Source organism: Lycium barbarum, chromosome 7 (genome assembly GCF_019175385.1).
Source record: "Lycium barbarum isolate Lr01 chromosome 7, ASM1917538v2, whole genome shotgun sequence".
NCBI classification, from domain to species: Eukaryota; Viridiplantae; Streptophyta; class Magnoliopsida; order Solanales; family Solanaceae; genus Lycium; species Lycium barbarum.
In genome coordinates, this window is record NC_083343.1 from 21,624,477 (window position 1) to 21,768,655 (window position 144,179).

Below are 144,179 nucleotides of genomic sequence, written 5' to 3' on the forward strand. Positions count from 1 at the left end.
CCGACAGTCTTTTAGATGTGATTGGTACACCCAAATATCTGAATGGCAGTTTGCCTTTAGTGTATCCAGTCAGTTCACATATATCTTCTTCCACTTGCGTCTCCATGTTGGCAGTAAAGATGTTGGATTTAGTAACATTTGTTGTGAGCCCTGAAGTTTGTGAGAATGTCTTCAATCCTCTCAACATGAGCAGGATAGGTAGGAACTCACCTTTACTAAAAATGAGCATGTCGTCAGCAAAACAGAGGTGATTAAGTTTCAGCCCTCTGCATTTAGTATGGAATTTGAACTCATCTTTCCTAGCAACCCATTTCATTATTCTAGTGAAGTATTCCATGCACACTACAAACAATAATGGCGAGATTGGGTCCCCTTGTCTTAGGCCTCTCTTCCCTTTAATATTCCCATGTAATTCACCATTCATTGTTATTTTATACTCTGGGGTGGTGATGCATTCCATTATCTATTTGATGTATTTACATGGAAAATTTAGGCCATAGAGCATTTCTTCTACAAATCCCCACTCCACTGAATCGTATGCCTTCTTCAAGTCAATCTTGATTAGGCAACTGCTTGTAGTATGCTTCCTATTGTATAACCTAACTAGGTCTTGATAAATCAATATATTCTACACAATGGATCTGCCCGCAACAAAGGCACTTTGATTTTCAGCATTGATATCAGGTAATACCAACTTCAGTCTTGAGCATAGCATCTTGGATATAATCTTGTATATGGTATTGCAGCAGGAGACAGGTCTGAAGTCTCCAACTGTCTCAGCATGTGCTCCTTTTGGTATTAAAGTTATCACTGTTTCATTGATTCCCTGAAGCATTTGGCCATGCTCAAAGAATTCCATGACTCCAGCAGTTACATCCCTTCCAACAATATCCCAGCTGTCTTTAAAGAACTTGCTCCCATATCCATCTGGGCCAGGGGCCTTGTCATTCCTTATAACCCATAATGCAGCCTTCACATCTTGCTCATTAAAAGGGGCATCTAGCATACTTCTTTGGTCGACATTCAGTATGGGCCCTGTCCTTATCATGGCACTATTGGCATGTTTTCTATTTTCATTTGAAGTTCCCAATAGCTCAGTATAGTATTCTATGAAGGCCCTGCTAATATCCTTCATTTCTGTTATATATGCCCCCTCCTTATTCTTGATGGTAAATATTCTATTTGTGTTTCTTCTGGCTTTTAAGAAGCTGTGACAGAATTTAGTATTCTGATCACCCTCCTTAAGCCATGCCACCTTACATTTTTGTTGCAAAAACTGGTCCCTAGACCTCTACACCTTCAAGCATTCATGAGCCAATTGGACTTCTTTATCAATTAGTTGCTTATTGTGTGGATTCAGCTGTATCTGCTGTTGGCAGTTAGTCAACCTAGGCATTGCCTCCTCATCTTGTACTTCTATATAACTAAATCTGTCTTTATTCAACTGTAGTAATACTTTTTTCAGCCTCTGCAGTTTCCCCCTTACTCTGAACATTTTCCTGCCCTTGCTATGCTCTGTCCAGCTTCGTTCCACTTTCTCTTTGAAATATGGTGCTCCACTCCACATGTTGAAGTATTTGAATTGTCTCACCCCACCTGTATTCCCATCCTCCCAGCTAATGATGGCGGGATAATGGTTAAACAGGCCTTCATTAAGGAAGTGTACCCCAGATGCAGGCAACACTGCTGTCCATTCGGTATTTACCAGAACTCTGTCTATTTTACTATAAACCCCATCATCTCCTTTTTGTTTGTTTCTCCATGTATAGTAGGATCCCGAGGATTTGAGATCTTGCAGCCCACAACTATCTACACATTTTTTGAACTCTCTAATTTCTGCTAGAGTTACAGGGCTTCCCAATCTCTCTTCCCTTTTTAGTATACAGTTAAAATCTCCCATAATCCCCCAGGGCCCTGTTATATAATCACTAATCTACTGTATGGCATCCCATAAATTTCTCCTCATAGCTTGATCATTAAACCCATACACCATGGTAATGCTCATTATCCTTCCAGTCCCCCTGTGTGTCACCTTACTATGTATTAACTGTTCTGTCACCATTTCTATATCTATGTAAAATATTTGAGGCTGCCATAATAACCATATCCTATCCCCAAGATGGGTTGTGAATGCCCACCCATTACACAGATTAAGAGAAGCTTGTTGTGCTTTAGCTTTCTTAATCTTAGTTTCCAGAAGTCCAAACATTCCAACTTTTGATTTTTGCATGAACAACTCCATTTCCCTTTGTTTGTTGGCCCTGTTTAGACCTCTGGTATTCCAGAATCCTATTTTATCCATTTGGGATGGGGGTACCCCCACCCTTTCTGTTCCCAGGGCTTGCACTTGGCTGTTGTATAACAGTTGTTGGGTGTTGCTGTACTACATCATCCTCCTTGCTTTGTAATACCTCAAATGGATTTTCATGTACGTTCTCTTGATTCTGTACCTTTGTACCTTCGTTTGTTGGGGTCCTTCTCTGCTCCTTCCCATTCTTCTTATTCACTTCTTGTACCTGTTGGTTCCCCTCCACCACGTACCCCTCTTGTTCTGCCTTTTTTTTTTACTCTTCTCCAGCTTCTCCAGCCATTCTCTATCCCTTTGTTGCCTTCTACATTCATTAACCCCATGTCCAAAGTTCATGCATCGTGTACACATGGTTGGTTTCCATTCATACTCTACACTCTGCTCCACAATTCTTCCCACCTCATTTTCAAACATGACTTCTGTAGGGTACTCTTTGTTAATTGGCATCTCAACCAAGACCCTTGCAAAAGTCAGTCTCTCTTTATGTGTGGTGGCTCTATCAGCTTTGAGTGGTCTGCCTATCATACCAGCTATTTTAGTGAGGGCTGATTTTCCCCAGTATTTTATGTCTAACCCTACCAATCTGATCCATATAGGTACTTTGTCCACCGTCTCCTTAGTTACTTCAATGTCAGGTCTCCAAGGTTTCACAACAATGGGTTTTCTGTCAAACATTACAACTCCCCCCTCGACAGCGGTGGTCTTATCCTCCTCATTATGAAACCGAACTAAGAACACACCACGATTCACTTGTGCTACTTTATCCACCCCTAATGGTTTCCAGATTCTACTAAAGTACCCTTCCATAACAGATTGAGGGGGGTTCGAGCCCAACACATAACATATAACTGCTGTGCTCCAGTAATCTATTTCATCTCTAACATCTTCCATCGTTATTTTTACATTTACGGTGCTAGCTTCCTCTCCCTCTAGATCAAATCCCTCTCGTATTGGCACAGATCCTACAATTTTACTCCACGATCCAGATTTAGTTTCTAGGTTGTGAAACTCACCAGGTGTTGTAGTTGTTGTTACTGCATCCATCAGCTCTGCCCATGATTTCTTCCCTGAACTTGTATTAGGGGATCCTTTTGGTGATCCCAATTGCTGATTCGACCCACTACTTTGTCCAATCGAGTCCCCAACTGGTGTCGCCATGCTCGGTTGTTGGCTCAAATTGAAGGGCACAATACCTTGCAAAGCATTCAAACTCTTTGTTTTTTTGGCATCAATTGATTGTGGAATAGCTCTCTTCCCTACTGTTACTGTCTGGTTAACCGCTTGAACCGTTTGCCCCCTCCCTCCGGTCTTGGGTTTCTTTGCCATTTCAGCTATCGCCGAGAAGAATTCCCATTTCTAGAGAGAAAGTTTTTGTTAATTTCTTATTTGCACAATAGAAGTGGTACCAACCTTCAACAGATTACTTTTTATTAATAACTTATCCAGTATGCTAGATTAAATAAATAAAAATATGATCACAAAATATGAGTAAGATCTATTTGCTGAAAACCTCAAACAGAGTGTGCAGGAGCCCAAATTGTTAGAATGTCGTAAGTAAAAGAAAATGACTAACGAAAATAAACTCATTCTAAATTATGATGACCTAAAAAACTTCATTTGTCAAGTAGTATGTCATTTTGGTTACCCTCTCATTTTATTGGTTAACAAAAGGCACTCCTTATTATAGGTGATGAAGTTATGAGATGTTTTTAGGATAAGAATAGAGAATTTAAAAGTAGATATTTATCTTTAATTCAAGTTCAAGTTAACAACATGATTCAAATTTTAAAAATATTTGTGCAGATTATATTGGAGATACTATTTGGATTACCTCAAATTTGAAATTGTTTGGCTCTATCTATGTTTCTACAGTTAGATTTTAGATTTAAATGACTTTTTCTATATCTTTATTGTTAGATTTTAAATTTGAATATTAACATTTATGTAAAAGATTTACGGATAGAATCAAATTCTGTTGGGTTTTGGGTTTAGCTATATCTCTTGGGTTTTGGGTTTAGCTATATCTCTAAGCAAATGTTTTGATTTTGAACTTTTCTTTTTATGTTCCTCTTTTTCTGCTATTTAATAAAGTAAATATTAAATTAATTAATTGTTATTACACAATCTAGTAAATATAATCCTAAAATTACCAAATGTGCAGCTTTAATCTATATTTAGCCCCCCCCCCCCCCCCCCCCCCCTTATGGTTCCCAACAAAATATGTTAGCTTATTTTAAAATCTAAATGCAGAAAGGCTCGGAGCTTCATTTTTACAATTCAAAAAAATCCACACGATTAAAATTTTAAATTTTGTTTTTGAACCCAAAATATTAGATAATTATTGAGTAGATTTGAATCAGACTCCTTATAAATTTCTTTGGATCACGCGAAGTTAATTTTAAATTTAAATGCAAATAGCTTGGGGATTTAATTTTCAATAAAAAAATTTAACTACACGGTTAAAACTTGGAATGTTGTTTTTCAAAAGTCTGGATAAAGTCAAGTTTATTTGAATCAAGCTCCTCATAAGAGTTTCTCACACGGAACATATTTTAAATACTAAATGCAGATTCTAGATCGAAGTTTTGTTTTCAATTTAAATTAAAAGTTACTCATAGCAGGTTAAATAATGATATTTCTCATGTATACATGTTCCATTTTTTGAAAAACAGAAATTAATTATAAGCATCGAAGATATTATTATTACTATTATTATTATTATTGTTGTTGTTGTTGTTGTTGTTGTTGTTATTATTATTATTATTATTATTGTTATCATCATCATCATCATCATTATTATTATTATATTTGACTGGCCGTTGCATTTTCATGAGTGGGTAATGGATATCACACTTTAGATTAAAGATTTCACTTATTAAGTTATTTTATAATTTTGATTTAAGAATTTTAAATTTTAATGTGTTATGTTTCAGTTTTTAAATGATATCTTTCAATTTAAATTTGAAAAGTTTATCTACCAATTTTAATATTTATCATTGAAATTAGTTTTGTCCTAATTCTTTTTAGCTTTGTCTTAAAATTGCCATGTGGCTTGTTATTAGTTTGTTACTTGGCTTAACCATGTTGCTTGTACCTCTCCTATTTTATATACTAGTATTTGTACCCGCGCGATGCGCGGCGGGAATCAAATGAAACTAATCATAGAAAATTATTATCTTATTTGTTTGACATAATAATAAAATTATTATATATCATTAACATATTTAAATAAATTTGTGAAATATTAAATTATAATTTTACTTATTTGAACATATTCTATTATATTAATTTAACAAAACTCCAAATCTTTTTATGTTAACCTTGTTCATCATACAATCCAGATTAATTATTGATTTATGACATATAAAAGTTCATATCATTACAAAAGAATATAATTTTTAATGTGGTAATCGAATTTATTTATATCCAATATTTTTAATTTTGGTTCTATATTGAAAATATAATTTTATTATAATATAATTTAAGATATTTTTAATTTCAAATGCTAATGAATCTTACACTCTGATAAGTTACTTCTTAAAAGTACTAAGGCAAATTATTTGAGTGAAGTATAGCAATAATTTATTCCCTCATTTTTTTTACCATTTTCTCAATAAATAACATCATCTAATCACCTCCAATTTGCATGATCTCCCAATGTTTCAGTACTATTTCACTTATTCTATTACAACAATGGACCAACGAATAGTAGTGTATTTTATTTTATATCACTTCCCCAGATAAATGACCGTAATATTTACCCAAATATGCAGCTTGACATTGCTTTCCATTTTACTTTCAATATAAATGTTTATTTTAATTAATTAAAATCTCATATGTATTTAATTATATTTTAAAATTTTACTCTATTACTTGGAATTGTTTCATTATTCAATTCAATAAGTTCTATAATAATTCTATATTTTTACACTAAGTTATTAATTTTTTCCTTAAGTTTTGGAACTTTCAAGTCTAAACCATGCATAATTATCTAATACTTCTTTCTTACTGTAGTCTAAAGTATTATCGAATACTTCTAAGGATCCAAAAAGTCTGCATCAAAGTTTAACAAAAAATAGAAGATTATGACCTGTACATTGAAATGGAATATTATTATCAATGTTTTTTTTTTCCACCAGTATAACAGGAAAAATAACTAAGCAATATGACTCGCATTGTAAATTGAAATAGAAGATTTACAAAGAAGAGAACTTACGATATGATTTATCTGGAGATATCTATGAAAAGTTCAAGACGGTTAATTAACCTATGTAACAAAATGGTGGAGAAAATAACACAAATTAGAGCAAAAAATATTACATCACATGATATAGCCACATTCAATCATTCATTTGTACAGGAACTATACAAAATTCTTCATTCGACTCTCACAGAAAAGTCATGTCTCTGTCCTTTGTCATGACATTTTTATAACATGAAATACGATGAAAACCAAAAAATAACTTGAAACAAACTGTGACTCTTTCAACCAATGTACAGATAAATTGATAGATACTTCTATTCTATTAAAAAGGAAAGAGTGAACAACAAAAATCAACTTAAACCCCATTTATTTAATTTGTAGCAGATACCAACTATTTTTATGAGTGTTAACCACATAGTAAATCTTGCTTAACCACATAGTAAATCTTGCATTTGGATAGATTCTTTGTATGCTTAAAATTATTTATTCTTAAAAATATTAAGTATGTAACCTCCTTTTAAGTTATTCTCGTACATATCACAATTGATTTTATTTGTTTTTAAACCATTTAATAATACACATCTCTAGTATATACTTACTAATTACTTAGTTTTGTTAAATTATAGCATATTACTGCAGAGTAGAAGAATTTAAAGTTGAACTCTGTAATATCCCATATTTAAGTGTAGGTAATTAGTTAGTTAAACTTATAAAAAAAAAAAGGAATAAAGGGCATGTGGGCCGCAGCCCTTAAAAACAAAAGTGGGTCTCAGCCCATTATAACGTGAACAACAAGGGCAAAGGCTGAACATATGTTCTGCCAGCCACTTTGAAAGAAAAGAAAATCAAAACAAAAACGTGGGTTCAACCACTTTCAAGTGAAGAAGCACAAAAGGAATTCAAGCATAGATAAATGATAAGGATAGGCGGAGAAGAGAAAGGTAAATTTCTCACCTTAGTTATAGATTTAATTCATATTTTTTTTTTTATGAAGTGGGATTGAGAGTTGAAGAGACAGAGGTAGAAGAAACAGAGAAATTTATTAATTTTCAAGAATTGAGTGAATTTCAGTATATACCATAGGAAAACTAAGTTGGACAGTAAGGTTGTTCTAGTTGTTAATCCAAAATTGGTAGATCGTGGCTTAATTGAATTACTCAAAGCGTGAGCAAATATAAATAATTAGATTGATTGAAATTTTAACAGGAATCCTGAGGGTGAGGTATTCTAATTTAGTTACTAGTTAGCCAAAATAAGGGAATTAACACGAGATTGATATGATGTGATTATAGATTGATCGAAGGAAGTGGTACGGATTTGCGTGGTGACGAGTCTGGTATTTCGACACGAGTACTGTGAGTAGTAATTTTACCACAATTTGTATTTTCATAACCTTCATGGTTTATACATGATTTTGAAAATAAAATGTGTTACTGATGCTTTGAAATTGCATGTGGGACAAGTCCTTTACTTGATATAGTACCGAACAATTTACTTGAGATGGTTACCGGTTATTCTAGATATGTTTTACCGTTACTAGATATGTTTTACCGTTACTTGAGATATGATTACCGTTTCTGAAATGAAATTACATGATTTGATAAGAATTGAAATGCCCTGTGTTGTTTGAAAATGCTTTCATATGAGTATTTGTTTTTTTTCAAAGAAAAGTATTAATGGGAGGAGACTTTGAAGGATCCCGTAGCTAACGGCGGGTTCGTTAGACCTGGTGCACCTTGTATTTACAGATTATAGTTATAGTCCTCGCTAGTGGGAAGGTAGAACTAGCATACATGCACAGTTTTTCCCTCGAGTAGGGACCTACAGTTATATTTGACTCCTTTTACGAAGGGGTCCATATGATATAGATTACATGAACCTTTCTTGGAAACCTCCCAGATATAAGAGTTGATATGACATTGTTTACATATTTTATTACTGAATTGTTAAATGATTTTTGCTTACATGAAAACCGACAAGATTGATTATTGCTATTGTTTTTGCAAAAAGGGCATTTATTTCGTGATATTTCATGAATATTATATAAGCATGTTTTCTGACTTGTCCCCAATAAAAACGGTTGTGGTTAAGTGTTATTACTCACTGAGCAAGCGTCTCACTCCTCGCTATTTTTTTTCAGAGACCGCAGGTGACGTTGGTGAGGATTACGGTAACTAGAGAGCACGAGTTGAAAGTTCCTGGTGAGCCCCGCACTTGTCCGCGTGGGCCAAGATTCTATTATCTATGATGGTCTTTTCTTTTGAATTCTTAGAGTTGCTCCATAGTCATTTGATTTATTCCATGAGTATTCTTTATTCATTATAGACTGGTGACTAGCATTAGGCGTTTTTCCCGTATTTCAGAGATGTTTTAGTATTATTACATTGAAAACGGGTTGATTCAGGATGATTGCATTTAGTTTGGTTGAGATTGGATATTTTGAGACAGGAAAGTTTTTGATAGTCATAAAAACAGGGGAAACTCTGGCCGATTTTCTGTAGAATTCCTGTTAAGGCTTGCTTTGGGAACCCTACCCCATAGCGCCGGTCATGGTCCTAAATTGGGTCGTGACAAACTCTCATACTCTTTAGTTGAATACTAATTATAGTTCATGATACATTTATGCGTGCACTTTAATTATTTTAAAAATATTATACTTCAAACATATCTATTTAAAAAAAAAACTATGAGTCAGTAATCTATATTAAAGGAACTTTTACAGGAAAAAAAGGGTTTATTAATAAAAACACGAACACGAATGAAAGAACGGAGAATATATCATTCTGAAGCATATATCCAGCTTCAGTATGTGCTTGTGCATATTGTTGCTTGGTAGCAAAAAAATACCAAAAATGAAGTCTAAACATAAAAGGATTTTAATTGGGTATTCAATTTGCTGTAAGAATTGTCATCTAATTAATGAAACCACTAAAATGCAGGACAATGATAAAGAATTAAAAAGGATATTTATCTTCAATTTAATTAATAGATAATTTATTTATTTACGTAAAATCAAATTGCTTATAAGTAGGATAATGGTACAGAGTTTTAAAAAATAGTTATCATCAATTTAAATTCATATAAGATTTAATATTCAACAGATATTAAAATTGTTGATAAGTACGATGATTATAATGAAACAAAAAGTATTTATCTTCAATTTAACTCATAAATAATTTATTTTTTAACTCAATTCTAATTGCAGAAAAGTAAAATAATGATAAAAAGACTTCAAAAAAAAATTATATTCAATTTAAGTTCATAAAAGGTTTATTTTAAATTCGAATTCAAATTGCAGATAAATATGATAATGAGAGAGAATTAGAAATATATTTATCTTCAACTTAAAGTCTCAAAAATTATTTTTCAACTCAAATTGCGGATAGGTTTTAAGTACAGCAAGCATGATATGTTCTGTTATTCATTCATAAGCCATTCATTATTTCTGTCTTAATTCTATGAGAATTCTAATTAATTTAATATGTTGTAAATATCTAATTTAATATAAACTGAAATGTGTGCTAAATTTCCATATATCTATATCGGATAAGATTAGCAAGTATACACAAATCCAGAAAAATAAATTTAATGAAAAAAATTGGTGAAGCATTCCACTTTAACATGGAATTAAGAGGCTAGCACAATTTTTTTTTTTGTGTGTGTGTGTCGATTACTACCTTTTAATATCTAATTAAATTGTATATTTTAATAAATAAAGATAATATAAAAATATCCTTTTTATTTTGAGTTATTTATTTTTAAATATCATAATGTGGATTTTTTTAGTATTTTAAAACTATATTCTTAGTCTTACAAAAAGTATAAGGTTTCATTAATTTTTAAATTTATTCTTAATCTTATCTTTATCATTTTAATTGTCTAAAATTTAGGTAATCCAACTTATTGTCATGTTAATATCGTATCAAGATTTTGAATTAAAGAGTTGAAGTAATGACTAAAAATTTCGTGATCCAAGAAAGGAAATTTTGATGTTGCAAATATTTTATATATCCAAAGATTTTGAAAAACAAATAATACTGCAAAAGACTGTATGTACGAAAAGTTAGAAGCTAACCTGATCTCCATGACTTCTTCCCCTAAGAAGGAGATAAGAGTCAAAATTCTCGATTTGTTTCATACCTCCTCCATCTAATCCAAGTTTCATCGATTCATTTAATAGTGCGCTCGAAGTATATGTTAGTCGAGTATTTCAAAAAATAAGGAAATAACGAAAATTTGTCGCATAAAATTAAAATTATAATTCAATCTTAAAGTAGAACTCATGTAGAGAAATAAATAAAAAATCACTAACACACTGATTGGGCTTGCATATTTCATTCTTGCTCCAAAAGATAAAGCACCTTCAAATGTGGCAAGAAAACTATAAACCTTCCAATAAAAAAGAAAAACAGTTCAGTTTTGATTGTACAAATCGAAGTAATTTTTTTTTTTTTTTTGCTTTCATATGTGTTGTAGGCTTACCTTGTTCAGTTTCTTTGCTCTAATCTTCCACAACTCCTTCTTCCATAATGATCTTATTTCTCCATTTCTATAGCTATGTTGGCAAACAGGCCTCTTGAAGAAGTCTTGTTCAGCTTCTACAACATCAATCAACAATAAATTAGAGATTTTTGGAATAGAAAACAGCTCTACAAAAGCTAGGCTTTTAAACATAGGTTAAATAAAAAGAATCAGAAAGAAAAAAAACGAAACAATAAATAAGTTACTGTTTAACTTTTGAAAGTGCAAATCATCTTAACTCTAGCTAACTTTATATAGATGTATGGAAATATGGATAGATATTCAAGATAAGATAGATTCAAATTCAAAAAATCCCTAATAGAGTAATACTCTATTTTTTTAAGTACTTAATCATTAATTATTTATGAATTCTGTCTATTATATTAATTATGTCTTTCTGTTTGAACTTCAAAAACCAACATAACTATGAAGTGGTGAATTTTCTGCACTCTATTTATTTTTGTCCTTACCTTTTTTTCCCTTACTGTATATGTAAAATATCATTAATAGTTCATTATTTTTTCCCAACAATATCATAAAATTTATCCAAAAAAATGCAACATATATATTATTTACATTTCGGATTATGATTATTATTCTTGAATGTCACGTGAGTTTAGTAGATGATTACTATAATCACTTTGATGATTATTATCTTGTGGATCTTATATATAATATTTGTTTTTAATAATTAACTTTAAGTTCAAATTTGTTTTTTTTTTCCTTCAATTATCATGGAAAGTTAAAACATGTACTTTTTATTATATTTATTAAAAGAGAAAATTTAATTAATTTTGTTATACATCAAGTTTTTCTCACTTTAAATTTTGTTTATCTGGAAAGTACATGTTTTATATTTTCTTGATAAGCTTAATTTATATAAATAAATAATAAAGAAGCTACGGTTGATAACTTACCGCAACTTAGAAATGTCATTTTCAAATCTAATGGCTATAGATTCTTCTTTATTGTTTAATTTAAATTTAAAAGATTTTATCTTCCAATTTCAAATCTTCTAAATTTTAGTTTTTATTATATGTTATTACAGGGAAAAAAAAAAAGATTGTCTTAAAATTTCCAAGTGGCTTATTATTAGCCTGCCACTTGGCTTAACCACGTTGCTTGTACTTCTCCTATTTTATATATATATATATATATATATATATGGATTAGTATTCATACCCGCGCGATGCGCGGAGGATATCAGTAGACCAATCTTAAATAATTATGATTTTGCTTGCTTAATCACTGTAGAAAAAGCTAACCCTACCCCCTTCCCCTCCCCCGCCCCACAATCCCCCCCCCCCCCCCCCAAAAAAAAAATAGAATTTATCATTTTTATTTCTATTGTTTGTAGCTTTATATTTTACTACCTCAGATATGTGATCTTATCAATAAATAGCGTTTTTCCATCATAGTTTCTCATCTCAAACTTAGATAGTCTATCCTTTAATAAAGAAGTAGTTTTAGTATAAGAAAAAATAATTCTAGCTAATAAATTAATACTTGTATCTAATTTAATATCATATCAAATTTAATTGCTTCAATTTTTAAGATTTCATTCTTGTGGAGATCATTTATTAATTTTTTCTAAGTCAATTGCTAATATCTATCTACACGTAAAATAAAGTAAAGATTGTTAAAATGATTCTCCATGCTTTTTACGTTAGAAAAAGAAGGAAATTTTGATATCTAATTGTTATAACCACTATATTGCATAAATATTATTTTCAATTCCATACACCCTTTCTTCTGTCCAGGCTATTGTTCACCCGTTCCAATCCATGTTAATATCCGTTAATTAATATTTATGTTAATATTTAATTTTTTCCAAATTATTACTCCTATATTAATTTATATTTACTAAAAAAAATTTATCTTTCAATTAAGTAAAAAACATACTACACTCAATTTTAAAAAGTTTATATGTCATTGATATGAAGTATATGTTCTATAGTTATACTGATATCCTTGCGTATCTTGTCGAAAATCTGATATCTACTTCAACTTATTCTTTATCTCCTTTTTTAAGCTGGTGATGTTAGTGTTAAATTTATGAAGAGACTTGAGGATCGATCTCATTAAATAGTGTATTGAGAATGTTTTTTGAATTATATTTATTCAACAACTCCTTGAAAATCTGAAAACAAACAAAAATGAAAGTTCAAAAACACATTAAAAGAAAAAGTATGCCGGGAATACATGAGTACAAAGCAAGCTTTAAAAAAAAATGAAAAATAAAGGTTAAAAAAAAGCATAACCTTGGAGGTTGATTGATATTTATCAACTTGTGTCAACATAAATTTATAAGAGAATTCGAATGACAAACTAACTTGAAGAGCATAAATAGAAATTGCAAGTATTGTAATTTGAAAAACATATATATCAAATATACATCTTTCATCCAATATAAAGATCTTCGAATTTACACACATTTTTTCATTAAGAGCGGAATTTAGAGCATCACACTTGCCATCTACATATATACTTGAATAATAATTGTATGTAACAAAATAAAGCATCAAACATACATATTCAAGTGCAAAATGGAAGAGATAAAATCACTTTTTTAATTAATTGCTCAAGAAAAATTCGAGATGCGAATAATCCTATTTTTTGTAGCCATATTTTTATAATTGTGTTTGATCTAGCGTTTGTATTAACTTTTTGGATTTGTAAACTATTATAATAGAGAGAGGAAGGAGCCAAAGGATGTGTTTATCATTCATGATACAAAATTATGATAAGGATTCAAATTTAAAAATCAAATCTGAAAATCTTTTCAAAAAACTTTCGATTGTGTGTTCATTAGCGGACTTCCTCTTTTACAAAATTGGACTCCAACTCTAATTTTAAACAATGATCATTATCTCATTGATATATGTAATATCATGGTTGTAATTACTTTAGACGTATTAATTCAATAAAGCTAACATGTTTTTCATATACCATTAAAATATTTATAAATAATCAATTTATAAAATATTAACAATAACTACATTTTAATTGAATAGAACTATTTTTTCATCATAGCTGATCTATTTGACATATTTTAAATAATAAAAAAAACTATTTTAAAATAACAAAGCTTTCAACGTCATCAACAATCGTATGGTAAATTACACCAAGGAAATTGAACTGAAACAGTAAATGAAATAATCGTTGTAATATTCTTTCCACAGTATCACTAATGGTAATGCATATAGTTATTCAAAAACTAATGTAAATTAACCAATGAGAAGACCACATAGACAATATAAACGGGAGAAAATATTTTGTTTTCTTAAATGAAATTAAAAATGTGCATTGTTATAAAAAAATAATTCTACATATAAAAAGACTATACCATCTTCTTTACCTATTTCATCTCCTTTTGTTAGATCTTCTATCCCGAAAGAGACGACTACCCTTAGCTGCCTCTTGTTGTGTTCTTGTGCCTCTACTTCAATATAATTATCTTTTTAAAAGAATATAAGAAATAGACCATCATTCAAATTTATGAAAACATTAAAAAGAAGAGTACATTTGTTTACCGTGGGAGAGAGAACAACATATTAATATACATATGGTCATAAATAATTGACAATTCCCTAATCAAATGAACTTACCATTGCTGCATGGCTGCATATAGGAGGAGTGAGAAAAAGATTAACGGAAGAAGTTTCTTTGAATTTGAGACTATGACAATCCACCTGCACATAAGAAGCTAAACAAAGGTCAATCAATTGTAAACAAATAATTCTTCAACTCAATTCAAAAAAAAAATATGATGTTGAAAATTTGTGGGGATTGACAATGATCTAGGGGATTAAATAAGAGAAGGGAGAATAATAGATTTTATTTTTAAACTAACTCAATTTTTTTGTCTCTCAATTCAAAATTCAAATTCATAAGTCTTTATCTCAATTCAAATCCACTTGCAATACTATATGTATATCCAACGCTAGTATCCATCCTCGACCAACTTGCCGGTTTCTTTATTTTATTGGCTAAGATCTTTTGAAATAGATTTTTTCCTAATTAGATAAGATAAGTACAATATATAGATAAAATCATAATAGGAGTAAGTAAGTGATTTAGGGGGAAAAATGGTTTAGACGGATAAGGAGAAAGACCAAAAACAAAATATATAATGATTTGCTGATACAATTAAAATATTATCTAGTGGATTTGGTTTAATTTGGAATTCAAAATAGTTCATTAGTTTATGTAGATTTTTAGTGAATCTTATTGATAATACTTTGTTATAAGATCTTTAGCTTTACATTCAAATTTGAAAACTCTATATGTTTGGTATTTAAGGTGCTTTTAATATTTGTTCTATCACGACAAATTTGCATGATTATGCACACTAATACACTAATTAAATAATAGATATTAGTCCTATAAAATCGTAAAGAAATGTTGATTTTGCTTCTGCTAGTTAACTATGCTAAAAGGAAAAAAACAAAAAAAGAAGTTTCTAAACATGAAGAATCTACATATATTCATATCCAGATTCAAATTTATCTTTAAAATTAGTTAGAAGCAAGAGTAGGAGTAGGCATAGCATATATCTACGGAAAATATCCCCATCTTTATCTTAGTTTCCATTCATTATTTTTTCTTTTCTTTTTTTGTCTTGAAAAATTAATATAACTTTTTTTAATCATGCCTATGTTCTAAATTTTAGGTTTAAACATTAGAATATATTTATCTTCAACTATATTTTAGGTTTAGACATTAGAATATATTTATCTTCAAATCCAAAGATTAATCTTCTAATTCAAATTTAAAAGTTCTATCCAAAACTTCAAAAGCTTTATTATACAATTCAGACTCAATCCGATTTCAGATTTTGAGTAGATTTGAAAACTAATCTAATCTTGAAACTGAATTTTATCTTTTTACAAAAAATCCTTTATAAAATTCTTATTAACTTTGTACTAATTCTCATTAACTTTGTCTTAAAATTGCCAAGTGGCTTGTTATTAGCTTGCCACTTGGCTTAACCACATTGCTTGTACTTCTCTTATTTTATATATATAAAAGATAAGATCTTTAGCTTTACATTCAAATTTGAAAACTCTATATTTTTGGTATTTAAGGTGCTTTTAATATTTTTTCTATCACGACAAATTTGCATGATTATGCACACTAATACACTAATTAAATAATAGATATTAGTCCTATAAAATCGTAAAGAAATGTCGATTTTGCTTCTGCTAGTTAACTATGCTAAAAGGAAAAAAAAAAACAAAAAAAGAAGTTGCTAAACATGAAGAATCTACATATATTCATATCCAGATTCAAATTTATCTTTAAAATTAGTTAGAAGCAAGAGTAGGAGTAGGCATAGCATATATCTACGGAAAATATCCCCATCTTTATCTTAGTTTCCATTCATTATTTTTTCTTTTCTTTTTTTGTCTTGAAAAATTAATATAACTTCTTTTAATCATGCCTATGTTCTAAATTTTAGGTTTAAACATTAGAATATATTTATCTTCAACTATATTTTAGGTTTAGACATTAGAATATATTTATCTTCAAATCCAAAGATTAATCTTCTAATTCAAATTTAAAAGTTCTATCCAAAACTTCAAAAGCTTTATTATACAATTGAGACTCAATCCGGTTTCAGATTTTGAGTAGATTTGAAAACTAATCTAATCTTGAAACTGAATTTTATCTTTTTACAAAAAATCCTTTATAAAATTCTTATTAACTTTGTCTTAAAATTTTCAAGTGGCTTGCTATTAGCTTGCCACTTCGCTTAACCACATTGCTTGTATTTCTCCTATTATATATATAGATATGGATATAGATATAGATTCATTTTCTTATTCCTTTTCTTTTTCTTCCTCTCTCTTACAACTTCTCCTTTAGCTGTTATTGTGAAAAAACCTTAAACAGACAAGATAAAGGAATTTTAAAAAGACAGATAGTGTTTGAATATATTTAACTATCACTTACTTAATGTATATATTCACATCGTATAATTACTTAACCACAGTAAGTTGTATTGGTTTGGTGTAAACACCGATGTGGATAAGTATTTACCTGGAAACGGTATTTTCAGAGGCATTTTTGGGGCGAGTCCCGGGGCAAGCCACGGGGCGGGGCGGACCACAATGCTCCGGGGCGTAAATGAAAGGCGTAGATCCATAGGGCGTATGCCCTAGGATTCGGTGCCTAAGTCTCGGGTGCAAAAGCGTAAGCCCGGGCGTAATGGCGTACGCCTCCACCGTTAAATTTAATTTTTATTGTTTTAAAAGTATTTTTGCTATAAATTATGATTTTTATAATTGGTACAATGATATTTATACTTTATGTTATCATTTTTTCATATTGTACTGATTTTTCCTAAAATATATAAATAAAAAAAACCAACTCGCATAGAAAATAACACTGCTATATATAGTTTTTTAGATGATTATGCCTGAAATTGTTATGATAGAAATTTCATAGCACTATGTTCCTGAAGCAACTTTATCCATTTGTTCTCATTGCTCTTACGCTTTTTGCCCTTCTCCTTCTTAGGATATACAAATAAAAGTCAGTGTAAATATTAGTTGAGGTTAGGAAGAACTAATAGATCTGGAGATTGATGATGAAGTGAATGATGATTTCATTTTAAAGAATATCTAGGCTATTATCATTTTTTGTGTTGTTACTTTTCTCAATAATATCTATAATAATTCTTTTTATATTACTGATGATTTATTTGAATTTATTTGCAGAATTTTAATGAAAACTTTACTTTTGCTTAACTTTTAGTAATAAAATTATAAAATTGAAGATACAGGAGACATACGCCCCCGTAAATCCATGGGACTTACGCCCCGCCCCGTGCATTTAAAACGCCTCGCCTCGCGCCATCGCCTCTCAAAACACAGCCCGGAAATAGTCAAGAAATATGTTACTAATAAAGGAAAAAAATAAATATAAAATCTTCCATCAGAGAGGTGGCAAATCAAACACTCCTTAGACGGTAAAAATTCTTAAGATGGGTAAAAGTTTAACTGCATGCAATGTTTATATCAAAATATATATACCTTGACATCTGTTTTAATACACATTTTTATTGCTGAATTTATAGTTTTATTAATATATACACGTAATTTAATTATGGTAAAGTATAATTTGGTGTAAATATTATAGGGCAAATTTTTACCCTCCTTAGAACAGCTTCTTCAACTTTTCTGCCCTTGTTGCAGGGTTGTTTGCTCTAGGCTTTTTCGAAAAGGTAAACTGTTTTGTTTTTCTTTTATGTTGCAGTTGAGATTATGCACTTATGATCTCCATATTTATTTCCTTTGTTTTTTGTGTTTTTCCTTTCTATGTATGAATTTTTGCTGTTGGGATTTCATCACTCTATTCTTGGTCTAAAAGATTGAACTTTTAATTTAATTTATCAAAAAGAAAAAAAAATCACTAATTAAGTAAACGCATATCTCACTTAATTAAGTAAACACGCTTCTCACTTATGAACTCGTTCATATTCAGAAAATTTACCATTGTTTCAGATAGTCCTTGTCTCAAATTACTTGTAATTAAACTCACTTGTCCTCAAAAAAAGAACTAAGTTGTACCCTGTAACGTATTATTTGAATTGAAAGTGATATAGTTGTTAAGAAGAAACTATAATTCGAATTGGAAGTTATATTTCTTTACTGCTTAAATTAGGTGTTCCATCTCACAGCAAAGCATAGCCTGTCCCGTGGATAGAGAGATGTAGATGGCCAGTGTAAAAGTAGTCTAACAATGATAAGACCTCCAGCAATTTGAAGCATAACCTTGAACGATTATAAAGAATGCGTGTTGTGAACTCTATCTAGCTTGGGATTGAGGCGCAGTTGATTGATAGTTGAAATTTTCGCTGGATTATTGGTACCCCGTTTGTGTAATTCCAGTGCTCATCATTTGATGGTTACATGTTCTTGGCTTTCGCATTTCTTCTTTCTACTCCCTCGCAAAAAAATTACTAGGTGTATTGTTTTTTAATTAAAACATAGAACCTCCATGTTAGATGTGATATTTAAACGTATGGTGTATGTATATCGATAATAGACAATAGCAACTTGTTGGGATTAAGGCATGGTGTTGTGGCTACATCTTGCTTAGCCCTAAAAAGGGTACATTTGAATTTGTTAGTGGTTTAAAGGATACGTGGATCGATTTGTGATATAATGAATATTACCGAATAATAACAACAGAGCAGTAAATAAGTAAAAAGAAAGAGCTTGAATAGCATAGCCGGAGTGATTCTCTCAGTTGGAGTCAGCTTGTTCCTAGTTGAAGCTCGATGACCAAATTGATAGTTAAAATGAATGCAAGAGAAAACTAAATATATTGCTTAAGTAAAAAACTGTAAAGAATATTGTGTACTGGTAATCTCATCATGTTAACATGAATAATAGGCTCCTATTTATAGTACAAGAACCAGCCCTTTGGCTGTGATTATCTAATAATTAAGACTAATTATGAGCCTTAAATGCTGATTCAATCCTAATCGTAACGCTCCAACCGGATTTGCTCTGATTGAGTAACGGCTGCGAGCTGTATTCTCCTCATTTAATGACCTGATCCAACGACATCCCGTGGCAATACCAGCTAAACAGATTTCCTCTGATTAGACTCGGAGACCCTATCCTGTTTCGACAAAATGACTAATAATGCCTTTACCTGTGTTGCCACATATCCCGCTGCTAATATGCCACGTGTCAAGCTTTACTTTTCCATGTATACAGATAGTCCCTCCTTTTCCTGGTGGAAAGTAGTGACTCCGGGGAATGGATTTGAAATGCCACCGGAACCAGTTAATGGTGGGAACGTGAACCGTCTGGTTCAGAAAACTGAAAAGACAACACTTTAAAATTGAATTCAATGCACTCTGCACGTCGCCGACAACCATTGTTATACTAGCCATAAAGTTTATTAGCTTTGCCTTGGAAATTTTTGAACATTTAAATTCCCAACTTTTCAACTTCTCGAACTGAATGTATATAAGGCAAAAAAAAAAAAAAAAATCACGGCAAAAAAAAAATCACAGCTTATCTTCAATCATCTTCTTTCTTTCTTCAGCAAACCCAAAATTTGTAACTCCTACTCAAAAGTTCAACTTTTTCATCACGTCTTCTCTACCATTGCTAACTCAATTCCCTGAGAATTTCACTTCTCCTAATTGTCATTTAGAAAAAGCCCCAACGAATTCCTCCAATTCAAAAGAGGAACTCAAATTTCTTGCTGCTGACATTCTTCTCGTCGGCTTCAAACATCACGACGATTGCCATATCACGGCCCATCTTGAATTTGTTACTGAAATTGAATCGTTTATAGATGCAAAAATGATTCCCATTGTACAAAAAGATTGCAACTTTAATGATGATATTGACGTCGTTCATATTGACGATGGGTTGAGAATGAAACATCAAGTAGAAGGTTTCTCTATGGTGTACACTTACCCATTCGCCATAGGGTTCTCTTTTCCCATTCCCCAGATAATCGAGGACTTTTACCGACGCTACAAAATTTGTGTCGGACAAGTTGTGCCATAGGTTTGGCGACTGGTTTATTGTATTCAACTCCTGGCTGACATAGCCAGCGTCTCTTTCACTTTGGACCACCTGATTCATCTATACATCCCTAGGGTTATCCGTGGTGGACTGGTGCACCTATACCTTGGGGGGAAACACGGTTCGATTGACCCAGAAGATGACTATGATCGGGGTTGGCTGCACTGTTTCGTCATGATCCGAACAAACGAACTTCACCGCTCTTTATCCGAAATTTTCCTAGAATTATGGAACCTTACTCGTAAGTTTCTATTTGCATCCTTATGTATCTTAATAACGTTTTATTCTGCCCTTCACTCACAAACTAAACTTCTTTTATTTTATTTTTATTTTTTTATAGATAGCGGTCTCAGTTGAACCGGCTCTAGTAATCAGAATTTTTGTTGCATTGCTTGATGCCTTGAAGGACCTAACCCTCTCTTGGAGGGCCATATCCTCCGAGTGGTGGAAAGGTAAGAATTATGGTAAGCCCAATTATTTCCATTATTTTCTTGTTAACACTTTTAGTGTGTTTATAACAACATGCTTCTTACAGGTCTCCCGGTGAAGAAGCCAATTTATAAAAAGACTTCTTCTTGAAACGCTACTGCAGAAAAAGTTGAATCATCCGACCCGAAGCGTGAGCAAAAAGCAACTTTTACCCTCTCTGTTGGTATCCGATCTTGACTCCGTGCATGACGTCTACTTTCAGTGGCGCCAAATCAAACTCAACTGAATGCATCAATCCCAATAATCATACTTGATGAAGATGAGCAGATTAATGAAGCTAATGATCCAACGCCTAACAACACCGAGACTAATAAATCCTCCGAGGAGCACATGGCTCCATTCACTGATCAACCTTCAACTCCTCCGAGTTCCCTAATCAAAGGGTCAACTCTGAAGAATTCTGCTCCTCAAGATGAAACTTCTTCAGGATCATCACCCCGTACCAAATCTTTTGCCGCCAAGTTAGAGTCAGCCCTGACTCAATTGGCTAACGCTCTCCTCCAAGTACATAATTCTCTTAATTGAACATTTTCCTTTTAAAATTTCCTTCAAGTATATATATATTCCCAGTGCCATACTACCGCAACCTCAGCTATTGAAATTGCTCGTTCCTTTGCTCCATCATAACAAGTGATAAACCTACATGAGGAAAACGAGCGCCTCAAGGCTGAAAATATAAAATTGAAGTCTGATCTCTGGGATTCTGACTCTCTTGAAGCCTCCCTAACAATGCGTTTAAATGACGCGACCAATTCTTTAAGGGAACTAAATGATTTCCTCCAATCCATGACGACTTCTTACATGGGTCTTCAAAACAAAGAATGCTGAACTGGAAGCAGAGATTGCCAACATTCGAGAACAGCTCGTTAGTGTCAAATTTTTCCGCGATCGTTTAAGACTGGCGTAAAAACTACACCTTCGTCACAACCTATCTATGCTTGAGATGCGAAAGAAAACCTTCGAAGAAGCTGACATTCCCGGATTTGACTTTGCCTCATCTTTTCATGAGACAAAGACCAAAGTAAAGTCTGCTAAAATGACCTTCGAAGACATGGAACACTCCAAAACTATTCAACCTAAGGAGAAAGATAGCTGAGATTGCTGGAATTTCTCCCTAGGCTTTTTCTTTTTCTTTTAATGCTTTAGATTCTAAGGAAAATTGTTTTGACTTCCATTTCATGTTTTGTCTAGTGTTTTAACCAGAATCTTTTACCTAAATTAAGTAATAGATTCGGATAGATTTATGACATGTTAGCTGTCTTTCTATCGATCTTCCTTTTCGAATGTATGCATCCGTTTTTTTTTCTGTTTAACTTTTATCCGACTACGATTTGCTTATGCAAAAATCCTTTGGAATTAACTTCATTGAATCAATAAGAAATCGAGACAATTGCGTCAGTAACTTCTCTTGGAAAGCAAAATGTCTCCAATTCTCCATATTCTGAAGCCCATCTTGTCACACTGTGACCCTTGACATATGTCAACTTTTAATTGTCAAATTGAAGCGGTGCGGGTTCTCGAAGTGGAAGACTACCAATCACGGTTAGTTTTGGCCCGGAAAGTTATTTGGAAGAATTTATATCCCTCCCCTTTTTTAACTTAATTTTTCTTCCACTTATCAGGTCTTTCAAAGGGATCTTCTATTTCAAGGATCATGGATAACCCTGAATTAGATCTTGAATCCTCTTCTCTATTAATCTCTCAAGCTACAGTCCTGAAGAGAAAGACTGCTAGACCACATGTCATACCATCTTTTCCTTTGGCTCCTAAGAGGAAAAGAAAGCCAAGAGAAACTGCTCCCTCCGAGTCTACCGCGGCAAGAAATGGGTCAACCGAAGCAGTTGAAGCTCTTCCCCTAAAAGAGCATGTAGCCATTGTGGAAATTAATGAGAACGAAACGGATGATGATGTTCCTCTAAGAAGGTAAGAGCCTCTTCTTCAAGAACTCCTATTCCAGCAACTAGTCCGGCAGCTACTCCAACTACCATTCCATCAAATGCTCCATCCTTACCAACTATTCTAGATGACCTTGATACCGAAACTGCTAGGGACCCGTAACCTTTTGTGAATGCCTCAGGTTTTGAGCACCTTACAATTCCACAGGGACTTCTCTCATCTTCAAGATTGTCAAGGAGCTAATCTTCTTCATGTGCCAATCTAGTGAATATTTTTTTGCTCTAAGCGTGGATTAGACCCGATGCAGAAGAGCAACTATTTCTATTCCTGAAGATACAAATTTCCTTGGTCGACTAGTTAGAGTTTCTAGCTATTTATAGCGTCTGGTATCAGAGTCCGATAAAGAGAAGATGAGCGGAGTCTCCTGGAAGTGTTTAATCAATGAAGGGATGCATGCATCTAACAAAGTAAGTTTCTCTTTTACGTTTCTTCGGTTTACTCTTGCGTATTTCTTTCACCTTTAATTGATTCGACCTTTTCTACACAGTCTTTTATTTTGACAGGAGAAGGTTTTTGCCTTTGTCTTGAATAGAACGATGATTTGAAGGCTTAGTTGGATGCCTAAGAGAGAGATATTCTTTATCTCAGGCAAGAACTTATGTGAAGAAATAATCAATCTGCAAAAGAGCTTCCCTCAGTAAAAGCTGAACTGACCAAGTTCAAGAATGATTATTCCCGAGCTATGGAAGATCTTTAACGAGTACAAAATGAAAAGAACACTTTGGAGAAAGAGGCTGAGAAACTTTTAATGACCTCGAAGACCCCTGAAGTGAACTTGATTTCAATGGGGAGCATCTGTTTCTCAAAGAAAAGAATGAAATCTTTCTCTCTGCTAAGGTTGATAGACCTCAATAATGAGCTTTTCGTAATTGATAAAGAATGGAGATCCGAGCTAACCGATGCTGCACTAAATTTTAAATAAAGCTTGCAGCAGTCCTAAGCCTAGAATCACTAACAAGCCAGCATCATTGCTAAGTTGAAATCTGATCTTGATGCCTCTGTTCGAATGAGCGAAGAAATTTCAACTCGTCTGGATCAAGCTCATGCTGACTTAAGGGCTGAAAAGGCTTTATCCGTTCTAAGGATTGAAAACACTAAGTGGAATTTTATAGGCTTACCCTGGAACAAACTCGAAATGGCCTGGAGGATTGGGATGCAAATATTGCCAAGGCCAAGAAACTCGAGGCCCAAGCCTACTAACGGATGTCTGCTGCTGAAAGCTCCAAGGATGACCCCGAAGACTCTGACCCAAAAACTCAAATGATGAATCCAAGTAATTCACTTATTTAAAGTTTCAGCTTTTGTATTTTTTTTATCTTCGTAATTTTCCACACCATTTTGGTCTTTGATGAATGAATCATTCCCAGTTTCTAATTACCATTGACTTTCACCAGTCTTTTGATCTTTATTATTTTTGCTATTTTACTTAGATATTCTTACGAGGCAATCTTCTTGCTTTAACTTAATCCAGAATTCATTCATGCAAGTTTTTTAATAAATGTATTAGGCCTTTATTTATGCTTGTGAACAAGACGTCTCTTCTTTACTTCGAGCATGATTTTGATTTTGGATAGTATAAAGCCTTTGAAACGAAAGATTCAGATTTCATTCCGACCTCTTTTCATGACGACAGTCCCTAGTTGAAGACTCGACACATTAATAAAAATTTTGAGTAAATAGAATTTAACATAATCATTCGTAGGGAATAATTCAGATCAACATTTATTCATACTTCATGAATTTTTAGACAAGGTTCATTCAACCTTTATGATTTTACAAAAAGTTAACATCGGGGCTATATTCTTTCGATCTTTCATTCCCTTTGCACTTGTAAAAATAAACTAAACACTTCTATCCGAGGGTATTCCCCCTAGTATTTGTGTTTGAAGTATGAAAATTCAAATGCTATGATAGAATGTCAATTTTCGTACATTCCCTAGTTCTTCTTGATAGTAACATGCTTTACATTGTTGCCTCATTAAAAGTCTCACCAGAAAAAACCCTTTTTTGTGACAAAAACTAGTCTAAGCGAAAAAGAAGTGCAACACGTTTTTTCAGTCTTGATTTGTCCTTACTTCATGAACCTTTCTACTAACTTTCAGTCATTTTCCTACAAAAATTCAAACCTTAAAATTCCCCTATTAAAAATGATAAACAGTACTTTCCTTTCAACAATAATATCATTTCAAGTGACTGACATTCCAATTGTTCTGCAACTTTCGCCCGTTTTCATCTTCCAATTGCTATGAACCTTTTCCCGTGACACTTGATATTTTGCTAGGTCCCTCCTAATTCGGACCTAAATTTCCCTCATTAGGATTTTTAGTATTGGGAGTTTCTTTTCGGAGGACCAAATCCCCCACTTGAAAGTGTCAAAAATTTGTCTGCCAATTGTAATATTTCTCCATTCTTTGCTTTTGAGCCTCGACTCATAAGAATTATTTTGGGTGTTCTTACGTTAAATCCAATTTCATTGTCATAGCTTCATTATTTGGTTCTTCGGCGGCATGAGTGAACCTCAAACTAGGTTCCCCCACTTCAACAGGAATTAACGCTTCCGTGCCATACACTAAAGAAAATGGAGTTTCTCTAGTGCTAGTCTTCAGTGTGGTTCTGTATGCCCATAATACTTCTAGCAAAGTTTATCTCCACTTCCTTTTTGCTGAAGCCAACCTTTTCTTCAGATTCTGAATGATCATTTTGTTTGTTGACTCAGCTTGAACATTTTCCCTCAGGTGATACGGAGTAGACACAATCCTTTTAATTTTGAGTCCATCAAAGAACTCTGTGACTTTTCAACCAATGAATTGTGGCCCATTATCGCAACTGATCTCTTTTGGTATTCGAACCGATAAATAATATGATCCCAAATGAAATCAATGACTTCTCTTTCTCTAATTTTCTTGAAATTCCTTGCTTCAATCCATTTAGAGAAATAATCAGTCATAATCAAAATGAATTTTACCTAACTGGGAGCCGCTAGCAATGGTCCGACGATTTCCATTCCCCATTTCATGAAAGGCAAAGGTGAAATGACCGGATGCAACAATTCCACCGATTGATGAATCATGTGAGCATGTCTTTGACATTCATCACACTTTTGGATGAAAGTTTTGGTGTCTTCCTCCATCGTCGACCAATAATATCCGGCTCTAATTAACTTTCGTACTAATAATTCTGCCCCCGAATGATTTACACAATGGCCTTCGTGTACTTCGTGCATTACATAATCAGTTTCTCTAGGACCTAAACATCTTGCCAACAAGCCATAAAATGATCTCCCGTACAATATACCGTCGACTATGCAATATCTGGCAACCTTCTTATGAAGTGCTCTTGACTCCTTCGGATCATTTGGAATCTTACCATCCTTCAAGTAATCGACATACTTGTTTTGCCAGTCCCAAGTCAAGCTTGTGGAATGTATTTCTCCTTGGCAACTGTTATCTATGGATGAATTTAGGAGTTGCACCACTTTCCCGGTGCCTACACCTTCAACGTCCACCGATGATCCTAAATTTTCCAAGGCATCCACCACTCCATTTTGCTCTCAGGTCACATACTCTATCCTGCACTCATTAAACCGATATTAATACTTGAATTTTATCCAAGAATATTTGCATTCTTTCTTCTTTTGCATTGAAGATCTCATTCACTTGATTCACTACTAAGAGTGAATCACACTTGGCTTCAACTGACTCAGCCCCCAAGCTTCTTGTCAATTACAAACCTTCAATCATAGCCTCATACTCGCTTCATTGTTTGTTAATTTCACAGTTCTTATCGCCTGTCTAATGATTTCACCCATAGATGTTCTAAGCACAATTCCTATTCTGGACCCTTTTATGTTGGATGCACCATTTGTAAACAAGGTCCAAACTCCTGATACAGCCTCTGAAGCTAATACAAGCTCCTTCTCTACTTCCGGAATCATACCCGGAGTAAAATCTACTATGAAATCGGCCAAAACATGGGATTTTATTGTTGTTCGGGGCTTGTATTCTGTATCATACCCACTAACTTCAACAGCCCATTTAGCCAACCTACCGGACAATTCAGGTTTATGTATTATATTTCTTAAGGGATAGATTGTTACAACACAAATGGAATGACATTGAAAATATGTTCTTAGTTTTCTAGCCGAAGTTATTAATGCCAATGCTAGTTTTTCTAAATGGGGGTACCTAGTTTTTGCAGTAGCCAGGGTTCTACTTATATAATAAATTGGAAATTGCGTACCTTGGTCTTCTCGGACTAGTACAACACTTACAGCAACCTCTGATACAACCAAGTATAGGAACAATTGTTCATCCGCTTTTGGTTTATGCAGCAACGTCGAACTAGAAAGATACTTCTTTATATCTTTCAATGCTTGTTGGCATTCTAGAGTCCAATTAAGTCCTTTTTCTTTTTCAAACGCGAAAAGAATTTGTGACATTTTTCTGAGGACCTGTAAAATGAACCGACTTGGGACAACTATCCTTCCGGTAAAGCTTTGCACTGTCATCACATCCCCAATGACTTCTGGAATTTCTTCAAAGCTTTAATTTTATCCGATTTATTTCAATCCCTCTGTTTGATACCAGAAATCCTAGGAACTTGCTCGAGCCTACTCGAAAAGTACATTTCTCCGGATTCATCTTCATGTTGTACTTGCAAAGAATATCAAACGTTTCCTGCAAATTCTTCAAATGGTCTCCTGTTTCCAGGGACTTAGCCAACATATCATCTATATAAACCTCCATTGTATTACCTATTTGTTTTTCAAACATGCGATTAACTAGTCATTAATTATTGTCCCAACATTTTTTAAACTGAATGGCATTACATTACAACAATATGTTCCATACTTAGTAATAAAGAAGTTTTCTCTTGATCCTCCGGATTCATCCTTATTTGGTCATAAACGGAGTAAGCGTAAAAAAAACTCAATATCTCATACCCCGCCGTAGCATCGATCATACGACCAATGTGAGGCAAAGAAAAGAATTCTTTGGGTAGGCTTTATTTAAATCTTTGAAATCTATAAACATCCTAAATTTGTTACCTTTTTTAGGCACTACGACCACATTTGCCAACCATTCAGAATATTCAACTTCTTGGATAGAACCAACATTTATAACTTGGTTGTCTCTTCCATAACAATCCTATTTTTGACCTCTACAATGTGGCTCTGCTTTTGCTTTACCAGCGAAAAATTTGGATCCAGGCTCAACTTATGAGTTGTGATTTCTGATGGTATACCAGTCATGTCTAAATGGGACCATACAAAACAACCTGCACTAGCTTTAAGAAATTCAATAAACTTAATCCTAAGCTCCGGAGTCAACCCGGTGCCCAGGAAAACCTTCCTTTTGGGCCATTTGGTGAACAAGACCACTTGTTCGATTTCCTCTATGGTCGACTTTATAGCATCTGAATTATTTGGTACAACAAACAATCTGGGAAGTAAATCTATATCTTCCTCCTTATCAATATCTCCATTTTCTTCTTCTTTCTTCTCCAGGTTCGTAGCTTCTGCTTCCTTCGGCTTTTTCGGACTTATATCCTCCAGTTTCTGTAATTTCTATTTATCCGATATTTTTTTTATTATTCACATCTTTCTCTTTTTCCAATGTTCCCCCAATTGCAAACATTTCCTCAGCCGCTGGTTGATTTCCCCGAATTTCCTTAATCCCCTCCGAGGTAGGAAACTTTAGCGTCATATGTAGAGTTGATGGCACAACCTCCATATCATGTATACAGGGTTGACCAAATAACACATTGTACCTCATTAAACCATCTGTGACATTAAACTTCGTTAGCCGCACCGTTCTGGCCACACCAACTGGCAGGATGATTTCCCCTTTCGTTCGTTTCACTTGCCATGTTGAAACCATTCAAAACTCAAACTGTCGGAACAATTTGATCGAGTAAAGTCATTTGCTCTAACACCCCCCTCCATTGGATTATGTTGGCCGAGCTACTTGGATCAATCAAAATATATTTAACAAAAATCTTATTAATATTAATAGAAATTACCAATGCAAAATTATGTAGATGAGCAATGTTCTATGCATCTTCATGATTGAAAGTGATCGCCTCATTCGTAGGTAATCCCTGGATCTCTTCTCTCGAGTCACCGATACCTCATTTTCTTTGAAGCCACAATAGTGGTCTTTGTGACGTGTGCACCTCCGATAATCATGTTAATAACATGTTTCACAAGCGTATTTGCATATTTATTTTTACCATAATTTGCCTTGGCCCGATCACTTAAGAATTCTCTCAAGTATCCTTCCTTTAATAGTTGTGCTACTTCATCTCTCAAGTGACGACAATCTTTAGTCTGATGGTCGTGCGTTTGATGGTATGCATATATCAACCTCCGATCCCTTAGGTTAGGATCTGTTCGAATATCTTTTGGGAATTGCACCCCTTCAATATGCCCAATTGCTAATACCAACTTAGCTACGTCTATGTTAAAGTTATATTCGGACAACCTGGGACTTTTCACATTATTAGCAAAGGAAGTCCCAGCGACATTCTTATCTTGTAAACCTCTGCTTAAAGGTCTGCGATTGTAACGCCTGTCTCCACCACCCCTATCAAATGAAAAAGATCGATTATTCTGTCTTCGCTCTGATCGAAAGTTTGATTGCTCCAAGGCTCCATAAGCTTGATATCTGTCTTTTAATGTCTTCAAGTTCGAATCTGCTACTCTTTTCATCTTTTCACGCCCCTTTACTCTTCCTACAGTCCAGCCGGAAGCTCGGACTGATCATCTTCTACTAGTATCTTTGACTTATAATGGTTGTGCACATCCGACCATGTTATTGTTGGATACTCCAACAAGTTTTCCTTCAATTTCAGTGATGCAGTAGAACTTCTTGGATTTAAACCCTTAGTAAGGGATTCCGCTGCCGATTCATTTAGTACTGTGGGAAGGGTATTCGATCCTTTTGAAACGTTGTCACGAACTCTCGCAACATCTTTTCATCTTTCTGGGCTATTCTGAATCTATCGGCCTTCCTAGCTTGCACCTTTTTAGCTCCGGCATGAGCTTTGATAAATGATCTGCAAGAATTGCTAATGATATAATAGAATGCTCAGATAAATGATGGTACCAAGTCATTGCTCTTTTAGCCAATGTTTCACTGAACATTTTTAGCATAACTGACTCAGTTTCGTCTGGTTGCATATCATTGCCCTTGATTGCGCATGTATACACCATCACATGTTACTGTGGTTTCGTTATATTTTGGAAGATCTAGCATCTTGAATTTTTAGGGATCAAATTTGGTGTGACACTCGATGGGAATGACAATAGAACATACTTCTTGCAATCGGGTGCTTTTAAGATCGGGGGCGCTCCAAGAATCTGATCTACCCGTGAATTAGAATATCCACCTTCTTGACATCCTTGAGTAGTTTCAAAACCTCTAAGGATTCGTATGCATCCGAACCTCTGCCATTCCCATCACCTCGACCTTTGATGTGTGCCTCATCATCTTTATTTGACCTATTCATTCTGCTATCCTTTTCTTGCAACTGTGTAATCGCTTACTGTTTCTTCTCTAGTATATCAAATATCCTGTCCAAATCTGACCTGGCGACCCCTATCCCGTTCTCTACTTCATCCTCGTTGTTATTCCTTTTAGACCCTTGAGACGTAGCAATTTGTCCATTTCTAACTTTACCAGTCATTGGAGCAAAGATCGAAGCTTCGTTGTTGTTGATAACGTTGTTGTCATTGTTAGCATTGTTATGTACCTGATGCCCAAACATTTTTGGTAAGAACCTGGATACAAGAAAACCTTAAAAGAAACAAGAGAGATTCAAACAAATCACCACTATTATCCTTAGCCCCATGGTGGGTCCAAACTGTTTACCCCTGAAAAGGGTATAGTTAAATTTGTTAGTGGTTTAAAGGATACGTGGATTGATTTGTGAGACAATGAATATTAGCTGAATAATAAAAAAAATAGTAAATAAGTAAAAAGAAAGAGTTTGAATAGCTTAGCCGGAGTGATTCTCTCAGTCGGAGTCAGCCCATTCCTAGTTGAAGCTTGATCATTGGATTGATAGTTAAAATGAGTACAAGAGTAAACTGAATTTATTTCTTAAGTAAAAAACTGTAAAGAATATTGTGTATTGGAAATCTCATCATGTTAACATGAATAATAGGCTCCTATTTATAGTACAAGAATAAGCCCTTTGGCTGTGATAATCTAATTATAAGCCTTAAATGCTCATTCAATCCTAATCGTAATCGTCCAACTAGATTTGCTCCAATTGAGTAATGGCTGCAAGCTGTATCCTCCTCATTTAATGACCAGATTTAATGAAATATTGTGGCAATACTAGCTCAACATATTTCCTCTAATTAGATTTGGAGACCGTTATCCTATTCTGACGAAATGGCTAATAATGCCTTTACCTGTGTTGCCACATGTCCCGCTGCTAATACGCCACAGGTCAAGCTTTACTTTTCCATATATACACATATTAGATTAGGTTGGGTGTGGATTAAGAACATTTACTTTGACTTGTAATTTGTCTTAGAATTAAATGGGCTCTAAATAGAACAGAATGTTTACAACCTAAATGAAAATCATTTAGTCGACCCATAATATTTTTGATTTGAGGCTTAGTTGATTGAGTTTCATGTGATTGAAAGGTAAGTTTTTTTTGAAAGTTATATCCTCAAGGACATTCAGCCAATGCTTGAAATGTGGTAAGGCTTCTCTTTGTTTCATTGTTTAAATGCTAGGTTCTGTTCTTGTGATTAATGGAAATTTCTTTCAAGAGAATTGTTCATAAGCTGAGGGAGATGAAAGACAAGAAGGGTGCAGAAAGAAAGCATCAGAGAAACAGAATCTGTTCACAAATTGTCCCTCATGTAGCCTTTTCTGATCCCATTGAACAAAGGCAGTGGACTAACTTACTACCAAAAGTGCTTTTGGATATCATCCGCAAGGTTGAAGAGAGTGAGGCATCAAGGACTGCTTGTTCTGTGATGGTCTCTTATGCATCTGTTTGCAATTCATGGAGGAAAATTACCAAGGAGATTGTTAAGACTCCTGAGGAATGTTGTAGGCTTACCTTTCCCATTTCACTCAAGAAGGTAATATCCTTAACCTATTTTAGTTTCCTTCTTATTATTATTCCTGATGTTGTTTTAAACTTACATTGTCCTTTTTGTTTCTATGTTTAAACTAGCCAGGTCCCCGTGAATCCCCAATCCAATGCTTTATCAAACAGGACAAAATTAAGTCAGTTTATCGCCTCTACTTTGGCATGACTCCATGTAAGTAGTACCTTCTACCTATCTGAAACTTCTCTACTTTAAACACTTGAATGTGAGATGGATAATTGTCACGCCCCGAACCATGGCATGGGCGTAACACACACTCGGTGCCTGAGAGCATGTGACCAAGCGAACCAACTGGCTGGATGAATCGACACGTGACATCAAAACATACTAAATGGAAATAATAATAATAATAACAACACATGTTGATCTACAAAGAGTCTGTCTGAAATATCATAAACGCAAAAATACTGAATAAGCCTGAAAGTCGGAATAAGTGCCAACAAGGCTAGCAAAAAAGGCAGCTAAATATCTGACTGACTGCAATTATAGTCTATGAAGCCTCTAAGAATAATAAAGTCTGACTGTTTACCGGGACAAGGCCCCTGGCATACCTGACTGACTGGAAAATACTGAAAAGATTGTAAAGTGTGATAACGCCCCGAGAGAACTAGGGCTCACCAAATAGCTAGTATGATAATCCTAGCGCTCTGAATCATGAACCTGTAAATCATTACCAACATTGTGAAATGCAGGCCCCCGAGCAATAAAAAGGGATGTCAATACATTTTAATTGCACTGATACGTAAAGCAACTGAAAGAAAGAACTGTAAATAATATGCTCAGAGAAAGGTCAGCCCAAATCAATAAACATGTAAAGAGTGCTGAAACTGAAACTGAAATTGATATCCAATAGCTGATAACCGAAAAGAACAAAGAAAGTAAATATATGAATACTCCCTGTTCTGAATGGAGAACAACTTGTTTAACTGAAAATGATGTTCTGTCGCCTTAGGCCCATTATATATGTGTATACATAATATGTGGCCTTATTCCTAAGTATAAGTAAGCAAAATCTGTGGCGTTGTTCCTAAGCATAAGCATGCTAAATATGTCGCCTTGTGCCTAAGTTTAAGCATACTAAATCTGTGGCCTTGTGCCTAAGTATAAGCATGCAAAATCAGTGGCCTTGTGCCCATTTTCAACTATTCAACAGTGTCATGCCCCAAACCCCACCCTGGATGTAACAAGCATCCGATGCTATGAACAAAACCGGAAGCACCTTATTGTAATCAATGAACATCGAGTCTTTTCTGTTAAACAACTATCTTAAGAGATATGAAACAAGTCATTTATAATTGAATGAGAGCATAACCGTTCTTAGAGATAATTCAGCGGAAGTCAAACCAAATACTCAATTAATAATCGTGGAAAAATGCCTCAACGAGTCATACGAGGCTCCATCATACTACCCACAATCTGACAGCTATCTATGGAGCTTCTAAGATAATGAATAAATGTCTAACTCATCGAGACGCATCCCAGAAACTAAAATACAAAAAGTAAAGATAGATTGGTGTCCCATAAAAAATCATGTCGGCTCACTAAATAGTCTCGAAAGTAGCATGTTCGCCTAAGCTGTAGGCGTATCATGAACCTGCTCTTCTATGTTACCTGACACACCATAAAAAACAACAATGGTATGCCTGAGTATTGGGTACTCAATGAATGTCTAAGGGGAAATAGTTAGTAAAACCAAAGTAAGATAGTAAATTTCGATATCAAAAGAAATAGTTTGAACTCCAGAGAATAAGTAAGCAAGTAAACTAGGGGATCACCAATAAGAGTACACATATAGGAATACATCAAGTTCCACTTATGTTACCGTTCACATCATTGTGTGTTTCATTTACGAGCACAAGGTTTCCACAAGCCACTCACAGGCAACAAAGATACGAAACAAGCCACTCACAGGTAGCCAAAATACGAAACAAGCCACACACTGGCAAATCAATCACTCGATACTCTGGGCTAGGAAACCACAGAGGCTAATCGTCCTATGGACTAGTTCAGCAATAGATACATCGAGCTACATGCCTTAGAGGTCAATCATTCTCTGGACTGACACAACAATAATCGTATTGATACGTTAGGATCCATAACGTCTAATCGTCCTATGGACTAGCACAGCTTTCCCATACAGGCCAAAACACAAACAATTACAATCATGGCATATAGTCGAATCATCAATCATGGCTTATAGCCGAATTCACTTCTTAAACCATCTTCTCACAATAGAGGTATTTCATGTCACATTCCATTTAAATATCATGTTTGAATCATCTGTTCAATTTCACAACACATTTGAAACTTCACTCTTTTAGAAATAAAATTGAATCATCCCATAATGAGCAAAACGTGTTCATTGGAAGAGTTTCATTCGTTTAAGGTTCGATGCGGGCTTGACCCTAGACGTGCATGACCTTAATCAATTGGCATCTTTTAGTTTGAAAACCAGTTCAACAAAGAACAACCACCAAACTAGGGTTTTAACTTGTGCAAATAATCAAGGAAGGATTCTCAAATAAAAATCATGCTTTCACAATGAAAAGACAATTTTTGGAATATAGACATACCGGAAATTCCACTCACACATAATTCCTAAGGTTCTCCAATCACACTTCAATGGTTTTAAATGAGAAATATTAGAGCTTCAATCTAATCCTACTCATAAACCCCTTTATAGAAAAACTAGGGTTTTCATGTCTAGAACGTGTTCTTGAACACTTGATGAATCATTCATGGATTCTAATTCCATAGGATAACATACTCTAATATAAACCCTTTCAATAGCATTAGAAAATCAAGGATAATATCTTTTTGAAGGAATCTCAATGTCTCCAACATTCCTTTCTTTTTCTTTTTCTTGGGTTTCAAGAATCTAGGGTTTTTTTGGAAGATGAACTAGTGTCAATTCTTGTTAGTTTGATATAGTTTAATCATAAGATGATTAGGAACTCACCTTGTAAGGTTTGGAGAAGTTCTAGGGTCTTTTATCCTGAAAACGTGGGCCAAGAATGAAGTGGGTTTGGAAATCTTAAGAAAATCACGTTCTTATACAAAATATTCTCGCTTGAGTATGCCAACGTGAGTTTGCAGTCGCATTTCGACTTTGCGGCTGCATACGGGCCACATTATGGATGAAAATTCACTCCAAAAACTTTCAAAATTTGGCCAATATGCGACATCGCATCTTGAGTTTGCGGTGTCGCATTCTTAGTTTTTGGTCGCATCTCAGCCGGCGTCCTAGACAGGCTTTAGTAAAAAGGTCATAACGTTTTGCTCACAACTCTGGTTAGTCTATACTTTATATCTTTGGAAATTTGTTTGAAAGATCTACAACTTCTGTTACAGGAAGTTTTCCCCAATTCTCAATGTATTTTCAAGATATTGGCCTATAAGCCAGATCAACAAAAACTTAAATGAGTTTAAGAACTCTTACGAACTTCACTACTTGGTCTTGATCTTAAATCAAATATTTCCACCCAAACTCATATTTATAGGACTTCATATGCCGAAAATGTCACATTAATTCTCATTTAATACATTCACACCCAACTCAGATTTACAGAGAGTTACATTATCCCTCCCATAGGATCATTCGTCCCCGAATGAAAGTCATAGCCTTTGATATTCACTAAGCCTCAAGCTGTCTCAAAGAAAATCAGTCAATAATTTAACAATAACCATATGGTCCTCACGAGGACTCCTTACAACTACCCCAAACCAGCCTATATGCATGAAATGAGGGATTTACACTTTTAGCCTAAACTATTAGAAGCATTCAAAAACCAGTAGAATCAACACATACCTGAAATAGGGAACAAGTGAGGGTATCTCTTCTTCATGTCCTCCTCTGCTTCCCAAGTCGCTTCTTCTGTATTATGATTTCTCTACTAGACTTTAACTGAAGCTACGTCTTTGGTTCTCAACCTTCAAACTTTCCGATCCAAGATCTGCACCCGTTTCTCTTCATAAGACAACCTTTCGTTGATTTTAATCTCTTCATAAGTCAAGACATGAGAAGGATCAGGTTTATACAACCTCAACATCGAAATGTTAAATACAGGATGCACCATGGCCATCTCAGAGGGTAGCTTCAACACATAATCCACCTTCCTAATTCTCCTAAAATCTTATAAGGGCCAATGAAAAGAGGACTAACCTTGCCCTTTCTACCAAACCACATTACTCTCTTCATCAATGACACTTTCAAGAATACCTTGTCACCAATAGAAAACTCTAGCCCATGATGCCTCATGTCCGTATAGGACTTCTATTAACTCTGAGCTATCTTGAATCGTTGCACAATGAGATTCACTTTGTTTGTTGCTTCGTGAACTGAGTTTGGATCCAATAGTTCTACTTCAGAAGGTTCAAACCACCCAATTGGAGATCTGCAACGTCTCCCATAAAGTGCTTCATATGGAGCCATCTGATACTTGCTAGATAACTATTGTTGTACGCGAATTCCACAAGAAGTAGATGTTCATTCCAATTATCTCTAAAATCAACTGCACAAGCTCGCAACATGTCTTCTACCGTTTGTATAGTTCGCTCTGCATGCCCGTCAGTTTGGGGATGAAAGGCAGTGCTCAAGTTCACTCGAGTTCCCTAATCTTCTTAGAATGACTTCCAGAAATGAGCAGTAGATTGAATACATCTGTCAAATATGATAGATGTCGGAATCCCATGTAACCGGATGATTTCTTTCAAATATAACTTGGCGTAATGTGTCGCAGTATCCGTTGTCTTCATAAAAAAGAAATGAGCAGACTTGGTGAGTCTATCCATGATCACCCAAATAGAATCAAACTTGGTCTTTGGGCGGGCTAAACCCATGACAAAGTCCATATTAATCATCTCCCACTTCCATTGGGGAATCTCAATGTTTTGAGCCAATCCACCAGGCTTTTGGTGTTTGGCCTTCACCTGCTGACAGTTCAAAACATTTAGCGACAAAGTTAGAGATATCCACCTTCATTTTCTTCCACCAATAGTGTTGTTTGAAATCCTTATACATCATGGTGGATCCCGAATGCACAGAATACTTAGAACTATGCACTTCCACCATCATTTCTTGTCGGAAGCCATCAAAATCAAGGACACATAAGCACCCTTGAAATTGCAAAACGTCGTCATCTGCACCAACAGTGAATGAAGTGTACTCACCTTTCTCCACTCCATCTCGCAGCTTCACTAAAAGTTCATCTTCATATTGTTTGGACTTAATTGTCTCTATAATATCAGATTGCGCTTGCATAATTCCCATTAACTCCCCATTTTCAGTTTCATCGAGTCGGACCCCAAGACTATCAAGTCTTCAAATTTCCTTTCCCATCGGCATATCTTGAGCATGCAAATATACTAACGTGGCCATAGATTTTCAGCTCAAAGCATTAACAACAACATTCGCTTTACCAGGGTGATACAAGATGTTTAAGTCGTAATCTTTCGACAACTCTAACCACCTTCCCGTCTGAGATTCAACTCTCGCTGCTTGAAGATGTATTACAAGCTCTTGTGATTAGTGAAGAAATCACAATGCTCACCATACAAGTAATAATGCCAAATCGTTAAAGCAAAAATCGCAACAACCAATTCCAAATTATGAGTTGGATAATTATTCTCATGCTTCTTCAACTATCGCACCGCATAGGTGATCACCTTACCATTCTGCATCAACAAACAACCTAAACCAATCCTAGAAGTGTTACACTTTGGAATTTCGTGTCGCTTGCATTACAAATAGAATAGCATAAGACTAAAGTGAACATGGAGCTCCTATAAGTTTAAGAATAAATTTGATAATTTCAAGAGTATACCTTAATATTACAAAGGCATTTGAGGCAAAGGAAGTGAGTTCGTTGGAGAAAGTTAAGGTTGAGTTATATTTTGGGGAAATTTGGCAACAGTTGAGTTACACATTGCTTAGCATCACTTAAATGGAGAGATATAGAGCCCCTTGATGGTTAATGAAGTTTTATACAAGTTCCAAGAAGGTTCCATGAGGATTGGAGGTCAAACGAGTCGAAAAGAACGCGATTTCGCGAAAGCGGGAGGTGCAGGGGCAGTGTGGGGTCGCACATTGAGTGTGCTGACCCGAAAAATGGTCACCAACTCACCATTTTGGGTGAGTTCACTGGCCAACATCAGTTTTGGGCGGAGGGAGGAGTGTGCGTCATCGTAAATTAGGGTCGGTGGGTGATTTTGACACCTTTTTAAATCCCAAACGACCTCAACCTTATTTGCAACCTTCTATGCTCATTTCCCCACTTCTATAGAGTCTTCCAAAGAGTTCTTGAATATTCTCAACAACCTCATACCTTTCCATATCATCCAAAGAGAGAATAAACATCAAAACCTTAAGGTAAATCCATGGAGAGATGGTTCTTGCTTCCTTTCAAGGTTGTGGTGAAATTAGTGTTGGAAAGAGAGTTGAGTAAGGTGAAATCCTACTACTTCAAGGTATGTTATTCATCCTATTCACCCACCGACCCTAATTTAAGGAGTTATTTTTCCATATAGTTGAAGTTGAATTAATAGGAGAAGTGTTGCCCAAATTGCTTTAGCTTTTTAGTTGTTCTAGTTTGAGCTTAAGCATGTTTTCAAGACTAATGTTGTACGAATCCTCTTGAATGTAGAGTTGCAAGCTTTGGCAGAAAATGTTTAGGCGTTAAGAAGACGTGAAGGTATGTGAGGCTAACACCTTTTTTCTAAAGGCATGATTCCTATGTTATGCTTCCACATGTGCTATCCATATCGTCCTCATTCCCAAAACGCTAGAAGTTCATGATTCTCAAAATCCTTATCATGCTATAGGTAAATGTCTTCGATGATGAGAACAATAGTGACGATGAATCCATTCCAAAGTTTATGGGTTGATGCTATTAAATAACTATTAAGCTCAATTCTTGATATTCATGATTCCACCATCCTACTCTTATGATCAAGCCTAAAGTTCTAGATGTTTTCATGAGATGATTGAGCATACTAGATGATTCTTGATTCCATTTATGACAAGTGGCCTCATTTTATGTTAATGCTTCCTCAAAGTGCAATATGATGATAATGGTGATTATGATAACGATTTCAACTCTAAAAATGCCAAAGCTTAAGTTTTAATGTTCTCATGATACTATTGAGCTTATTATAAGATTTCTAATCATATTCATTAGTATTAAGCTCATCTTATGTAATTGTTCCTTCAAAGGTGAGATGAAGGCATAACTTCCTTATTGTGGATTCATTAAAGATGTCTGAAATATCCTATTCCTAGAAATGCTAGAACTTATGAGTTGGAAGATTCTTAAGATGATGTTGATAAAAGATCTTCGTAGAGATGATAGTGATGATGACGGAATATACCGAGCCTTGTTATGGCCCGGTACGGATGTGATGAATGTAATGCATATGATACTACCGAGCCTTGTTATGGTCGGGTACAGATATGATGTGACTGATACCGAGCTTAGATAGCCGGGTACGATAGCTAGTGCATGCATACCACTACAGTTGGGTACGGATGTTACCGAGCCTCACTAGAAGGCCGGGTATGAGAATAACCAAACCTTACTATGGTCGGGTACAGATAATGCCGAGCCTAGACGGCCGGGTACAATGTTGTATAAGTACGTATGTGAACTATGAAATGCTTCTTCTAGAAGAAAAAGATAAGTAAGTATGAGGAAGGTCTCAAGAGGTATTATCACTTATATATGCTCCTTTACCTTATGTTATTCATCATCCGCCCACAAAGGTGTTATCAGATATACAGATTTATGCTCATGCTTACAGATACAGGTTCATACAAATCTATGTGGGAAATCAGTGACATTTGAGTTTCAGATTCCGTTCATGCTTCTTATGCTTATGCTTATATTACTATTATACCTTACATACTCAATACATTAATCGTACTGACGTCCTTTCTTTGGTGGACGCTGCATTCATGCCCGCAGGTATGCAGAGAGACAGACCCAGGTCCGTAGGAGCTTCATCAGCAGATTCTCAGGAGCACTGCACTTACTTTGGAGTTGCAGTTTTTGGGTGTTATTCTTTTGTGCACATGTTGGGCATGGCGGGGCCCTTTCCCGTCCTTATGATTCCTAGTGCTCCAGATAAAGGCTCGTAGACATGTGAGGATAGTTAGATGGTTCATGACCTCACTAGTGTATATCTTGTACGTCGTTTTTGTAGCCTTGTGGGCTTGTATATATGTTAATTAGATGAAGTTGATGATTATTGTGTAAATGAGTTTCACTTGGAGAATTTATACCCGTACAGGTTGCGATAATTGAGATTTAGATATGTGGTCCACCGAGATAGATGGGAGGAAGCATGATAGTTGGTGCTCGGTAGGCTAGCTCCAGATACTCGTCATGGCCCTCAGGTTGGGTCGTGACAAAAGTGGTATCAGAGCAGTTCGTCCTAGGGTATGTCTACGAGCCGTGTCCAGTAGAGTCTTGTTTATGCGTGTGAAGCGCGCCATACTTATAAACAGGAGGCTGTGGGGAAATTAGGGATGATTGACCTTTCTTTCTCATCCTAGATCGTGCGATAGAGCCATGATATAAGAATGTCCTTTTTCTAACTGTGCTTTACGTTTTCAGCGATGCCTGTGAAGAGGAAAGAGACAGTTGCCTGGAAGGGCAGGACATGTATGGATATAGTGGAGGGAGAGTGCCATAATGAGACTCCATCTCGATCCACTGACTCACCGCTTGCATCAGAGGAGCACGAAGGGGTCTGAGCTCTAGCTCCAACACCCCCAGTTCCTCCACCAGATGCCTCTGGATAGGAGATGAGAGAGGCCATCGGTTTACTGACTCAGTTAGTTGCTGCTCAGGCTCAGCGGTAGAGCACAGGTCATGGTGATAGGGCTGTCAATGCTAGAGCCCGTGACTTTATTAGTTTAAACCCTCTAGAATTCTTTGGGTTGAAACCAGATGAGGACCCGCAGGCTTTAATAGATGAGATGTTGAGAGTGTCGCGGACAATGCATGCTTCTGATGTTGAATCGGTAGAGCTGGCCTCCTATAGATTACGGGATGTTGCGGTTCATTGGTATACGATTTGGATATCTGCTAGAGGAGCCAATGCCCCTCCACCGGTATGGAAAAAGTTTGTGGACGCTTTCCTCAGACACTATTTGCCTCCAGAGGTCTGACGAGCTAGAGCAGACAAGTTTCTGAATCTGAGACAGGGAATTATGAGTGCCCTCCAATACAACCTCCATTTTAACTCTTTGTCTAGGTATGCTCCAGCCATGGTAGTCGATATGAGAGACCGTATACACCAGTTTGTAAGTGGTTTAGGGCCACACCTGATGGATGAGTGTATGACGGCTTCACTTCAGGATGGTGTGGACCTATCTTGCATCCAAGCTCATGCCCAGAACTTGGAAGAGCAACAACAATAGTGGGAGAAGGAGCGTGAGTATGACGGGAATTATAGCAAGAGGGACAGATCCTCAGGTCCTATTAGAAAGTTTAGATCAGGTCAGAGGCAGCAGTATCCTAGACACACAGACCATCTGGAGATTAGTGCACCTCCGCGATTTGCAGGCCAAAGATTTGATCGCCCTAATTATTCTGTATCGGGTCAAAGCTCCAGAGTGTCGAGTTTCCAGAATTGAAGTGAATCAGGCCAGATGAGACTGTCTTTACCAAGGTGCAATCAATGTGGTAAGCCACATTTTGGACCATGTCGCTTGGGTTCAGATGTTTGTTATGCCTTTGGTCAGCCAGGCCATATTATGCGTGAGTGCCCATTTCTAGGCAGACGAAGTATGGTGCAGCCTACCGGATCAGCAACTGAATTGTCATCTTCGGTGCGCCCTCCGGGACAAGACACTCAAACATCAGCAGGTCGTGGTAGACGAAGAGGGGGAACGACCAACTTGAGCAGTCCTAAGAACCGTATTTATGCATTGACTGGTCGACGGGACTTGGAGTTCTCACCCGATTTTGACATAGGTATACTTATCGCTTTGATCAAGTATTAAAATTAAGCAAGTATGGTTTTTAGAGGGGGGGGGGGGGGGTTATGCTATATGATGACGGTATGCTGTAAAGTCCCAACAATAATGTTAAAGAAAAGATAGGGTCAATTAGAAGGATCAGAGGATGACGTACGATACCGAAAAGTTAGTTACTGATATGGACTTTCTTATTATATAGACTATATCGTCAATATGTTTTATAAACATATGAGTGTAAGAATGTATGAGACGTTAGTGCATCACAGGTATTTTAGAAGTTTACTATCGCAGGATTATTGAGTTAGTAGCACATGACCATATAGTTAATGAGAGGAATGAGGGAATGTTCTAGCGGAATTAGCGGTATGATGGAAAATGAGTGAGAAAGTCACAGGTTGATATAAAAATATGCCCTTCATTGGCAATATGAACTCGTAGTCAAAAAGGGGACCTGCCTAAAGAATAAGCGTTTTGTAATAAAGAAGAGGAGGAATATTATCAATCGAATAGATTTTTGAAGGATAGAATTTTGTGTTAGATAATATTATAGAGATGAAATGGTAAAGCGAGTGATAGGAGAAGGGTATGATCGGAAGGTTAGTAATGGAAAGGTAATGAAGGACTGAGTAAGATGGCACTCGAAGTAAACAATGGATTAAGATGAGAGGTTAAATGAAAAAGCTGCCGCGAACTAGTTGCACGGATGCGAAGTTCCAATGTCGCCTATCGGTTGGGAAAGCATTGTGCAGGAATGTCCTTAAGAAGTTAAAATATACCTTTGTTAAGGAAAGGATGCAGAGTTATTAATAGAGAAAAAAGATTGAAATGAGAATGGACTACCTGAAAGCATGCGAGTATTTGACGATAGCAACCTACGATGGAATAGAATGAATGTGTATGATTATCCAGGAGAGAAAGCTCATGGATGACGTGAGGAATTCAGACATAGATATTCTAGATGCAAAGAAATTAAAGTGATGCAGTAAGTAAATAGAGTAATAAGAATTTAAATGTGGGACTAAAGGTTAGAGGTGGTGTTAAGAATGATAATGAGAAGTAACTTTATATAAGACAGTCTCGTGGCATTAACTAAAATAAGGATTGATCTGGAATCGAAATGGATGTTATAATTGTAAGGGATCACAAAAGCTATCTATGAAATTGTCTTGTTAAGATACTTAGCTCTTTACTGGCGCTCGAAGGTCAGTACATTCAGAGAGATATGAGAGATATAGGTCATCCCAGTAAAGATAAGCGGATAGAATCCATTTTCAAACTCCCCAAGGTATACCACGGAAACGTATGCTAAATCTTTACGGTAGTTGGGAGGACCTATGGCTTAGAGCCTACATACCTAGCGAGCCGCATGTGGCTTTATAAGAATGGGATAATATCAATTGTGGGAATGTGAAAGTTTCATGCTGAAGAGAATTATGAGGATTATTAAGAGACTCTATAAGAATATATGCAGGATAATCTAGAAAGCTTAATAGACATATCCTCAGAATGGAAATTCACATATTCGAGCTTTTACATGTTCGTGCTCCGCAAGCATATTGATAATCCCCAATAGCTGTACCAAGTGATGAAATTCGAATTATAGAACAACTATCGTATAGTAAGTTTTTACAGACCTCCAATTAGCTTTGAGTTATGAATTAAGAGCTAGAGATATAAGCTTGATGAAAGTATTATGAAAGAATGTGAAGGTGAAATAGATGACTTGGGAAGCTGGGAAAGATATGATGTTTAGATAGCCTCACTTATTTCCACCCTTAGAAGAAGTTCAGGTAGAAACATCATTCTCCTCAGGTATGTAATGCTTCCTTTGATGATTTCATGGTAGTGTGTGGCCAATGTTGACATTGTGTTGTGGCCCTGTGAGGCATCGTATATTTTGGGCTATTGTGACAGGATGGTAGTGGCTCAGTTACAGGAGAAAATCTGGCAAAATGTTTGCAGAATCCTTAAGGGTGTAACATTCGAGGACGAATGTTCTTAAGGGGGGGAGGAATGTTACACCTTGGAATTTCGTGTCGCTTGCATTACATATAGAATAGCATAAGAATAAAGTGAACATGGAGCCCCTATAATTTTAAGAAAAATATTAGATAATTTCAAGAGTATACCTTAAGATTCCAAAGGCATTTGAGACAAAGGAAGTGAGTTCGTCGGAGAAAGTTAAGGTTGAGTTATGTTTTGGGGAAATTTGGCATCATTTGAGTTTCACATTGCTTAGCATGACTTTTATGGATGTATATATAGAACCTTGTATGGTTAATGAAGTTTTATACAAGTTCAAAGAAGGTTCCATGAGGATTGGAGGTCAAACGAGTCGAAAAGAACACGATTTCGCGAAACCGGGAGGTGCAGGAGCAGTGTGCGGTCGTACATTGAGTGTGCTGACCCGCACACTGGTCGCAAACTCACCATTTTGGGTGATTTCACTGCCCAACATCAGTTTTTGGCCGAGGGAGGAGTGTGCGGCCGCACACTGAGTGTGCAAGGCCGCATACTCATCGCAAAGTAGGGTCGGAGGGTGATTTTGACACCTTTTTAAATCCCAAACGACCCCAAACTTATTTCCAACCTTATACACTTATTTCCCCACTTCTCTAGAGTCTTCCAAAGAGTTATTAAAGGTTCTCAACAACCCCATACCTTTCCATATCATCCAAAGACAGAATCAACATCAAAACCTCAAGGTAAATCCATAGAGAGTGATGGTTCTTGCTTCCTTTCAAGGTTGTGGTGAAATTTGTCTTGGAAAGAGAGTTGAGTAAGGTGAAATACTACTACTTCAAGTTATGTTATTCATCCTATTCTCATGTTAAGTGATCTAAAGGCTTAGTGACTCTTATTGAGGAGGAAATCTAAAGTAGAGAAGCCATAGATGTTGAGGTGAAGAAGATGACTATAGATGAATTTGAAAAGAGCATTTTGGGGGAATTTGAGATGTAATTGAATATAATTCCTTGATTATGATATATTGGATGTTGTTATTGGTGTTTGGGAGTTGTTTTTCCACATAGTGGAAGTTGAAGAAATAGGGGAAGTGCTGCCCAAATTGCGTTAGCTTTTTAGTTGTTCTAGTTTGAGCTTAAGCATGTTTTCCAGACTAATGTTGTACGAATCCTCTTGAATGTAGAGTTGCAAGATTTGGCGAAAAATGTTTAGTTAAGAAGACGTGAAGGTATGTAAGGCTAACCCCTTCTTTCTAAAGGCATGATTCCTATGTTATGCTTCCACATGTGCTATCCATATCGTCCTCATTTCCAAAATGCTAGAAGTTCATGATTCTCAAAATCCTTATCATGCTATAGGTAAATGTCTTCGATGATGAGAATGATAGTGATGATGAATCCATTCCAAAGTTTATGGGTTGATGCTATTAAATGACTATTAAGCTCATTTCTTGATATTCATGATTCCGCCATCCCACTCTTACGATCATTCTCTGTTTGGAGGTACCAAGCATAAAGTTCTAGATGTTTTCATGAGATGATTGAGCATAGTAGATTATTCTTTATTCCATTTATGACAAGTGGCCTCATTTTAGGTTAATGCTTCCTCAAAGTGCAATATGATGATAATGGTGATTATGATGACGATTTCAACTCTAAAAATGCCAAAGCTTAAGTTTTAATGTTCTCATGATACTATTGAGCTAATTATAAGATTTCTAATCATATTCATTTTTGTTAATCTAATCTTATGTAATTGTTCCTTCAAGGTGAGATGAAGGCATAACTTATTGTGGATTCATTAAAGATGTCTGAAATATCATATTCCAAGAAATGCTAGAACTTAAGACTTTCAAGATTCTTAAGATGATGTTGATAAAAGATCTCCGTAGAGATGATTGTAATGATGACGGAATATACCGAGCCTTGTTATGGCCAGGTCCAGATATGATGTAACTGATACCGAGCTTAGATAGCCGGGTACGGTAGCTAGTGTATGAATACCACTACAGTTGGGTACGCACATTACCGAGCCTCACTAGAGGGCCGAGTATGAGAATAAGCGAACCTTACTATGGTCGGGTACAGATAATGCTGAGCCTAGACGGCTAGGTACAGTGTTGTATAAGTATGTATGTGAACTATGAAATGCTTCTTCAAGAAGAAAAGATAAGTAAGTATGAGGAAGGTCTCAAGAGGTATTATGACTTATATATGCTCATTTACCACATGTTATTCATCATGCGCCCACATAGGTATTATCAGATATACTGATTTGTGCTCATGCTTACAGATACTGGTTCATACAAATATATGTGGGAAATCAGTGACATTTGAGTTTCAGATTCTGTTCATGCTTCTTATGCTTATGCTTATATTACTTTTATGCCTTACATACTCAGTACATTTGTTACACCCCAGAAAATTTCGCGTCGCTAAGACTGCAGACGGCTTAATGTGAGCTCAAGGAGGAGAAAATATTACAAGTATAAAGGATGAAATTCTACTGTATTAGCATGAGGATAGCATGAGTATGATATTTGGAATTCGTACTATATGATTGGAATGATACGTTTAAAGATATATAACCCTCGTTATCGTAAGCTGAGGTGGGGTCCACATGATGAGGCTTTTATAAAAGACATATGACAAGTTATATGGACAATATATGTGACGTTAAACACAACTCAAGAAGGACCCTTGAGCCAAATCCAAGTGGAAGCCCTTCAAAAAGATGTTTTTAAGTTACGTTTTCGGGTGATCTGACTTCGGGAGGCCATAACCCCATCATTATTTGGGAAAAATCCAAATACGAAAGTTCTATATAATTGAATTAGCTTTCTAACCATAGGTCGTGGGCCTTCACGCGACATAGGGATAAAAAGTTATGGACGTTTTAAGACAGAAAGGTCAAGCTGGGCAGTGGGCTCGGCCCAACCCGACTCCAAGTCGGGTCAGGCCCACTTTCCTTGCTATTTAAGGGAGGTTTTAACCCTTATCATCCTCATTTAATACCAAAAAGTCCAGAACATGGTAGAGAGAGAGTGAGGGGAGTTTAGAGAGATAAAGTAAGGGTTCGATCAAGTTCGAGGCCCCGAATCGCGAGGCTCGTGAAGGATAAAGTGTAGTACGAGTTGTCGTCATCGTTTTAAGCTAATTATTGAGCTTGGGGGATGATATTTCGTGGTTGAGCTGCTGCTAAGGTATGTATAAGGTTCTTTATTTTATGTTGTTAAAGTGTTTATTTAGAGTTTTAACGAATTAGAACGGAGGAAATAACATTAAAAGCTCGTTTGGCATTTTTGGGAAGTTTATGAAGGCGGGGCTGTTTCAGTGGAGTTAAATGGATGGAAATATCTGAGTTATGATGTATATTGATTGTTGATATTGTTTATAGATTAGCGTGACCCGAAGATGGACTGTGGTTAGCTGGAAAGCAGCAAAGGTATGTAAGGCAAACCTTTCTTCTTTTGGCATGATTCTTGTTGTTATTGGTTCTATACGTACTCCATATGATTCCATTCTTAGATTAATAAGGTCTAAATATTTCTTGTGATGGCTTATTGATATTATACTCCTATTCTGTTCAGAAGGGAACACCCATAAGGTGCCAAGTTGAGTTGTGTATATGGTTTTACTAATGATTTCGAGAAAATGAGTTTTATACTAAAGGAAACATAAAGTTTGATTTTAAAAACCATTCCGAAGGGGGTGCGAGATTTTACTACTTCATTTCATTTACGATTTATGTTTACATTCCATAGTGTCATCCCTTTGTATTGATATGATCATTTATTCTTTGGGTAGGGCAATAAGATGAAATTGAGTAGAATTTAAGTAGTAAGAATTTCATAACAATTCTACCCTCAAACCTGGAAGTATGTCCTCCTAAGTCTAGTGAGATACAAATTTGATAACTTCTTATGAAAGACTAAGGCTAATAACTGGATTGTGATGAATTGATTTGTGACTTGTGATTTGAATTGAAATTGATATTTGTGGATTGCGTTTGTGTTGATATGATAGTGATATTAAGTAGAAGGGGCCATCATTATTAAGCCGGAAGCGGTTGCCTGAAGGGGCCATCATTATTATGCCGGAAATGGCCGTCGGAAGGAACTATTGTGATACTAGTCGGAAGCGGCTGTTCGAAGGGACTATTGTGATATTAGCCCGAAGCGGCTGTCCGAAGGGACCATTCTGTTAACATGTCGGAAGCGGCATGTGTGTTGGATTGCATTATTTACTTAAAGATTGTTTTAAGACTTTGTGTGCCCATTTATGTTTTTTTCCAGCGAAGGCTGCAGCTATTGAGTTAGATTGTGATTTCTTCTCTCCTAAGTCAGATTATGATTATGACTTGTTACCACCTTACATACTCAGTACATTGTCCGTACTGACGTTCTTTTGCCTGGGGACGTTGCGTTCATGCCCGCAGCCCCAGATTGTTTGGCAGGTTAAGTGTATAGCTAGGATGCTTGGACGTCAGCTGAGATTGGCAAGTTCCACCTCATTCTGGAGCTGTGCTAAGTCATGTATAGATATGTATGATTATAGGTATGTCAGGGCCCTGTCCTGACTCATAATGTTTAGTTTACTTTTTAGAGACTTCTGCAGACAGTGTCCTGTGGTATGTTTGTTGAGATGTCGACAAAGTGATGTGAGTTGAGTCATTTGTAGATTTTAAAATAATATGTATTTTAGATGATTTAAATTGGTTTAAAGTACTTATTTGGAAAAGTTTTATGTTCTTTATAGTTTTTGAAATGACAAGTTTTGATAGAGCGAATGTCAAGGGTTCACTCGACTCTGATGAGAGTCGGGTGCCCGTCATGCCCTACAACTGTTAGGGTGTGACAACATTATTCGTTCTGATGTCCTTTCTTTTGTGGATGCTGCGTTCATGCCCGCAGGTAGGTAGAGAGACAGACCGGGTTCGTAGGAGCTTCATCAGCGGATTCTCAGGAGCACTCCACTTACTTCAGAGTTGCAGTTTTTGGGTATTATTCTTTTGTGCACATGTTGGCCATGGCAGGGCCCTGTTCCATCCTTATGATTCCTAGTGCTCCAGATAGAGGCTCGTAGACATGAAAGGATAGTTAGAAGGTTCATGACCTTACCAGTGTATATCTTGTACGTCATTTTTGTAGCCTTTTAGGCTTATATATATATATATATATATATATGTATGTTTATGAGATGAAGTTGATGACTATCGAGTAAATGAGTTTCATTGGGAGAATTTATACCCGTACAGGTTGCGATAATTGAGATTTAGATATGTGGTCCATCGAGATAGATGGGAGCAAGCATGATAGTTGGTGCTCGGTAGGCTAGCTTCAGGTACCCGTCATGGCCCTCAGGTTGGGTCGTGACAAGAAGCATCACAATAAACTACATAGCCACCAAAATCCTGAAAGTAAAGTCAAAATAGAAGACAAAGTCAATCTCGCTTTAAGCTCTTGAAAGCTCTTTTCACATGCTTCAGACCGGTGAAACCTAGCAGTCTTCTGAGTCAGTTTCGTTAATGGTGAGGCTATCAATGAGAAACCTTCTTCCCGTAATAACTTTCCAAACCCCAAAAAGCTATGAATAACCGTCGCACTCGTGGGTCTTGGCCAGTCTTTGACTGCCGAAATTTTATGAGGGCCAATCTTAATACCTTCGCTAGATACCACGTGGCCTAAGAAAGCCACAAAGTTAAGAAAGAACTCACACTTAGAAAGTTTTATATAAAGATTATTCTCCTCAAGCATTATTAAGGTTATTCTCTCGTGATCTGCATGTTCCTCACGGCTCTTCAAATACACCAGAATATCATCAATAAAGAAAATAATGAAACAATCAAGAAAAGGTTTAAACACGCGATTCATCAGATCTATAAATGCAGCAGGTGCATTAGTCAAACCAAAAAACATCACCGGAAATTCAAAGTGTCCACAACGAGTACAAAAAGTTATTTTCAAAATATTCTGCTTCTTTATTTTCAAGTGATGATACCCAAACCTCAAGTCAATCTTTGAAAAGAATTTAGCACCCTAAAGTTGGTCAAACAGATCATCTATCCTAAGCAAAGGATACTTATTCTTAATCGCCACCTTATTAAGATGACGCTAATCAACACACATTCTAAGAGATCCATCCTTTTTTCTGATGAATACCCCAAGGTGAGGTACTTGGTCGAATAAAGCTTTTATCCAACAAGTCCTTCAATTGGTCTTTCAATTCTCGTAGCTCTGTCGGAGCCATACAATACAGTAGAATAGAGATAGGTTGAGTATCGGGAATAATATAAATTCCAAAATCAATAACTCTATCAGGTGGAATACCCGGAATATCTTTTGGAAACACTTCGGGATATTCGTTAACTATAGGGACAGATGCGAATTCGGGTACTACAGCTTGAGTGTCGCTGACAGTAGCTAGATGATAAATACATCCCTTCGAGATCATTTTATGAGCCTTCAGATAAGAAATAAACCTACCTCAAGGCTTAGCAATTTCACCTTTCCACACAATAACGGGTTCAATAGGAAATTCAAAATGAACTAATTCATGTCAGCAATCCACATTTACATAACACTCAGACAGCCAGTCCATCCCCATAATCATACTAAAATCAACAACCTCTAATTCAAATAAGTTGGCTATAGTCTCGTGGCCTTTAATTATAACCACACAGTTTCTATAAACTCTGGAAGCAATAACAGGAATGCTAGCAGGGGTATCCACAGGGAAGTATTCTAAAAATAGTTCGGGCTCCACCACAAAATCAAGAGCAAAATATGGTGTTACATAAGAGAGATTTGAACCCAGATCAATCAATGAATATGTGTCAAAAGAGCAAATAGTGAGAATACCTGTAACCACAGCATATGAGGCTTCAGCTGCCTCCCTATGAGTGAAACCATAAAGTTGGTCTTGTCCCATATTAGCGGTATTAGAAATTGCTTTACCATTCACACTACCACGAGTGTTAGGATTGTTATTAGCATTACCAGCAGGAAGATTTTTAGCAGTAGCAGAAGCAGATGAATTATTTCTCTGGCCAGAAGGGTTAGCCATTTCACGAAGCCACTTCCTACGATCCTTCTTGATATGACCCCTTATTCCATAATGGTGACAAATACGAGCCTCCTAATAGGATTAATGTCGGCTATTACCCTGCGAGAATCTACTATGATTATTGTTTCTCTGACCCTGTCTACCAGACGGAACATTAACATTTGAATAAGCGCCAGACTGAGCCGGTGCAGAATACCCTTTCCTTTGCCCTCCATTATACGAACCACTAAAACCGCCAGCAGATCGGGCCTTCTTATGTTGTTCCCTCTCTAACCTCTCTTTACCCTTCAACTTCTCTTATTGTTCAGCGAACCCAACCAAGGATGAAAATATACAAGTAGGGGACATAGCTGCAGCAACACATACAGACTTAATATGTGGTACAAAACCACGCACAAATCGGATCAACTTGTGCTTTTCAGTCAGAATCATAAACATTGCATACTATGCCAGACGAGTAGAATTCAACCTATACTCACGAACAAACATATACCCTGCTCAAGCTTCTCAAACTTAGTACCCATAGCAAACCGCTCTTTATCAGACAAGAATCCCTCTATAAATGCTTGCTTGAACTCAGCCCAAGTAGGAGCCGGAGCATTACTACCCCACTCCGGCTCCTATAATTCAAAATAAGCATGAGCAGCATCTTTTAGCCGATAGGCTGTAAATTTCACGGCTTCAGAACCATGGGCACTCATTGCCCGTAGAGCCTTGAAGGTCTCATCCATACAGTACTGAGGATCTCTTCCCATGAACCAAAGAACTTGGGCGGATTCAGCCCCAAAAAGTGCTTAAGTCTTCCTGCTCCACCAAGGGCCGGATCTGCACCCCCACGTTGTTGTTGGGTTGCGACAAGGGTGGTAAGCATTTAGATCACATTTTGTATCGACCCAATATCAGCTACACCTGCAGCAGAGTTAGCTGGAGCAGGCGGTGCTTGGTTTCCATTGTTGTTTTCAACCCCAGCAGTAGTCTCAATAGTGGTGCAGTTAGTGATCCTAGAGGGTCATCTGCCAGATGATGACCCTCTAGGATAACAGCTTCCGCACGAGTTAAAGCCATTTCTACGAGGCACGAATTAACGAATACGTCATAATGATCCTAATGAAAGTTCAAGCTCTATAGCACAATCTAGAATAAAGAAGAATGAGAAACATCTATAAATTCCTTGATAGTCTTTCGATTATGTAGGTGATCAGGCTGCACAAGGAAGACTCCACTAGACACATGCAACTCCTAGGACACATTTAAAACTAGGCTCTGATACCGAGCTTGTCATGCCCCAAACCCGACCCTAGACGTAACAGACATCCGATGCTATGAACAACACCGGAAGCACCTTAATGTAATCAATGAACACCTAGTCTTTTTTGTTAAATAACTATCTTAAAAAATATGAAACAAAGTCATTTATAACTAAATGAAAGCATAACAATTCTTAGAAATAATTCAGTGGAAGTCAAATCAAATACTCAATTAATAACCGTGGAAAAATGCCTCAATGAGTCATACGAGGCTCCAACACACTACCCACAATCTGACAACTATCTATGGAGCTTCTAAGAATAAATGTCTAACTCATCGGGACGCAACCTGGAAACTAAAATACGAAAGTAAAGATAGATTGGTGTCCCACGAAAAAACATGTCGACTCACCGAATGGTCTCGAAAGCAGAACGTTCTCCTAAGTCGTGGGCGTATCACTAACCTGCACTTCTACATTACCTGACACACCATTAAAAGAACAATGGTATGCCTGAGTACAGGGTACCCAATGAATGTCTAAGGAGAAATAGTTAATAAAACCAAAGTAAGGTAGTAAATTCAATAAAACAATATCAAAAGAAACAATTTGAACTCCAGAGAATAAGTAAGCCAGTGAACTAGGGAAATCACCAATAAGAGTACACATACAGGAATACATCAAGTTCCACTCATGTTACCGTTCACATCATTGTGTGTTTCATTTACGAGCTCAAGGTTTCCACAAGCCACTCACAGGAAATTCAATCAATTGATACCCCGGGCTAGGTAGCCACGGAGGCTAATCGTCCTATGGACTTGTACAACAATAGATGCACCGGGCTACACGCCTCGGAGGTCAATCATCCTCTGGACTGATACAACAATAATCGTATCAATATGTTTGGATCCATAATGGCTAATAATCCTCTAGACTAGCATAGCTTCCCTATATAGGCCCAAACATAAATAATTACAATCATGGCATATAACTAAATCATCAATCATGGCTTACAACCAAGTTTACTTCTCAGACCATCTTCTCACAATAGAGGTATTTCATGTCACATTCCGTTTAGAAATCATGTTCAAATCATCTGTTCGTTTTCACAACATATTTCAAACTTCAGTCTTTTAGAAATAAAATTCAATCATCCCATAATGGGAAAAATGCGTTCATTAGAAGAGTTTTATTCATTTAAGGTTTGATACGGGCTTGACCCTACAAGCGCATTACCTTGATCAATTGACATCTTTTAGTTCGAAAACCAGTTCAACAAAGAACAACAACCAAACTAGGGCTTTAACTTATACAAATAATCGAGGAAGGATTCTCAAATACAAATCATGCTTTCACAATATAAACATACTTCAAAAGTAGTCATAATTGAAAAGACGATATTTGAATATAGACATACCTCAAATCCCACTCACACGTAAGTCCCAAGGTTCTACAATCACACTACAATGATTTTAGATGAGCAAGATTAGAGCTTTACTCTAATTCTACTTATATACCCCTTTATAGAAAAACTAGGGTTTTCATGTCTAGAACGTGTTCTTGAACACTTCATGAATCATTCATGGATTCTTATCCCATAGGATAACCTACACTAGTCTAAACCCTTTCAATAATATCAAAAATATCAAGGATCACACCTTTTTGAAGGAACCTCAAATTCTCTAGCGTTCCTTTCTTCTTCTTTTTTCTTGGGTTTCAAGAAATAGGATTTTTTTAAAAAGATGAACTAGTGTTAATTCTTGTTACTTTGATATAGTTTAATCATAAGATGATTAGGAACTCACCTTGTAAGCTTTGGAGAAGTTCTAGGGTCTTTTATCCTCAAATATTCTACCAAGAATGAAGTGGGTTTGGAAATTTCAAGAAAATCACGTTCTTATACAAAAGTTTCCTGTTTGAGTATGCTAAGGTGAGTTTGCAGTCGTATCTCGATTTTGCGGTCTCATACAGGCCGCATTCGGGATGAAATACACTCCAGAAACTTTCAAAAATTTTTTCCAATATGCGACATCGCATTCTGAGTTTGTGGCATCGCATTCTGAGTTTGCGGTCGCATCACAGCCAGCATCCCAGACATGCTTCAGCAAAATGGTCACAACTTTTCGTTCACAACTTCGTTTAAGCTTCGCTTTATATCGTTGGAAAGATATTTCAAAGATCTGCAACTTCTATTAGAAAGTTTTCCCAAATTCGCAACATATTTTCACTAAATTGTCCTACAAGACAGATTAACAAAAATATAGACGAGTTTAAGAACTCTTACAAACTTCACTACTTGGTCTTGATCTTAAATCAACAATTTCCACCCAAACTCATATTGATAGGAGTTCATATGCCTAAAATGTCACATTCCTTCTCATTTAATACATTCACACCTAACTTGAATTTACGGAATGTTACAAACATTCAACAATTTTTATCAAGGAACTAAGGATCATGCTGTAATGCATAACTGTGGAATACTGAACATTACTATACTGAGACTTGTATTCATGAACTGATTAAGAGACCTGAAGCTTTACTATTTATAAACATGTTGCGTATGTTCTATATTTGAGACTCATAGGTATCAAACACAAGTCTATATTGATTACATACTGAGCTCACAATGTTCAGAATGAAAGTCATGAACGAATTACGAAACTAGAGAATAGAATTTCTACAACTATTCGAGGAACTAAGCTCAACCATATTTCTGAGAAAATTAGTAACGTTTAATAGAACATGCCATAGGGACAATCACTAACATTCCTAAACGTAGAGAGTTAGCCTCACATAGCTTAATTCCGGCCTTTGAGAGTAATACAACATTCGTCAACCCTCTCAACTTTAATCCATAGCAACACAGGTCAAAGGGATTACATATTAGCAATAATATCCATGCTTTGGTCACCTAAGAATTTTATGAAATACTTAGTCTCCATAAAGCTTCACAACCTTCATTAATGGTGTATTCTTCACCAATTCCCAATCCACTACTTCTATGTGATTCTACAATATCAATATGCTAAAATTAACATCATTCTTCATCACCCATATGACTACAACAATCCTAATTTAATAATACAAAACCCTAGCATAGTTCATATGATACTCTCTATCAAACCCATTTACTATTCTCCCAAGAACTTACCAATTCACAACTATAAGAGATTAGAAAGTAGAAGTATTACCTTTTTGTAGTTCAGTCCTATTGAATTCAGATTCTAGGGTTCTTTTGTCCAAGACGTAGATTCAATTCATAATCTATGGAATAGATGAGGATTCTAGCGTTAGTCTTTGTTAAATTGATGTAATAATAAATAAAGTTTGAGCAGGAACTCACCTTGGATGCTTTATGGAAGCCCTAGGGTGTTTTCTCTCCAAAATGATTGTTCACAATGAAGTAGTAAAAGATTTTCGGAGTTGGATACATATAAAATTCGAAAAAAGATCGTTCCAGGCATAATTTGGCCTGGTGCGTCGCCCCGGGTGTCGCAAGGGGCGGCGCACTAGGCCTATATTATAGACCTAATGAATTTTACATTTTTCAGTAATTTTGGCCTAACATTGCGCCCTAGGCCATTTCTGACAGCATTCAGTAAAATGGGCATAACTCCTAGCATAATGCGTCGTTCAGCCTCTACAAATAGAATGGTATTTAAAAGATATACAACTTTCATGTATTAAGTTTTCTCTCAAATTCTCACTAGATTTTCACAAAATTGGGCTGGAAGGCAGATGTATAAAAAACTTAGCCGATTCTATCTAATTTTAAGCGCCTTAGTATTAGCCGTCTTGCAGCGATCATATCTCCCTGCTTCAATCACTGATTAGCCAGGTCCTTATATGGTTGGAAAGGTATTTTTATGTACTACAAATTACAGTAAGGGTACTTTCTCAAATTCCCAACTAATCAAGGGGTTGTAGCAGCCCGAAGTAGGCCTATCAACCGTTTTCACAAAAGGTTCAAACCTTCAGTTTTTCCACTAAAACTCTAATGATACGAGTCTAAACTTAGTACTGAGATATGGGGTGTAACATCATATTTCTCTTAGGACCATTCATCCTCGAATGATGGTCTTGGTTATAATCGAGGCTAATGCTAAGACTCTATGGAAGCTTGGCAGAGTTTACTCTGTAACTTAGATACATGAAACTGATTAGCTGAGGCACTTGATCACTGAACTGACATGAACACATGCTTACTGATCTGAATGATACTGAACTGAATATCTATTAAACTGACTGAATACTAGAATGGCTAAATACTAGACTGAATGGATACTAAAAAACATGAAGATTATACTATAAGCATATGAATGAAAAGGTTAGTTACCTTTAAAATTTCTACCTGCTCTAAAGAGATAGCAATATCTGGACTTCATGTCCTCTTCAGCCTCACACATAGCCTTTTCAACTTTCTGATTTCTCCATAGTACTTTCACTGAAGAAATCTCTTTAATTCTCAACTTGCAGATTTGATGATCAAGAATAGCCACTGGAATATCTTAGTAAGACAGGCTATCTTTAACCCCTATGATCTCTGTAGGAACAATAGAAGATAGGTCTCCCATGAATTTCTTCAACATAGACACATGAAACACTGGGTGTACGACAACAAATTCTTATGGCAATTCTAACTCATCAGCCACTTGCCCGATCCTTCACAGGATTCTATATAGCCCAATATAGCGGGGACTAAGCTTCCCCTTCTTCACAAATCTCATAACGGCTTTTATGGACGAAACTTTCAGAAACACTCAATCATCAACTAAGAATTCAAGGTCTCTACGCCTTACTTCTGAATAGGACTTTTGGCGACTCTGAGCCATTTTCAACCACTCATGAATTAACTTGACTTTCTCCATAGCCTGATAAACCAAGTCTAGCCCTAACAACTCTGCTTCACTAACCTCAAACTACCCAATTGGCGACCTACATCTCCGGGCATACAAGGCCTCAAACGGTGCCATCTGGATACTAGAGTGGTAACTGTTATTAGAAGTAAACTCAATGAGAAGCAAATGGTCATCCCAATTACCTTTAAAATCTAGGACACACACCCTCAACATATCCTCAAGAGTCTAAACAGTACGCACTTCCAGGCCATCTATTTGAGGATGAAAAGTTGTGCTGAGGTTCAACCTTGTGCCCAATCCTTTCTGAAAATATTTCCAAAAGCTCACTGTGCACTGAGCACCACGATCTAAAAATAACGGACAAAGGAGTCCCATGGAAGTATATAATTTCCTGGATATAATACTTGGCCTAATCCCTTGCTGAATCAGTAGTTTTCACCGGTAAAAAGTGAGATGACTTGGTACGTCTGTCTACAATTGCCCAACTCGAATCATGCTTTCAAATGGAGCAAGGTAAACTTTGTAACATCCCGTAAATCCTAGTTAGGTGTCATTGTGAAATAATTGGGGTTTAGATGTCATTTTAACGTTTTGGATTCCTTTGGGATGGATAATGGTGTTAAATAATCTTTTCGGGGTCAAATGAGATAAAGAAGTTCCTTAGAAATCTTTAAATTCGTCAAGTTTGAGACAGTTTCCAGTTATGTCCAGTTTTCGGGTATTTTCCTTTGACACCTGGAAAAACTCAAAACATATAAGTTGTAGGGAATTAAAATACCTTTTCAAAAATATATTATTCAGCCTAAATAGACGTGTGAGTAAAACGTTATGACCGATTTACTGAAGCTGTGTAAAATGAAAATCCCGATTCTTGTAGGATTAGGTGTTAAAGCCCAAGCCTTTATAATAACCTATAAATACAACCCAAAAACGTCCAAGGAGAGGGTTTTTCCATCAGATCCATATATCATCTCTCTAAGGCGAGTTTTTACTCAAATCCCTAAGTTAATTACCTTAACAAATCACTAGATTAACACCAAATCATTGCATGAAATCGTTAGATTGTGGAAACTTCATTCAAGGTCAAATATGGGATGAAGCTTTGGGATTTCTTCAAAAAGGTAACACCCTCACACTTTTATGGACATATGGAATTATTATTATGTTTTAGACATGAGATAGTTGGTAGAATCATGAAATAGGATTGATTAAGATACACTTTGTTAAAAACAAAACCCTAGTATTTTTGCTATAGAATTTCCTCCGACCATCCATATTAAATTGACGTTTCCCGCTTATCTAACCGTTGGATCGAGCCCAAAATTTAACTGAGTGGTCCCAACATACAGTTCATAAATGGGAACGGTTAAGATCAGATTGCAAGGTCTGTAGCTTTGCGTTTCCAGCTATGAACAGTAGCTGCGAATTTGGTGAATATCTATAGTTTACTGGTCATACAAACCTCAATTAGATGTAGAATGATTCTTTGAAGCATGGAGCTTACGTTTGAAATATTTTAATGGGATTTAAGGTATGTCTCTTTTAAAAACCATTTTTGACTATAAAGGTGATTTGTATGTCTCTTTTGAACATACTCCTTCGGTCGGTTTTTATGAAATCTTTGGTTGTGATTTGTATGTCTCTTTTAAGGCTCTTCATTGAATAAAAGGGTTAACTTTTCACAAATTGAAACTCTATTTCTTGCTTTAATTATGGTTAATGTGTGTGAGGGGAAAAGCCCACATTAAACCTAGTTTGTATCATGCTCTACGTACTTATATAAGTTATAAATGTTTTGCCTCTAGAAGAGATGATCAATAATGATGGCTAAGGGTTAGTAATGATGTTTTCATATTGAACTATGGCATTGAAATCTTGGTTAAAGAAGTGTAAATGTTTTCAAGACGTTCTTTGAAATGGTTTATCTTTACGATATGGAATAATGAACTTTAATGTTATTTGATGGTGTGACTACTTTGAGGCAAATTGTGAATCGGCTTCTATGCTATGTACTTTTTTGTTGTGTTTGGCCTAGCTACTCGGGAGGAAGGGTAGCCACTATGGATCCTAGTGTGATTTATGCCTAGCCATTCGGGAGGAAGAGTGGCCACCGCTGGGTTCGCTACCCAGGGTGTGATTAATGCCTAGCCATTCGGGAGGAAGAGTGGTCACCGCTGGGTTCGCTACCCGGGGTGTGATTTATGCCTAGCTATTCGGGAGGAAGGATAGCCACCGAGAATTATACATTCCGGTGCGGTGCGCTATGCGCTGTATGCTTGATTCTTGGGCCCTTATTGGCATGTGTGATATTCTAATTCTCTCAGGGAACTGTTGTTGACAATCATGATAAATTTGAAAGGCATAATTGAAAGTTGTACCTTGACGAAAGGCTTTATAATTGGTTTTGATAATTCTTATTGAGATACAGAAGCTGAATACTTGTTTTTATATTAATTATGGCTTTGTAAACTGTTTAACAAATGATATTAAGAATCATAAAGTGGAATGACTATTTTTATACTATCTTTTCAGAACTGATTTCTTTATGTATTATTATATTTTATTTTTATATTGCTTGTTGTCCCCGAGGCACTCACTGAGTACGAAAGTACTCAGGCATACCATTGTTGTTTTTGATGGTATGTTAGGTAACGGAGAAGAGCAGGTTCGTGATACCCTTGATGCTTAGGAGAACTTGCTGCTGCTGTTGATTTGGTGAGCCCACATCCTTGTTCGTGGGACGCTTCTTGTTTCATTTATTATTCTAGATTTCTGGGCTGCGTCCCGAAGTTAGATGATTGTTGTGTCTCTTAGAAGCTCCATAGATAGTTGTCAGGATTGTGGGTAGATTGTCAAAGTATCGTATGACTCAATGGATGTTTGCCACGTTTATGACTATTTACTTATATTAGACTTCCGCTGATTTTATTACTTAATTGTGATCCTCATATATGCAGTTACTTATAACTTAGTTTAATTTAATAAGGAAAAATTATTTAAAAGGAACTTGATGTTACATTTATTTTATAAACTGTTGGAGGCGAGTATTGAACCTGGCGGGTTCAAGTGTTATTATTGTGTCGTTTAGGTTTTTCCGATGTTGTGCATGACGTCGGATGTCGGTCACGTCTAGAGTGGGTTTTGGGGCGTGACAAACTTGTTATGAAGTCAATGTTCATCATCTCCCATTTCCAAACGGGAATTTCTATACTCTGAGCCAACCCACCAGGCCTCTGGCGTTTAGCTTTCACTTGTTGACAATTGGGACACATAGCCACAAAATCTGCTATATTCTCTTTTCATGTCGTTCCACCAATAAATCTACTTAAGATCATGACATATCATTGTGGAATATGGATGAATAGAATACCTGGAATTCTGGGCTTCAGACATATCCAATCTCTAAGCCCATCTATGTCTAGAATGCATAGTCTGCCTCTATACCTCAAAGTACCATCATCTATCTGTACCTCAAAATATCATCATCTCCGCCTTGTTCAAAAGTCGTAGTCTTTTGTTTGTGAATCCCCTCCTTCAGTTGCGATAAGTAGGGATCACTAAACTGCTTCTCCTTCACTTAGGCTACTAAGGAGGATTCAGCCCCGCTCTGAACAACAACTCTACCATCCTCAGGGTCCAAACAACTTTCCTTATCTTCTGCAATTCTTTGCACTTTACGTCACTGCGACTCATCTTTTGACTCACTTCTGAGCAATCTTTCTTACTAGAAAAACTAAGTTACTTAAATAAATGGAAAACTAATGTATTTGCAACTATCATACATACTCTCAATGACTTAACTCTGCTTACACTACCAATCTTAGGGAAACCTCCTTTTTGATAGCTTTTAAAAGCTATTCATATCTGGTTTGCTCTCTTACGGCTTAGCCGATTTCTTCTTCCACTAATCACTGTACTTTGAATTTAACTTAAGCCCTTGGGTTCTAACAGACATTTGGTGTATTTAAATTGTTACTCACTCACTAGTGTTAACTTGACCACGGAAATCAAATCGTACTCTACTAGTCCTACTGTAGTCACTAATTCACTGTATCTACTAAAAACTTAATCATTATTCTTCTACTAACCATATGCTAGCATCATGTCCTCTTATTCTGCTCTGAATAACTAGAATGAAGAAAAAGGTTATTTATAACTCCTTTCATCATCCGACGCTATTCTACAGTCATATACTATCTTTTCTAAACTATAGACATGGACCACACTTAGGGAAATTTCATCGGTCTTAAATGAAACATTGGAACAACTAATCCCATAATTTTTGTGCATTTCAAAATCATATTAGACTATAAGCATCTGGGATAAACCCTTAGTCACATAACCTAAGAGGGAACTGATGATATGCATAAATTACACCTTTTATTAGCGTAAAACATGTTGTCAAATATAGTAACCAACAAGGTTGGGATCGAATCCCATTGGGAATATGGTGTGAAAAGGTTACTAAAATCATAGAATGCTTTGTTCTAGGTCTAATGTCAAATTCCGTTGATGGTGTTGTAAAGGCTTTGGTTTTGTAGACTATTGCAATTTATGGGTAATTGAGTTGTAATTTATGGATAAAAAGAACCAAAGTTGTGTCCACGTCAGATAAATTGTGTGATCATGGGTATTGATCTTGATATGCTTCTAATGGACCGCTATATGAATGCACTTAACCTCTGTGTAAATCACTACTATTTCCCAATAAATAAAGATTATTTCTTTCTATGATTTTCCCAAATATAAGAAAGTTGATACGAAGAACGGTTAATTGTGCCAAGTAAATTCCTCTTATTCCTAAGTGAATTGATTAAATAAGGGTTAACGCTTGAGTTCTTGCTATTTATTCTTACCAAACCCTAAGTACTTTCCCAAGTTAGATAAAGTTTATGGCTTTAATCAAAGTTTGCAACCATTAATTATGAATGAAGAACGAAGAATAAATAAATCCTAACGATCTATTATGCCTATATCAATCACAATTCCAATCACAAAACACCCATCCTTGAGTTCACAATTTTAGTTAAGAAATTAGCTACTCATAGACGAAGAAGAACAATAAAAAGATATAGAAATCATAGTGCTTACTTTTGATTGATTGAAATTGGAAGAAAGTAATTGCAATTGTTTATTGTCTAAAAATCTCCAAGAATTATGAGTATTTAATGCTAAGGCAAGGAAAAAAAACTGAACGGTCCTCTTGCACAAAACCATATGAGAACTATTTATAAGGTCTAGAAATTAGAAAAACTTATTATTAAAAAACAACTGTCGGCGGGCAAAGTGCGGGACGTACTTCAAATTACGTCCCGTACATTCCAAGTACGGGCTCAAGGTGCGGGCGGTACTTCAAAGTACAGTATGTCCTTTTTGCCCATCCTTGGCCTCTAATTTACAGTGCTCTCTAGAATTTGCCAACGAGGGACGGGATGGAAGTGCGGGATGTACTTCAAAGCGCGGCCCGTCCTTTGCCAAATTTTCCAACTTCAGTGAAAATTCTTCATTCTTGCCTTTTAGTCCTCAATTAACTGAAAAGCAATAAAAACATATCAAAACGACACAGACTCACTTAAAAACAAGTAAAACTTTTTGTAAAAATGCATCAGATGTGTTGTAAGTTCTTGGCACATCAACTATCATATCTTTTATTTCATAGGAATATCTGCTTCTTGTAGTAACTTACTAGCGTAGTACTTTCTAGTTTTAATCTGAATAAACTTGAAAAAATTTAACTTATTCAATATGGTGTCCTCTTGGTTCCCATTTCGTACACTATATCTTCTTAGTCATATGCATGAGTCGTATGAAAAAACATATCTTTGTAAAACGTGTTGGAATCCTATGTATTCTGCATTTAGGCTTCATTCAGAACCATGGTAATCAATTTATGCTCAATGTGGCTAATATCACAACATGTTTCCTTATAGGGTCTGACATTAGAGTTATCATCATCACACCTGTGGAGAAATCTCGAAATGCTTTTGAATCTTGATGACCTGCTAAAGCATACAAGTGGTTCTGAACTCTGTCTATATCACCAGACTTAGCTGCACTGCGCCCCGCTTGGGATAGAGCATTATGGAGGACTACTGAATTTCTGGACTGAGCCACATTACCTCTGAAGTATTGTCTCACTGATAGGCAGTCCCTCAGATAGTCACCCTGTTGGCCATACCCAAATCATCATCCATTGCTGAGCGGCACACCCCTTAGTGTCTCTTAATATACTTGCTGCAGATAGGATTCTGAAAACCCCTTTTTGCCCACACAAACCTGTGACTTGGAACTTAGTGCCCCAAAATTCTGATTTGGGTTGGATTGGCCTTTTTTTATCATACTTGAACTTCTGAGCTGGTGCACTAGCGGTAAATGGAGTAGGCCCTGGTGAACTTCTATTAAAAAATTATCCACCTCCACCTTCTTGATATCTTTCACGGTGAACGTTACCTACAGAGTTAGCTCTTTTACTGAACTTGCCAACCCTGGAGCTGATCCATTCCTCATGAGCATTAGTGTTTAGAGCTGCACCCTGACCCTGAGCATGTATGGCAACAAATTAGGTAAGTACCTTGATAGTTTTCCTAACATCTAGATCAGTGGAACTACGCAACAAAGTGGCTGTAGTATGAACCTTTACAGGCCTCTCTATAGTTGGTGGCGATGAAGTCTGGGGTAAAGAAACTGATGCAAGTCCCTATGCCTTGATGCGAACTTCTTGAGTCTGTGAGTCCTCCCCTGGCATAGCATCGGTAGCCTCCCTTGGGCTCATAGGTGCCACTCTCTTAGAAGACATTTTCTGAAATACTAATTCCTACAAGTTAAAGAAAGCACTACTCTAACTACACGATCTAGAGTATGAAAGAAGTGAGACAATCCTGAATGTCTTGGTGGTCAGCAGTTTACATGTGTGGCACGCACATACACATTAAAGTGACCCTACTGGACACGACTTCATAGAATCCCTAGGACTTTTGAACCTAGGCTATGATACCAAGCTTTGTCACACCCCAAACCATAGCTTAGACGTAACACGACACTCGATGCCTGACTGCATGTGACCGAGCAAACCAACTGAATGGCAGAATCAACATGTAACGTTAAAACATACTAAATGGAAATATTACTAATATATGTTGATCTACTAAAACTCTTTCTGAAATATCATAAATGCGGAAATACTGAATAAGCCCTAAAGTCTAAATAAGTGGCCGACAAGACTAACAGAAAAGCCTGCGAAACATTTGACTGACTGAAACTGTAGTCTATGAAGCCTCTAAGAATAATAAAGTCTGACTGTTTACCGAGATAAGGCCCTGACATACCTGGCTAAATAGAAATACGTAAAAGACTATAAAGTGTGATAATGCCCCGACGGAACTAGGCTTACCAAATAGTTGGTACGATAATCCTAGCGCTCTGAATTGTCAACCTATAAATCGTTACCTGCATTGTGAAATGTGGCCCTTGGGCAATAAAAAAAGACGTCAGTACATTTAAATTGCACAGGTATATAAAGCAACTGAAAGAAAGAACTTTAAATGGGGTGACCGAGGAAAGAAAATCCCAAATCAATAAACATGTAAAGAGTGCTGAAACTGAAAGTGATATCTGATAGCTAATAATTGAAATGAATAAAGGAAATAAATATATAAATACTTAACTGATATCTGATACCTGATAACTGAAATGAACAAAGGAAGTAAATATCCCTGTTCTGAATGGAGAACCACTTGTTTAATTGAAAATCATGGTATGTGGCCTTAGGCCCAATATATATGTGCATACATAATCTGTGGCCTTGTGCCCAAGTATAAGTATGAAACATTTGTGGCCTTGTGCCTAAGTATGAGCATGATAAATCCGTGGCCTTGTGCCTAAGTATAAGCATGCTAATATCTGTGGGCTTGTGCCAAAGTATGAGCATGCAAAATCTGTAGCCTTGTGCCTAACTATAAGCATGCAAAATTTGTGGCCTTGTTCCATTTACAAGTATTCAACATTTAACAATTTGTATCAAGGAACCGAGGATCATGCTGTAATGCATAACTCTGGAATACTAAACATTACTATACTGAGAGCTGTACTCTTGAACTGATTAAGAGACCTGAAACTTTACTATTTATAAACATGCTGCGTATATTCTAGACTGAGAGTCATGGGCATCAAACATAAGTCTATATTAATTACGTACTGAGCACACAACGTTAGGAATGAAAGTCATGAATGAATTAGGAAACTAGAGAATAGAAGCTCTATAACTATTCAAGGAACTAAGCTTAACTATATTTCTGAGGCAATTAGTAAGGTTGTAAAAGAACTTGATGTAGGGAGAATCACTCACATTCCCAAACATGGAGAGTTAGCCTCACATACCTTAATTCTGGCCTTTGAGCGTAATAAAACATTCGTCAACCCTTTTAACTTTAATCTATAGCAACAGAAGTCAAAGGGATTCCGTATTAGAAATAACATCCATGCTTTGGCCACCTAAATATTTTATCAAATACTTAGTGGGCATAAAGATCCGCAACCTTCATTAATGGTGTTTTCTTCACCCAATTCCCATTCTATTACTTTTAGGTGATTCTACAATATCAATTTGATGAAATGAACATCATTCTTTATCACTCATATGATTACAACAATTCTATGTTAATAATCCAAAACTCCAGCATAGTTCATATGACACTCTCTATCAAACACATTTACGATTCTCCCAAGAACTCATTAATTCACAACTATAAGTGATTAGAGAGTAGAAGTATTACCTTTTTGAAGTTCAATCCACTTGAATGTAGATTCTAGGGTTCTTTTATCCAAGACGAAGATTCAACCAATAATTTATGGAATAGATGAGGATTCTAGTGTTAATCTTTATTAGATTGATGTAATAATCAATGAGGTTAGAGTAGGAACTCACCTTGGATGCTTTTCGGAAGCCCTAGGGTGTTTTCTCTCCAAAAATATGGTTTAGAATGAAGTGACAAAAGTTTTCTGGAGTTAGGTATATACAAAATTCGAAAAAAGGTCGTTTCAGGTATAATTTGGCATGGTGCGTCACCCCGGGTGTCGCAGGGTGTAGTTCACTAGGCCTATATTATATAACCTAATGAATTTTACATTTTTCAGTGATTTTGGCCTGGCGCGATGCCCTAGGCCATTTCTAACAGCATTTGGTAAAATGGGCATAACTCCTAACACAAATCTCCTTTCAACTTCCACAATATATCTTTGGAAATGTAACGACCCTTCCGGACATTATGGATATTTATTAGTCAGATTTAAGTTCTTAGACATGTTTTAGATTAGATTTTTCCTAATGTCCGATAGCCTCTCGAAGATAAGTATAGACGTCTCCATACCGATCTGCAAGACTCTGCTAGACATGTACTTGTACGATGAGATCGACAAACCTAAAGCTTTGATACCAACTCTATCACGACCCAACCTTCCATGACTTGCACCCAACTAAATCCTAGTGCGTGAACCAACATACGAAATATCTATCCATTCATATCCAATTTTATATTAACCAAGCCAATCAGTTATTACTCATTCAAACATTAAATGAACAAAATAAGTCATGCCATAAAATAATGAAATAAATGCGAAAGTTCTAACTATTATAAAATTCGAAAGTCATCGTAATTCCAATTTGTATCTGACTATCCTTCATTCTCTTGTAGATGGCGAGAACACGCGCGGCAACAACTAGAGCAGCTGCACCAACCTAGCCAGCAGTAGTACCAGCTCCACTAGGAGCTATAGCTACTCAGGGTATACCAGATGCCATGGCATAGGTGCTGCATTGGTTGCATGGGTTAGCACAGGCCGGGGCTATACCAGCGGGTCCAGCAAGTAATGGGATAGGAGTAGCAGCCACAGGTACAGACAGAGCACAGGATCTGGGGGTTCAGCATGCAGCAGCGGTGGCACCTCGTTTGGAGGAGGTTTCGGGTTTTGAGGCCTTCCCGAGGCCAGTCGTAGGGCCAGTGATGACTAGCGAGGAGCATGATCTATTTTGGAGGTTCATTAAAATGAAACCTCCTGTGTTCCATGGTACTGAGTCGGAGGACGCATATGAGTTCATCATCTACTGTCACGAGAGGCTCCATAAAATGAGGGTCGTCGATAAGTACGGGCTGCAGTTCGTGACCTTCCAGCTTTTGGGTAATGCCAAGCTTTAGTGGAGGGCTTATGTGGAGTGTAGGTTAGCTGAGTCTCCTCCGTTGACTTCGGTTCAGTTTCACTCTGTGTTTCAGGATAAGTACGTTCCGCATACTTTGAGGGACCCAACAAAAGTTTAGTTCGCAACTATTGACCAAGGAAACTCGTCGGTTGCTGTGTATGAGTTCCGTTTCCACTCATTTTCCCGTTATGCTCTTCAGTTGCTGCCCACTGAGGGGGAGAGGATACAACGGTTCGTGAAAGGGTTGAACACTGCACTTCAGTTATCGGCTCTTCAGCTTGTAGCCACTAGCGCTTCATTTCAGGAGACAGTGGAGCATGCTCATATTGTTGAGGGGATTAAGCAGGAGAGTTATGCGAAACGGGTTGAGAAGAAGGCCCGTAAGGGTGGGATGTTCAGCAGCTCCTTCTCGGGAGCTCAGAGTTGGCAGCGATGGTGTTTTGCGTTGAAAATTTGGAGGCACTAATTGTATGGTGTCCATTGTGAGGTGTACAAAGATCATCGCAGTTTGCAGCATATGTTCACTCAGAAGGATCTGAACTCTAGACAGTGGAGATGGATGGAACTGCTGAAAGATTATGACATCACCATTTTGTATCACCCTGGTAAGGCGAATATAATAGCTGACGCATTGAGCAGGAAGTCGGCTAGTATGGGAAGTCTGGCTCGTTTGATTTTTTCTGAACGTCCGTTGGCTAGAGAGGTTCAGACTCTGGCTAACAGTTTTATGAGACTGGATATTTTTAGCATAGGCAAGGTGTTGGCTTGTGTTGAGCCTCGGTCGTCATTTTTAAAGCATAATAAGGCTAAGCAGTTTGAGGATGCTAAGCTGCGTAAGATACGCGATAAGGTGTTGTGCGGTGAGGCTAAAGAGGTCGTGATTGATGAGAAACGTGTGCTTCAGATCAAAGGGCGAGTGTGTGTGCCACGTGTGGGCGACTTGATTAAGACTATTCTGATAGAGGCTCGTAGTTCAAGGTATTCTATCCATCCTGGTGCCACTAAGATATATCGTGATTTGAGGTAACATTACTGGTAGACTGGGATAAAGCGTGATATAGTAAAGTTCATTACTCAATGCCTAAATTGCCAATAGGTGAAGTATGAGCACTAGAAACCTGGGGGTACACTGCAGAGGATGCCCATTCCAGAGTGGAAGTGGGAAAGGATAGCCATGGGTTTCGTGGTGGGTCTTCCGAAGACATTAGGGAAGTTTGACTCTATCTGGGTTATAGTTGACAGGTTTACTAAGTCTGCCCACTTTATTCTGGTGAAGATAACATATGATACGGAGAAATTGGCTAAGGTCTACATCCGTGAGGTACTTAGACTTCACGGGGTTCCTATCTCTATTGTGTTCGATCGGGGCACCACTTTCACATCTAGGTTTTGGGAGTGCTTGCACGAAGAATTAGGTACGAACTTAGATCTTAGCATAGCCTTCCACCCTCAGCCTGACGGGAAGTCTGAGCGGACCATTCAGGGTCTTGAGGATATGCTCCGCGCTTGTGTAATAGATTTCGGTAGGCATTGGGATCAGTTCTTACCCTTAGACAAATTTGCCTACAATAACAGCTATCACTCAAGTATTGATATGGCCCCATTTGAGGCGTTGTATGGAAGGAGGTATAGGTCTCCTATTGGATGGTTTGATGCGATCGAAGTGAGGCCGTGGGGTACCGATCTTCTGAGAGAGTCCCTAGAGAAAGTGAAGGTAATTCAAGCCAAGCTTCTAGCAGCGCAGAGTCGGCAGAAAGAGTATGCGGATCGCAAAGTCTAAGATCTTGAGTTTGAGGAAGGAAAGCAAGTGCTGTTGAAGGTCTCACCCATGAAAGGTGTGATGAGGTTTGGGAAGAAGGGCAAGCTTAGCCCAAGGTACATTGGTCCATTTGAGATTCTCAAACGTGTAGGATAAGTGGCTTATAAGTTGGCCTTACCTCCGAGTCTATCAGGCGTTCATCCTGTGTTCCATGTGTCGATGTTGAAGAGGTACCATGACGATGGTTCCTACATCATCCGTTGGGATTCGGTTTTGTTAGATGAGAATTTATCGTATGAGGAAGATCCCGTTGCTATCTTAGACAGGGATGTTCACAAGTTGAGGTCCAAGGAAATAGCGTCTGTGAAAGTTTAGTGGAAAAATCGCCCAGTAGAAGAAGCAACTTGGGAAACAGAGTCTGATATGCATAACAAATACCCTCAGCTTTTCGCTGAGTCAGGTAACTCCTTCCTATATTCTCACCCTTGTTCGTTCAGGGACGAGGTGTTTTAATTGGTATCTGGTGTAAAGACCCTTCCGGTCGTTATGGGAAATTAGGACTCCTTGGGAATTCTGAGGCCTCGGGTGGACTCATAGGGCGTCTTTTTGTATATGTGTATGTTTGTTTTGTGTTTTTGAGGCCTTGGATGAAATGTGGGGTGATAGGGGGAAAAACTGGTCAAAAGTTGAGCTTACTGCCCAAAATGGACCACTGCAGCGGTGGGTGTACCGCTGCGACGGTATCGCTGTAGCGGTGGCTAGACCTCTGCCAGCAGCCATCCATGTCCTTGGTGGCCACTGTGGTGGGCGGTGGACCACTATAGCGGTGGACAGACCACCATAGTAGTCAAGCGATTTCTTTGGGGACTGCTATAGCGGTCACTTGATCGCTATAGTGGTTACTTACCACTATAGTGGCATTTTGACCGCCTTAGCGGTCGACAGAAAATAGTGGCCCGAGATTTTTATACTTAGTCTCATATTCTCTATTCACAAAACCCCAGCGCACCTCCAAACAAACACTTAGAGAGAATTTTCAAGCTAGGGCAAGATAACTTTGCGAGGTATGTTCAATTGATTTCCATTCTATCATTCCATTCCCCTTCATTAATGTAATCATCTTCATGGGTCTTTAATGGTAAAATTAAAGTAGAAACCCTAGAATGTCAATAAACCTTCTAAACTTGATGGGTTATGGTTATTATCGCTTAGTTATCTTTTAAACATGTTGATTCGTTGATATTTGTCATAAATTGAACTTTTAGAACTATAAACTAAGTGATTGGAGACCTACGGTTCTATAAAAATGGTGTCTTTACCCTAAAAACTATTTGTAATGAGAAGATTTGATAGAATGTGGTTAATGATTACCAAAGCCCTTAATAGGTTGTTTATCACCTAGAAAATCATCCATCCCTTGGAATGGGGTAAGGGAAGGGTATTCTTGCTTTGGTATTTGTGAAATTGAGCCATGTGACTCATTGAGCCTTCTATTTCTAGACCGTGAGCAAACTGAGGCTTTGAGGAAGGGAAAACCTGTAGCAGGGTGACTTGCATGATCTAGCTCTACGTTGATGTAGGTTACGGTCTACTTGAGTTAGACTTTGGTTAGTTGATTGTATGTTTGTGATTTCCTTAGAAGAAAGCATGTCTAGTTTTCATGCATGATATTGTGTGGATAAACTCCTATGTGAATGCAATTGAGTGTTGTGTAGGCTTCATGCCATTATTCTTGTGTGATTGAATCTGCAGTGGATGTATTGTGATGAGAAGCTAATATAATCTTCTCGATGGTATTGTGACATGAAATGATGAGTTGAGTATTGATATTGAGAAGGTAAGAAACACTATACTGTAAGAGGTATGGAAAAAGGCACACTTGTGACCTAGACTATGGGCTCGTGGTCCAAGGATAGTTCCGAAAACGAGAGGTATATTGATATGTCCCGCGTCTGAGGTTCGTTCCGGAGAGGAGGGTTATGCTCGAGTCCAAGGAGTTTTCCGGGATGAGTGATACATGGACACCATAGGTCCCCTGTAGGTCATGACTACTGAGCTATGACATCAGATAGCATGTGTGTACAGCGAGTGAGGTCATTGTGGTAAACTTACTTCCGTTGTGGTTTACGTGATTGTGATTCTTGGCATCTTGGTGATTTTATTGTGTTTGTCAATGGTTGACGTGTTGTGGTTTATTGATATTCGTGCATGACTGATGACTGATTGTGTCACGACCTAAACCGATGAGCCGTGATGAGTACTCGACCACTACTGATCGAGCACCCCTAAACTCGCCTCTGCTTCATACTAGATAACCTGGTGGCCCATCTTTAACAAATGTCTGAGCGATACCATCCGCTATAGCATTCATATAATGTGCTCTACCACTAAGATTATAAATCATGCAAGTATATATAGGCAAACATATAAGAGACAACAACAGGGGCCGAATTGGCCACTACATGTGTTGTACACAAAATAATAGATAACAGGACTGCACGGCATTCCAACTATACACAACTGTCTACAGCCTCTATGGAGTATAACTCTAGAAAAGACAAGACAAGGCCCTGTCATACCCATATACGTACATGTCAAAATAGCATACCAAAAAGGGCTGAAGCTCCGGTCCAAATGGAGCTCGCTGGTTGAGATTGGGGAGAGATCCTATAGGTCTAGCTCACTCGGCTAACTACCTGAACCTACAGGCATAAACGCAACATCCACAAGAAAGGACGTCAGTATGAACAATGTACTGAGTATGTAAGGCATGAATAATAATAAAGTAAGAGATACCGAACATTAAAAATAACATCATGAGAAATATAGAGCATAACATGAGATAAGGAAATAACTTGTACATATGATTGCCTTTTAAGGCGGATACCATGCATGCTTAGCTTTTCATAAAATCCTTCTCATATATATATATATATATATATATATATATATATATATATATATATAATATCATATTGCCGCGGAACGAATGGCCCGATCCATTTAACTATATATCCTACGTCCAGGATGATGTCATAATATACTAACTGATCAGGTGGTTATGCGTATATAACGCCTCACCTTTCCCGCAAGCCCATATATAAATGCATAAATATATAGATATAATATAACATAAGTAGCATGCATGAGAGCCCAAAGAAATCCATAACTCTATCGGAGTGACGTATGGTCGGTAACCTCCGATTTATATTAAGGATCATTCATCACCGCTACATCTCACCTCAAAGGAACGAATAACATGAGATGAGATCAACAACAATGAATAAGATTGAGAAATCATGAAATAACTCAACATTCTCATATCATCATTGAAATCATGACTTGAGACTTTTAAACATAAAATCATCATCATCGTAACCATCATAGAAACATTCTCATCTTTAACATCATAAGAAGCTTTAAGAGTCATAAACTTCTAGCTTTTGGAAACAAGGTGGTTATGGAAACATTTATGGGATCATAACATAGGAATCATGCCTTTGAAAGAAAGGGACTAGCCTTAACATACCTGAAAATTCACGTCTCGGCTCTTCCACCTATTTCCGATCACGCAATCAACATATAAGACCATTCATGATATAATTAGGTCCATTTTTATATACTTATCCTAAGCCTCCAAATAAATCTTTCTAGAATCTGCTAAAATTTCGGCAGCATCTCCTCTATTTATATGCCTAGCCCAAAATCGTAATTCAGAAACCAACAACAACAACATCAATACCAATATTAACAACATCACTTTTAACACCAACATGTGCCATAAAACAGCCCACACGCTGTTTTCCAACTTCCATAACTAACCAACTTACCATACAATTATTTAACGACTTTGTCTCGGAGAATAAATCGGTATTAACGTAAATAGAAAGAGATTCATACCTTATTCTTGTTAAAACAACAATATCTTTGATATCCACTTTAATCCACGCTAAACTCCACCGCAAAAAAATACAGAATCATAACAATGCATTATATGGAGCTTAATTAACGCTTTGCCACTTGAAAATCACTCAAATCCTCAACTTTTTTATGACAAAATTGCCCTTTATGGTGCTGAGCTCCCAATCATATTTTTGGTGAAAAAATGGGTTTTTTTTCCCTTTTATATGGTTCAAATTCGGGTCGGGGTCACTGTAGCAGGTAGGTTACTGTAGCAAGCGTTTCTGCTTTGTCAGCCTAACTTATAATGCTCATAAATCTCTACTCTGATGTCTTATCAATGAGTGGTTTGTTGCGTTGGAAACTAGACTCGACGAACTTAACTTTAGAATTTTGAAACACCTTAAAACACTTCATATGCTAAGAGATATTCTTCCCTCAAGTTGGACCAAAATTTTCACACGAAACTTTACCCATCCTTTCTCCAAAGTCGTACTGCTCCATTTCTTCCATTCCTTTCCTTATATAACCTTCCGGTATACCATATATACATCCTTCACTCAGTAAATATACTTAATAATGTTTTCTCCTTATATTCTAAAGTGGTTTTACTTAACCATAACTCAACATAATTATGTTTCAAATTTGATAAATTCTTCTTCGTAGATACGGGGTGTAACCTCCTTCCCTCCTTAAAAGCATTTATCCTCGAATGTTGTAGTGTGCCGATCCTCAATATCCTCATTGAATTTTTGTTCAATTACTGTATACTTATACTATAATTTGGTCAGTTTCGTCATGTTCTTTCTTAGCTCTTTATCAAATTCATTTGTGAGTCGTACAGTCTTCAATCCTCATGTATATAATCACAAGTCAACTAGTATTCCATTCTCATTCTGTCTTCATTCCTGTGGTTTAACTGGCCACACCATGGCTACTCGCCGCCCTGCGAGCGTCCTTCCTCTTCGTTCCTCATTTCTTTATTAACGGATAACTCTCTTGCTCGAATACATCACTTTCTTTTATTGACTCCTCCGATACTATCTTGGCTATCCCTACTTGTACTTGTTGAGCTTAGATACGTGCTAGATTATCCCCTCGTAATTCATCAGCCAAGCTCTCTGATTCATCATAAATTTTCTTATACTAACGTCCAATTGCTTGTTCAGCGGTAGCAGATCCTTACTCTTAATGGTTACGTTTCTTCAACCATCCGTCTTAATTCCTTTCCATGATTAGTTATAACCATATCCTTAATACAATTTCTTAAATACGTACATTCTTAATATTCCATCATCATCTTTATTATTCCTCGTAGCAGGATTATATATTGCGATGAATCAATAATTATAGTTCGAACTGGTCTATAGCTCACAATATCTTCGAGTTATTGTCAAAACTCCCCCTTTAATTCCTTTGCCTCAAATCTTGCAAACTTTTAATTATAAAGTTAGGGAAATTCTCACTTTACCACAGATTCTTTTCCAACATCGGTATGGTATACTTACCCTTGTCTTCCTCATTCCAGTGATCACTTAGTTAACTGTCATTCCTTGTTGGCTTTTCGGTGTGTCCATTCCCATCTGCGGGGCATAACCTTACACTGATGGTTCATATAATTCTATAACACATACCCTTATGCTCAGTATGGTTAGTGACCCATGATATACTTTATAATTTCTGATGATGATGCTGCCTTTCTATCTGCACCCACATCGTCCTTCCTCTCTTTAGAGATCGCCACACCGCTTATCATTACTCCTTTTTTTTTAAGATCCTCATATTTTTCCTTTAATATCAAGATTTTCTCCCGTTGTAACCCAAAGTGTCCTTTGTACTCATTATCCATTTCGTCATTCTCTTTGTAGTTAGCTTGCATACCTTTCTTACTCTCTTTATTACTCTTTAGGATACGTTGCTGCCTATTTAGGTGCAGCACAAATTTCCCTGGTCTAGAAATATCATATCTCACGCTTGATACGCTCAAATTACACCTCTTAATGGTGTAATGCGGACGTTGTCAAATATAGTAACCCAACAAGGTTGGGGTCGAATCCCACAGGGAATATGGTGTGAAAAGATTACTAAAGTCGTAGATGCTAAGTTCTGGGTCTAATGTCTTAATCCGATAATGTTGGTAAAAGTTGATCTTTTCTATAACTAATTTCTAACTATTTCTTTGGTGGAAATTTATGGTAAAAGAAACTAAGGTTGTGTCCCCGTTAGATAGGGTGTATGCTCATGGGTATTGATCTTGATATACTTCTAATGGATCATTCTATGAATGCACTTAATCACTATGTGAATCTCTACTATTTCCCAATAAATAAAGATTATATCTTTCTATGATTTTTCCAAATATAAGAAAGTAACTATGAAGAACGATTAATCATGCCAAGTAAATTCATCTTATTCCTGAGTGAATTTATTAAACAAAGGTTAAAGCTTTGAGTTCTTGTTAATTATTCTTACCAACCCTAATTATTTTTCCAAATAAATTTAGGGTTTATGGCTTTAACTAATGTTTGCAACCATTAATTATGAATGAAGAATGAAGAATAACTAAACCCTAAAAATCCATTATGTGTATATCATTCACAATACCCAATTTACAAAACACCCATCATTAGGTTCACAACCCTAGTAAGGGAATTTAGCTACTCATAACAAAGAGCAAGAAATACGAAATTGGAGAATTCATAATAGCTTACTTTGAAATGAAAAAGGATTGAGAATACTTGAATTGATGTTTTAATCTTCACAAGCTAGAGAGTATGTAATGTTCTATCTCAAGAAACATAAAAATACTCAATACCCTAGTTAGAAACCCTAAAAAGACTATTTATAAGGTTTGGGAAATACACAAGTTACAGATTTTACACTTTAGTCCCATCATGATAAAATACGGTCCGTAAATCACTTTACGGACCGTAAAAAATGGTTTACGCCCAAGTTGGCTGCTCAGCTGTGCAACTTCCCCTTTTTAAATACGGACCGTAAACTGGACAGTAAACTGGTTTACGGTCCGTAAACTGCATGGTCGTATTTCAACATCCTCTGCTTCCACTTTCTGCCAGATGCTCAGCTGGTTAAATACGTGATGGAATACGGGCCGTAAACTGAAATACGGTCCGTAAACCTAGCTCGTAAACCACCATCTTCTCAGTTTGACTTTCTGGTTCTGTTATCCTTAAACGCGGCCATGGAATACGGCCCGTATTGTGGAATACGGTCCGTAAACTTCAATTTACGACCATGATCTGCACTTCAAATGTGATCTTGCCAAATCTGTTCCTTTTCCTGAAAACACTAAAAACCACGTAAAATCACATAGGCTTGCTTAAAAACAAGTAAAACTTAGAGTTAAAAAGCATCAATTGTGGTGTAAAATCACGCCACATCAACACCCCCAACTTAAAGTATTTGCTTGTCCTCAAGCAGGCTATACCACACAACGACTCAATCTAACACTTAGATATCATAGAATAACAATGTCTACATCGGTTTTGACTTGGAACTTCTGGCATGCATGTTTCCTTTAAACGACCACCCCGACTTTCTACTTTAAAGCACTATGCACAACTCAAGAACCTTACGACTAACAATGAAGCTTCAATAAATGACATTACATTATCGAACATATTATGGTGCACATAAACGCTACTTTAGGCGGTCACTTTATTTTGTTCAATTCTCATCCTTATGCCCTCACATAGACCAAAGATTGTCCCATCACACATATATATATACGACAAGAATGGGACGAAGACGAAAGAGAAGAGAAAAACACTCACACTCACAAAGAAATTCATATCTACACATGCAAATACCATAGGCTTGCCCTTATTTTCTATGTTTTCATCCTAGGCTCGTTCGGTTGTGATCACATTAGGACTTGTTTCGGCTTGTAATGTAGGTTTAGGGACGGGTCGGATACTTTTTGGATATTAGTGACTCACCCTCCTTGAACACTACAACATCTTGTCACCTTAATTCGCCTCTTTTCTTTCCACCCCTTTAATTTCTTTCAGTTTTCGACCTCGATGTGGTTTTACTTCTAACCAACTTACAATTCTTTTTGCGTTACGATTTTCTGATTTTTTTTATTTTTTTATTTTTTATTTTTTTTATGTATATATATATATACGCAGCTACCCCATCGAATCTTCACTAGCAAACTCCACCACCCCCAACTTATGTTTTTAACATGTACTCCACATTTAATTCACCCCCAACTTAGGCATTTTGCCTCATCTAACTAGTAGCATCAAGGAGGGAACGGGTGCGAAGATGGATTAATTTCACAAAGGGTAAGGTTTCATAATTGGCTAGCCAAGAAAAAGGTCAAAAAGGCTCAAAAGGGAAACTAAGGGTATTTAACACTTTTGGTCAGGCTTATTTAGGCAAAGTGACTATTTCAACAAAGAAAGCCTAAGATCATCTCACAACCAAACTAACTTTCGAATTTCATACAAGACCAACTGGGCAAGTTCTAGATTATACATGCATAAACAGAATCAAACTAATAGCTCACACACACATTGGCATAAGGACAAATATTTTTACACTTGTGACCTCTTAAGTAGTCATTTATCACACACAATGCCCCAATAATAATAATGTCATATAAAGAATCAATTATGTTGATCAATCCTGTTCTAAGTATGCGCTTTCCAAATTTTCGAGGGGTCCAAAATTTCCAACAAATCACAATACATGCCATTAGTTACCAAGTAATAACAAATAAGTTAAAATTATTCTACTCAACCTAAGCAATATCCTAAACATGCCAGTTTCAACAAAAATAAAATCCCTCAAGAAAAGAACTCTGGCAAAGAAAAGCCGAGGGGGTTCCTAAACACATATTTACACTACCTTACTATCAATAAGTCCCACCCCCAACGAAAATTTAAGCACTGTCTCAGTGCTTCAAATATAAGAACAAGTGAGCAAGAAAGTACCTGAATGCTGTGAACATCTCATGGCGCGCCCGCTGCATCCGACGGCTGATTTGAGGATTCTCCAGGTTGGCGCTGCGGCTCAACCAATGACTGAAAGATCGCCTGCTGCAGATCCTTCTTTTCGGTCTTTTTTAATCTCCTGGCTAACTCCTCCGGGTCCTCAGATGACTCACTGACCCTCTTTCCAGTACTGCGATCAAAAGGTTCCGCATCTTCTGTCTCCTCCTAAGAACCAAACAGATCCAGCACCTTAAATGTACTAGGCAAAATGGTCTGTGGTGCTGGTGCTGGTGCGGCTACCATCCCGTGCATCTTGAGCATTTCAAGCTCCTTTTTCAGTTTCTCCAACTCACTCCTCAAAGATCTAGACTCCCCACCGGGTGCGGTCTGCTCTCGAGTCATAAATCTCGCCTCCAAGCTGTCTAGTCGGGCCCGATACACCTCGTGTTTTTTCTCAAACTCCGCACGGATCTCTGTGGTTGCCTCAGTGACAAGTTGCAGCATCATCCTCGCCACCTTCGGCCTGAATTGTTGCAAGATTTTGTCTACTTGCCTTTCGGTCCGAACCGCTTTGATTGCGATTTGACTGTAGTTAGCAGGGCTGAAATGTAGCAACCCCACCTCTGGATCAGCAGGCTCGGCTGTCACGGCAGCAGTGGCGGACCCCGAAGGAGGATCCTGTGTGGCTGGGGGTGGTGTTGAGGTCTTGCCGTAGAAGCCTCGAGTGTGGCTGCATCATCTTGTGTCTCAACAGTAGCGGGAACACCTGTTGTGAGAGCCTCTGATCCAATAGTGGTAGCACCAAACTCGGACCCCACTGGATCAGTCCTATAAGACCGGCTCGGACTCAACTCTAGCTGAGTGTCATCATCATCACCAGACTGATCCGCCTCCCGGTCCTTTCTGCTTACCACTTTGTTCTTCGTCCAATCCCCTACATGTATTGCTGTGATGGTATCATCCCACTCTGGAAGCGGAGTTATCTTTGCCCGTCGACACAACGCCGTGATAAGACAAGGAAACACCATGTTCTGGTTGGGCTTATGTGCCCGCACATGCAGCTCCTCAGCTATCAGCTCCCCAACATTCATCGGGTATCTTGACATGAAAGAAGCAATAGTGACTGCATGGCTGGTGGAAAGGGTATTATCTGCCTGAGTTGGAGTGATCTTGTACCGCAGCAAGGTCCACCAAAATTTGGCCTCTGTTGACAGACAACTTTTAGTGATCTTGGCTTTCCCATCGTTAACCCATTTCTGCTCATGTGGCTCAGATGTGATAAGTGCTGCAGTCCATTGTCTGACTGATTTGTTGTCCTTCCTGTCTCGTTTGTCTAAGAACAGGCTCAGATCAGTAGGAGCCACAAAATCATCACCAAACAGGACCCTGTTGATGGCCTTGGAGGAGATATCAACCAAGGTGTTCCGGATCGTCACATGTTCCAGCATTGGGATCTGATGCCAGGCAAGACTTGGCTTTTTCATCGATCTCAAGATGGACCCATAGGATGCATAGAATTCTCGCACAATATATGGAGCATACTCTCCCGGTTCATGAGTGAATGCATCTAATTTGTATCCTTTGATGGTATCATCCAGCTGTGGGTGAGCGGAAATACCATTGAATATCAACCGCCGTTCTTCAAATATTTTTCTCGACGGCTGCCCATCAGTTTCAGACCCGGCCATCCCTTGGTCATACAACTCCTTTGACCCTTTTACCGAGAACCGCAGCTTCTCTTCATCCAATCTTTTGGTCCTGACGACCAGCTTACGACCTTTAGGTGGCGTACCAGCAATCGGCTCACTACCCGCACTAATCCCTGCTGAGTCACTCTCTGATGGAGTTTGGGTGGCAGCCCCCCTGCTAGATGCTTTCGCGTCGGAATCCCCTTCTTCAGACTGGGAGGCTTCCGACGTAGATTTAGATGGGGTCATAGTTGGGGGCATAGTTGATGTGGTTGCCACTGTGTCTTGGGTGGGAGCCCCCCGGACCTTTGGTGGTGGTATAACCTCGGCGTACTCGGATCCTGAGTGTTCCCCTTCCGAAGTGGACGATTCATCCATCAACCTGGAATCCAAGCGTGCTCTCTTTTCCTTGACTTTGCTGTGGGCCCCCCCTTTTGCTGCTTGTCTTTTCTGACCCATTCCTGAAAAATACATCACATCTCAGTTATCCTGGAATAATCAACCAAAAATAAGAATATATGCCTGTTCACAGTATACATTTTCTGGCTGTGGTCGTAAACGCAAAAGACGGACCGTAAACTAGTTTACGGTCCGTAAATTAGATCGTAAACTGGGGGATTCCTTTAGGGTGTCATTCTGTCCACTAACATGCTTAAATACGGACCGTAAAGTGAAATACGGTCCGTAATGTGAAGTCGTAATTCGCACCACAGACAAACGCATCTTGATTTCACAATTTCATATCATATCTCGGTTTCACGTTGTGTTGGTGCTTAGGCTACTCAGACTTCACCTATTTTTTTCTATCAATATTCAGAATTTCCAAGAGGGAATTTGTGGGCAAACCAAAAACTTCAAATTTTTGAAGTGTGGAATGCCCTCCAACCCTTTTTGGGTGTTATTAACAATTACCTATGCGAATTTAAAGAGATTGAACACCTCTATCCCCTCACTAGATCATTAACCAAGGGAATTAATCACTTAATTTCACCAACCCAGTTTAAACCATCATTTACCACCAAGTTCAAGTTCACAAATAATAAAGAAGGATGGGGAACATGAGTCATACCTTTCAATGATGATTCAAACCACTAGAAACACAGATTTGTAGAGAACCAATGCAATCACACACGAAATTAAACCTAGGGCAGAGTGATAGTTCGAATTCTTGGTGAGATTGAGGGTTGTGTGTGGAGTTTGCGTATTTATGGTGGGTAGAGAAGACGTGAAGATGGAGGGAAGTTAATTAGGGTGATGGTTCATCTGCCTTGGTTTAATTCGTGGAGGTTATATTTAAATTGCTGCGTTATATATATATATTTTTTTTTTGTTCTAAATACGGTCCGTAAATTGATTTACGGCCCGTATTTAGAGATGTTATATCTGGCAGTGCACTGTATTGTCTCATGTTAGTTTACGTTCAGATTTACGGACCGTATTTCACAATACGGTCCGTCCTCCGTGGTCGTAAACCAGCAATGTTCATTATAGTGCTCACTGTTCTGCAACATTGTTCAATACGCCCTGTGGTACGAGCCGTATTGTGAAATACGGTCCGTATACTTCAGGCGTCTTTTGCAATGTTGCAGACTACTAAACTTACCTGCATCTCAGCAGAATTTTGCTGTCACATATTCCTGCACCAAAACAACCATTACCCTATATGTACGAAGAACAACAAAGAAAAAGAAAAATAAACATTCACTTGGGTTGCCTCCCAAGAAGCGCTTGATTTAACGTCGCGGCACGACGGTGGTGACCAATCACTCGTTCTCTTGGTACACCAGCTCATTGTTTGTCCCGAGGTGTTTCAACCTGTAGCGATCAACAATACTATCCTCCGAAACCATTCCGTGGTAGTGCTTCAATCTCTGCCCATTCACCTTAAATGTCCGAGTACCATCTCCGGACTTCAATTCAACCGCGCCATGGGGTGAGGTACCTACCACCTCAAACGGACCAGACCACCTGGATTTGAGTTTACCCGGTAGCAACTTCAGCCGAGAGTTAAACAGTAATACAGAGTCGCCCTTGTAGAACTCTCGCTTCAGAATCTTCTTGTCATGGTATTGCTTCATCCTTTCTTTATAAAGGGCTGCACTCTCATATGCCTGGTATCGAAATTCATCCATCTCATTCAATTGAAACAACCTCAGCTTGGTTGCTTCCTCCCAATCCATGTTCAGCTTCTTTAGCGCCCACATAGCCTTGTGTTCAAGTTCAACCGGCAAGTGACAAGCTTTTCCGAATACAAGCTTGAAGGGTGAAGTCCCAATTGGAGTTTTGAAAGCAGTCTGGTATGCCCATAGAGCGTCATCGAGCTTGCGGGCCCAATCAGTTCTATTGGCATTCACGGTCTTTGCTAGAATACTTTTAATCTCCCTATTGGACACTTCAACCTGTCCACTTGTCTGAGGGTGATAAGGCGTTGCCACCCTATGCTTTACACCATATTTCTCCATCAGTCCCGCAAACGCTTTATTGCAAAAGTGGGATCCACCATCACTGATTATCGCCCTCGGGGTACCAAAACGAGTAAAAATGTTCTTCTTAAGGAATCCCATAACACTCTTGGCCTCATTATTGGGTAAAGCCACTGCCTCAACCCATTTTGACACATAATCCACAGCTACCAAGATGTATTTCATTCCACCAGAACTCACAAAAGGTCCCATAAAGTCGATCCCCCAGCAATCGAACACTTCCACCTCCAAAACAAAATTCATAGGCATCTCTTGTCTTCTGCCTATATTCCCTTGCCTTTGACATTGATCACAGGATCGCACCAACAGATTAGCATCATGAAACATAGTCGGCCAGTAATAGCCGCACTCAAGTACCTTGGCTGCAGTCCGGTTTCCGCTATGATGACCCCCAACAGGAGAGTCATGGCATGCCTTAAGAAATTCCATCACTTCACTTTCTGGAACACAACGCCGAATGATGTTATCAGCACATGTGCGGAACAAATAAGGCTCGTCCCAATAGTACTGCCGAGCATCCCGCAAGAATTTCTTCTTTTGGTAAGTTTTGATATCATCGGGAATTATACCTGTTACCAAATAATTGGCAAAATCAGCATACCATGGTGCTACCTCATTTGACACCGCCAACACCCTTTCGTCTGGAAAAGCATCATCTATATCAAGCTCGTCAATCGGTCTCCCAGCTTCTTCAAGCCGAGAGAGATGGTCAGCCACCTGGTTTTCAGTGCCTTTTCGGTCTTTTACCTCAAAATCGAACTCTTGCAGCAGTAGCACCCATCTAATCAGTCGCGGCTTTGCTTCCTTCTTTGCCATGAGGTATCTCAAGGCTGCATGATCAGTATAAACCACAACTTAGGACCCCAACAAGTAGGCCCGAAATTGTTCGAAAGCAAACACAATGGCAAGCAGTTCTTGCTCTGTCACTGTGTAATTCATCTGTGCAGCATTCAGCGTTCTGCTAGCATAATAGATCGGGTGCATAATTTTATTGTGCCTCTGCCCAAGCACAGCGCCTATTGCGAAACCACTCGCATCACACATCAGTTCGAATGGTAGGGACCAGTCAGGAGCAATAATAATAGGGGCAGTAGTGAGACGCTCTTTTAGCTCCTCGAATGCCTTCTGGCACTTGTCATCAAATACGAATTTAGCCTCTTTTTCAAGAAGCTTGCACATAGGGTTTGCGATCTTGGAGAAATCTTTGATGAAGCGCCTATAGAACCCAGCATGTCCCAAGAAACTGCGGACACCCTTGACTGAGATGGGTGGAGGAAGTTTTGCAATCACATCAATTTTCGCTTGATCGACCTCGATTCCCTTTTCAGAGATTTTGTGACCGAGGACGATTCCTTCCTTCACCATAAAGTGGCATTTCTCCTAGTTCAGCACCAGATTGGTCTCCTCACACCTTCTTAGCACTTGACCCAGATGGCCTAGACAATCTTCAAATGAGTCACCCACCACGGAAAAATCATCCATGAACACCTCCAAGAAATCCTCCACCATGTCGGAGAAGATTGACATCATACACCTCTGAAAGGTGGCTGGTGCATTACACAACCCAAAAGGCATCCGGCTGAATGCAAATGTCCCATAAGGACAAGTGAATGTGGTCTTCTCCTGATCTTCCAGAGAAATGTTTATCTGATTGTAGCCCGAATAACCATCAAGGAAACAATAATAAGAACGCCCTGCTAGTCTATCCAACATCTGATCAATGAAGGGCATAGGGAAGTGGTCCTTGCTCGTGGCTGTGTTGAGCTTGTGATAATCCATGCAAACTCTCCAACCGGTGACAGTTCTGGTCGGGATCAACTCATTCTTAGCATTCGACACAACAGTGATGCCGCCCTTCTTAGGAACACATTGGACCGGACTCACCCATTTACTATCAGCAATAGGGAAAACCACGCCTGCATCTAGCCATTTGATAATCTCTTTCTTGAGAACCTCTTGCATGTTCTCGTTTAGTCGTCTCTGATGCTCTACACTTGGTTTGCTGCCGTCCTCCAATTGAATTTTGTGTTCACAGATCCCAGATGGGATACCTCTAATATCTGCTATGGTCCAACCAATAGCACGCCTATACTCCCTCAATACCTCCAAAAGTTGCACAATCTGCTCCTCAGTCAATGAGGCTGACACAATCACCGGTAATGTGTTGTCGGGACCAAGGAACTCATATCTCAGGTGTGATGGGAGCTGCTTAAGCTCTAACTTAGGTGGCTCAATGATCGAAGGCTTTGCTGGAGGAGTTGTTCTATTTTCCAGATCAAGACTCAGCTTCTTTGGGTGGTATGTGTATGAGCCCAGCCCCACAAGTGAATTAACTGTCTCCTCATAGCCTTCCATATTCTCAGCATCGAAATTCATCAGAATACCAGCCAAAGCCTCACTTAAGCTCTCTTCTTCCATTTTGAACTCCACTGCATCATTAACAACATCCCATGAATCAATGACCGAAATACTCTCGTAAGCACTTGGTAACTTCATCCCTTTGCTAGCCTGAAAAGTCACTTCTTCATTGTTGATTCGGAATTTTGTTTCATTTTTCTCAGAATCCATCAAGGCCCTACCTGTAGCAAGGAAAGGTCTCCCCAGAATGATAGGAATGTCCCGATCAACAGCACAGTCAAGAATCACGAAATCAGCGGGCAACATAAAATCACCAACCCGCACAATGACATCATCCACCACCCCGACAGGTCTTTTGATAGACCTATCAGCCATTTGCAGTCTCATCGTAGTCGGTCTTGGCATCCCCAAACCTGATTGTTTATAAATAGCAAGGGGCATCAAATTTATACTCGCCCCATTATCACACAAAGCGCGAGCAAAATCATGGTGCCCAATAGAACAAGGAATGGTGAACGCTCCAGGATCTCCCTTTTTCTGAACAAGTGTGGTTGAGATGATGGAGCTCACCGTGTGAGTCAAACTCACGGTTTCATGTTGAACCGTCTTCTTCTTGGTCAGCATATCCTTCAAGTATTTTGCAAAACCCGGCATTTCCTTGACAGCTTCCAAGAAGGGAAAATTTAGAGACAACTGCTTCAGCTGATCATAAAACTTCTCGAACTTAGCATCTTCTTTCTTCTTTACCAACCTTTGAGAGAAGGGAGGTTTAGATTTGAATAGCTGCGTCAAAGGGCGTAGAGCCCCTTTTACAGCCTGCTTACTCGTGTCATCAGCTTCTCTCACCATCTCTGGAATCTTAGCAACCTTTTTGTCAGTAGGCCTCTCATCAGCAATGATGGGTGTGTCGGACTGCACCTCATCCTCTTCATCTATTTGCTCAAGATCAATCATCTTCTCAGCAGCCCCCTGGACTTGTTTACCACTCCTAGTAGTGATGGCAAATGCACGGTCTATACCGCCTCCCCCATTCCTAGGATTTGGAATAGTGTCACTCGGAAGTCCTCCCTTTTTAGGAGGGTGCTGCTCTCTAGAAATGTCCCTCATCTGCAACGCAAGCTTCTGAATAGCTGCTGTATGGGACCCCACTGTTTCTGTCAGCCCAGATAAAGTTCTGTCAGACTTAGCTTGGTTTGCCAAAATCTGCTCAAGCATTGCTTCAACCTTCGAACTACCTTGCTCTGAAGACTCACCTTTAGGTGGTATATAAGGATTTGTACTCTTGTTCCCAAAATTGTTGCTGTTGTTATAGCTCCTGTGATTTCCACCACCAAAATTATTGTTGTAGTTGCCAGAATTGTTGTAAGCACCTTGGCCTTGGCCTTGGCCTTGCTGTGGTCTCCATTGATTTTGACTCTGATAGCCACCTTGGTAATTCTGTCTTTGGTAACCCCCTTGAGGGTTGTTAACATAGTTGGCATCTTCAACCTGCCTAGATGGCCCCTCAAGGAGCGTACCATCTTGAGCATGGTACATCCCTTGCGGCAAGACTGTATTATCTTCACAAACATTTACCTTTTTGATTTGTGATTCATCAAACTTCTTTGTCAGCAAGGCAATATTTGTTGCAAGTGCTGCTAATGTTTGCTGGGTATCTTGATTTTCCCTCACCATATTCTGGATCATGGCACTACCATATGGTACCATATCAGCATTGTTTGAGTGCCAAGCCTGATTATGAGTTGTCAGCTTGTTAAGTATGGTGGTTATTTGTCGAAAGGTCTTGTTCATAAAACAACCATCAGCTGCATTATTAGCCACTGACTGTGACACTGGGTCTAACCCTCGATAGAACTTCTCCATCAATATATGGTCCAGAAAACCATGATTCGGGCTGTCCTGCAAATACTCCTTGAATCTCTCCCATGCTTCATATAGCTGTTCCCCCGGTCGCTGCTTAAATTCATATATCTTATCACGAATTTCAGCTCTTTTGCTAGGGGGATACCACTTTGTGAGAAAAGCAGTTGTCATTTCTGCCCATGAAGTAATAGAATTCCGGGGCAGCTTCTCAAACCATGTTCTTGCTTCTCCCGCTAGGGAATATTTGAATAACCTCAACCTAATAGCATCTTGTGAAACATTGTTCTGGATGTGATTAGCACACACATCCACAAAATTCTTCAAATGACGATGGGGGTCATTCTCAGTAGAGTTCCGAAAGTATCCCTCGAGTTTCAACAACTGGTATAGAGAGGAGTCAATTTTCACAGTAGCAGCTCCAAATCGAGGCTGAACAATAGGAGATGCATAGTCCTTCTCCGGAACAAATTCAGCGAAAATATTTTCATCGACTGGTTCATTCGCCTGATTGTTCACCACATTTCCTTGGTTGTCAGCTCGTTGATTTTGCTGATGTCGATTCATGTTCACCTTATTTACACAAAGTAGCAAACAAGGTGGGATGGAATAAGCAAAAGACATTAATCAAAGCAAACACTATTTAGTAATTTCAAAACCGTATTCCCCGGCGACGGCGCCAAAATTTGATACGCTCAAATTACACCTCTTAATGGTGTAATGCGGACGTTGTCAAATATAGTAACCCAACAAGGTTGGGGTCGAATCCCACAGGGAATATGGTGTGAAAAGATTACTAAAGTCGTAGATGCTAAGTTCTGGGTCTAATGTCTTAATCCGATAATGTTGGTAAAAGTTGATCTTTTCTATAACTAATTTCTAACTATTTCTTTGGTGGAAATTTATGGTAAAAGAAACTAAGGTTGTGTCCCCGTTAGATAGGGTGTATGCTATGGGTATTGATTTTGATATACTTCTAATGGATCATTCTATGAATGCACTTAATCACTATGTGAATCTCTACTATTTCCCAATAAATAAAGATTATATCTTTCTATGATTTTTCCAAATATAAGAAAGTAACTATGAAGAACGATTAATCATGCCAAGTAAATTCATCTTATTCCTGAGTGAATTTATTAAACAAAGGTTAAAGCTTTGAGTTCTTGTTAATTATTCTTACCAACCCTAATTATTTTTCCAAATAAATTTAGGGTTTATGGCTTTAACTAATGTTTGCAACCATTAATTATGAATGAAGAATGAAGAATAACTAAACCCTAAAAATCCATTATGTGTATATCATTCACAATACCCAATTTACAAAACACCCATCATTAGGTTCACAACCCTAGTAAGGGAATTTAGCTACTCATAACAAAGAGCAAGAAATACGAAATTGGAGAATTCATAATAGCTTACTTTGAAATGAAAAAGGATTGAGAATACTTGAATTGATGTTTTAATCTTCACAAGCTAGAGAGTATGTAATGTTCTATCTCAAGAAACATAAAAATACTCAATACCCTAGTTAGAAACCCTAAAAAGACTATTTATAAGGTTTGGGAAATACACAAGTTACAGATTTTACACTTTAGTCCCATCATGATAAAATACGGTCCGTAAATCACTTTACGGACCGTAAAAAATGGTTTACGCCCAAGTTGGCTGCTCAGCTGTGCAACTTCCCCTTTTTAAATACGGACCGTAAACTGGACCGTAAACTGGTTTACGGTCCGTAAACTGCATGGTCATATTTCAACATCCTCTGCTTCCACTTTCTGCCAGATGCTCAGCTGGTTAAATACGTGATGGAATACGGACCGTAAACTGAAATACGGTCCGTAAACCTAGCTCGTAAACCACCATCTTCTCAGTTTGACTTTCTGGTTCTGTTATCCTTAAACGCGGCCATGGAATACGGCCCGTATTGTGGAATACGGTCCGTAAACTTCAATTTACGACCATGATCTGCACTTCAAATGTGATCTTGCCAAATCTGTTCCTTTTCCTGAAAACACTAAAAACCACGTAAAATCACATAGGCTTGATTAAAAACAAGTAAAACTTAGAGTTAAAAAGCATCAATTGTGGCGTAAAATCACGCCACATCAACGCTCGCATGAAGTATTCTCTTGATCCATTTTAATTCCTTTTCATACCTGCTTTGTGGTATGCTTATCTTTAATTCGTTTCTACTCCCTCTTAATGCATTCTTGATGTGTCACTACGTCTCGAATTTTGGCCTCTTTAAGCTAACACCTTTCTTTCTTTGGAATTTTGACAATGCCATACCTCATTTCAAGACTAGATCTGCTCTTCCCCCCTTTTTAAGGGTGTTCTTATACACTAGTAACTCCCGAGTATCAGTGGTTATCGGCCAACCCTAATGATCCTCCAACTCTTTTGGTCTCTTATAATACCAAAATTCCCTCATTGTATAGCTTGACTTATTTTCCTCTTTGCTAATCGAGGGCTTTGCATTTAAACAAAGTGCTTATGCATTATAGATCCATTCTCACTGCCTTCTTTAAGGCCCTTCTACTTCTACCTTTTATGACTGAACATTTCCCGAATCAACGGGTTAATGGGGACATTGGAATCCATCAAAACATTTTACGGAGCGTTTGGTCACAGTTTGCTCTTTTTATCCCTCGTCTTCCTCCACGACTATTATCACTGAAATTCTTCTTACTTTGAGTTTCCGGTTTCACTTTACGTCTACAATATATCAATGAGAGTTAATATGCTACACTCTTCCCCTTCCACCATCAATCCTTTTATTCACTTAGCTCACTTATCCGAAATTTTCCTTGACTACTTATTTGCATCCCACCTATGCGTTGTAGTTCTTCCAGTGTTCTGCCACTTCTTGTTCGTGTCGTGAAATCCTTGCAAATATACTCTCTTCTTTATTCTCCTTCCTGCCGCTAAGGCTAGTCCGTACTTATGAATATTTCCCATACATCCTTCTATTTCCTTTATAATTGAATTTCGGTATTCCTTATCCTCATCCCATGTCATTGATGTACTACCTCCCGGTTAGCTTTGTTAGTTCATTATCCTTTTGCTTGTCCTTGGTGATTGCTCAATTTTTTGTTTCTTCCCTTCTTCTTCTCTCCTCTCCTGACCAGCCCATTAGTGTACCTTTCTTACTTTAATCCTCAAACCTTCCTTGAGTTCCTTCCTCCCCGAGCGCCCTTCTCCACTTGTTATTTTATAGTATCGACCCTGAAGTTCATGAAATATTCCTTTAAACGTGCAAATCTGTTCTATTCTTAAATCATCTTTTAGGAAAGCTTCTCCGTTTCCGAGGCAACCGTGTCAGTATGACTACATATTTATCCCTTGCTATACCTCTTGAGAGCTGGAAATCTCCTAATATCGCTACAAGGCCTGATCATTCTCTCTCTTACATCACATCCCTATTTGTGGTTACTATCCTTTAGTCCCACTTATCGAAGTCTGTTATCTGACCCCACACATTCATCTTTTGTTCCTTATACTTTTTTCTTTGCTCTAGACATTCTAATCTTTTACTTCCTATATACTCACTTTCTTCCTTTCCCTGATGTTATTGTATTAGGACTTTCCAACTCTAACTTGTAGTGAAAATAACATCATCTTACCTTGTAACATTTGTCACTTGAACTTTACTACCCTGTTCGACTAATGCCTTCAGTATATAACAACGTCGGTTGCTGGGACACACATACCAGTTGGCGCAGCCACATATGAGATGTCATACACATACATATATATGTTTACTAACTCCTCGCTTACAAAATATTTCCAAATACTATTCGAACTCATCCTAACTCTAGAGCTGTGATACACCTTCTTTCTCTTTGCCAGTCTAGTCCGCCTCATCCTTCACGACCTTTTAGAGTTTCCAACTACTCCGCATATTCTAATTTCCCTTAGGCTACTCTAGCTTCTCATCTGTCTCTTATGTCTAAATTTGTAGGACTCTTAATACACTTACCAGGGGGGTCACCCATCCTAGTATTACTCTTACCGCAGCACGCTTAACCTTGGAGTGCTAATGGGATCCGGTGTGCTAGTACTGGTACGATCGCATCCACCCTACTGCATGACCTTTATCGCATGACCTAGAACAAGTTGAAGTTCTAACGGATCTCAATAAATTCTCGTAATGCATCTCCCTCCGGATTAGAAAGGATCTCTTACTCTTCCGACTAAGCAAATGCTATTTTGGCCTTTGAAATCCTCAATAATCACCTTCAATCTGCTTGTATGACTACTTGTCATCCTAAATTCCAAGATTCCCAATGGCAGCGAAAACATCTTAATCATAGTTACTTATAAATACTTTGGTTATTAGTTCCTTTAGCATTTCCGCTCGTCACTATTAAGTAATAACCTACAGTAAATGCACACACATAAGAGATGTCAATAAAAGACTCATATATTTGTAGCCGATCGGTCCTTAGCCTGATCTGGTGGGCTATAAAGTGAAGTGTGCTCTTCATCATTGTCTTCCCACCGTCTGCTAGTCTGGCCTTCGTCATCTCCCCCATCCGAATTAGAAGGATACGGATAATCCGGCAGCTCCTGGTTTACTGACTGCCAGGATAGAGGGCTAGAGTAATCAGTAACACTCACCGGGGTAGCTGCTCTGACGTAGTGCTCTACCATAGGAGCAGATGGTACGGCCTCGGGAATCTCCTCCTCCGGTGTTCCATACGAACCCTCAGATGGGTCCGTGTCATAACTGTCCTCTGAGGGGTCTTTCTTCCTGGAAGTCAAAAACTCTAGAGGAATCATCGCGGGGTCATCAGAGGGATCGATCTCAATGGAATAGGTGAGGATCCTTTTTCTCGATCCCAGAGTCTGTGATCCTGAATCTACTCTGGGGGCCTTCTTAGCACCCCCATTGTCCAAGGCGGATCTCTTCATCTTTTGTTAGTCTGCACTTACCTACAGGAAAAAGGGGCAGAAGCGACCTTTCCTAGATTCTGGCTCTATCGCACGATCTAAGATAGAAAGAAAGGTCAATGATTCCTAAATGCCTTGCAGCCACCTGTTTATAAGTGTGGCTGGCTTCACGCCCATAAACAGGACTCTATCAGACACGGTTTGTAGACAATCCCTAGGACGAACTGCTCTAATACAACTTTTGTCACGACCCAAACCGATGAACCGTGACGAGTACCCGACCACAACTGATCGAGCACCCCTAAACTCCCCTCTGCTCTATACTAGATAACCTGGTGGCCCATCTTTAACTGATGTCTAAGCGATACCGTCTGCTATTTCATATAATGAGCTCTACCACAAATCTTATAAATCATGTCTGATAGGTAACAGGACTGCACGGCGTTCTAACTATACACAACTGTCTACAAACCTCTATGGAGTATAACTTTAAAAAAGACTGGACAAGGCCCTGTCATACCCATATATGTACAAATGAAAATAGGATACCAAAGAGCTGAAGCTCCGGTCCAAGTGGAGCTCGCTGGTAGAGACTGGGAGAGATCCTACAGGTCTGGCTCACTCGGCTGGCTACCCGAACCTGCGGGTATGAACACAGCATCCACAAGAAAGGACGTCAGTACGAATAATGTACTGAGTATGTAAGGCATGAATAATAATATAGTAAGAGATATCGAACATGAAAAATAACATCATGAGAAATATAGAGCATAACATGAGATAAGGAAATAACCGATACATATGATTGCCTTTTAAAGCGGATACCATGCATACTTAGCTTTTCATAAAATCTTTCTTATACATATGTATCATAATAGGACTGCGGAACATGAAACCCAATCCATTTAACCATATATCCCACGTCCGGGATGATGTCATAATATACCAACTGATCAGGTGGTTATGGGTATATAACGCCTCACCTTTTCCCATAACCCCATATATATATATATATATATATATATATATATATATAGAGATATATATATATATATAATATAACATAAGCAGCATGCATGAGAGCCTAAAGAAAGCCATAACTCTATTGGAGTGACGTAAGGTCGGTAACCTCCAATTTATATTATGGAACATTCATCATCGCTACATCTCACCTCGAAGGAACGAATAACATGAGATGAGATCAACAACAATGAATAAGATTGAGCAATCAAGAAATAACTCAACATTCTCATATCATCATTGAAATCATAATTTGAGACTTTTAAACATAAAATAATCATCATCGTAACCATCATAGAAACATTCTCATCTTTAACATCATAAGAAGCTTTAAGAGTCATAAACTTCTAGATTTTGGAAACAAGGTGGTTATGGAAACATTTATGGGATCATAACATAGCAATCATGCCTTTGAAAGAAAGGAACTAGCCTTAACATACCTGAAAATTCACGTCTCAGCTCTTCCACCTATTTCCGATCACGCAATCAACATATAAGACCATTAATGCTATAATAGGTCCATTTTTATATACTTATCCTGAGCCTCCAAATAAATCTTTCTAGAATCTGCTAAAATTTTGGCAGCATCTCCTTTGTTTATATGCCTAGCCTAAAATCGTAATTCAGCAACCAACAACAACAACATCAATACCAACATTAACAACATCACTTTTAACACCAACATGTGCCATAAAACAGCCCACATGCTGTTTTCCAACTTCCATAACTAACCAACTTACTATACAATTGTTTAACGACTTTTGTCTATGAGAATAAATCGGTATTAACGTAAATAGAAAGAGATTCATATCTTATTCTTGTTAAAACAGCAATATCTTCGATATCCACTTGAATCCACGCTAAAATACACTACAAAACAATACTAGAATCACAACCATGCGCTATCCGGGCCTTGATTAACTCTTCGCCACTTGAAAATCACTCAAACCCTCAACTTTTTTATGACAAAATTGCCCTTTATGGTGTTGAGCTCCCAATCTGAATTTTGGTGGGAAACAATGGGGTTTTTCCCCTTTTATAAGGTTCAAATTCGGGTCGGGTCAGTAAAGCAGTACTGTAGCAGTTCGGTTACTGTAGCAGTTACTGTAGTATGCATTTCTGCTTTGTCAGCCTAACTTATAACACCTTTAATTCTCTACTCCGATGTCCTATCAATGAGCGGTTTATTATGTTAGAAACTAGACTCGACGAACTTTATTTTAGGCTTTTGAAACACCTTAAAACACTTTATATGCTAAGAGATATTCTTCCCTCAAGTTGGACCAAAATTTTCACACGAAACTTTACCCATCCTTATACATCCTTCACTCATTAAATATACTTAATAATGCTTGCTCCTTATATTCCAAAGTGGTTTTACTTAACCATAACTCAACGTACGTATGATTCAAATTTGATAAGTGCTTCTTCGAAGATACGGGGTGTAACATATTGGCTTGTTTATTCTATTGATTTTATGAAATATGCATGATACTAATCTTAGTCGGCCTATGATATTTACCGGTACATAGTATTTGTACTGATGTTACCTTGTTGTATTCTTTTGAGTGCAGATTGTGATACAGAGATCGCTACTCGTCCTCACATCTAGCGTGGAGGATATTTGCTGACAAATTTTGGGGTGAGCTTCTTCCCATGCCAGGCCGCCCGAAGATCTTCTTCTTATGATGCCTTTTCTTATTCCAGACACTATGGATATTTATTAGTCATATTTCAGTTCTTAGACATGTTTTAGATTAGAGTCCTATACGCTGACTTTCGGATTTTGTAATAGTTAGAACTTCCGCACTTATTGCAGTATTTTATGGCATGACTTATTTTGTTCATTTAATGTTTGAATGAGTAATAACTGATTGGCTTGGTTAATATAAAACCGAATATGAATGGATAGATGTTTCGTATATTGGTTCGCCCACTAGAATTTAGTTGGGTGCCAGTCATGGCAGGTTGGGTCGTGACAGGAAAGGTATTTCAAAGATCTACAACATTCATGTTTTAAGTTTTCTCAAATTCACAATGGATTTTCACAAAATCTGGCTGAAAGATAGACATATCGAAAACTTAGCCGATTCTATCGAATTTTGAGCGCTTTACTATTAGATGCTTACAACGACCATATCTCCCTGCTCCAATCTCTGATTGGCCAGGTCCTTATATGGTTGGAAAGGTATTTCTACATAATACTACTTTTATTAAGGGTACTTTCTCAAATTCTGAACTAATCAAAGGGTTACAGCTGCCTGAATTAGGCCTATCAACCATTTTCACAAAACATTCTAACCTTAGTTTTTCCACTAAAACTCAAAAGATACGAGTCTAACCTTAATTTTGAGCTATAGGGTGTAACAGTAATCTCTTAAATGACTCCTTGTCTCTGAACTAGCTTCATGCTTTTTTTTTATTCGATTAATTAACAGAGTTTGTCTTGTAATGATTTTAAGATCCTACTTTGATGGGGAACTTACACTTAGGCTGATGTATCAGTATTATGTCTGACATTCAAGTTAATACACTAGATCGAAAATGCCAAAAAGTATATAACTTCTACTTAATGTTTGTGGTCATGTTTTTTATCGAGAATTCCTCCTAGTCGATGGAAGATGCATAACTGATCTTTTACTTCATGACAGCTGAGGATGAAAGGGATAAACTATTGTTGGCCACCAAAAGGATCAGAAGGTCTTCAAGCACAGACTTTGTGGTATCATTGGTTGCAGATGATTTTTCTCGAGCTAGCAATACATATGTGGGGAAACTAAGGCAAGTTATATCAAATTTCCAATTATTTTTCCTTCATTCACTTCTTTGTGGCCCTTCAAAATAGTAGGAAGCAAAGATAAAGCCTCTACTTACCTTTATTTACTTTAATAATGTTTGAAAACGATATGACCAGGTCTAACTTTCTTGCGACCAAGTTTTCCACATATGACAGCCAACCTCCAAGTGATGCAGCCATTCAACAACCTGGTCCCCATATCCTATGAACTAAATGTTAACCGTGTAAGGGGACCTTGGAGATTTCATTGTGCCAGGCACTCTATTCCCTTGTCTTCAATACAGGTGGGAGGTAGTGCTCCAACACCTAAATCATTTCCGCAATTTTTTGATGACAAGTCATTTTCTGCACCACTCCCAAAAGCAAAGCAGTTAGCTGTAGATATCAGCCCGTCTGGCTTTTCAAAGTCAACAGTGATAGTGACTTCTCAAGAGCTGCTTGTGCTAAAAACAAGGCTCCTAGGTGGCATGAACAATTTCAGTGTTGGTGCTTAAATTTTGAAGGTCGGGTTACAATGGCTTCTGTGAAAAGTTTTCAGATACTGGCAGAAGTTGATCCATCTCACAATGTACCAGTGGCAAAACAAGAAAACATTCTACAGTTTGGTAGAATTGGAAAAGACATGTTCATCATGGACTACCGCTACCCACTCTCTGCTTTACAAGCTTTTGCTAATTGCTTGAGCAGCTTTGACACGAAATCGGCCTGTGAATGAGTTCATGAAGATTGCAAATCATGATAAACTCCCTTTCTTATATTTGGTCGCTTCGTAATGTTTTAAATTCATGTTCATTCTCAATTAATGTTCTCAATTTTACTCTCTCCTTGAAGTAAATTTATCATTTAACAATTAAATTTAACTTTTGGCCACTTATATTTAGAAAATAAATTTCATTGATCTATAGACCCAGTCTCATGCGAAGAAGTTGATTTTTGACTCATACAATTCTCTTACTACAACATTTGCATCTTTTTTTGCTTCATTTGCTACAAGTCTAGAACATTTGAAAATTACAACATGGGTCAAGATGTTTAAATTTGAAAGCTTTGTTCCTTTTTTGTCTCTTATGACATTTGGTCTGTAATGAAATACATGTACTGTTTGCATGAATTTTTCGTTTGAAAGGCTTTTGACCTATGTTGTTGAACATGGCTGAGCTCATCAAAATGTGTTTTTATCAATAGACTTGCTTTCATAATATGACTTTACCAACTAAAGAGTAAAATCAGTTGTCTCTGTGAAAATGCACTTGAATGGAGTCATAAACAACAATAAACTGAAAAATTGAAGATATTTCCCAATAGAATTGAAGAGCATAAGCTGGAAATGCAACTAACTACACTTGAAAAAGAGTGAGCTTATTAAGAGATAAGAAATTTATTTTGGAACATATTTATACATAGCCTTATAGGCATGCAATCACATTCTGCTCTAAGTATGGCGTAAAAAAATTAAAGGCATAATACATAAACATGCCCTCAAACTTGGCCTCAGCTGGCAAGTATGCTCTCCGATTTTGGGTTTTGCACAAGCGGGCACCTCAACTTATATAAAGTTGAACACGTAAACAAAAATGCTGACGTGTGACAAGATATCGAAAAGTTCAATGTTGATAGAGTTTAAGATTTGTGCATTATCAGTGAACAAAATATTTTACACCATCAGGTAAAATTAATAATTACCACCATAACTTATATAACTAAAATTTAGGAAAAAATATTAAAAGTAGAATCCTAATTGTACTATAACAAAATTTCATACTATTTCCTTTTAAAACATAAAAGAAATATATCTTTTCCATGTTTCTCGATATCAACAAAATGTAATTAGTGAAGAACTTCACGCCTCACATTTTAATTAATTCTTCCATGCTTCAAATTGTTGATCTTGGGGAACTTCTTCTCCACAAAGAGTTTACTATCACTTTTTTTTTTTTTTTTTTTTTTTTTTTTTTTTTTTTTTTGTGACTACTTGCAGAGGAATTTCAGTTTTTCCTTTTTCTAAGTTAAGAAGCATCCAAAATTGTTAACATCACATAAAATTCTGCATTATAATATTAAAGTGAAATTATGTGTGCTTCAATCACATTAAGGACAGAAGGATACGGGTTAGAAAGCCAATCAAAGAATTATAACATGGAGGGAAAGTTTTGGAAGAGAAACCTCATCAGATGGTGCGATTCAGCGGAATAGATGAGGGCAGGAAGTTTTTAAATGTTAGAAAAGAGGATAACACAACTACAAAACCAGGAGGAAAAAAAGGAACTTGGAAAAAAATTTGTAACCTACAATAGCAGGTCAATTTTACCTGAGAGTGTAAAATATTTGATACACTGATAGTGCACAAAATTTAAACTCATAATCATAATGATCCGAGTTGGAGCTCATCCTCAATACCATCGGGTGTCAACGTCTAATTTCATGAAGATGGACACTTTGGGGGGCAATTCAAGGAGCTTATGGAATCTCTTGAGAATTCAAAGGAAATCAAGTGCACATGTTCAAGCTATACACTTCTTGATCAATAAGATAGAGCTCTTGAGAATGATGGAAGGTCAACGTCTGACAGCCTTCAAGATATGGGAGATAGCTTGGATAGAAGAGTCCAAGACCGCTACAGTTCAAGAAGAGTCAATCCTTGATAATGGCTATAGCTTAAATGAGGCTAGTTGTTGCAAAATCCAAATGTGGCTAGTAGTTCAATAATTGAGGCTAGGACATGTAAAGACAAAAACTATAAACACGTGCCTTAGTCAATTTTTCATTCCTTAGGTTTGAGTGCCTTAGTCCATTTTTCATTCCTTAGGTTTGAGGTTGATGAATTCCTTATGAGTGTAATTTCTCCCTTATGGAGCTTAGGTTAATGTTTAGTCAATAGTGGGTGGATTCCTTAACTCTTAGTTTTGGACCTCTCTTAGATTAGATTTTCATGTACGAGTTCAGGTTTCCCTTCCTCCATGGATTGATTCATATACTTGTTTGTTGATTTATAGGTGTTGGTAGCCAATCCAGTGTTGATTAATCACAACAATTAGTTGATTAAATCCATTCTTTCTTCTATCTCATCTCCTATTTCTTCTATCTCATCTATCAATTTATCCTACCTTCAATTTTTGTGTATTTGATTGTTGTTTTTCATACTCTCCTAGTTAGGATCGTATCAACGTGACACTGACATGACACATAAATTTTGGAGGTGTCTAGATGTTTATTTTGTAAGTTGGACTGTTCAACTGACAAAGTGGAGACAAGATGAGGTGCCTACTTGTGTATACCTAAAATTGAAGGGCATACTTGCCAGCTGAGGTCAAGTTTGAGGGCTTGTTTTTTATATTATGCAAAAACTAAAACAAGATAAATGGTGCTCATGGGTTTTATGTTTGAGATGAAGGAGTAAAAGAACCTTGTGAAGATTCCTATGATGAAGATGAAAGTCATGAAGATTTTCATACTACACACCATGGATGTGGGGATGACTTGAGGTATAATTCTTTCTCACACATACATTATGAATCATTTGATGAATTTCCTCATGGAACGGGAAGTTTTAATGAACTTGAAGCTTGTGCTTACATGCCTTGTGATGAATATGTCTGTGAAGATAGAGAGTTTGAAAATGTTATTTGTGAAGAATCTTCTTGTGGATATTCGCGTGCATTATTATTGTCATGACCCAATTTTGACCTAAGTCGTGCGGGCACTTACCTTCCCACCTTGGTAAGTGAACCCTCAACCCAACAAGGAGTAAATACATAAATTAATGAAATTAAGCAACGGAAGGGAATAAATACGTAAGTCTCACGATATATATATATATATATATATATATATATATATATATATATATATATAGTAAAATAGTGTGGAATAGTAGCAACACCCCCAGGGTCTGATTTGAATAATTCAAGAACAATAAAAGGGGAATAATACAATCTAGAATACTAATACATAAAGTATCTATGTCTCTGGATAAAATAGGACATAAAGGTAGGAAGTCTTCAAGGCGGCAGACGACTATGCTCACCCTGGAGACATTGAAGCAACGATCAGTCACGCATCACGAAAGTGGATCCGACCTGATACTCTGCATTCATAAAAGAATGCAGCAAATGCAGGTTAGTACAAACAACAGTACTGGTAGGCATCATCGGTCAACTAAGCCTAGTTAACACAATTCAAATAATAAAGTAGACAAGCAAATAAACCAACAAGTCTATGACAATACAATTAATTCCAAATATCCATCATCACCTATGTAATGCATCTAATCCCCAAATGTGTCGAATCTGTATATATCCGATACAATCCACATCACAATGCTACACCAAACATCTCAATCAAGTCATAATGCAATGCGATGCAATGACGGTATGAATGCAATGCAAATGAGGTGTACACATGTACTCCGGATGGAAATATTGCATCTCGGTAGCATAACCCAGCGTGACTTGTGAAGTCTAAGTGCCACCAATCCTGGATCTTTGCCCACAGGGGGTTCTCACCAGCACTACCCTGGGGGACCTGCGAAGTCCATGCACTATCAACGATTCCAAAAAAAACATCGGATATCGGCCATGCAATCAACGATTCCAAAAATAACATCGGATATGGGCCATGCAATCAACGATTCCAAGATGAACATCGGACTCTCACGTCACTCAAGTAAAAGAGTTCTCTCAAATATCAATTTCACTCAATCAATAATTCCAGTATAAAAATCGAACATCGGCCTCCCACGTCACTCAAGTAAAACTGAGCCCAGTTCGTCAAGTGTTTCATCAATGCCATCAATATCTCAACAATGTATCATGAAGATGAGAGTGCGTGCAATGCATGAATTACATCAATAATCATGCTCAATATCACACGTACCAACTATGGGTACGCAAATAATATATCCAGATCACAAATTCCAACAGTTGGTGTGCCAGATATAACCGTATCACAAGTACAAAATAGCGGGTATGCCAGTAATATAACCGAGCCACAAGTACCAATAGTGGGTACACCAATAATATATCCGAGTACAAACACCAACAATGAGTATGCCATCTACATCATAATCAAGATAATAAAACAGAATTCAATATCTACCAACAAATCACAGCATCAAGCCGACACAATAGAACAAACAATTCACACATAACGGGGTGGCTAGCCCCAACACACAACAAGGCCCAACCTAAGGCAATATCAAACTCGACTTCATATACGACGGTTCACATGCAGTATCCGACAATATAATCTATATCTGTGCTTCGCTATATGAAGTCTCACCAAAGGTAAGCCATAACCTATCGGATGGCCGAACCGCAGCACCCACAACTCACTCATTTGCCTTGCCTTTCTGCTGAACCTCAGAACCAAAGTAGTCTAAGCAAAATTGAATTCTAGATTAGAAATCATAAAGAATGATACTAATGTTGCTACTATTCAAATTAGGTCAATTCTAGCCTTAGAAATTGGGAAAACAGACCCACGAGGGCAAAGCGGGAAATTCGGAAGCAAAATGCCAAATAAAGTACTAGGTGATCATAACCAAACCACTAATTGCTGATTTAACTCAGAGATTAGCCTAACTTCTGATTCCAAGCAAAACCCCCCAAATTGGGTATAAACCCTAATTCTTTCATTCTGAAATCCAGCGCTAAAAGTGGAAGATATATGATTAATAAGCTTAGATTAGTTAAAATCTAACATAAACATCATCAATTTCCTCATACATGAGCCTAAGGAAAAGTTCATGAAAACCCTCCTTCAAATTCCATCATTAAGGGAATGTTAAAGGGAAGGGGGAAATCTCAGATGATTGTGATTAAGTAAGAATAAAGGATTAGGTAATATTTACCTCCAAGAATGTCTCCAAAATATCTCGAAGAACTGTTCCCCAAAGCTCTAATTTCGAAATGGGAAATAATGAGGGTCTAAGGGTTAATTTAAATCACATTTAATGAAATACCTGGCCCGTCACTGCCACGACGGTAGTGGGGCTGCAGCAGTGCCGCTACATCGCCCTTAAGACCGCCATAGTAGCCAACACACAACAACAATGGTGCTGTTAGGACGGCACTGGTGCTGCCATTACGAACACCAGGTATCAGAATCCCCCGATTTTTCTAAGTCTTTAATGAAATTCTCGAGTCCTTCCCGAGGCCATCTGCTCACAAACCATACACACAGACCCACACAACAATACGCTGCGAACGCGCTCGTGGCCTCAGAATTTCCAACGGAGGCCTCGTTGACCGAGTTAACCCCTGATGCCTTAATTTCAATTTCCTAACTCAAGTCCCAAAATGCATCTGAGTGCATTGGGAATCGAACCAAATACACCCATAAGTTCTAGGCGACCATTCAGACCTCTCAGAATTGTCGAAATTTCGAAAAAGGTTCATTTAACCAAAAGTCAACTTTGGGTCAATCATTTTTCACTTTAAGCCAATATTTCATAAAAGTTGCCCGAATCTGGTCTAAACACCTCAGAAGCGTGCCAACGGTCCCTTAGGATCAAAAGTGAGCTAATCAATGCTCAGAAACTGACAAAAATCCCAAAAAGACTACAACGACCAAACGAGTCATTACATCAGATACCAATTGAACCGTCGCTCGTCCTCGAGCGAAGAAAAGAAGAGAAGCAGAGAAATACCCAAATCAGTGAATAACTGGGGATATCAGCTACGCATGTCGAACTCAGTCTCCCATGTAGCCTCCTTCACAAGATGGTGCTTCCATTGCAACTTTACAGAAATTGCTTCTTTTGACCTCAACTTTAGAACCTGTCTATCCAAGATCACGATAGGATCCTCCTCATAAGTAAAGTTCTCATCAAGCAATATAGAATCCCAACAGAAAATATAGGTACCGTTAGCATGGTACTTCTTCAGCATCGAAACATAAAAAATTGGATGAACTCCCGCTAAGCCTGGCGGCAATGCCAACTCATAACCTACACCACCGATACAACCCACAATCTCAAATGGACCAATATACCTGTGGCTCAAATTTCCCTTTTTACCAAACCTCATAAAACCCTTCATGGGTGAGACCTTCAATAGAACCTGGCCGCCAATAGTAAACTTCAAATCCCGAACCTTTCGGTCCGCATATATCTTTTGCCGACTCTAAGTTGCCAAAAGCTTGGCCTGAATAACTCTCACTCTATCAAGGGACTCTCTCAATAGATTCGTGCTCCAAGGTCCAGCCTCAAGCCCATCAAACCAACCAATCAGAGATCTACATCTCCTACCATATAAAGCCTCAAAAGGCGTCATGCCCATACTTGAATGATAGCTGTTATTGTACGCAAACTATACCAAGGGCAAGTGTTGATCCCAACGGCCACCAAAATTAATAACACACGCTCTTAACATGTCCTCGAGCACCTACATGGTCTGCTCGGACTGGCTATCGGTCTGGGGAAGAAAAGTTGTACTAAGATCCAATCAGGTACCCAAATCCTCATGAAATCCCTCCAAAATTGGGAAGTGAAGATAATACCCCGATCAAATACAACAGAAATAGGAACCCCATTCAATCTCATAATATCCCGTATGTACATCTTGGATAACTTCTCCACTGTATAGGAAACCTGAACTGTAACAAAGTGAGCAGACTTAGTCAATCGATCAACCATCACCCAAATAGAATCAAAGTTGCCAAGGGTTTTCAGAAGACCCGTGACAAAATCCATTGTAATCCTCTCCCATTTCCACTCAGGAATGGGCATTCTCTGAAGCACCCCACCGGGTCGCTGGTGCTCATACTTTACCTGCTGACAATTTCCACACTTAGCCACAAAGTCACCTATATCTCACTTCATCCGACGGCACCAATAGTGCAGTCTCAAGTCACGGTGCATCTCAGTAGCCCCCGGATAAATGGAATAGTGAGAGCTATGAGCCTCAGACAAGATCAGGTGAATCAGATCACTAACACGAGGAACACAAACGCATCCTTTAATTCTCAGAACGCCCTCAGAATCAATCACGGCCTCCTTGGCCTCTTCTCTCGAAACCCTATCTCGGATCTTGCTCAACTGAGCATCCTCAAACTAATGAGTCCTGATCCAATTAAACAAACACAAACTTTCCTCTACACAAGCCAAAATACTGTCTGGGGCTGAAATATCAAGACGGATAAAACTGTTGGCTAGATCTGGACCTCCATGGCCAACGGAAGCTCGAAAACAATCAATTGAACTAAACTGTCCATACTCACTGCCTTGCGATTCAAGGCATCAGCCACCACATTGGCTTTTCCGAGATGATACAGAACAAAAATGTTATAGTCTTCAGGAGCTCTCTCCATCGGCACTGCCTGGAATTAAGATCTCTCTAGTAAACACATGCTGAAGACTATGGTGATCGGTGAAAACTTCACAATGAACACCGTACAAATAATGCCTCCAAAGCTGCAAAGCGAAGACTACAGATAACAACTCCAAATCATGGGTAGGGTAATTCCTCTCATGAACCTTTAACTGACGGGAAGCATAAGCTATCACTCTACCCTCCTGCATCAACACCGCACACAAACCCACACGGGAAGCATTATAATAGATAACGAAATCCTTACCCTCCATAGGCAATGCTAAGATCGGGGTTTTAGTCAAAAGAAGCTTGAGCTTTTGAAAGCTCTCCTCACAATCATCCGTCCACCGGAAGGGAGCATCTTTCTGGGTCAATATGGTCAAGGACGAAGCAATGGCAGCAAAATCCTTCCCAAAGCGACGGTAATAACTGGCTAAACCCACAAAACTACGAACCTCAGTAACAGTAGTGGGCCTCACCTAACCCCTCACAGCCTCAATTTTCTGTGGATCAACCATAATCCCATCCTTAGATACCACATAGCCCAAGAATGCTACAGATGCCAACCAGAACTCACACTTAGAAAACTTAGCAAACAAATTATGTTTTTTCAATAACCTAAGAATAGTACGGAGATGACTCTCACACTCTTCTCTACTCTTGGAATACACCAAGATGACATCAATAAATACAATCATGAAGGAATCAAGGAATGGCCTAAAGATGCCATTCATCAAGGTTCTAAATGTAGCGGGAGCATTTGTAAGTCCAAAAGACATCACTAGCCTCATAGTGGCTATATCTCGTTTGAAATGCTGTCTTTGGAATATCCTCCGCCCTGATCTTCAATTGATGATATTCAAAACGCAAATCAATCTTTGAAAACACTGAAGCCCCCTAAAGCTGGTCAAACAGATCATCAATTCGAGGCATAGGGCAATTGTTTCGAATAGTGACCTTGTTCAACTGTCGGTAATCAATACATATCCTCATAGTCCTGTCTTTCTTCTTCACAAACAATACAGGAGCACCCCAAGGGGAGGCACTCGGTCTAATGAATCCCTTGCTCAATAGATCTTGTAATTGCTCCTTAAGCTCTCTCTACTCGGCAGGTGCCATCCGATATAGTGGGATGGAAATGGGGCGAGTGCTCGGGTCTACGTCGATATAGAAATCAATGTCGCGATCGGTGGCATACCCGGCAGATTCATCGGGAACACCTCCGTGAACTTGCTCACAATAGGGATAACTCAAGAGGTAGAGATGCAACAGTCGTATCCCGAACTTGCACCAAATACGCTAAACACCCTTTACTTACTAACATCTTCGCCCGAAGGAAGGAAATGATCTTTTCTGGAGCGGGGATAGGAGTACCTCTCTACTCAAGCCTAGGAATGCCCGGGATGGCTAAGGTGACTGTCTTGGCGTGACAGTCCAAGATCGCATAATAGGGAGAAAGCCAGTACATACCTAATATAAAATCAAAGTTCACCATATCGAGAATCACTCAAGTGTCATACCTTATAAAAGTAACCAAACAAGACCGATAGACTCGATCAACAACTACAGAATCTCCGACCGGAGTAGATACATGGATAGGTATATCTATGCTATCACAAGGCAAATCCCATCCCAACCCACAAAAAATGCAGATATATACGAATAAGTAGATCCAGGATCAAATAACACAGATGCTGCTTTATGCCGGATAAAAATGGTACGTGAGATCACAACATCTAAGGCCTCTGATTCGGGCCTACCAGGAAATAAGTAACAATGGGCTCCATCACGCCCAGTCTGAGATCCCCCTCTCGTACTCTAGGAACCACCTCTAGCCGGCTGGAAACCACCTTTAGAACATGGGAAGTACCGTGGCCTGACTGAGCACCACCTCAACCACCAAATGATTCAGAAGTCCTCGGCGGCTGAGAATCTCGCCTGGCTCGAGGACATCTCCTAGCAACATGCCCAACCTTCTTACAGGAAAAACGGGGAAGAGGGGTTGAGTGCTGAAACTTGGAAGCCGAAGATCCGGATGAAGCAACTCTGTCTGCTGGTCCGGAGAATCGACTCTTATGAGCTCTCTGCCTGGGTTGCTCACTAGAGGAAGCCGTAATGCTAAATGCATGGGACGATCGGAATATGGCTGATGTGGCCTCAAAAACCGACCGGTGCCCCTCGGACCAGAATCCCCAAAACTGCTAGTCTGACAGGGCCTCTTGTTACCACCACCAAAAGCACAGGCCTTAGCGCCCTCAAATATAGAAACATGCTTGATAATGGACTGGAAGGAAGCTCTCATAGACTGCATCTGAAGACAAAAAAAATGTAAAGAGCCCACCAGTCCTCCCACAAAGTGCTTGATCCCATCAGCCTCGGTAGGAATTAACGGGGTAGAATAACGAGCCAGATAAAGGAAACGGGTCACATAGGACTCCAAAGACATGCCCTTCTGCTCAAGATGTAGACACTGCACCCTACGCACCGCTCAAGGATTGGGGCACATACTTCTAAAGGAAGGCCCGGTATAACTGAGACCAAGTCAAGGGAGGAGAACTCTCACCACGTCTTCACATTGCTATGAAACTAGTAGGATACATAATCAATGTTGTGGGTCTCTACTATCCCCATATGGTGCAACAACTCATGCATATCAAGAATAAACTGATAGCCACCCTTAGACGAAGTACAAAAGAACCTCGGCGGCTATAACTTCTTGAATATCCCAACCAACTCCTGATCAGAAACAGTCATAACAGCGCCCTCCATAGGCCTAATCTCATCACAAGAAGCGGGTATCGCATCAATGCGAGGAGCCATAACTGCAGCGGGATGTGCTGCCCGCGCAGGTCCCTCCTTAGGGGTCTGTACCCCCACTTTAGTCTGTGAACCCCCGCAGGGTGTAGTAACACCGGCTGCCGCCCGCTGGGCATGAAGGCGAAGTAATACTGTGGCCATGGTATTATGTATGGCCTGATTAGAGGTAACCACAGGCTGTGTCTGAGCTGGAGAAATATCCTCGGGCTCAGAAGATGGAGATCTCTCTCAGCACTATCTTACCGCCGGAGCTCTACCCCTGGCTGGGCCAACCCTATGGCCTCTCATTCTGTCGTGCCCTCTGGCTGTCGCTCGCTCTCAGGTGCCAGCCGTAGTTACAGGCTCTGGCACTTGACCGCTAGCCATAGTAGCTCGAGTCCTTACCATCTGTGAGAGAAGAGAATAGAGTCAGATCCCAAATTTGAACAAAGTAGCACGAAGAAGGAAAATAAAGTGAGATTTCCTAAATGTCCAATAGCCTCCCGTAGATAAGAATGGATCTCATTGTACCAATTCACGAGACTCTACTAGACACGCCCTTGTATTAAAGACCAGGTAACCTAGGGCTCTGATACCAACTCTGCATTCATAAAATAATGCAGCAAGTGCACTTTAGTACAAACAACAGTACTGGTAGATATCATCAGCCGACTAAGCATAGTTAACACAATTTAATAAAGAAAATAAGCAAATAAGCAAATAAACCAACAAGTTTATGACAATACAATTAATTCCAAATATCCGTCACCACCTAAGTAATGGATCTAATCCAAAAATGTGCCGAATCTGTACATATCCGACGCAATCCACATCATAATACAACACCAAACATCTCAATCAGGTCATAATGCAACGCAATGCAATGATGGTATAAATGCAATGCAATGCCATGCAAATCAGGTGTACACATGTACCCCGAAAAGAAATATTAATGTCTCGGTAGCACAACCCAGCGTGACTTGTGAAGTCTAAATGCCACACGTCCCGGATCTTTGCCCAACAGAGAGACGGAACCACGAATCTTTGCCCATAGGGGGTTCTCACCAGCATCACCCTGGGGGACCCGCGGGGTCCATGCCCTATCAAAAATTCCATAAATACCATCAGATATCGGCCATGCAATCAACGATTCTGGGATGAACATCGGACTCTCACTTCTCTCAAGTAAAAGAGTTTTCTCAAATATCAATTTTACTCAATCAACGATTCCGAAATGAACATCGAACATCGGCCTCTCAAGTCACTCAAGTAAAACTTAGCCTAGCTCGTCAAGTGTTTCATCAATGCCATCAATATCTCAATAATGTATCATGAAGATGACAGTGCATGCAATGCATGAATCACATCATAATCATACTCAATATCACACATACAAACTATGGGCACGCCAACAATATATCCGAATCACAAATACCAATAGTGGGTACACTAGTAATATAACCAAATCACAAGTACAAAACAGTAGGTATGCCAGCAATATAATCGAGCCACAAGTACCAACAGTGGATATGCCAATAATATATCCAAGTACAAATACAAAAAATGGGTATGCCATCTACAACATAATAAAGATAATAAAACAAAATCCAATATCTACCAACAACTCATCGCATCAAGCCTGCACAATAGAACAAACAACTCGCACATAACGGGATGGTTGGCCCTAACATACAACAGAGCCCAACCTAAGGCAATATGTAACCCGACTTCATACTCGAAGGCTCATATGACGTCTCCGACAATATAATCTAAATATGTGCTTCCCTATATGAAGTCTCACCAAAGTAAGCCATAACCTATCGGATGGCCGAACTGTAGCACCCACAACTCACTCCTTTGCCTTGCCTTTCCGCCTCAGAACCAAAGTAGTCTAAGCATAATCGAATTATAGATTAGAAATCTGGAAGAATGATACTAATATTGCTACTACTCAGATTAGGTCAATTCTCGCCCTAGAAATTGGAAAAACGGACCCACAAGGGCAAAACGGATAATTCGGAAGCAAAATGCCAAATTAAGTACTAGGTGATCATAACCCAACCACTAATTATTGATTTAACTCAATGATTAGCCTAATATCTGATTCCAAGCAAAACCCCCCAAATTGGGTATAAACCATAATTCTTTGATTCTGAAATTCAGCGCTAAAAGTGGAAGATATATCATTAATAATCTTAGATTAGTCAAAATCTAACATAAACATCATTAATTACCTCATACATGAGCCTAAGGAAAAGTTCATCAAAACCCTTTTTCAAATTCCATCACTAGGAATTGTTGAAAGAAAAAGGGAAACCTAAGATGATTGTGATTAGGGAAGAGTAAAGGATTAGGCAAGATTTACCTCCAAGAATGTCTCCAAAATATCTCCAAGAACCGTGCCCCAAAGCTCTAATTTCGAAAAGGGAAATAATGAGAGTCTAAGGGCTTATTTAAATCACATTTAATAAAATGCCTGGCCCGTCACCGCCACGACGGTAGCAGGGCCGCTATAGCGGTGCTGCTATAGCGGCGATTCTGTAGCAGCACTGCTATAGTGCCCTCAAGACCGCCATAGCGGCTAGGCCAGTAATACACATGGCTGCCCCAGCGGCCAACACACCGCAACGACAGTGCTGCAATTGCGAACACCTGGTACCAAAATCCCTCTATTTTTCTAACTCTTTAATCGAAATCCCGGGTCATTCCCGAGGCCATCTGCTCACAAACCATACACACAGACCCATACAAAAATATGCTACGAACTAGCTCGTGGCCTCAAAATTTCTAACGGAGGCCCTGTTGACCGATTCAACCCCCAGTGCCTTAATTTTAATTTCCCAACTCAAGTCCCAAAATGCAACCGAGTGCATTGAGAACCAAACCAAATACACCCACAAGTTCTAAATGACCATCCGGACTTCTCGAAATCGATGAAATTTTGAAAAAGGTTCGCTTATACAAAAGACAACTTTGGGTCAATCATTTTTCACTTTAAGCCTATATTTCATAAAAGTTGCCCGAATCCGGTCTAGACACCTCGAGAAGTGAGCCAATGGTCCCCACAGGTCAAAAGTGAGCTAATCAATGCTCGGGAATGGGCAAAATATCGAAAAGACTATAACGACCAAACAGGTCATTACAATTATTTGATACTTCCTATCCTAAAAAAATGGTACAAGTGTGTGTGTTAGAGTAAGTCTGTTATATCCCGTATTTTCATACGTCGAATTATTCTAAGCTAATCGACGTAACTTTAAGGACGAGATTATTTTTGGGATATGAGACAAGGGCTTTTAAATCCCCGTTTTTTTTTAATCAATACACGAATTGCTTGTAAATTTTATTTAGTATAGAAATAATATTTTTGTGTGTGGCGAAAGAGGCTACGAATTAGTGCTATATCACATGACCATGATAATGAGTAAATGAAGGGTGTATAAATTATTTTATATCATATTTTATGTGGACAAGAAGCTGATTATCTACCTAATAAATAAGTTATGTACAAATATATATATATTATGTGCACGTGTGCAGCAAGTAAATTCCCATTCCATGCACTGATGGGTGAGGTGGAAATATAAGTGATGAATTGCTAAGGGGAAGCTAGAGTAGTGGCACGTGTATAAAGGGGTGGACCCCCACAGCCCATTTCACAAGAGACATACATATATAAGTAGTGTGCAGCATGTTTGTGAACCAAACATTTCACAAGAAAAATGTACTAGGCTTCTTTCCTTGTAAATTTCAACCGTGTGCAACACATACATTTTCTAAAGATTGCTATGTTGTTTCCTTATGGTATTAGCAGCAGCAAACGCATATATATATGCATATACACGATCTGCCCTGGATAAACAAAATTTACATGCGGAAGCAAATTATGGGGGAGACGACATATAGGTCATAAACACGCTAGTTTCCTCCGGATAATAGCAAAGTAGAGATTTCTTCAAAGTGAAGTAAGGTGGAAGAAGATTATTTCTTGGCATATAAGGTAAGAAATCCACTCTCCTGGATGTATTCGATTTATCAAAGTCATATCTACGTTGCTAGGCGAAAGAATTACGAACATAATATCGGAAATCGGATAAATGGTTATTGTTATCATATGGACTGTTTGGTGGTTGTTATAAAATATTTAGTGAGCTGGAATATCGTGAAATTTGATGTAGTTATTGCTATCCTACTTGTTGTTATACTATGTATATACTAAAATAAAGAAGTATATACAAGTATCGATATAGGAATTGATGAAATAAACGCGAATTTACGAATAGAATTGTCAATTGATATAGTTGGAGTTGTGGGCTGTTTTTCTTGTTGTAAATTTATGATATAAAGCCGATATTTGTGGTAAATGATGCCCTTATCATATTGAGAATATTTTTAAGGTTAAAAAGAAAACATACGAAAAGGTGCCATGGAGTATATGGATTGTAATTCGAGCTTGTCGCTCGTTATAGAGTGCTATGAAGTTGTTATGGACATGCATATTGTGTTTTTTGGGATTTAATTGTTGTTGGGTTGATATACCAAATTGGGAGATGCTAATGATATAGAGGAGATGCTGCCCGTTTCGTTTTAGAATTAAGTCATCAATTAATATATATGATATACGAAAGCCTTCTTAAGTCACGTGCGTATTCTTACGATTATAGGTTTATCATATTAGTTATGGAAGTTATTGGATGGACTGAGCTCTTGAACGACGTGAGGTATGTAAAGTTGTCCCTTCTTTCTTTTGGCATGTCTTAGACTTAAGTGATGACTGATATGAACTTTGGGGTAATTCCATTCATAAGCTTTGAGTGATATTTATGATTCTTATTCACTTCTTGATATTACAATTCACAAGTGATTGAGCCTACCTCTTCAGTTTTCTGTACGTTGGTTAATAGTCGATAAATATCCGTTCCTATTCTTAGAAACTCTATGATAACTAGTGACTGGACTTCTATAAGGTGTTTCATACTATAATGACATATGCCTATGATCTTTAAAGCTTTGTGATATACTTATGATGACATTTAAGGGATGTTTGATATGTTCCGAGTGATATTCGAAAGGTATTTGATACGACTATTGTCCTGATTTTCAAATGGTAACTCGTGTTGACTATTCTATTGAGTCCTTGAAAATGCTTTTAAATTGCATATAGTTTCTCACTACTCTGCTCGTGCATGCCTCAATATGTCTTTCACTGAGTCCCGGGCCAGGACATGTTTTCGTGCACAGATCCACTGCATTATTCACCGAGTCCCTCCCTAGAGAGCCGGGACACGTTATATATATATATATATGATGATATGATGACATGATGATATGATGATATGGGGATGGCGGCCAGGATGACACATGATGATCTTATGCACCGAGTCCCTCACTAGAAGGCCGGGACACGTTATATATATATATATATATATATACATGATGATGATATGATTTTATTTACCGGGTCCCTCACTAGAGGGCCGGGACACGTTATACATATTCCTATGAACAGGATGATTTTCTAATGGTGACATTAAGTTTCATAACGAGTTAAGTCTGATATTGACACCATGATTTATGATTCAAAGGTAAGCTTTGTGGTTTTCTGGTTATTGTACTGGTTTTCTATACTCCTCACTTTAGCATGATCCTGTTTATTGTATTTATGCTTTACATGCTCAGCACATATTCCGTACTGACCCCCTTTCTTCGGGGGGCTGCGTTCATGCCCGCAGGTACAAATGCTCACGTTGGTAACCCGTCAGCTTAGGAGTCCTATTCAGCTATCTTGGAGAGCTCCCTTGTTCCGGAGCCTAGATTTTGGTACAGAATCTCTTTGTGGTGTATGTGTATTTTATCCATGGGTACGGCGGGGCCCTGTCCCATCATATGATACTGTTGTTAGTCTTAGAGGTCTGTAGACACATGTGTGGGTTGTGTATCGATGTTGTTCAGTTGTGTCTATATGGCTTATGTTTTGGGACATTCCCATTCGTAGTGGCAACCTTGTCGGCTTGCGTAGATATATATATATATATATATACATGTTTTGAGAAGTAATGTGTTATATTAGCCTTGTCGGCTCGTTTATGGCGGGGATGTTCCCTTATATATTATGAAAGCCTTGTCGGCTTATGTACTATTTTGTCTGTTGAAAGTTGTACCTCCCCAGGAGACAGGTTGGTGTGATACGTCTAAATAATGCGACAAGTTTTGAGGCGACGTCTCGCCTTGGTATTGATAAGTCTGTATTATGCTAGTTATGGATGATTATAGTTAACAGGTACATACGAGTGTCCAGCTCGGGCACTAGTCACGGCCTACGGGGTTGGGTCGTGACAAAAGTGGTATCAGAGCAGTTCATCCTCGGAGTGTCTACAGACCGTGTCTAGTAGAGTCTTGTTTATCGGTGTGTTGTGCACCACATCTATAAACAGGAAGCTACTGGACATTTAGGATGTTACCTTTCTTTCATAACTAAGATCATGTGATAGAGCCCAGTCATAGGAAATGAAATTCTTTATACTAACATTTGATTTCAGCTGAAGAACGACATCAACAGATGAAAGCGACCGGTGACATTGGAAGCTACACAGCACGCAGGTAAGAATAATGGAATACGATCGAAATATAAAGTTGAAGGATGAAAGAGAAGGTAGATATGAAAATATAATAGGACAGGTCGTTAAAGGGTCAGGCATGTCCTGAGGTGCGATATGACAGGTAAGTCCTGACACCTTTGTAACTTTTATTTGGAATTGGGAGCCCCTGTATGGCTATGATACGACATGATATGTGCGTATATATGTTGGCCCTGTGAGGCATTGTTGGTATTTCCTGCGTGCAGGTTCTGGGATAGTAAGAATTACAGAGGAGACTCTACCCAAATTTTCCCAGAAGTAGGAAAAAGAAAAGAATGAGACATAAGTTCATAATAGGTTATGGAAGGGTGACACCAGTACGATAAATCTATCATGTTGGACTAGAAAAATTAACAAAAATGTACCCCCACCTTATGCATAAGAGGCATTATTCTTATTTGGGATACTTCGTTTTAAAGAAGCGTATACGAGCAGCAGAATTTGGAATTCATTTAAATGGACCAGAATACTTCCAGCCACATTTTTGCCTAAAACAAAAGAGCTTAGAATGAAGGGAAACACCTTCTAGTAATTAAGATCCGCTATTGGAAGAGTATAAAGCCTACAACGAACAGTTTGTGAATTAAATGATTCGCTCACGACTCAAGAATCAACCTGGAATTCAACTATGTGAATCAAGCACTAAGAAGTTCTGTGGTGCTTGTCGGATTCTAGTGTTCTTCTGGTGGTGGTTGGAAAATGCCTCATGGTGACATCTTATTAATAGTCAACTAATTGGAGATGAAATTTGTGAAAGGAAAACTCAACTTATGAGCTGCTATGAATCATGTGTTCCACGTGTTGTTGATGAAATGCTAGGACGACTCGGGAGAGCTTGCGACCCTAAGGGATAACTTACAACGAGTTTACAGTTACAGGAAGTAATGGTATGATTGAGATAGAAGTACAAAGAAAGGAGAATTATGACAAGTTATGAAGATAGTAGTAAGACAGCTTGTGAGATACTAAGGGTAAAATCGATCAGAAAGGGTGAAAGGTCAAGTACGCCTAGTCCGCAGAATGTAATTAAAACGTAGTAAGAATCGCGAATAAGATTACAAAGTGTTAGGTTATAAGATGGATTACGAATAGGATGTAATGTGAATATCATGGGGATTGCTATAAAAATGATTAAATCCTAGCAAGGGAAAGGATACGATATGATTACTGTGAAACAGAAAAGCAAATGTAAAATGAATAAGAAATACTCACAAAATCCTGTAGGGAAAGTTCAGAGTCAAAGTCAAATGGTAACGGAAGCGAAACCGAGTACAGGAAGAAGATGACTTAAAAGAAAGAGGGAGATAAGAAGAAAGTGAGTAGCATTGCAGTATAGCGATACGTTATGACATGTATAGCTTGGGAAACGAGTAATACAAGTGACAGAACTATGAAAGACCAATCTAGGGAATGATGAGCAACGAGACAAGAATGAATGCCAGAAATGACTGGTATGGTAAGGACAAATAGAAATAAGCGAAATATGTTTTGAAAACAGAAAAAAAATGGGGGATTATGTAAAAGTAGCGTTTTCGGAAGAATACAGAGTAGCATGAGATTCTTCATGCACAGAGGATAAGATGGGCACAGATTGGAGAAATGAAAGGAATACTAAAGGAAGCACTCAAGACAGACGTAACTGATTGAGTATGAGTATAGGACAGAAGGGAAATATATAGCTATGAACTTAAGATGTAGTCCGACAAGAAGATGATAAGCCAAGACCATTATTAAGGTGAATTTGATATGATTTGAGTAAGTTAGAGGTTAGCGTTGGGTATACAACAAGGATGAAAGAGCATGAGGCATAGAGAAGTACTACGTGTATGTGACCTCACCTCGGAAATAGTGAAATCCTTAAAGGACAAGGATTGTAGAATTGCGAAACGACTGATGTATTGTGAATTTATCAGGAGACATAGATGATATCCGTCGGGATAAAAATGGTGTCACAGGAAAGCTTGAGACACTTATCATTAGAATATAAGTGCTACTGAATGGAGAATCTGAGACGACGATAAGCACCACCTAACTATTGATTTGGGTGAATGGAATGTGGCTTTGGATAAATTACTACACTAATTACAATACTCGAGTACCAACCATCATATTAGATGTTGTACTATATATCGAGAGTTCTCACCACCTCGTGATTATGTTAAGAGTTCATACATGGGCAATCTAAGTTATAGATGGTCTAAAGGAAGACATGGATATGGCACAGTATACCAAATGTATGGAAAAAGAATCGTAGGAATTTGATATTTGAAATGAAGACGTAGAGTGGAATATAAATAATGATGCAAGTACACCCAAAAGGGGGGAAGCGAATGAGAAAAATGCAAATGTAAGAGAAAAACAACTGGCACTGCAACACGTTTAATACGGACACTTAAATCTCAAGTGAAACCTTATGCTGGAATAAGTTGGTAAGATCTGAGGGCTAGCGATAAAACGAACAAGTAGTCAAGATAGTATTTGAGACAGTGCTGAGAATTATCTGTAAAGATTTTGGATAATATGACATCAGAAGGTGATTGTTTATGAAAAGGAAGAATACGACAAGAGAATGGCAACGAGCAACTTAAAAGATATTATAAAAGATACCAAGGCTATACTGGATTAGAGGTTAAGATGTTGGCAACGGAGTTATTGGCTAATGATATTGTGACATATGAATAGCAAAGGAGAAAGGATAGGAAATATCTCCTATAGTAGGATATGAGAGGATTTAATGGTAAGTAAAGGAAAGGAAAGGAGTATGGTAAAATAAACAGCAAGTGAGTCTTAGTACAATAAGAGATGTGGAGCAGAATAAACCAGGAGAAGGAAAGACTATGGTTGTACAAACTGTACAAGAATAAGTATGCAACTTACAAATAATTGTATACTAAAAATGAGGCCAAGTGAACACGTGATAAGAAGAGTAAGAAATCAGTAACAACAATGTGATTGCGATATCTCGGATACATCGAAGGAAGGTATAAGGTGGTCTGAGGCAAAACTACGGAGATATATTTAGTACCGAGGGCAAAAGCCATAGTTGAGCCTTGACATCAATTGAAAGATACAAGCGAAGAATGTAAGGTTTGCATAAAGACTAGTGAAACAACGCTAAGGTATTTCTCGGTCTAGTTTGAGCACTTTCATATATTCGTGTAAAGATTGCAACATAATGTACAATAGGAAAACTAGAAACAAAAATCTGAGAAAAAGGGCAATAGAATACGCCAAAAGGGTTACCAGTTGGGTTAAGAGAAATAGTGAAATAGCAATTGATAATATGTGAAGTGTCAGTCAAATCAAGAACTTTTTCGGAATTATACCAATTGATAATAGACAGAGCACAGAACGACTATGTGAAGTTATAGAATCTTACATAAAGAATGAGAGGTAAGACGAAGTGAATGAAACATCTTAAGGGAGTAACTTATAGAGGAAGAAGGAGTCGAGCAATGAATAAAATGCACCAGAAAGAGAATAAGATTTCGGCAGAAGAACTCGCAATACAACTGTCAACCAACTACGAAATAAAGAGGAGAGTAAAGACAACGACGCAAAATTATTACCTCGAGAGGCAGGAGCAAGAGGAAATATTACGGGAATGGTTACTTAGAGATTTGCAATGACAAAAGTGTGTCATAATAAATTGAAGGAAATCGACCAACGAAAGAGTCATGGGAAGAGTGCAATTTAGTGAAGGGACGTTTAAGGAAATACTGGGAGTTCAGGACCAGTATAACATTCGAGGACGAATGTTCTAAAGGGGGGAAGGATGTTATATCCCATATTTTCATACGTCGAATTATTCTAAGCTAATCGATGTAAGTTTAAGGACGAGATTATTTTTGGGATATGAGACAAGGGCTTTTAAATCCCCGATTTTTTTTTAATCAATACACGAATTGCTTGTAAATTTTATTTAGTATAGAAATAATATTTTTGTGTGTGGAAAAAGAGGCTACGAATTAGTGCTATATCACATGACCATGATAATGAGTAAATGAAGGGTGTATAAATTATTTTGTGTCATATTTTTATGTGGACAAGAAGGTGATTATCTACCTAATAAATAAGTTATGTACCAATATATATATATATATATATTATGTGCACGTGTGCAGCAAGTAAATTCCCATTCCATGCACTGATGGGTGAGGTGGAAATATAAGTGATGAATTACTAAGGGGAAGCTAGAGTAGTGGCACGTGTATAAAGGGGTGGACCCCCACAACCCATTTAACAAGAGACATACATATATACGTAGTGTGCAGCATGTTTGTGAACCAAACATTTCACAAGAAAAATGTACTAGGCTTCTTTCCTTGTAAATTTCAACGTGTGCAACACATACATTTTCTAAAGATTGCTATGTTGTTTCCTTATGGTATTAGCAGCAGCAAACGCATATATATATGCATATACACGATCTGCCATGGATAAACAAAATTTACATGCGGAAGCAAATTATGGGGGAGACGACATATAGGTCATAAACACGCTAGTTTCCTCCGGATAATAGCAAAGTATAGATTTCTTCAAAGTGAAGTAAGGTGGAAGAAGATTATTTCTTGGCATATAAGGTAAGAAATCCACTCTCCTGGATATATTCGATTTATCCAAGTCATATCTACGTTGCTAGGCGAAAGAATTACGAAAATAATATCGGAAATTGGATAAATGGTTATTGTTATCATATGGACTGTTTGGTGGTTGTTATAAATTATTTAGTGAGCTGGAATATCGTGAAATTTGTTGTAGTTATTGCTATCCTGCTTGTTGTTATACTATGTATATACGAAAATAAAGAAGTATATACACGTATCGATATAGGAATTGATGAAATAAACGCGAATTTACGATTAGAATTGTCAATTGATATAGTTGGAGTTGTGGGCTGTTTTTCTTGTTGTAAATATATGATATAAAGCCGAGATTTGTGGTAAATGATGCCCTTATCATATTGAGAATATTTTTAAGGTTAAAAAGAAAACATACGAAAAGGTGCCATGGAGTATATGGATTGTAATTCGAGCTTGTCGCTCGTTATAGAGTGCTATGAAGTTGTTATGGACATGCATATTGTGTTTTTTGGGATTTAATTATTGTTGGGTTGATATACCAAATTGGGAGATGCTAATGATATAGAGGAGATGCTGCCCGTTTCGTTTTAGAATTGAGTCATCAATTAATATATATGATATACGAAAGCCTTCTTAAGTCACGTGCGTATTCTTACGATTATAGGTTTATCATATTAGTTATGGAAGTTATTGGATGGACTGAGCTCTTGAACAACGTGAGGTATGTAAAGTTGTCCCTTCTTTCTTTTGGCATGTCTTAGACTTAAGTGATGACTGATATGAACTTTGGGGTAATTCCATTCATAAGCTTTGAGTGATATTTATGATTCTTATTCACTTCTTGATATTACAATTCTCAAGTGATTGAGCCTCCCTCTTCAGTTTTCTGTACGTTGGTTAATAGTCGATAAATATCCGTTCCTATTCTTAGGAACTCTATGATAACTAGTGACTGGACTTCTATAAGGTGTTTCATACTATAATGACATATGACTATGATCTTTAAAGCTTTGTGATATACTTATGATGACATTTAAGGGATGTTTGATATGTTCCGAGTGATATTCGAAAGGTATTTGATACGACTGTTGTCCTGATTTTCAAATGGTAACTCGTGTTGACTATTCTATTGAGTCCTTGAAAATGTTTTTAAATTGCATATAATTTCTCACTACTTTGCTCGTGCATGCCTCAATATGTCTTTCGCTGAGTCCCGGGCCAGGACATGTTTTCGTGCACAGATCCACTGCATTATTCACCGAGTCCCTCACTAGAGGGCCGGGACACGTTATATATATGTATATGATGATATGATGACATGATGATATGATGATATGGGTATGGCGGCCAGGATGACACATGATGATCGTATTCATCGAGTCCCTCACTAGAGGGCCGGGACATGTTATATATATATATATATATATATATATACATGATGATGATATGATTTTATTTACCGGGTCCCTCACTAGAGGGCCGGGACACGTTATACATATGCCTATGAACAGGATGATTCTCTAATGGTGAAATTAAGTTTCATAACGAGTTAAGTCTGATATTGACACCATGATTTATGATTCAAAGGTAAGCTTTGTGGTTTTCTGGTTATTGTACTGGTTTTCTATACTCCTCACTTCAGCATGATCCTGTTTATTGTATTTATGCTTTACATGCTCAGTACATATTCCGTACTGACCCCCTTTCTTCGGGGGGCTGCGTTCATGCCCGCAGGTACAGATGCTCACGTTGGTAACCCGTCAGCTTAGGAGTCCTATTCATCTATCTTGGAGAGCTCCCTTGTTCCGGAGCCTAGATTTTGGTACAAAATCTCTTTCTGGTGTATGTGTATTTTATCCAGGGGTACGACGGGGCCCTGTCCCGTCATATGATATTGTTGTTACTCTTAGAGGTCTGTAGACACATGTGTGGGTTGTGTATCGATGTTGTTCAGTTGTGTCTATATGGCTTATGTTTTGGGACGTTCCCATTCGTAGTGGCAGCCTTATCGGCTTGCGTTGATATATATATATATATACATGTTTTGAGAAGTAATGTGTTATATTAGCCTTGTCGGCTCGTTTATGGCGGGGATGTTCCCTTATATATTATGAAAGCCTTGTCGGCTTATGTACTATTTTGTCTGTTGAAAGTTGTACCTCCCCAGGAGACAGGTTGTTGTGATACGTCTAAATAATGCGACAAGTTTTGAGGCGAAGTCTCGCCTTGGTATTGATAAGTCTGTATTATGCTAGTTGTGGATGATTATAGTTAACAGGTACATACGAGTGTCCAGCTCGGGCACTAGTCACGGCTTACGGGTTTGGGTCGTGACAAAGTCAAAATGGTCCTAGAAGAAAAATAGAATGTGCATTTCCTACTTCAAGAACCACAACACCTCATGCTTCTTATCCTAATGTAAATGTGACTTATTCTCAGTATGGTATGATTTGACAAAAGGCAATGTGAATCGAGGTGTAATTAGCTATGGTGTCTATGATAAGAGTGAGTTACCTTGATGTGATGGTGGTTTGAGTGTTGTGATTAAAGATGGCCATTTTATTGAGCATCATGAGTGTAATGAAATATGCATGGATTAACTCATGAAAAAAAGAGAAGTTGTTCACTACAAGGTGCAAAATTGAAGGTGGTAGGGTCTATGATCATTGATGATAGTAGTTGCCTCAGCATGGTAAGTTCTACCATGGTGGAGCAATTGATGTTTCCAACTAGAGATCATCACCAACCCTATAGACTCCTACGGTTAAAGGAATGTGTTGACGCAAAGATTGCAAAGCAAGCTTGGGTAAAGTTTCATATTGGCAAGTACTATGATGAAGTACTTTGTGATATTATACCTATGAGAGCTTGTCACTTATTACTTGGAAGCTCTTGAAAATTTTATAGAAGAGTTATATAACAAGTATTCTATCACCTTGGGAGACCAAAGTCATACTCTTGGCCATTGCCACCTTTGCAAGTGAAATATGATTATTTGATGATGCTACAATCGTCACGAAGGGCAAAGGGCGGAGGACAAGAAGCAAATGCAAGTGAACCACTTCCTAGAGTGAGCAATCTGAACTTTCACGGGGGAAAAGATTTAAAGGAATTTCCAACTAATCATGAATGCATGACCAAGGAGAAATAAATACAAGTAGAGTAGACTACTCCATGTGAAGAAAATTAAATCTATAAGTGAAGGGTTCACTTAATCCTTCTCAAGGAATTCTTGGCACATATCCCAACACCCATAAAATTGAGAGAGAAAAGATTACGAGGAGTAAGGGAGAGAAAAGTGACAACTCTAGAGTGAAAAAATGCGAGGTGGTGAGGAGTGATGTTAGAGGGTTGTCACTACCCCATTCTAACTCATGTAATTTTTCTTTTTTCTCTAGTTGTTTTGATGATGGAGCAGGTATTCTTGGAAGCAAGCCAAATGTTGAACCTCAAACTTTGAAAAATCATGAGGTAGTTGACGGCAACCCGAATGATCAAATGTTCTCCAAAGTTGAAAACAAAGGTAAAAAAAAGATGTTGTGTGTACGCTTCAAGGTAAAATAGCTAATCTCAACTCTCCAAATATTGTGGACGGGCATGTTGACTTAAGTATGAGTGATAGTTTTTCCTTGTGTTAGCTTAATGAATCTTTACTATGTGTTGAGCTTAGTTCTTTAATGATTGTTGACAATGCCATTGATGTGGGTGTTCCAACATTAGTTGATCCTCTTTATGACCGGATTAATTCTTCTTGCATGATTTATTTGTGTCCACTTAGTGTTGACACTTGTGATAAAAATAGTAATGCATTTCCATGTGATAAAATTTCTCATACACTAGTTGATCCAATGGATGACCGAGTTGATCAAGATCGTTTTGAGTCCACCTAGTGTGGATACCTGTGTTGATCAGCTTTCTTGTGATAATAGTCCATTAATTGCGGAATTTTGTGATGTGCTTAATGAACCTAAAATTAGTGATGATGTTGATATAGTTGGTCATGTATATAGTCATGTGATGGAAAGTGCTTTGAAGGATGACAATTGTCTTTTTGAGAATCAACTTATATGCTTTGATTCCTCATATTTCATTGATTGTTCTCTCCTTAAAGATAATGGCTATTGATGATGACATGACTATTGAAAGTGATGCACAGAGTGTGTATTGTAATGTTGAACATGTAGCCAACTTTGGAGGCTATAAGGTGTTTAGTAATCCACTATGGGATGATGATACCCTTCCCGATGAACTTCCTTCTTGAGGGATTGTAAGGAGATGCTTGGTCATGATGACAAGTGTGGAGTGAGTGATGTTGTTAACACCCTCCTTGATGACGGAAAGTCATTCTTAAGGGTTTGTGGCCCACTTGATGGACCAACGACATATTTGAAAAAGACTTCCAAAAATGAAGAGTGCTTTCTAAAGAATGGGAGCAAATTGAAGGAAAAAGAGTTTACTTCTTGCAAATACTATGTTAGATCTTCTAACTTAAAGGGTAAGGAGATGCAACTCAAAGCTTGGCATAGGTTCAATGAACTTAAAGGTAAAACTCTCTCTTTTGATAAACTTAGTTAATTTATTGAATTGTTTGTGAAGTTTCATCAAATGAGGAGTCTTCATGCCTCATATATGAGTTTTTTATTCATTATGATTGTTCATACTTGGCTGTATCACAAATTTATGCATCCTTGGCATAATGGTATGATTATTTCTTTTTCTACTAACCCTTATGAAATGAGGCCCATGTTTTCGTATATTTTTCCTTGGGTTTTGCAAGATTCAGCCGACTTTCGCCTAAGTAAAACGGAGTGCACACACGTTAATCTGCATGTGCAGACAAATGTACCGCCTCCACGAAAATGTACCTTCCTAGCCAAGCCGTTTATACGGCAGATCTTATCGTGTTTGCGGACACGCCTCAGCGGATTGATTCTGCTTCTACTTCATTTTAGCGATTGTCGCCTATGGTATAGTCAATCGCATTGACGACTGTGCACCCACATAGATCCTTTTGCAGATGTGCATGCTCCATAAATTTACTTCCCAAGGAGCATTGATCCATGCAGGTTGACTCAAAACTCACCTCCCCGACTCTTATGTGATTCTTGTGAAGCATATCAGACTATTAAAATACTATTGTGTGTTTGACCAACCAAGTTCTAATTTTCAAGACCGCATAGGTGGCAGGGCTGCGGATTTAGTAGTACAAACCCCATCCTCCATCAAGACAAACAACCTTCCAACAACCGAATTTTGGCAGACAAGGTTAGGCAAAAGATTCTATTTAGAGAGCATTCACCACCTACGCGTTCCACTTCCAGCATTGAACGATGTATCATAATTTGTGATAGCATTATCAAAGGGGAGAAGACAGCCGTGAATAGTATGAGGGAGTCACCAAGGACATGGAATAATTCGGGACCATTAGGGAAGGCCTGGCAAATCAAGACTATGATGCATTTTTGGATTGATCATTCCTAGTCAAGGAAAAGGGAAAGACCTGCGAAGAGAGTGACCGATAGCGTGTTGTATTTATTTTATCATTTGAGCCGAGCTTTTTCTAATATATTTCATTCAGGGGAGCTACAATTTTAGCAGGATATACTCATTCCTATTATTTCCACTGAGATACTCCAACCTTTTACCGATATACATATCGTCCTCTCGCTACCCTCCGTTTGGGGATGAATGGTTGTTTAATTGGTATCTGATGTAACAACTTATTTGGTCGTTATGAGCATTCCTTCTTTTTCCCCGAAGTACCCCTCGTTTAGACTTGCAACAGTAGCATTTTACACGCGGGATTAGCTGGTAGAGGAGACCTATAGCCTATTTGAAAAGAAATAACTGACGTAGGATTTTTGGAAACAGGTGCCTCGCACCTTCAGTTGACGAGCTGGACAAGCGAGCCCGGCTCTGCGATAACTCATTCGTAGTGCGTGAGGAATTTGGAGAATTAATGAGTCCGTATCTATGGAAAACCATTAGCAAAGGTGGCATCGCGTAGGCGGGCAGTGGCTCCAAGAAGCAGAAATCGCTGGTAAACATATATATTTACTTCCCCATTTCGGGATTCGACCTCATTTTCACACACTAAACTTTCTAAAGCTTATTTTAGTTAAATTTCATAGGATTCCTTGGTTTCTTGGTAAGGGTAAGATCTAAACCCTAAGTTATTACTCCCTTTTAGTCCCTTTATCTTTCTGTTGGTTCATTTATGTTTGGATCTAGGTTTCTGAGGGGAAACTCTTTTGATTTGTAAAAGCTAGGTGGGTAAATGGTTTTCTTTAACTAAAATCATGATTTGTTTTGGAAGTGTAGCTTAATGTTTAGGTTGGGGAAGTTATTTTCCTACTCCAATGTCTAATTCAAAAATGGATTTCTCAAATGGATTAGTGTGGGATTTTCTTGGAAAGTTGGGGGTTTTGTTAATTAGAGGAATTGGAAGCTCTCTCGGGGTTATTAAGTATGAAACTTAGATTGTTGATCGTCGGAGCTTCAAGTAGACTTTTTTTACGAAAAGTTTCGAATTTTACCTTTTGGGTCCGGGATCATTTTCTTAAAGTCGTTGGAGTCCTTCTAGGAGTATGGCAGTTTGAATGTTCATAATATTGCTTGGCAGTTTGAATGTTCATAGCATCGTTAGCTAATATAGAATACTTTCTTAACTAGACTTCAATCGTTTGGATGTGTTTCTAAAAATGGAGAAGCTTAACATGGATGTTTGTGGTTCGTGTTCGGCAATCGAGGTAAGTTATGGCTTATCTTTGTTAGACTTTGATTAGTGAATCACATGTGTTGTATAGTTATTAACTGGGAAAGCATGATAAGCCTTTTGGCATGGTTGTGGTGTTAAATCCACTGGCTTGGTATGATTTCTGATTATTTGGGCTTCTTGTTGTACTATATGCAATTATTGACATGTGTTGTACTTGATGACATGGTTGAGGTTATATGGGTTATACTAGTTCTATTGTTATGATTGGGATTGAGTATCTGATACATTTCCATGATAGTTGTGATAATTCGTACAAGGATTGAATTGGCCTTATAGTGCTTGTGAATTCCATATCATAAATATTGGCATTTTTTGCATGTGTTTTCTCATTCTTGCATTCATACATTCATGCATGATGAAAGAGTTGCGGAATCGGATTCAAAATGGAAAGAAAGAGAACGATGATAGTAACATTGTTAGTGCTATCAATTTGAGGTCTGTAACGAACGTATATTAGCAGAGTCACGGCCCGAGGTCTATTCTAGAGTGGCTAGTACATATGATTATTACTATAGTCCGAGGTATGTACCGGATATAGTGGCAAAGTCACGACCCGAGTAGAAGTGATAAATGTTTACAACATGTGTGTACAGGTTCGAGTTATTGGCCATTTCATTGCATGACATTACATATCATTTTCATTGCACTTCTCATTATCGCATCATATATTATTTCATTGGATTCTTGTTGCTATTGTACTTGTGTTGCGATCTGTGGTTGAGGAGTTTCTTAGAACTTGGTAGACTTGTGGATTAGAAGCTAAAGGTTAGGTTATGACTTTATTATTTGGGACATTTTATGCCAGTTGATTGTGGTTGATTGTCTTATCTGTTTTACTTGATTGATTTATGTATTTCATATGCGTTTACTAATCTTAGTAAGCCTACGATTCTTACCAATACATGTGTTGTACTGATACCATTCTTGCTACACCCTTTTCAGGGGTAGAGTTGTTCTAGGTAGATGTTCGAAGTATCGAGGTAGAATCCGAGGATTCCCATGGAGATGCTCTGGGTGGACCACTAGCCGGTTCTGCTTTCCGAAGTCTCTTCCTATGTACCCTTTCTATTCTACTTTTATGGACAGTGTTTACTATTTGGAGTCTATATATCTTTTCTGTCACACACCAATCTTACTTGGGGTATGATGGGCACCCGACCTTTATTTAAGGCCGAGCGAACCCGCAGACACTTACTACACATATAATCTCGTTGGACTCTTAAATCAGATACAAATGAAATTCATAGTAAATGCTTTCAGAATATTCTTTCATCTTTCTCAAATCAAATAAAATATGTAATCATGTGGAATTTATTTCATAACACAAAATGACACATCGGCTGATGGAGCCGCTTACAGACTGACTTCCAATACCCACGACTCTGTCTGCAAAGTCTCTAACATCAATCCAGAAATCATAACATACATATACTCTGACTCGGCAACGCTCCAGAAGGAAATGGAGCTCGCCAATCCGCTGGATCATTTTCTGGCAAAATCTTCTATTCATCTGTATGTACCTGCGTGGCATGAAACGCAGCCCCCGAAGAAGAGGGGTCAGTACGGAATATGTACTGAGTATGTAAGGCATGAAACACAGAAAACAGAACCATAATCGAAACAAACAATACAAGAGTGAGTACATCGTCCAGATTACCAAAGCGCTTATTTTCCAATCACAAATCGCGTATGCAGATGTCATATGTCAGAAAAAGTGCAGAGCCAGAACATCAGAATGTTTGTTTCCCAAACACAGATCATATATGCCGAAGTCATATGTCAAAAGAAGTACGGATCCAGAATGTCAGAATGTTTGTTTTCCAGACACAGATCATGTATGCCGATATCCTATGTCAGAAGAAGTACATAAGGTACCGAATGCCGAAATGCTTACTTTCCAAACACAAATCATGCATGTCAGAATCATATATCGTATATATGCATATAACAGATCTCGGCCCTCTTGTGAGGGACGCAGTGAGCAGAATCATATAACAGATCTCGGCCCCCTAGTAAGGGGCGCGGTGAACATAATCGTATAACAGATCCCGGCCCTCTAGTAAGGGACGCGGTGAACAGAATCATCATACGCCAAAATCATATATCATATATGCATGTAACAGATCCCGGCCCTTTAGTGAGGGACGCGGTGAACAGAATTATCAATGCATGTCAGAATCATATACCATATATGCAGATAACAGATCCCGGCCCTCTATTGCGGAACGCGGTGAACAGAATCATCATATGCCATCCTGGCCGCCATTCCCATATCATCATATACAAATATACATATAACAGAACCCGGCCCGCAAGGAAGAGGGACGCGGTGAACAATGCCGAGGAAGATGCACGATAACAGAACCTGGCCCGGGACGCAGTGGAGAACATACTGAGGCTTGCACGAACAGAGTAGTGAGAAACCATATGCACATAAATCATGACTCGATGGATACGTACACATACCGACCTTTGAAGGATCGTAAACACGTTTCAAGTCAATCGGAGTTAGTATGTGAAAGTTACAGACATTTTTACCACAGAACTTTTACGAACATTTCAAAGCAATTCCGAGGTCTTTTACGAAAGTTAGGGACATCAAAATCTACAGAACTCTTTTAGGAACAAAACTCTTTCTGCTCATGCCGTTATTCAATAATATAATAAGCTCGATCATGCTAGACATACTTATATCAGAAATGAATCAGTATCATAGACAACCTCGGAAACACATCAAACAGAGCTTCGGAATCATGGATACATATCAAAACCATATGAAGTAGCTTATTCATTTATTAATCATACAATAGACTCGACCATACGAAACATGCTCATGACAACAGAGAATAAGCATCATAACCAAGCTCGGAATCAAAGAGTAGAGTTACCCCAAGATGCGTGTCATGTCATATCTTACTTAGCTCTAGGACATGCCAAAATAAAGAAAAGATAAGCCTTACATACCTGCTCCACGTCCTATTAGCTACGCTTAATTGTCCAAGCTTGCTAGTCTACATTCCAAAGAATTCACACAATCATTAGATTCATTGTCACACACTTGCCTTAGCTTCTCAAACAAATTCACTTATAATCTACCGAAATTTCGGCAGCATCTCCCCTGTAAATATACCATGCCCGAGAATCTAACTCGGCCAATTTTATCAACAACAATCTGAGAATTCAACTCGGCCAAATTATCAACAATATCAACAATCACATCTCCAACTTCAACAATTATTTCAAATGCATTCTAACACCAATGATTCCACATTCAAGTATTAATCCGAAATCATTCTAACATGATTCAAGAATACTTCAAACAATTCACATAATATTCAAAACAACCCAATTAACATACTACTTCACCCGAAACCTTCCAAATTCAACAAGAACAATAACAACATATTTCTTCCCTTCCAATTTCATGAATTACACCAACAATTCACATACTAACAACATTGTCTTCCATAAATACAAGAAGACTATATTCAAATCACATTAACTTCTAAAACAACTCTCCAACCATTACAACTTCACTAGAATCATTTAACTTTCATTTTCATCATAGAATTCATTACGACAACAACCAAAATACTAGATAAAATTAATTCATCATCCCTATACAACACACCACACACACACGGCCAAGCTCCACACCACACGACCACCACTCCAACACACTAAATTCATGGTTTTCATTCATTTTACATCATGGAATCCACAACGCAACAATCAAACTACTAAATAAAATCATTTCATCTTTTCCACACAACACACCCTATTCGGCCATGACATACATATACATATTTCATGAATTTTATCCATTTCTACATACCACACCATGCACAAATCATCCATAACATATCTAAAAGAAGATTAAACACTTGCCATTTCCACTTAGCCCTTCAACTTGGCTAAAGTTGTGCCTTGCCAAAATGAATGGTTTTATTGCTTCAACAACCACTCCATGTTAATTAGGGCCTTCAAATTTGTTGGAATACTAGAAGAAAATAATTTTTCTTCATCCATTTTCCATGGCTTCAATTCTAGCCATGGTGGCCGAATGCTCTTGCTCTTGCTCTTTTTTTTTTTTTTTTTTGTCTTTCTTTCTCTCCTTCTCCAAGCTTCTAGAGTTAGAATAAAAATATGACCAATTGGTCATCTAATTATACACTTGGATAATTAATTTATTTGGGCCAAAGCCCACCCCATAGTGCACGGCCACATGGGCCTCTTTTTTTTTTTCCAAGACTTTTAAGTCCCCATAATTCACTTTTAACCCCAAAACTTTTCTTGGTATTTCCATAAGCCGGCTTGTGAATTTCCCTTTTTACCCCTAGCTTTACTTAATATTTCCACATCAATAATTTTCACAACAACTTGTGTGTTAAACAAGATCAAAATATGACCTTGTCCTTAACTTCTTGCAATTGTCTTAAATTGTCCGAATATACAAAATGCGGGATATAACATTTTCAATTCTTGCATTGCATTTTAGAAGCTCTTGTACCGTGTAAGATCAGATTTTGGGAAAGCTAATCATTAAAGTCCTGTTTTGTCATTTTTTATGCCATTATGATTTATATTATGTTTCTGATTATTTCAATTCCGCACTTGTCTTTTAAAAAGATGGTTAATGGTTGGGAATGGTACGCCTACGAGAGGGGGATAGTGTAGGTGCCACCACGACCCGCGATTTGGGTCATGACAGGCTATGGCCTAAGCACTCATAGAATCGGATTCTTTGAGTAACTATGCAAGAAGGTAAACTATGAACTGTAAAATCAACATAAGTATTTTAGAATGGAAATTCTCCTTGCTCATCAGAGGAAAAACCACTACCTACCTCTGTAGAAATTTTTCTAAACTTCATTAAACTCGAGCTCAACAAATTTAAGGATTACAGTCGTCCTTGTAACACCTAAGGAACTCTTCCTAACAGTCCAGCATTTACACTTTTATCTATTCTCTTCAATGACTCTACTCAGTCAAATAAGTCCCTTACAAAACAACGCCTACTACCATCAACCAAGAAACCAAATAAATGGAATAAAAATTAGACCTAACTATTGCAAAATATATATATATTGAATGATAAATCTAGCTAAGCACATGTTTTTTCTTGGTCTGGTAGTTAGCTCTCTCAAAACTCTGGTGCTGACTCCGCTCTCACTCTAAAGTTGTGTGAGCAAATTATTAGAATTATGAGAAAGGGTTGGAAAGAGTCGGCATCACTTGCATTGCAAAGTTGAATCTTATATGTGAATATTATTTCGTACGTTGTATCTGTGTATATTTGTTATGCTACTTTAGTTGGATTTGCCTAATGCTGCTATTTCCATATCTGTTGAGATTATATGAATTGTATCGGACTAAGGAAGTATCTTTAAGGTCAACTCTTTTCACTATCTGTCACGACTCAAATGGAGGGCCGCGACGGGCACCCGGTGCTAACCCACCCAGGCACCTCTTAACATGCTTTCACATTTACCTCTAGGTGAGCCACATAGCTAAATCATAATTTCTATCCATTATTCAAGCTAATTCCATTGGACAACAATACATATGTACATATCACCATTAATAGTAATGCCCATAGCAATGTACATAAGCCGACGAGGCTAACAAAATGACATCCAAAAATATAGAACGACAAGGCCAAACACATCTAACTATACACCCATGTCTACGAGCCTCTAAGGAGAGTATGTCATATCATATAGGCGGGACAGGACCCCGCTATGCCCATAAATATATACGCAAAAGAATAAGTACCAAAAGCCATAACTCCAAATGAAGTGGAGCTCCGCTATGTAGTCCCTGAGAAATATAGCTATGGATCAAGCCTGTCTCCCTAGCCACCTGTGGGCATGACGCAGCGTCCACAAACAAAAGGACGTCAATACGAAGAATGTACTGAGTATGTAAAGCATGATCAATATCATTATGAAAGCATAATAGAGAACATAGAAATAGCATAGGATGAGAGATTGTAATATCATCGTCATAAGCACTTACTTGCTTCTCATAGGGGCTTTCCATTTCTAACGCGTAGTTGTGTACATTCATCCATATCCGTATCCGTACTCATATCCGTACTCATTTAAATTTCGTATTCATAGTCGTATTCATAGTCATATCTATATCATATACATAGCATTTACATAGCATACCCGACCATAAAGGTTCGGTGTTTCACGTACCCGACCATGGCGCGGCTCGGTTGTCATACATACCTTGCCAACTAAGGCTCAAGGTTCACATACCTGGCCCTACCAAGGCTTCAGGGTTATCTGTACCCAACTGCAGTGGTGCGTGCGCATCATATACATATATATATATATATAAATATACACTTATATTCTTCCCGACCATATAAGCTCGGGGTTTCATAATAACTATACATAGGCACATATACGTAAAAGCTCATAGGCATCCTTAGCATCATTAATATTATCATCGTCATCGTTATCGTTATCACTATTATCGTCGTCATCATTATCGTACAATCGTAACATATCGAGGATCATGAGCTTAGTAGCTTTTGAAGATAGAATCATTTGGAGGACAACATAGGCTTATAGATGTTTAGATATTTTGCCAAAGAACCATGCCTTATGAAAGAAGGGTTAGCCTTACATACCTTTCCATTCAACTATTTTATCACTTGCACGTTCTCCTTCAATGCTCACGTATCTACCTTCATTAGAGTTATACTATCATTAGAAAGTCGATAGCTTAGCATACAAGACTAAAGCTTAGAGAAAATTGGACAGCATCTCCTTTATTTATACGACTTCCTCCATATTGTATATCAACTCCCAAACATCAACCATAACATTCACAATAGCATAACAATACTCTTTAATCACATACATTATCCTTACTTCTCAATTCACTTCCAATTCATCCATATTCATGGTTATATCACACTATTATATCCACTCATATACAATGTCTATCCCATGTTCTTAATGTCATTTATAACGTGATTATAATCATAGCATATCAAGAATCATTACTCAACCCAAGCCATTACTCAAAAATGACACTATTCCCACATTCATGACCCATTTTCTATCTCCGTCTACAATCCAAGTGTTTTAACTTTAAAATACCTTAAACAACATGGAAATACCATAAATCTTACCATAAATGTTGTGGGAATAAACTTTGGATGGAAATGCTTCACTTGAGCCAAAACCCTAGTTCATCTCCAATGAAATTCCTTGACTAGGATGACCTTTAATGAGTTCCTTACACTTGGTTTGCTTAGTTTGATGAAGTTGATCATAAATTTCTCTTGTGTTCTTGTAGATGAAGAGTGGAGAGGGTTTCTAGAGAGTTCTTGAAGTGTTGGGTGAAAAATGAAATGAAATAATGACTTTCCCTTTTTAATATTGTGAAATCTGATTTGTTGGGAAAATTATACGGACAGTTATACGGTCCGTATAAGTGACCGTGAAATCGTCCCTTTAATCACTCGATTCTATGTCCATTATACGGTACTTTATACGGGCCGTATAATTTTATACGGTCCGTATAAGTGACCGTGAAATTACCTCTTCCACATCTCGCCTCTGTGACCATTATACGACACATTATACGGGCTGTATAATTTTATACGGTCCGTATAAGTGACCGTATAATCTCACCAGTGAGGGACTTCCTTGTGACAATTCTGCGGTCCATTATACGGACCGTATAATCGACCGTATAGCTCATTTTTTCACTGATCTTGTTCTTGTCACTTGGTTTGATCTCCGATCCTTATGGAACCTTCTTGAAACTTGTTTATCACCTCATTAACAATCTAAGGGACATTATAATTCTTCTCTGAAGCATCACTAAATCATCATTAACTCGTTACTCGTAAATTCTTTTCGATACCTATCGTATCCTTCTCTTGGCAAACTTCCTTCCCCTACCTCGAACGTCTTTGAAATCTTAATTAGGGTCATCAAATGTCATTTCTTACTTATTGAAATACCGTATACTTGTACTCTTCGTTAGTCTATTCACTCTGCATCAACGAAAAATTTTTCGAGGTGTAACACTATCTTGTTGGGGTTGGTCGATGATATTTGATGAGTACTTGTTGATTTTTTACTCAAGCTACACTTGTTGTAATATTTGTGCAGATACTGACCCAGTACTAATGAATTATGTGACCGTGTTTAGAGAGTCGCTAGAGATCTCAGGGTGAGCTTCTTGGCTGATCCACAACACCGTGAACCTCCCGTAATATTTATTTATTGCTGTCTATTTCTATTTACATGGTATATTTAACTTTCAGATTTTTATATTTTCATTCACTAGATGCTCATGACTCATATCGCCAGTTCTTGGAGTTTTCTTATATTTTCGCACTTATGATATTTAGGATATGCTATCAGGATTTTGAATAAGCTAAAACATAAAATAATTTAACATGATGCATTCACCTACAAGAGGATTCCCATAGAGATGTTCTAGGTGGACCACTAGTCGGTTCTATGCCCCTAAGTCTCTTCCTATGTACCCTGTCTGTTATACTCTTGTAGACAGTGTTTTACTTGTACACTATTCCCTTTATAGATTTTCATTTTTACTTGTCAATTTTCACATATCAAGGTAAGACAAAAAAAAATTCCTATTTTACCCTTAGCATTTATTACTCATTTCAAATCATTTTTCCAACTACAATACAATTATACACCATTTAATAGGGGTGTTGTGGTAAAAACCTATCTTAATCATTGTTTCTTAAACAGCATGAAAAGTTAAAACGTGGCATGTAAATGTGAACGAAGGGAGTATTTTTTTAAATAATATAAAATAATTTAACATGATGTATTCACCTACCAGCTTGAGGTGTAGGTGTCATCACGACTATAAATTGAGTCCTGAAATTGGTTCTTGAGTTGGTATAGAAAAGCTAGTCATCAAATAGATAGGAAGATGTTAGAAGAGATCACTTGAATGCTTTAAATGGTATTGGCATGTTAATACCTGAAGAAAGTTGTCAGTAATATATATGCTAGGTTCTAAGCGTGGATATAAACTGTGTCATTAATCAGGATGCACGAATATATTCTGTCACGACCCAACTAGAGGGCCATGACGGGCACAAATATATTGTGTCACTACCCTACCGAGCACCACCTGTCAAACTTATCGTCAAAATCAATCGGAATATGCACCATTATCCAAAATGATATACACATAAGCCCATGAGGCTACACAATGATGTACACAATATATGCTGAAGAGATTTCATAACGTCTACTACCCACACATAAGTATCTACGAGCCTCTAACTGGAATAATGAAATCATAAGGATGGGATAGGACCCCGCCATGCCTCAAATATGTACACAAAAGAATATACCAATAAGCAGCAACTCCGACGTAGTGGAGTGCTCCTGTATATCTGCTAATAAAGCTCCTAGGTATCCGGTCCGTCTCCCTGTCTACCTGCGGGCATGAACGCAGCGTCCACAAAAGAAAGGACGTCAGTACGAATAATGTACTGAGTATGTAAGGCATGCATATCAACATAATGAAGAAATGAAAGAACATAAAGTAAAGGGATAACCTGTAACTGATTGCCTCTTAAGGCGGAATCATACATGCTAGATTTCGTATTAAGACAACATCATATCATATATAAACACACATCAACTGCCCGACCATATAGGTACGGTGTGATCATCATTAGCCCGCGTACGGGCCTCCCGCGTTTGGGGTAACCATCTTATGCCGCCCACTAGTGGTGCCTGCCCGGCCAACTAGGCACGGTGTAGTTATCATCATAGCTACCCACTATGCTCATAGTAGTGGTGTTTTCCCAGCTAACTAGGCACAGTGTAATCATCATCATATACATAACACAAAGCATGCATGAGAGCTCAATTAAAAGCTATAACTCTATCAGAGTGACGTAAGGTCGGTGACCTCCAATTATATTATTGAATAATCATCATGGCTATGTCTCACCTCGAAGGAACTAATATCATGAGGTGAGACGACAACATGAAATAATATCAATGAAATCATAAAACAGGATTATCAAGCTCATGATAGCATTATTTCATAAGCTTCGGAATCTCTAGAAATAGCATTGTAATCATCATTATCATCATTATCATAGAGCATATCTTATCTCTAGCTCATAAGAAACTATTAAGAATCATGAAATTTCATATTTTGGGATGTAAGAAAGTCATGGAATATATCGAAGATGATAATATAAGAGTTATGCCTTTACGAAAGAAAGGGACTAGCCTTACATACCTTTATGTCTTCTTAACGACTAAAAGTTCTCCTTCCAAGCTCACAACTCTACATTCACGACAATTCGTACTAAATGACATCATTCTAAACATACTTAAGTCAAAGCTAACGCGACTAAAAGGCTAAGGAAAACTGGGCAGCATTTCGTTTGTTTTGACAATTTTCTCCATATAATAAAAAACTCCCAAACATCAATAGCAACACCCATAATATCATAATCAATAAACTTCTTCAAGTTAAACATTGTTCAATCCTCAAAACTCCCTTTCAAGGTCATTCATTCATAACCATAACCACGACATAATACCATATTTATTCTCATGTAATACTTCTCCAACATCATTGGCATTATTCACAGTAAGATTATACTCATATCATACTAAGAATCATGACACATGTTAACTTACTACTGGAAATACCATTATTTCCATATTTGAGCTCATATTCTACTTTCTTCTCTAATCCAAGTCATGCAACTACTCAATACTTTTAATAACCTGTGATAGATGTAAAACTCACCTTTGATTATGTAGGAATGATCTTTGGATAAAGATACTTCACTTGAGAATACCCCAACTACTATGGCTGATGCATCAATTGATTGATTATGAATTATCTTATGACTTTGTGCCTATTTTATGTGATAACACTAGTGCAATTAGTCTGTCTAAATACATTGTGCATCATTCTAGAGCAAGGAATATAGATATTAAGCATCATTTTAATCGTGATCATGGTGAAAATGGTGATTCTGCATTAGAATTTGTGGATTTAAAAAATCAACTAGCTGATATTTTTACAAAACCCTTGCTTGAAGAAAGATTTTGCTTCCTTAGAAGTAGTCTCAAAATTACCACTTTTTCAAAATAATTAAGGTGCTTATATATTTTTTATTTTTTTTGTTTGTACTTGCCTTATATTTTATATTATTTACTTGCCTTATAACACATTGAATTACTCATTAATGCTTGTGAATGTGCCTTCCCGCCTCCACTCCTCAGAGTTAATTCCCTAAAAGGTCATCCATATTTTAACAATTGCCTCATAATATCAATTTTATTTCATTTAGGACTAGAATATCATTCAACTATCCCCATTTTCCTCACAAAAAAAAAAAAAAACAAAAAAAAACTAAACATTATAAACCTCCTTCTCTCCCAGTTAGCATGCCATGTCACATTAAAGTTTTATTTTTTTAATAATAAATTTATGGAATAATTTCAAAGACCTCCCTCCAAGTTTGTCTTGATAACACTTAGTTCCCTTGTGGTTTAAATATTTGCACTAACCTCACTTATTTCAATTTTTGTAACCAAACTTCGTTTAAATAATTAAAAATCTATATTCTAAATTTACACTTTTATAATTTAGTTATGCGAACAATGTTTCATAACAGCTCTCTCACCCTAAAATTGTTAGGATTATTAAATTAATAGTTAGGCTAAAAATTTAAAACTATCTTATATCTAAATAAGAAATCCTAAATTATAGTGTTAATGTAACATCACTATGAGAACTCCTAAATTCTAGTGTTACACTAATATTTCTCTTTGTTCTTATAATAATGTTATTAATACCAATATTTAGGCTAAAAGGAGCACATCTCGCTTTTAGTATTTAGAGGGTGAGATAAATAATTCATTTTTTAAATTCTTATAGTTGTATTATTACGATAAGTTTCAAACTAATTTTTTTTGGTAGAAGGAGCATAATTATATCTACGAAAAATGGTTGGAAACTATATATACAATGTGAGACTTTAAAAACAATTAATGAAGTAGTATGAAGCCCAAGCCTTTTGAATTAATTTTCATATCACAATTGTTGAGTTTCATGTATTAGCATTCGAGATTAAAATTTTCAAGCAAAAATAAAAAATAAAAAAATCTTACCTATAAAATTAGATAGTTATGAATTAGGAAAAGCCTTACTATCAATGAGAAACTATTATTGTCAAAATTTTAAACATTATAAATAAGGTTACAAAGGGTATATTAGCAACATAAATATTTTTTAATATTTAAAATTAGTTTGGTTACAAAAGAATCAATATAACGAAGGCTAGTGTAAAGGGAACTAAGAGTTATAAAGGCAAACTTGGAGGGAGGTCTTTAAAATTATTCCATAAGTTTATTATTAAGAAAATAAATTTTAATGTGACATGGCATGCCAACTAGGAGAGAAGGAGGCTTTTGTAGTGTTTAGTATTTTTTGAGGAAAATAGGGATAGTTGAGTGATATTCTAGTCCTAAAAGAAATAAAAGTTATATTAGGAGGAAATTGTCAAAACATGAATGATCGTTTAGGGAATTAACTCCCACTCCTCACCATCATTATGCCTATGCCCCATACACCCGACCCGTCACTTTAGTCACATCTTCTCACCTCTCAAAGCAACCATCCCACTTCCACTTTTCCCACTATATTATCTCTCTCACCCTCTCTGCCTTTTTCATCACCCTTTCACTTTTCTCTTTTCAAAAACCCTCTTCTCTTTCATCCAAAATGGTTCGAGTGAAAGGAGAAAGCTCTGGGTGTAGGAAAACTAGTTGACAATGCAGCTCTGGGTGTAGGCAAACTAGCTGACATTGCAAAGCTTGACCAGTCTTGAAGAGCATGGAAACCTCTCTAATTCCTCCGATGATGAGATTATCGGAACTTACTCTGACAATAAACGAAGCGTTTCCCCTTCACCAGAAGAGAACGTTCCAAAGAAATAAAAAACATAAGCATGTGATGGTTTTGGGCCTGAAGACATGTAACTATTCTGGGGATTTGCTGAAAAGGTGAAGTTTAACAACCTCTTCAAGAAGTGCCATATTGCTACAAGTAGAATCGTAAATCTTGAGCAACTCAAAGACTGCCATTGCAATGTAAGCTTTCTTTTTAAAACCCAAAAATTTCCTCTTGTTTTTGCACTCTCTGAACCGATGTATTTGAAGAACCCCTTCGAATGTTTTATGCCAATCTTAGGGTTTCTAATGATAGTGGGGAACTTGAAACCTTTGTAATGGGAACAAGAATTATGGTTAATGAATTTCTGTTTGAATTTTTTTTTTTTTTTTTGCGTGAAATTCTCTGGAAAAATTGAGTTTATGCGAAGTGTGTGGCTAGAACCCTTTGAAGTCTCTCTTGAAGAAGCTAAGGTTTTTTACATCTGAACTCGATTCTGACATAATTGATTTTGTTAACCGTATACTTGCTCACATTGTTGCTACAACCTTATTTTCGCGAGTTGGCTCTCTTAGCATCATTACCAACAGGGATGTCATTGTTATATATTGTCTGCTGAAGAACCACTTTATTCAAAGAATATATGCTTGCGAGTGCTTTGGACACCTCTCCCTCTGCCAGCCTTCCTTATCGGATGATCATCTGTTGCATCTTAAGGGTCTGTTCATTGATCTAATAGAATTTCAACTAATTGTAGTCACTGCCACATACGATCATCACACCTTTTCTAGCATGGGGTTTGCATTCTTGAATAGTGAGTGACGAAGAAGGAAGCAGCTAAGGTAAAGGTCGAACCCAATGTTGAGTTAGACCAACCTCGTGCCCTAACACTAGACATTCTTCGTGAAATTGCAGAGGTAAAACAGAGTGTTGCAGCAGTAGAGACGAGTCTGCAGAAGGTTCTTGAGACTCTTGAGAAGGTGCTGACCTCTTCGAAGGAAGTTGGTGTAGCGGTTCAATTTTTTCCGATTCGTATTTGCACTTGCCTAATTTAAAAAGGAAAGTGTTATGGGGAAGTACGGTTGTCAATCATACCGGGAAAAAGGAAAAAATATACTTCTACGTAATGGTACTCTAAATAGAATTATTTTAGAGTTGCCACCTAATTTTTAAAAAATTAGGAAAAACCGAGTCGAAAAGGGTTCATTTAAAACAATTATATCATGATTACTTTTTAAAAAAAAAAACTAATCTACGCAGAGTCTAGGTAAGGGTTCTGGTGATCCCCGGGGGAAGGTATTAGGCACCCCGATATTAAGGATCCGCTCAATTACGGTTTACCTACGAGTTCTAATAATATGTCCATACAGATATAAATTGGTTGTGATAAAAATAGTTTTGTTTCATACTTCCGCAAATAGAAATTGGTCATTTATGCAAAAAATACCGTGTTTCAAGAATAAAAAATAGTAAAATTTTGCCCAAAATTGGGCGTTTTAGGGTGTCGAGCTAGAACACTTAAGCTAATACCTGAAGGCTCTTAGCCTAAGTAGGACCCTACGTAAGTCTACCCAAAAACGGTTTTGAAAAAGTCGTTAAAGTATTGGAAAATAGTTTTAGGAAAATAGGTTAAGTATATAGTTTATATAGTATTTTACATATATAGTCCATTTTTTATTCCTACCTTTTCTAAGTTTGAGTCAAATTTTATCTTTTAGCCTAAGTCCACCAATCATAATTAGTCCTACGAATTTGAATATCGTTTCAAATCAGTCCATATGTCATCAGCCCACAAGTTTTAGAAATGTTCAAATCAGTCCTTAATTTCACGAAAATTGGCAGTTTTAGTCCTTTTAATCAATCCAGTCCCAATTCGTGTCAAAGTTTGTAACAAATTCATTTCTTAGCGACTTTTAAAATATGACAATCCATTAAAGGTTCCAATAGGCATGATAATTTGCATAAATAATAATTTGAAGCACGTAATTTAAAGGAGATAGGGTATTTGGGCCGACCAAGCTCAAAAGAGAAGATGTTTATGCACTTGGGTTCATTGGATCCAACATATGCTCCATTTTGCTCCGAATTGGGTTGACTCAATCTAAATGCGTTGGTGAACCCCGTTGGGGCCCACCAACCGGTTTGAATGGGCAAAGATACAAACAGGTATTCATAATATTAGTATACTACTTAACATAGCTAAGAACTAAATAAATTACAAAGCCAAAAATTAATTACATCGACTTGGGCCAAGCCCATATTAATAACCAAAAGCTATAAACAATACCATAAAAGAAAAGCCCAAGGCAGAGCCCAAAAACTGAGTGCAGAAACACGTAAGGTGGTCTAAAGGACCCAAAGAGATGCAGCCCAGAATTAGAGGCCCAAACTACAACTTTCCCAGATTTCCAACTAAGCGTAAGAACCATGCTACACACAAGATATACCTCAAATATCCACACCTAGGAGTTAGCTTCGTCAATGGTGCAGAAATAGAAGAAAATCCTTCCACAAACCTCCTATAATAACCTGCTAAACCCAGAAAGCTATGGGCTTCTGTAGGCGTTGTAGGACTTGGCCAGGTCTTCACTGTCACGACCCGTCTAGAGGGCCGCGACGAGCGCCCGGTGCTAGCACACCCGGGCAGCCCTTGGCTTACACTTATACTTACATCTAGGTGAGCCACATAATTAAACATACATTTCTACTCATCATTCGTGCTAGTCCCATTGGACGACAATGCTTGCATATCATGGTTGGCATCTATACCACGTCAATGTACATGGGCCGACAAGGCTATCAAAATGATATAAAAAATATAGGCCGACAAGGCCAGACGTCTCTAACCATATACACATGTCTACGAGCCACTAAGAAGAATATAACATATCACATAAGCGGGACAGGACCCCGCTATGCCCGTAATTATATACACAAAAGAATAAGTACCCAAAAGCTATTGCTCCGAATGAAATAGAGCTCTGCTAGGTAGTCTCTGAGAATACCGCTATGGATCGAGCCTGTCTCCCTGTGCACCTGCGGGTATGACGCAGCGTCTACAACAAAAGGACATCAGTACGAAGAATGTACTGAGTATGTAAAGCATGATCAATATCAATATAGAAGCATAATAAGCAGCATGAGAAATAGCACAAGATGGGAGATAGTAATATCATCGTCATAGGCACTTACTTGCCGTGCATAGGATCTATCCGTTCCGTATTTGTACTCGTATTCGTATACATACCTTTATTCACATTCATATCGTATCATATTCGTATTCATACTCATAACCATATCATATACATAATCATATCATATACATAGCATTTATATAGCATACCCGACCATGCAGGATCGGTGTTTCATACATACTTGGCCAACCAAGGCTCAAGGTTACTCATACCTGGCCCTACCAAGGCTTCAGGGTTATCCGTACCATCTACAGAGGTGTGCGCGCATTACGTAATCATATACATACTTATTTACATATCTTACCCGGCCTCATAAGCTCGGGGTTCCATAATAGTCATACATAGACACATATACATAATAGCTCATAAGTATCTTTAATATTTACATCATTATCATCATCGTCACCAACATCATTATACTATCATCGTCATTCATCACATTTATCTTTATCGGCTTACTCGTCATACGAGTGATTTAGTACAATCATGGCGTATCAAGAATCTTGAGCTTACTAGCTCGGGAGATCAAGTCATTTGAAGGACATCATAGTCTCATAGAAGAGTTAGGTATTTGGCCAAAGAACCATGCCTTATGAAAGAAAGGTTTGCCTTACATACCTTTTCCGTTCACTATTTTACACTTGCGCGTTCACCTCCAATGCTAGCGTTTCTACCTTCATTAAAGTCATACTGTCATTAGAATCGATAGCTAGCATATCTGACCAAAACTAGAGAAAATCGGACAACCTATCCTTTATTTATACGACATTCCTCCATAGCGTATATCAACTCCCAAACATCAATAATGCATTCACAATACCATAACAATAATCATTATTCATCCACATTATCCACATTTCTAGACTTACTTTCAATTACTCATACCCATGGCTATAACACACAACTATGTCCATTCACGTACATTTATCATCTCATGTTCTCATCATCATTTATAACACATTTACATCACAATACATCAAGACTCATAACTCAATTCAAACTATTTCTCGAAATGACACTATTCCACATTCATGACCCATTTTGCCATACCTCTCTACAATCCAAGTATTTCAAATCTTAAATACCTTAAAAAACATATAAACATCATAAATCTTATCTTAGATGTCGTAGGAACAAGCCTTGGTTGATAATACTCCACTTGAGCAAAACCCTAGTTTATCTCCAATGAGATTTTCTTGACTTGTATGATCCTTAATGGGTTTTCTTATACTTGATTCACTTAGTTTATATTGTTGATCACCAAATATCCTTGAATTCTTGTGGAATTTATGTAGAGATATGTTTTAGAGAGAAGGGGTGTCATGTAGAAGTGAAATGAAATGAAATAATAAACTCGGTCCCCTTTTTAATAACCTAAAATCTGATCTGAAGTGAACAATCGTCGAAAGTGTACAGTGGCTGTAAACCCAGTTTACGGGCCGTATTCTGGTTTACGGTTCGTCTTTCACGACCGTATTTAAGCATAACAGAACCAGAAAGGTTTGTTGGAGGTCATGGTGGTTTACGGTCACAGTTTACGGGTCGTATTTCGATTTACGGTCCGTATTCTGAGTCGTATTTAACCATTTAGACATTTGGCAGAAATTTGAAGTTTTGGAATGTTGAAAGACGATAGCAGTTTACGATCCGTAAACCACTTTACGGGCTGTATTCTATTTTACGACCAACTGGGCCGAAGTGCAAATCTGCAACTTTTGCATTTTCAAAACACATAAGTAGTCATCCCCTTCTTAGTAAAACTCCGTACAATCATACTCTTCGTTGGTCTATTCATTGTACGCTCACGGAGAATTTTCGAGGTGTAACATTCTCCCGCCCATAAGAACATTCGTCCTCGAATGTTAAGGTCTTCGGGGATTCTATAAAAATTTCGCCAGAGTCTCCCCTATAATATGGCACTACCATCCTGTCACATCAACCCATAATATCATCGCCTCACAGGGCTACATCACAATATCAACATATGTATGGCCACACACGACCAAAAACATGAAAAGTAAGTATATATACCTTATGTCGTTAGCGTTTCATCTTGAATCTCTTTTGGGGGTTGGAATAAATGTGGGTATCTGGATCGCATACTCTCTTCCGCTTCCCATATCATTTCTTCTCGTTTACTGCTTCTCCATAGAACCTTAACTGAGGTCACCTTTTTGTTTCTAAGCCTCCGTACTTGCCTATTGTTACATCCCGTAATTTGTACATTCGGACGTTTCAAGATAGTCGTAGTAAGTTGAGGGCAAGCCTATTTTTCAGAGTTATTTTAATATACAAATTGTTTATTAGTATGGAAATATTGAGAAAGGCTAAGGGTAAAAAGGAAAATTCACAAGGTGGTTCCTGGTAATATTGTGGAAGGCTAGGGGAAAATGGTAATTTCACAAACATTCAAGAAGGTTCATGAAGGACCCCTTTTGGTCGTGTGGTGTGTGAGTGTGGTCCCCACCCATGGCTTGGCCAATTGCCTTGAGCCATGAGGTGGGGCATGTGTCCAACCTTTTATAGGCTATGTATCTATTATATATATGGACCAAAGCTTACATAGCAAGGCATAATTCATCTTCCAACATAAGGAACTTGAAGGAAAAAAACATAGAGGGCATTCGGCCATGGCCTAGCCGAACTTGGGCCATGGAAAGTTGATCAAAAAAAAATATTTTCTTCTAGTATTCCAACCAATTGGAAGGTCCTCATTAACATGAAGGAGTTGTTGGAGCATGCAAAGCATCCATTGGGCAAGTTATGAACCCTAGCCGAGTGGAGGAATCAAAGGATGAAGGTAAGGTTTAATCTTCTCTTTCGTGTGTTATGGATGATTTGTGAAGTGTTGTAGTATGTAGAAATGGATGAAATTCATGAAATATATGTATGGTGGTTGTGGCCGAATAGGCCTATGTTGGTAGGATGTGATGAATTGATTTTATTTAGTAGTTTGATTGTTGTTGTTATGGATTCCATAATAAAAATGAAGGTTTGATGGCTTGAAATGAAGTTGTAATTGTTGTGGGATTATTGAAGAAGTTAATGTGACATTAGTGTGGTTTCTTAATAATTATGAGAATGAAGTAGTTAATGTGTAGATTGTTAGTGTGGTTCATGAATTTGGAAGAAAGGAATGTGTTGTTGTCCTTATTAAGTTTGGAAGATTTCGGATTGTTGTTGACAATTTGGCCGAGTTGAATTCTCGGATTGTTGTTGATAAATTGGCCGAGTTGAATTCTAGAGTTGGTTGTTGATAATTTGGCTGAGTTAAATTCTCGGGGTTGGTTGAACTTACAGGGGAAATGCTGCCAAAATTTCGGTAGATTGTAAATGAATTCATTTGAAGGACTAAGACAAGTATATGACGATAAGTCTAATGATTGTGCCAATTCTCTTGAATGTAGACTTGCGAGCTTGGACAAATAGGCGTAGCTAATAGGACGTGGAACAGGTACGTAAGGCTTACCCTTTCTTTCTTTTGGCATGATCCTTGTGAAACGAACAGACAATGTATATGTATGATTTCAAAAAAACTCCTATTCTTAAAGCCACTAGGTTGGCTAATGTTCTTGGCTTCCGAAAACTGTTTTGCTATGTCTTGATACGTGTGTATGGTTCCAAAAGTTCTATTTTGATTTGATCCATAGTGATATTCGAAAGGTTTTTGGTATGACTATTGTTTTGATTTTCCAAAGATAGCTTCTGAAACGTTCAAAGAGGTTTCTG

The 144,179-nt window shown here is 37.7% G+C and overlaps 1 long non-coding RNA gene, 1 other non-coding gene and 1 pseudogene across 2 annotated transcripts; all 3 read left to right on the forward strand.

Annotated features, from left to right (window-relative positions):
* The first annotated feature begins 7,317 nt into the window (after positions 1-7,317).
* Positions 7,318-8,930, forward strand: LOC132602205 (uncharacterized). Its single transcript, XR_009567655.1, has 3 exons — positions 7,318-7,453; positions 7,805-7,867; positions 8,653-8,930. It is a non-coding gene; the product is annotated as an uncharacterized LOC132602205 (long non-coding RNA).
* A 22,875-nt stretch (positions 8,931-31,805) lies between these two features.
* Positions 31,806-96,065, forward strand: LOC132601377 (tubby-like F-box protein 5; annotated as a pseudogene).
* LOC132604721 (small nucleolar RNA R71) lies at positions 86,508-86,613 on the forward strand. Its single transcript, XR_009568824.1, has one exon. It is a non-coding gene; the product is annotated as a small nucleolar RNA R71 (small nucleolar RNA).
* Positions 96,066-144,179: the final 48,114 nt, after the last annotated feature.